This window comes from Lepisma saccharinum, chromosome 4 (genome assembly GCF_977018435.1).
Source record: "Lepisma saccharinum chromosome 4, izLepSacc3.1, whole genome shotgun sequence".
NCBI classification, from domain to species: domain Eukaryota; kingdom Metazoa; phylum Arthropoda; class Insecta; order Zygentoma; family Lepismatidae; genus Lepisma; species Lepisma saccharinum.
The window spans coordinates 46,873,666-46,981,160 of NC_139232.1; the positions used below are offsets into that span (position 1 = coordinate 46,873,666).

The 107,495-nt window shown below is 37.1% G+C and overlaps 3 protein-coding genes across 4 annotated transcripts; 1 reads left to right on the forward strand and 2 right to left on the reverse strand.

Moving 5' to 3' along the window:
* Window positions 1-16,560: 16,560 nt before the first annotated feature.
* Window positions 16,561-74,472, forward strand: LOC145986445 (uncharacterized). Of its 2 annotated transcripts, none has more exons than XM_083120464.1 (6): window positions 16,561-16,711; window positions 49,002-49,233; window positions 55,727-55,850; window positions 57,143-57,298; window positions 59,985-60,171; window positions 65,188-74,472. In XM_083120464.1, the coding sequence occupies exons 2-6, from the start codon at window positions 49,070-49,072 to the stop codon at window positions 65,943-65,945; spliced, it is 1,389 nt and encodes a 462-aa protein (XP_082976590.1). In that variant the 5' UTR covers window positions 16,561-16,711; window positions 49,002-49,069; the 3' UTR covers window positions 65,946-74,472. The 2 variants fall into 2 exon arrangements, with proteins under 2 accessions (XP_082976590.1, XP_082976591.1); XM_083120465.1 differs by having other exon boundaries at window positions 49,054-49,233.
* A 1,321-nt stretch (window positions 74,473-75,793) lies between these two features.
* On the reverse strand, window positions 75,794-76,222 carry LOC145986916 (protein GVQW3-like). Its single transcript, XM_083121383.1, has one exon. The coding sequence runs from the start codon at window positions 76,220-76,222 to the stop codon at window positions 75,794-75,796; it is 429 nt and encodes a 142-aa protein (XP_082977509.1).
* A 5,662-nt stretch (window positions 76,223-81,884) lies between these two features.
* On the reverse strand, window positions 81,885-82,493 carry LOC145986917 (protein CFDP2-like). The gene has a single exon (XM_083121384.1). The coding sequence runs from the start codon at window positions 82,491-82,493 to the stop codon at window positions 81,885-81,887; it is 609 nt and encodes a 202-aa protein (XP_082977510.1).
* Between the last annotated feature and the right edge of the window lie 25,002 nt (window positions 82,494-107,495).

Consider the following 107,495-nt stretch of genomic DNA (forward strand, 5'->3'; position numbering starts at 1 on the left):
CACTCTTGTCCGTGACATCGTTTGTTCCCCATACTGTGCTTCCAATCTTCTCAAAATGTCCGCTGGAGTAACCTTTCTTCTTCACAAGGAATTTGATCAAATACCGTTGTTCCACAGCTCCGGGCACACTACGTGCCGTTATTTTTACTAATGCTACTGCACATGCGCCAACTACATCGGTGCGAACGTGCAATACTCGCGAAGGATGAAGGTACATCTAGATGATATGTATGTATATTGTTTGTGTGCATGCATCTCACAAATGCAAACATATACAAATATAGCAATGGCTTGTTCTAGATCAAAACCTGGGCTATCGCACCATACCAGACTGTTCGCATGAACACAATTTTTTTCTTTCTCCTTCACTCTTTTTGGATTTGATGGGACATTGTTATTAAAAATACACACATTACAATTATGACCCTCCCCAATGGAGTAGTGAGAATGTCGTCACCTTCGATACCTGGTGGAGGCATATAATGGGGTTCCACTGGTTCGTATCCCAATTTAAACTAGGTCTAGTCCCGAGTAGCCTATCTGTGCATCAAGTTGGAACCAAAACTCACACTCAAACAAATAATTATGAAAATGTATCATTAAAAGAGCATTGTTAAGGAAAGGATTTCAAGTATTTAGTGCTCATTTATAAAAAGTAGTGATATCTTGTGAAATGTACATGCGAGTATAAAGTATAAGTTATATTAAACTTCTTACCTTGAACAGGAATTACATTCTTCTTTCCATTTGCGTAAATTACAGGATCACATTTCATCTTACCCTCATTCTTTTTCAGAAGAATGCTTTTCACGAAGGAACAGCCAAGTTGCTCGATCTGGCTTACCCTTGTGTGGCTCTGAGATATGAAACATCTTTAGACCGTAGCCACAAAAAGATGATTCACTCACTTACTACTCTACCCAGAGGATGTGCCTTCAAAAAGTTCCACACCAAAAGGAAACAAATTCACACACCACTTCCAGATGCTATTTCGGCTACAATTATAGATCTTTTCTACTATTACAGCAGCCTGCCCTAATGCTGGCAAGGGGTTGAGGAGCGGGGTTTGTGCCACAGACCAACCAGACAACAGCGGTGGCGCCAAGACTTCCTATTGAACTTTACACTTACCAGTGTGTTCCGAAACCAGCCTCTGGTGGGCATTACGAATTTGACGCTACTAATCAATTCAGTAGTTTACAATATGATATGCCAGATTTTGTAATTGTACTGTTCCAGACTGGGAGAGAAAACACACAGGAAAAAGATTCCAGCAAATTTGACAATTGCAAAATTAAAAATATTTATCTTAAAAATGGACGTAATGAGATTTTCCCTCGCGAGAATTATAATGTTGATATAGCACAAGATGACTATCTCAAATTATATGAAGCATACACTGCTTACAAAAGGGTAACTGAGGGAAACAGGTGTATACTATACTCCCAGCGAATTCAAGGCACGCAGACCAATGTTTGTCATCAACACATCAAAAAGAAAACAAGTTGTGGTTAATGATAGAACAAATATCAAAATTGTGTGTGAGTTCCATGAGCCTCTACCCGACAACACTTTATGTAGTGTTATTCTTATTGCAGAGAAAACTTTTGTTTATGATGTAAAAAATGAGAGAGTCACAGAACAATTTTAGTTGCCCAAAAATCTCTTAATGTACTTGATCTACACTTTTTTCGCCCGGCCAGGTAGGTATTTCTGTGAGGCTCTACAGACACGCTCCGTATTGATGAGATGGTTCATACTATTGTTGCAGTGCGATCAAACATACGCTGCCGGTATTGACTGTTGCAGTGAAACAAGTCGAGGATACTGGTGACATGTGTATGTGGATATACATGTAGGCGAGGGTACAGCTTTGCCGTTCTCTCATTTTCCTGCTAGGAGTGCTACTTGAGAAATAGGTATGTTGTATCACCAATTTAACTATGTGTGTCTCAGGTTAGATAAGATGTGTTGTCACACAATTTTAAAACACTATAAAATTGAAAATATTCCACAGCAAATTGTAAACTTATACTTTAACCTTAAAGCTTTTATTTTTTATCGAAAATCAGTGTGTGATTTGAAGATGCTTGTACAAGGTAATCAAAAAAGTTCTTGCCATTCTAGAGCAGTGATAAACAAAGAGCAATACAGTGGATGGTACGTACCTTTAGGTTTCGAAGTAATCTCCATCATCATCCAACACCTTTTGTCAACGTTCCTGCAGCTGCACAATACCCTGGTGATAAAACTCGGTGGGCTTGGATGCAAAGAAGTCCGTGAGTGCATTCCGCAGGTCTCCCTCATTTGCGAAGGATCTCCCACGGAGGTGGTTATCGAGGGAATGAAACAGGTGGCAATCTGTTGGTGCAAGGTCCGGTGAATATGGTGGATGGCACAGTGTCTCCCAGCCAAGTTGCTGAAGTGTCTCCCGGGTCCTCTTTGCCACATGTGGCTTGGCATTGTCGTGCAGGAACAGCACACCCTTGCAATTCACCAATGCACGGTACACCCTTTGCAACTGCTGAGAGTAGAGGTCAGCAGTGATGGTCTGACCAGGTGGAAGGAGCTCGTAATGCACCACTTGCCGACAATTCCACCATACAGAGAGCATAAACTTTCATGGGTGCAGAGGTGATCTTGAGGTGTGAGGAAGGTGTCTTCAGGTGCCGAGTGAGCAAGGACAAACAGGCTGTCACTCGTTGTTCCTTGTTGGCTGCCGACAATGTGTTCGGTACACACTTGCTTAACTTGTATGACTTCCCTATCCCATGCAGGTGCAGTCTGACTGTTTCAAAGGAAACATGGAACCTTTCTGCAAGTTCATCACACGTTAGACCACTGTCCTCCATGGTTGGCTGCTTTCAGGGCCTCGTCATCCAACACATTTGGTCGTCCACTGCGAGGTTCATTCGAAAGGCTCACATCTCCCGAACGGAATTTCTGGATCCAATGCATGGCAGTGTGTTCGTTCATGGCATTCTCCCCAAATGCCTGGGGAGAATGCCCAGCTGATGCAGCAGCTGACAGGCCCACTTTAATGTCATACAACAAACACACGTGAACAAGCTGCTTCTATACCTCCATTTCTCTTCGACACTGGATGAGCTATGACTGCTGTATGTGCGCAACATGCCTGTATTACTGACAGTCGATGGTCAGACTAACTCCCGATCGCTTGGCAGGCACGTGCATCATTTCGTTTCCTCTCTGTGAGCGCATGATTAATGGGACGTCAAAAATGGCAAAAACTTTTTTGGTTACCTTGCATATGCACTGGCCTGGAGATATTTGTCTATATTTGCTATGGCACTCAGAAATATAGCAATAGTATAGACAGCTTATATAGTGTAAGCTGTCTATGTGTTAACGGTGTCGAATTGCCACCGAAATCACTGACAGGACATTCCCGAATTTCACTTATAAATAAATTTCACTCATGTTCAAAGACTTTCATGAATACTCTCTTTCCCTTCACTTTCAATGACAAGTGTATCAATTTTTAGATTTTTGCATGCATCTCAATTCTATGGTTTAAAATGATATATAACACATGGCCTTAACTATCGAGTGACCAGGTACAGCAATATATTTTTTGAAGTAATGTACATTATAAGACATGGTAAAACTGAACTTACAGATGTATTTTGTGAGAGTAATTCACCTGATAGTACCTGTAGAGATATAATATAGCCTTGTATTTATTATTTTCAATTGTGTACTTTGATTACTAAAAATATCAACACAGTGATAGTAAAACCTGTGCTAAAGTGATTGATAACAAACGTTCATTCGTTAATGTTAAAATTTCTTGTTCATATACCTAATACTTTCTGCGAAAAGGAACATGAAGTTATGACAATTAGGCTAGCCTTGTCTATAACACGTTTGTTACAACCTGTCCCCTTTCCCGTGCTAGCGATCGCTCGACAGTTTCGGTGCCAATGAGAAACGAGGAAAAAATCGTCTGCTGGGCAGCGAGGAGCGAATGGAAGCCAGAAGAGAAGCACTTACGTAGACGCTGTTGCGACGTTGCGTATTTTAATTGGCTGCCTGGCTTTTACTTTCCCCAGCACCGATAAAAGCCAGGGAGCAACTAGCGCGGGAACCGGGACAGGTCGTAACAAATGCGGTATAGATAGGTAACTGAAACTTCCCTTAAGGCACCCCAAAAGAAATTAGTCTGCGCACACCTATGCTTACAACATCGCAAGCATAATTATTCTTTTGTATTTTGCCAGATAAGACTCCCAAGTTGTTGTTTTCAATTCAAGTGGCAACCTTGCTAAGCGTCCCTGGACATATACAGTATGTAACATTCTTATTCGTACACACAGATTTTCAAAGAAAATGTTTTAATATCTGAAAGGAAATATACTCTTTTGAAATTGTTTCTTTACAATTCAATAACTAATATCATTAGGAAGATAAAATCTTACCCAAATTCTGTATAACCAATGACAATAATAAATTAAATGAAACTGAAAGAGAAACATGCCATTTTTTGTACAACTTTTCTATTCGTACACTTAATAAAAAGAAAAAAATATATTCAGAGCAAATTGACTGACAGTTCTAATACTTTGATGTATATCCTTTGGCTTTAATTACTGCTTGACACCTGTTCTTCATAGAATTAACCAGTTTCCGACATGTTTCAGAGCTTATTTTATTCCTCTCGGATTGCACAACAGTTTTCAACTCTTGTTTGGACTTGACGCCTGCTTTATGGACTCGCCTCTTCAAAATTGCCCATAAATGCTCAATGGGATTTAAGTCTGGACTTTGAGCTGGTGTTTATAGTAGTATGGGCATATTCCGTATTAGCCAATTCATGTCAACTCGCATCTTATGCTTACTGTCATTGTCTTGTTGGAATCTGTAGATAGGCGGCATGTCCATTTTTTGGGCACTCTGCTATACATTGTTCTTCAATATGTCCAAATAGACATATAAATCCATGATACCATCAATAAACTGGATGGTACCAACACCTTTGGACGACATACAGCCCCAAATCATTAATTACCCACCACCGTATTTAACTGTTGGAACTGGGTTAATGTGATCATTGTCTTTATTTGATTTTCTCCAGACCTATTTTTTTATCCCATCTGACCCGTATATATTAATCTTGGACTCGTCTGACCATATGACACTATCCCAAAATTCCTGGTCCTTGTGGATGTGCTCTTTCGCAAATGAAAGTCTATTCCTGCGATTAACCTTATTTACATACGGCCTCTTTCGTGGTATTCTGCCATGATATCCATGCTTCCACAAGGCACGTCAGACAGTTTGATTGGACATCATCTTGCCAGCAACATTTTCTACTAACGGTCGTAACTGAGGAACACTTAGTCGAGGGGTTTTCTCGCACTCTTTTCAAAATAAAACGTTCATCACCTTTATTCAACCGTCTCTCTTTTGATTTTCTCGGCACATTCTGTGTTGAACCTTCCTCTCTAAATTTGTTTACTATGTATCGAACTGTGGACTGTGATTTATTGACTGTTTGTCCAATTTTTCTTAACGAATAACCTCTCCTTCAGATCGGAACTAAGTTCCTTCACCTTGCCCATTTCGAACATGCTGATAGATAGACGATTGGCCTACAACAATACATACGCCAGCATTCCGCTTGACGGGGAGCGTGCTTGCAAGTTCAAACTTGTTACGAAGTTGCAAACTGCACGAAATCGCCCGAATAGCAGTGGCGCTGTATGCGAGGAAGATTGAAACTCTTGCCTGTATGACAGGGATGTAGCTAGGTTGATCAGTTGGGGGGGGGGGGGCAAACGTAAGATTTTTTTCTATCAAACTATTCTAAATTAACAAACTATTTATACACCATATTGGCCTATAGTGTATACATACATTTTATATGTATGTGCGTGTGTATACACACACACACACACACACACACACACACACATACATACATACATACATTCAGTGGCGTAGCAACAGATCGCGAGGCCCCCATCCGTTCTTTAGATTTGAAATCTCAATGTAAATCGATACTAAATGTTCATGAATACGTCAGCAATTTATCATATTTAAATAATAATAAATTGCTGACGAAAATTATATTGAATAATTTCTCACCCGGAAAGTGTATTTGAGGAAGATGAAATCTGAAGCTGTAGGGCATGCCCGTACTCAACGGAAGCGTCATGGGTGTCATGACTCCCCCCCCCCCCACGAACTATGAAATATTATAATGTGGAGATATAAAAACGTACGAAAATAACATTGACGATTTTTCAGATTGTGCAAGAATTTCGATTTCGTCCTTAGTTCAAGGTGACCTCGTTAAACAATATTCTAATGGGCGGGCCCGAGTCTTCTATGGCATCTGATTGTTCACTTGGGAAATGATGACGATAAGAAATTATATGCACACGTCTAATTTCTTAAAATTAATCTTATTTGTGTGTGGAAAACTGAATATGTGATGGCACTGGATAAAACAAAGTTCGCACACGCTCAAATGATTACGCTCTCGTTTTTGGTTCGGCAGGTTCAACAAGGGATCCATTCGATTCTCGATGGAGGCACATAGTGGTTCGGATCTCACTTTAAACTGTAGGTCCAGTCCCGATTAACCTTACTGTGCAGAAAGTGGACTTAAAACACCACTTCAATTAATCAATCAATCGAAAGGTTCAAGGTTCGATCCCTGGTGCTCAGGCCGGTAGCCAGAATTTGATTTCGGAAGGGGCTTATCCCTTATCGGCAGCCGCCATCTAAAGACGAAAAGGTTGGGGAGGAGTAAATGCGCTGAAGATGAACTTCTTGATATATTGCAACTTACCATATACAAGATGTTTAATCCTGTTAATGATGTAAATTTAATTACTACTACACATTATTAAAATCAAATACTTGTAGGATTTCGGGAAAGGACTGCAGCCCCCGAGTCCCTCCCCTGGGTATGAGCCTGCTTGTATTAGTTCCAAAATTTCTATGATGTTCCAACATCGTGAGGACAATTTGTGAAGTACTTGAAAGCGATACGGCAGCAAATTCTGCTCTCGAAATTATATGGGACTCAATGTGATGACCACGCGCAACCGAATGAAAGAACTCTTCGCAGGCCTTGTCTCTCAATATTAATTTTACTGACTAATTGTAAGTTTTTCTCAGCCTCCTCGATGACGCAGTGGTATCATCGCCGCCTTGTAATCAAGGGGTCCCGGGTTTGATACCCGGTGGAGGCACATAGTGGTTCGGATCCCTGATTAGCCTTACTGTGCATACAGTGGACTTAAAACACGAACTCGATAATTGGAAGGTTTTAGACGAACTAAACATAGCTTTTTATGCATTATACTTTGCTTCTTTGCACCTTACTTTTACAGTTTTTCTTCCTAAGAATTCCACTGAGTATAACATGCTACGAAACCAGAGGTCCAAGGTTCGGACATTGGACAGGTATGGTTGTATCATGTCTGTCACATTTGCCATTCCTTCGGCTCATCATTCATTCTCATTGTCCATTTAACTCAAAAGGTAGAAAAGCGGCGTAATATAGAAATATATAAATGATTAATAATTAGTTTATTTTACTTCGCTTTTCTGACCCTTTTTGGCTAATCGTGAAGATGAAGATGAAAATGAGAGATGCGAAATTGATGAGAGGACCATCATAAAGAACACAAACGCCCAGTCCGGGATTCGAACCCAGGACCCCTGGCATCGTAATGCACCTTGTTAACCACTGCACAACAAATAGAAACAGAAAATGCTTGATAAGTTATTTGCTTCTCCATAACTCATGATCATATTATAAATATTATTCGCTGTATGACTAGGGATTAATTCTAACCACCTAAGCAGCAGCAGCTTCCGCATTTGCAGGTGGAGGCTAAATAAAGAAAAATCAGAGAAAGTCAGAAAGATAAACGAATTTTGTAACATAATACTTATACAGCATGCAGACGGCTGTAAAAACAATTGCTACATACCTAGTTTCCTTCCTTAATTGAAACGTGGGTTATACTTCATTATACATGAGATCAACCAACCTGGGAATCGAACCCAGGATCTTGCGTGGTAGTCAGACTCTCTTTTAGAATGCCAATATGTTGGATATTTGGTCGATCAGTCCATCCTGATCCATTGTTTCCAGAGGAAGACCATCTGGCAGCTTCTCATTCGTCATTTTACTCGCAATGTAGGAAAACGAGATCACAAACACTTCGCGATTGTATCTTCTCGCGTTTACAGAAGTTTACCATCGCTCGGACCACAAATCCTACTTCAAACTATCTGACAGATATCAGTTGTCCACCAAATCAACAGATGAACCGACCGCTTCGATGTTTCTTCGAATTTTCAGAAAGTGGCCTTTCTCCTCCTTTGCAGGGCAGGTCATTAGCAGGAGGGTTGAGTGCATGTGAGTAGAACCGCTATGTCATTCGTTCCCGCGCCGAAAAAGGGACAAGCAATAGAATTCTGTTCTTGGAATTTGAAACGTATGGGGATATCTTTTCTGAACCATAAAATAATTAACCCAGAAAGTTCTAGCCACCCGTAGCTAAATCTTCCTGTTTGTGTGGTTCTTTCGGCGCCCATGGTGGCAGTGCAGGGCCAGATGAAGAGAAAGTGCGGATTTTGGGGGGGGGATCCTGGATCTGGTGTGCAGCAGGGAGGATAAGTGCATTTTCAATACGTCTCAGACTTCCCTGACTGGGGCAGACCACAAAACCATTAACTGCATCCTCTGCCAATACATCTGTTTGTGTTCAACAAGCAAGAAAGAGGGAAATAAGAAAGAAATGCCTTGCTTGGGTTCGTGCTACTGAAAATTGAAGAAGTGTTTCAAACTGCAAACAAAATTTACTGAAGAATTATTTTGCAATATTTGTCATCAAAGTAAATTTTCCAGCAAATGCAGAACAGTTTCCCGGGGCCACGTGGGCGTTTGCCGGGGGCAGTGCCCCCGCGTACCCCCCCTAACGACGTCCATGTGTACGAATAACAATGTTGCATGAAACAGCGTGTTTTTCTCTTTTCACACAAATTATATGCTCTGTTTATACACTTTGAACATACATTTTTATTGACATTTGTTGGTGAAACCTTCATTAACATTAATTTCCAGGTACATATGAAAAATGATTATATTTACTAGTAGATATGACATTTCTTCCTCGGAAATTCTATGTGTACGAATAACAATGTTACATATGGGCGCGTTCCGAAAGTCGCACGAGTTTAACGCCTTAAACGAGTTATGGTAACTGGCTGTCCCATAAGTGCTTCCGTGTGTTTCATTATCCTGTCGCAAAAGTCGCATTCCGTGCGTTTCGTGCAAGAACGAGATTCACCAAACGCACGGGCCAGGAGGCTGGTTTGTTCGGTGAGAATCGTCTGCTGCTTTCAGACATCATGCGTGCTGATGGATTCAAACTGCACTAGTTCGGAAAATGTATTATAATTTTAACATATAGCGATATGAAACAACATGCACAAGATGAGTATGCCTTAACTGTTCTTAGAATGTGATGAAAATGAGTAAGAGTGTCCACAGTAGAGTTTATTTTTGCCGTAGGGACATTCCTTCCACTGGACGCCATGTGGAAATTTTCTCTAAATAATATGCTGCGCCTGCGCTTTCGGCTAGTGTCCCATAAGTCTGTAAAATAACTGGTTTCACCAGATTCACGAGCTCAGTTATTTTCGTTAAATGCGTTCGTTTCGTTAAGACTTTCGGAACGCACAAATGTATACAGGTTAGATTTTCGGCGCTCATAGATCAGAAACTAAGCACTTTCGAGGTTATGTGTATGAGGAAAAGTTTCTTGTTTTTTTTATATATATATCTCTACCAGCATCCAACCGTCGTTGAAGTTGTTTTAGGACACCTTGTATATGTTGGAGGGGGGGGGGGGCATGAGTGCATGTAAAACTTATATAAGGTCTTATATTTATACTGCCCGCCCTAATTTATGAATATACAGCTTCTGCTCACCCGGTCGAAAATTTCTGGCACCGCCCCTGTTCGCTTTTCCGCCACTTTTGGCAAATCGCGAAGATGATACGATAAAATTGATGAAGGGACGCACACAAAAAAATACCCATGGCCAAACCGAGATTTGAACCCAGGATCTCTGGCTTAGTAGTCAAATCAAATCGTTTTTTATTTTCGAATGGGGGTAGGTGTTACGTGTACTTTTTTTAGTACTCATTCATCATTTTGCAATCTTTTCCTGTTATTGACATTATTTTTTTTAGGAATACTGGGCCCTAAAGAGGGAGCGGTATGGCCCACACCAACCCTCCCTTGAGCACACCACTGATTGCTATCCCAAGTGTCGACGTCACCGCACGTCACTGGCAAAGAGACAATCTTGCTTCTCCTTTGTGGCTTCTTCACATCAGGCAATACTGGAACAACCAAGGGAGTAACTTTCATTTCTTGGCCATTTAGATTTATTAAAAGTTTACTATTTGTTTTAAACGTCATGTGTCAGGGCTGATGGCTTAGTTTTAGACCTCAGAGAGAGGTAACGCGATTCATTCTTATGTTCACGTGTAATTTTGTTTTTAACCCGTGCATATAGCACCGTGCCATGTAGGCACATTTAGGGGATGTGGGGGTAGGAGCCACACATTCCCGATCTCGGACATTTTGGAAGTGATGTGATCAGCAGGCGCCGACTCCATGGGGCTTGGGGGGCTCGAGCCCCCCCCCCCCAATGTTAACGATGTGGAGGCAGAGCCCCCCCAATAATCTTACTTAAGAGGATCTAATATTTATTATTTTTGCTTCTCGTGTAAAGTTTACTCTGAATTGTGCCACATGAACTTATCTTTAAATACACATGTTCCAGACCATCAACTTTGGGGGGCTGAGACCGGTAAACCATCAACCTTGTGGGGGGGCTATGACCAGAGACAGCAAAACACATGACTTATTACTATATACTAAGTATGTAATTATGAGTATAGACCGTGTTAAAAATGTAAACATAAACATTGGTGAGGTCTAGCCCGGTCCCCCCGGAACTTCCGGTTTAGGCCAGTCCCCGTTGTTGCCAGTGCAGATTCACCGGCATACGAAGTAAGAAATGGGCGCTTGTTTTCAGCAGTTGTGCGACGATAGTCAAGAAAGGTATTTGTTAAAGTTCTACTATGAAGGAGTGGATGTCTAGAATCCGTCGGATGATTAACTGCAGAGCAGATTATTAAAATATGACGTGTCTTTGTGGCCGCCAGTTGCATACTACATACAAGTACACGCATGTACACGCACGACGAACTCAAAACGTACGAAAGTTTAGATATATTCAATTATTTTGTAAATGGAAAAGTGAGGGAAAGATAATTCTATAAAACTAGTGATATTATTATATTATAAAGTATGCTTAAGTGAGTCTTTGCCAACAAATCTGCAGAAGTAATGAAATAACACACATCAAATGCTAGTAAATATATGTGCTTTCAACGTCGCCTTTCCGCCTGAGGGATTTAGGGAAAACCTATGATATGGCATGCCACTTTCACTTGCACGAATTTACTTCAAACAAGAGACTTTTCAGACTGAAGCGACAAGCGATGTCGGGATTTCGACATAAGCATTTGATCTAAAGCAAACCATTCACCAGTCACGCTTGCGCAAATAACAGGCCTGGGCAACACAATGCACGGTATTGATAAAACGGCCCATTCCGAGCGACAAGCGACACCTGCAATTTGTCGCGTCGCTTTAATTTGGAAGGTGTTGTTTATTTTTGAATGTTGGTTTCCAAGGAAAAACATATTTTGCCTGGAGCGGTAAATGCTTATTTATATACTAAATGGGCCTATGTCGCTTGTCACTTCGGTACGAACCACTGCTGTCGCGTCGCTTCGGTTTGAAACCTCACTAAGAGCCGTGCTTTTCGCCACAACACAATACGCAGATAAACGATCAACATGTTTGTAACAAAATTCTTTCAGGGTACCAACCCTTTCTTCGTTCTGCTTGTATCAACAGGTTTCGTGTCCTTCGGAAACCTACGAAATGATACTTGACTCAATAAATTTGTTCCCGATCGAACTGTACAACCATATGCTACACAGCTGACAAGCTGACACCCTATTTCCTTGTAAAAGAATCTCCACTTTGCCCTTTCATATTAACGTCCATAGTACCGTAAGCGTAACCGGATGTTCGAGGGGTACCAGACGAGTGCGCATGCTCCGCAGTAGCTCCGCCTTTAACACCGTCTATTGTTAAAATTTTTACTATAGTGGAACCACAAGGAAAGAAACCTGCGCAGACCCCATCGCGCTGGCGGGTGGGGGAAAAAGACAGAAAGAAGGAGCCTTCAGAGCGGCCAACGTCAGTGTTGGCAGACCTATTGATTTCTCGGTAGGATTCCATAATAAACTATTGCTATGGCACCTCCGACGGCCTGCTCAAAAACAAGTTTCCTGGTCACCTTACTTGAACATGGAGGGGAGAGTGGAACTCCACTCAGCCATGAAAAGTGCTGTTTGAACTGTGAAATTATGTCAATCGATGTGCTAGGACATTATTATTATTTTATTACTATTACTACATTACCATGGGCGTCCGGAAGGGGGGGCGTGGCCCCCCTGGAAAATGAAAGTCAACCAAAAATTATATATTTTTCACATATAATTTCATTTCAGCTGCAATAATGTGTGTTAATTATTGCATGAATATGATACATTGAAATTTAAGCAATGTTTTTTGAGGGAACAACACTATTATTGGAGAAATGTGCCTTCCTTGCCCCTGCCTGAAAAAAATCCTGCGGACGTCCATGTACATTACTATTTTTAGATGGTTGTATTTTATCCCACCCGAAAATCTATTTCCATTTTAGTTATTTTACGTCGCTTTTGTGCCTCTACGGGTACGTACGACAACAAGGATGAATGAAAAACTGATGAAATGAATGAAGTGACACAAACACAGTGAAACAAACGTCCTTGCCTTACTAAGTAGAAATACTGACTTCGTAGCGTGGGCAAATTATTTTATATATGTGTGTGTCTATTATATATTAAATGCAGCAACATAGAGGCAGCATAACTGACGAATAAAGCATGTGTTAATAACAAGAAATTTGCTAGAGAACGAAGCGGCATAGTTCAATTACTAAGGAAATAATGCACCCGCTCCCCCGTAGTTGCTTGGAACTTTCATCGGCTTGAAAATACTTAATTTTCTATCCTTAATATACTATTCTATACTTAAATACTTAATTTTCTACAAAATTATAAAGCGGCATGGACGTCCAGAAGGAAGTGCAAGGATGGTCGCCACCCCCCTCCTCTTCTGGAAAATGAATGTTGACATAAAAGTACTTATTATTTCAGACGTATGAGTTGATTTCAGTTACAGTAATTTACATCCATTATTATAATAGGGATGTAGGAACGTGATAATTTCAAACTCAAGTGGTGTTTTCTGAGAGGGCAACATTAGGCTATACGGGGTAATATGCCTCGTTTAACCGCCTGCTAAAAATACATTGTTTCCCCCTCGCTGGAAAAAAATCTGCAGACATCCTCTTGCCCCCCAGTCCGCAAGCCTATGCCGCCCCGAGAAGGTCGTTCATCCGCTACTATTAGATCGCCGCCCCGAGAAGGTCGTTCATCCGCTACTATTAGATCATCGGATTTTGTAGCAGATCTTCTGGTTTCCCAAGGAACAATCTCCCGATTTTTTCAAGTCTGACCTGGCAACACTGCCCCGAGGACTGATAACGGCAGGGAAAATGCGCGAACGCTTTTGAGGGAAGGTTTTTTTCCTTGTGGTCGAGCTATAAAAAAAAAATCAAAAGACGATATGCATGAAGTAGGGTAGTGGACGGGACGTTCTGGCTACAAATGGCTCTCACATGGCATTCATAACGAGATCATTGATATATTAGGGAGATCTGTTTTGCTCTCCGTGGTAGCAGATATTAAAAGTCGGGAATATTTTGTTGACGAAACTTGAGACATATCCATCCATGGACAATTAATATTCTGCATTCGAACTGTGAATAAAAATTTTGATATTTTTGAGGAATTCATGGGCTTTTATGAGATTCCGAAGACTGAGGCCAAAACTTAAAAAAGGGAGGGAGTGAGTCATTCATTAATTTATTTCAGTGATCAGAGCCCCCCCAATAATTTTGACAAGTCGGCGCCCCTGATCAGCACCACGCTCCGACCGTATTTACCCCCCTCGGGGTTTCCCCCAGGTATCCATTCATGATCATTTAACCCTCCGTAAGAAAAATAAAACCACGGTACGTTGTTCAAAATGCAAATTATTTGAATGCAGAAACTATTGTAGTACCCATACAAATTGTCGGAGTTGTCAAAATAACGAAATTGAAAAGTGACAACATTCTGTTCCTTATATTTGAGTCAGAATGTCCTTTCTTGCGTATACCTCGTAAACATACAAGCAAAAAATTGAGATTTGAACATTTTAAAAATATTTTGTAAGTTTCTTCGAAGTGTGTTTTCTATATTTGATTGCTTCTTCTTCGAGTGAGTAAGATTTTGACAGAGTTTTGGAAGAAATAGTTCCTTTCTGCGCCCATATAAGTTGTACGATTGCCATTAGATTTGAAAAATACCTTGAAAATATTTGGAAAAAATACGTTGAAAGTTTTTGAAAAATACATTGATAATTTTGTGAATGGTGAGCTAATTTTTTAGTGCCTTCATTATATGGTAAAGCTTTATTTACTTATATAATAATATTTTGGTGCATTTGCTTCAAGAGTTTACCTAAGTAAGCATGTAATTCAATGAGACACTTTCATTTATTTTACTTTTCTTTTAATAGATGTTAGAGATGTCCGAAATGGACATGTACTGTACATGCGATCATGTAAGTGCTAGGGTAATTCAACCTCGATTTGCATTAATAATTCACGTAAATAGCGTTGGTTGCTTTATTGCCTGAATTCACCGATTTTTCCGTATCGGATCTGTCTGAAAAGTATGTATAGATACCCGAGAAAAAATATTTGTTCCCAACTTCGTGTTGTAACTAGGGATGGCCAAACGGATCCGGATCCGAAAATCCCGGATCTGGGTTCAAAAGTTTCGGGTCTGGATCCGGATCCGCAAGTTCCGGATCTGGATCCGGATCCGAGAGTTTCGTATCTCAATCCCATTATAATATTACCACACCTTAAAAGGTATTATGATCTTCGATTACAAAGAAATTTTTCATTAGTTAGTCCTTCAAGATTTTCTTTCAAGTGTTGTTCCTAAAATAATTTGCTACGCATCGGCTAACACACTCGTGCACAAAAATAATCTTACTTGTTTAACATAAAATGTCAGAGGTGATTTTGTAAATGCCATTGAAACGAATATGTATTCATTCGAATGTATTGGAAATGGAAACACACATAAATGTGAGACATCCAGGATGAAACCTTTAACACATTTAACAAGATAGAAATGTTATACAAAAATTATACAATTGTTCTACAGTTACAGTTTTAAAAATTAAAATAAAACATTATAATATATGCAGTGTTATATAATTACAAAGTGTAAAACTAACATGGGAGGTTATCTAAGTGTCCCCCTCCGATTTCCATGAAACTTCGCAGGTGTATAGAGGAGCTCAAAGGAAGAAATACGTGTTTCTTGTTTCGGCTAAAAAACTGTTCTTGGGGGCAAACCCCCTTCCAATGTCAAGATGAGGACAAATTTAAGTGGGCATTTGACCCCTGTGTCCCCCTCCGATTTCCATGAAACTTGGCAGGTGTATAGAGGGGCCCAAAGGAAGAAATACGTGTTTTTTGTATCGGCTAAAAAGCTGATTTAGGAGGCAAAACCCCCTCAAATGTCAAAATGTCTATGGCAAAACGGATCCGGATCTGGCCATCCCTAGCAATGTCCCTAGTTGTAACCAAATGCCACGGAATGTCACCTTTTCTTAAGACATTGCCTTTACACCTTTGAACTCCATGCTATTGTAGTGAAAACCGGAAGTAAAGTTCCTGCCAGCGCCAAGGAAGCACAGAAATGTAAACATCCGGTGAATAGCCCCCATAGAACTCGGAAGGGCCTGTAGGGCCCGGAAACCACACTCAAGTAAAATCGCCTTACGCAACTGCATGCAGCGTGTTAGGAATGATTCTGGAACAGAGCTTCATCTTCATTAGCATTTTTTTTAGTACCCAACGGCAAAAGAAAAAATAGGCGAATAGTCCATCACCATTTTCATTCGGTCTGCATTGCACAATATGATGATAAAATGAATTGAAATAAATACGTCAATAAGCAGAGGGCAATGCCTGTTTCGCACCAACATCATTTCATTCCTTAAAGCATCACAGGATGTAGAATAAAAAGTAATGAAAATAAGGATGGACAATTTGCCTACCATTATCTTTGCCGTTCATTGGCAGTAAACGGAACTTCCTATTTATTGTTTTACTTTTCTATTTCTAGATTTTTTATTTATCATGATTTGTGGTTTCCGACCTGCGACATGTTTCCCACCAGGTGTCAGCACTGTATGTCACTGTCTGCCAGGAGGCCAGCGCCAGACGAATAATGGCAGTGAATTAGTGAAGTAATGGATGCAAGTTAATTCTGGAAACGATGTTGCGTACGTCGTTGTCCTGCGTGAAATCAGTTTCAATAATTAGCTTGCCATTAAATACCTCGCAACTCGAACTTGTGGTGCTAGGATGGTAACTACTTGAGTTGTCGTTTCTGTAAGGTAATATAGCTCGCTAAAAAAGTAAATTATTTTTTTTTACCTTTATGAATGATCGTAATTACGTTTTATATGAACTTTATATTTTGAAATAGATATGAATTTTTATTGCGTGCCATAAACTAAATTTAGCCACATCGCAGTAATCTACAATGTTCACTTTTTCGTATTAACATAGAAGTTGAATCTCACTTTACAAGTTCAACTTATTTACTATACTCTTGTTTTGGAGGTCCTTTTAATTATCTACGACTTAATTGTATGTAGTATAGTGATAGGTGTATCTGCTATATATACACGCACCCAGAAGGTTGGGACAAAAAATACGAATCTTATCAGGGAAAAATTAAATGGATGAATAATTTCAGAATTAAACCCATCTGAGGGACTAGAATAGGCTCAAGTTCCCTTTGTTTTATTGCGATTTCATCATGCTACGAATACAATTTTTACATGGTTCGATTTCGATGTATGTCTGTTAACACATACTGTGGAGTTTTAGCGATTACTTAAGGTTTTGTTTAATATATGCTTTCGTGGTTAGGTTAGGTTACCTTAGCATTAAAATAAAGTCCCTAAATGCATTCTACTAAGGTTCAAATTTACTTCTACATTCATTCCCACGCTTCTACGATATTTACTGTCGATTGAGAATATTTTGTCCATGAGAAGTGCATAAGGTAATTTTCAAGTTTTTTTTTAAACATAAATAACTTTTTTCTAGTCTAAACAGTGCTCATTACCTTAAGGAAGGTTCAAATTTCGTGTGACAATCATATCCAAAATTCTACGATAATTAGTTTTGTGCTAGGAGAAATCATAAAACAATCGGAACCGTTACCGATCACTTATTGGGGGTAACGTCATCTAAAACACGGAAGATCGTCTTCACGTACAGAAAGTGGTAAAAATTTACTATCCTTCGGACACCTCTAATTTTTTCGTTTCGTCGATTTTTGACATTCATACTTACGTATCTGCTTCGCGGAACATTCCTGAAGGTGTATCAACGTTGTTTTCATGAAATTTGAACTATGTTTCCTAACCTAACAGAACTAACCAAACCATGTGCCAATGGTTCATGGGGCTAGCGCCAATGGTTTGCAATTATTTCCAATTTCTAGATCCTGATACTAACACGACACCAAATTTTAACTATGTTTCCTAACCTAACAGAACTAACCTATCCACACGCCAATGGTTCGTGGGGCTAGCTATTCGGAGAATTAATTTTCAACGAACAACATGAATTTCAGCTATGAAACATTCCCACGTCACACAAAACACCTTCCCGATGTTCGACAATGCTACAGGAATTTATTACGGTAAGTAGTTTCTTCTGTAAAAATAAATAAATGTGTCCGAAGGATAGTAAACAAGTACCGAAAAGGGAAAAAACTACATTCCCGAACCTCAACAACAATGCTACACAAAATAATTTTCGTAAGTACTTTCTTCTGTAAAAAGTAAGAAATCCATCTCCACTATACGGAACTGTTACCGATAGTTATTTTCAGCTATTTTAGTGTACATAACAAACAGCGGAACGATTTAAGATGACCAGACCCCTCTCAGATTTTCTTCATATTTGGCATACTCACTAATTGAGGCATCCTAATCACGAATCTGAAGTTAAAAGTTGTCGGAAATGTTTAGAAATTACAAAATAAGCTAAAATAAGGTGTTAGTTTCCGGAATGGAAACAGTAGATCTTCGCGATTTTTTTTGTTTCAGAAGGAAATATGTATATTCCTGATACACCATGACACCAAATTTTAACTATGTTTGCCTAACCGAAACTAACCTAACCACACGTCAATGGTTCGTGGGGCTAGCGTCAATGGTTCGCAATTATTTTGCAATTTCTAGTTTCAGATACTACCACGACACCAAATTTTAACTATGTTTGCCTAACCTAACCGAAACTAACCTATCCACACGCCAATGGTTCGTGGGGTTAGCTTGAATAGTTCGCAATTATTTTGCAATTTCTAGATGTTTCCGACAAATTGTAACTTCAGATTCGTCATTAGCAGGCCTCAATTAGCAAGTATATCAAATATGAAGAAAAAATAAAATCAGAGAGGGGTCCGGTCATCTTAAGCCATACCCAAACAGCTTATACTAACAAAAAGTGGCGAAAGTACTCCGAAATTACAGGTTTTAACTTTCGAGAGCCATTCTTTGGGATCAAATATCTCTTTTATTTGTTCTTTCCTAATACTGAACTAAAACATTGAAACCTGTGTATTAAAAAAAATCGATGTAATTCTCGAGGGAGTACAGTGGGTAAACGGCCCCTAGGTCTCTCATTCAAATAACAACTCTACTTTCACAATCATTTTCACTATTCTGAGAACCTTTCTCTTTCATTTATGAATGAAAATTACTTGTCAATGGGAAGCGCAAATGCTTGGGTAATGTACTGTTTCTTCTTTTTTTAATTGATAAGTGACAATTTTTCAAACTCCAAACATTGGTAATTACTTTCACCAGGTTTTAAATTTACTGAATTAATAATTTCTGCAATACTTCGTCTTTATTGTAGAAAACTTTTAAAAAAATCATTAAAAATTTGGAACCATTACCTTTATATCTGTGTAATGCAGTGGATGATATTCAGCAAAGAACCTCTCCCACAGTGTTGGCCTCGTAACTGTTCCTTCAAAAAACCGAACATATGATAATCTGAGGGTGCAATGTTAGGACTGTAGGAGGTGATGCAGAAGTTCCCCACCCTATTTTCCCAATTTTCTCTCAGATGAACTGAGCCGAGTGCTGGCATGCATTATCGTGTTGAAAGATGATTTTTCTTTCCAGGATGTTTATTCTGCAATGCACGACTGAACTTGTGAAGTATTTGGATATAACAGCGAGCAATTCTGGTTATCCCAGGTTCAAGAAATGCATCCCACAAGACTGTACACATAACTTTGCTAGCAGACGCTTCTGTCTTTGCTTTCTTTTTACGGGTGACTTGGAATGGTGCCAATCCATGCTCTGTTGCTTTGTTTCCGGTTCATAATGATGGAACCAGATTTATCACCAGTCACAATACTCAATAAAAAATCATCATCTTCATTGTGATATCTCTGAAGAAGTTCTTGAGCAGTGTTTTTTTTCACAGCACTTTATGGTCTGTCATCAATAAATATGGGACCCAGTGACAACAAATTTTTCGTTAGGCTAACCTTGCCATCATTTCCTGGACTGCACTGTGTCCTATCTCAAGTATTGCTGCAATTGTATCCACAGTGACCTGTCTGTCTTCTTTAATGATGATGTCAACTCTTTCCATTTTGCATTCCGTGGAGGCAGTTCATGGATGACTGCTCCAAGGGTGATCTTTTTGATGCTAGTGTTTCTATCTTCTAACACTGCGAGCACCCATGCATACATCTCCGTACACACGCTGAAGTCTGTTCTGAATTTCAGCAGCAGGAATTTCCTCTTTAACAATGAATTCAATTATAGCACATTGTTAGGCCTCCCCGATGGCACAATGGTAGCGTCGTTGCCTTGTAATCAAGGGGTCCCGGTTTCGATACCTGGTGGAAGCACATAGTGGTTCGGATCCACTGAACTATCACTGGGGATAAACGTATTTTACACTATCTAGAAGTTTTTGGAACCTGTTTTTCTTTAACACGCATTCACAACGCGGACACAAACACGAGCATGCAGTGTTGTTAACTCCCATCGGTTAACACTGAAAGGCAAGAAGGACGTAAACTAGACTCTAGCCAACAACCATCTTCTTGTCTGTGTCTTGGTGTTCAAGTCTCAGGTATGGTCTTGAATGTAGTATAAGTAGCATGTACAGTGTGTCAGCTCATAAACTTTCATAGCATATAGAGGTCGTTAAGGGAAAACAAGTTTCCTTAACCATTAACTACTATGGACTGTCTCTCAGACCTCACTGAATTTATCTTTTACTTTATTTCTCGCACCCCTCCAACCAGAGGTGGAGCCTTCTCTATACGTTTCAGACTGGCTACACACTATCAAGGTCACGAGATCTTGCTTTTGCTTTCTTCAAATCTTATTGAATTTGATTTTCGGCTCTCCGATCGCATAACGCTCTCGCCTTATAATTAAGTAATCCTGGGTTCAATTCCTAGTGGAAGGCCAATGCGTACTTGTTAGGACTATAGTTTAAAATGGAGATCTAGTGACAATTAGCCTATTTGAGCAGGAGGATTTAAGAAAAAAGTCACTATTTGATTATTTGCAATTTTTTTCTTTAATTTGGCTGCCTCATTGTAGGTCTCGGTAACACTTTACTATACCTGAGACAGATTTCTTCAAATTTACAGGAGAAAGTACTTACGCAAATCATTTTCTGTAGCGTTGTTGATGTTCGGGAATGTAATTTTGATTCATTTTAATGCGAATGCATGTGGTTTTGTACGAAAGTCTATTTCCGACACGCTATTGCTGCTGCCGCCATTTGCTTCCTGCATGAGAGCACAATACGCTCTCGTATTGTCCATATATGTTAAATTGAACGAAAGGAGTGCTAATTGAACCAAACCTAACAGGCCTAACCTAACCTAGTAGGCATACCTCATCCCCGTGATGGTTTGTGGGGGCTATCGTGAATTTTTGGGCTAACGTCAATGTTTTTTCTGGCTCAAGGAACGATGAACGGTAAGCTATCTCCATGTTGTGTGTGGAAATAAACAAGAACAGTAAGTACTCGTAAATGTAAGAAATATACATTACTTTCCTAACAAATTCAATTATTTCACCTAAATAAGTGTTCCGGAATGCAGAATAGTACGTTAGCAATGTAAAAAAGTGCGAAAGAAATGATTCCCAGGTGTCTCAGGTATAGTAAAGTAGTACCTAGGTCTCTGACACCCTCGAGTCGAGGTTTCTTTCCACCCCTTTCTTCCTCTCCTTTGAAATTCATGCAAGTTAATCATAAGAACTGCATAACTGATAGTAAAAATGTATATGTTGGAAGGGAACTTGTAAATTGTGCTAGCCACTAGGAATATCGATTCAGTAATTCGATAGATTTTTTCCAAACCGACAAAACTGTTACATTAAAATTTGGTCACCTCGGTATGGTAGTGATATGTGAATACTTGTTATTAATTAGAACAAATTAAAAATTGTTATTTTAGATACATTGCATTATTTGAAGATGACAGCTATGTAAAAAATGTGATAGAATAAACAAAGTGGCACATCAAATTACCCACACAGTGCGTTATGATGCAGGGGTCGCGGGTTCGAATCCCGGTCTGAGCATGTGTGTTTTTGTGAGTGTCCATTCATCACTTTCATCATGTCATCATTGTGATTAGCCAAAAGTGAAGAAAAGCGAAATATTTTTTAAAATTTGTCAATCAAACATAAAATTCTGCATGTCTTCTTTCCTGGCATTGCAGTGTGGACCCACTTAAAAGGTTGATATAATTTTGTGTGTATCTGGAGGAAGCAAGGCGAAGATGATGTTTTATTTTTTTTTATTCTTTATTACTTTGATCATACCCAGGCTGAGATTTATGTGGAGGGCCAGGGCCATCATTTATGCACAGTTTCAGTTAGTCTATAACCTTTAGCCCAAGTCATGTCAGATGGTTAGTTATAAATAGAGCCCGGAAGTTCAGGCATTTATTTTCGTTAAAATAGGCAGGCAATAAGGCATTTATATTGTGGAAAATAGGCACTAAAAATGAAAAAAGGCAAAATAAAGCAAAGAAAGGCACATTTGGAAGTCGCTTACTTTATATCTATAATCTCTGGCAAAATGTTAAAATCTACATTGGGAAGAGCATTTCAATTTTCTCCGTCTTGATTACACATAACTACAAGCTGTTTTTTTAAGTTCTCAACATTCATTGATAGTCGTCTGTCAGAGAGAATGTTTTTCATAATAGAAAATGATCTTTCTACTTCGACAGAAGTTATTGGAGCATACATAAAACAAGTTAATGTAGCTTGACTCATTTTAGTAACAGCATTTTCACCTTTTAGAATGTCACAAATTGTTTTCAATTGTTTCAAGTCCTTATTTGCACTCACTACACGTTTGCACTTTTCCACAACAGCTGACCCCTTTTCTCCTGGCACTTCCATCATCTGCTGCATAGATTCCTCGAAGATTTTCATGGACGCTATAAGAGTCTCACCTCTTTTCTCTAGCTTTAAAATTGTCGCTGGAAATGCACCATAATGTGCAAAAATAAACAACAGTTTATTCTTCAGTTCTGAATAGCACAGGAGTTTTTTCACTTCACGAATCGAAGCCGCTTCATTTTCTGGAAGAGCATCGATCACCTCACTGATTTTTTCAAGGTTGTTAGCATAATATTTAGCTGCTGATATCCAGGTTCCGCATCTCGTCAAGACTGGTTGCGGAGGTAAACTAAGCTCAGGCGCAACTTCCTGAAATTTTCGGGTTCGAGAGGGAGATTTCAGAAATATCTTCTTTGTGTTCGAAATCAACCTCTCCACTTCAGAAGTCAATCAAGCACAAGGAAATGTTAACCGAAAGGCAATATCCTAACTGAGCATGGAATACTTTTTCCTCACACTTTTCTCCTTCAGCAATGTTGAAACATGCGTGAGTTCAATATTACTTAAATAAAGCGAAAATTATTCACATAATAAACTGAAGAAAAATAAATGCCAACATATTTTTTTAAAAAAACGGTCAAATTTCATTGAAAAAGGCAAAAAAAAGGCATTATAATTAAAAATAGGCAGTGGGGTCCCAAATAGGCAAAATAGGCAAAATGAAAAGGCTTCTAAAACATTCGAAACAACATAAGAAACGTATATCCGGAAAATTTTTATCAATATATGCAGTAGATAAAAAGCGGCATTTTGCCAAACTTCCGGGCTCTAGTTATAAATATGTTTCCACATTTCATTTTCTTCAGTATATGGCTGCTTTCGAATCAATTTTTCCCCATTGAAGGCTGGGAGCTGCAACCCTCCAAATCATCCTAAATTCTGAATAACTCTTGATCATAACCTTATAATTGTGAGTATCCCATAAAACTTACTAAGCCTGTTGATTACTTCTATTCATAGCAGTGTTCACTAGATCACATTTTAAAAAAGAGTTCTGATAGTACCTTTAGCTTTACAATGACAAAATTAAGAAAGGAGAAAGAAAAGCTTAAATTGAATTCCTTCATCAGGATATTTGCTCAAATTTTCATAAACTTACTTACTAGACAAAAGTTTCGCCAAATGACATCAAAGCTTGTTATGGGATGAAGCTTGTGAACTTTCTAGTATTGACAATATTCACAAGTAAAATATGTATAGAGTTAGAACCAGCCTATACTTACAGAACCATTTACATTTCCTAATTGTACATACCTATTTATTGAATTTGATTGGGTGGCCCACCCATACCCACCCCTGTTGCCGTCCCTGAAGCATCCACCAAGCATACACAAAGACCGAGGCTACATGATGCGCACCAATGAAGGAGCTTTCAGACTGAAGTCACAGATGACAAGCGATGCAGTCTCCTTCAGTATAAAGCAAAATGTTCACCGTGCATGCAAGAACAACAGACCGAAGCAGCATGATGCACGCCATTGAGAAAACAGTGTAGTCTGAGCAACATGCAAGTGATATGTTTAGCTCGTTGGTGCACTTCGGTTCAAAAGGTTGAATGAATTACTGAGGGTCTGCTTCCAAGTGACACATGTCCAGGGCTCGAAAAGTCCTGGTCACCATAGTGACTAAAAATTTCATCTTGGCGACTGTGATCTCTTGCTGTAATATTTTTAAGTTTCAATGTACGAAACTTTGAAGATTCTAAGTTCAAATTGCAGTACAGCGTAAGCTAGCAAGTGATTTTTTTTTATCAACGTTGTGAACATTCCTTAGAATCAGTAACAATTTCTTACTCTTCGTCCCCAACCCCCCACTTCCCGCTTTCTCACATGATTTAGCGATGTTGTGAATAGGATGATGCTCAGCTTCTTATAGATTGATTGATTTGCTTTATTTTACTTCGTTTTTTGTGCCACTTTTGGCTAATTTTCGAAGATGGTAATGAATAATGATATGATGAAATTGATGAACAAACACTCAGAAACATCCAAGCCCAGTCCAGGATTCGAAACCAGGACCCCTACCGTCGTAGCATGATGTGCTAACCACTCTGCCACAGGGGCTGGCTCAGCTTCTTGTAGTATCCACAATTGCTAGTAGGTGGTTTCCTGGCGCCTGATTTTCAGAGCTGGCACCTAGCTCTGAAGAAGATTTTTCGAGCACTGCACATGTCACTTGTTGCTTCGGTCTGAAAGTTCCGTGAGAAAATGTTACAGGCCAAGTGATAAGTGACACTTGCAGCTTATGTTGCTTCGGTTCAAAAGGTTGCATTTACTTCTAATGGTTCGTTTCCAAGAGCCATGTGTTGCTTTCATCTCAAAGTTCTGTTAAACAGGATATCTACACAAATTCACATAATACATATACTTCTGCATATGTGTTATGAACAATAAGATTTTTAATTGTCCCGAAACATCGAATAGTTTTATATTAACATTTGTTTCATATTTTATGACATCAACATTTAAATTGAGAGACAAACATTTCATGGTCAGATGTGCTCATCAGGACTACATGTTTAGCTTTAACCCTAGCTTACCCTTGCCATATGGGAAACTTACATACCGGGGGGAGGCTCACAAGCCCATACTTTTTTTATCACTAAAATTCGAGAAAACATTTTATTATTGAATCACTGCTTTCTTTGCTGATTGTGTGAAATTATTTATTAATTATAATAATTACAAAAATTGCTATCATTAATAAAAAATAATAACCAGTTATTGCATGAGTGTGTCACATATATTTTATCATTCAAAAAGAATTAACAAAATTTATAATAATTTCTATTAATGCTTTTCAGTTTGTAGAAGTGTGGTTGTTTATTAAATATAATAATTACAATAATTACCGTCATTACAAACCAAGTGTACACTTCACTGGCGTGAGTGTGTCGAACGAGACACATTCCAAGATGGCGCCTGATATGCACACTAAGTGCAGTTTGCCTCCTAATTACATTACATTTGTTTTTATGAACAAAAGTAATAAATAAATATTGGGAACATCGTAGGAAAGAATGTAATTTATTTTCAAACAGTTGAAAAATCTAAAAAATAAAGATGGTAGGCTTCTTGGTAAGCTAGAGTTAAAATTGTATCTGATCCGTTATGCAATATGTGTCCACTGGGATTGGCCAATATCTGTCTCTTGGCTGCTACATTATGTAAACTTGTAAAATATGTCACTACAAAGCTGTAAACTCAGAACAGTAACTTCAAGGGAAATAGATTAGCTCTAATTGGTAAAAAGCCAAAATTTCCGTTTCTTTCCAAGAAAGCCTTGTTTTATCGGAAACTCTACTTACCTTCTTATCACACACACTTGCAGCAGCACTCATCAGAGTTCATCGGACCTTGTTATGTATTTGTATTTCCTCTCCGTCTGTATTGATGACGATCTTTCTGTCCTCAGTCCAAACATTTCAATTCCTATACTTGTCCAAACATTTCAATTCCTATACTTGTCCTTAGTGTTCCGTAGCAGGTGGAGTCGTTCCTTGCAGAGATCCTCAGCAATGGCAATGGGTGTTCCTGCTGGCTTCCTTCAGTTCTTCAGTACCAGTGTTTTGAATCTGTAACTCATGAACTTTACTATAGTGGGTCTTGGATTCTTGGATGGATATCCTACCCTGTGGGACCTGCAAATATGCTCTTCTGTGATGTTCAGTTTTAAAGTTTCTTTGAAGAGATCAACCACTATTGAATCGATATTCTCCCCTTCATTTTCGTTGATGCCAAGGATTCTGAGAGATTGTCTTCTCTGATATTGTTCCAACTCGATTGTCTTCAGCGGCAGGTCGTTGGCAAGGCTTTGAAGCTTTTTTCATACTTTGATAATTTACTTTCCATGGCACATACTAGTATTAAACTGGCACTCAACGAACGACAAAATACTTATATAACTGTAACTTTTTAATTTTATCACTATCTTCAAATTATTATTATTACTATTGTTATTTACTTAAAGGCTAACATTCACATTTGTATTTATTTCTCTACTCATTTATTTTTTTATTTGTATATTTTAATATTTTTTGTTCTTTCACATTTATATTATTTTATGACTAATATCCAGGGCTCGCCAAGGTGGGCCCACTTGAAAAAAACATTTTAAAATCCAGTGGGTTTTTCATTAACTTTGGTATTTCAATGATTTCTGAAATGAAGGAACGTCATAGAAGTGTATGCTAATGAAGATTGCATTTTAGATTCTTAGAATGCTATCACGACTGTCATTATAATTAAAGATTAATTTTGCTATCTGAAATGCACAACACTTGTAATATTGAAATGAAGTAGAACGAAATTTCAGAACTCAGTACACCAATACAAACGTTTAATCTTTATTATGAATTACATAGGCCTATATTATGCTTCTTCAGGTACTTTAGACAAAATTTTCCAATATGTATGTTGAACAGCAAAGTACGTATGTATGTTTGCTCAATATTGAATACATTCGTTACTGCAGTTTGGGTACCAAATAGCACAGAATTACATGATTACTACATTATTACAATAACACAACTATTACGTTCTACGTAACAGTGTATTTCTTGAAATAAAAAACACAACAGATCGATTTATCGATTACAAAATTTAGTATTAAAAAAAAATCAGTTCCAATCTGTTGGGATTCTCTATCATTTGAACATATAAACCTCTATACCTTCACCAGCTTTACGGCTTTATCTATCCCGAGTCTATTGCATACTTTATTCCAAATTATTCCAAAAGTTGAAAAGATTATTTCTATTGAAGCTGACGATGCTGGAACTGAATGAAGGCAAGCAAAAAATTCACAGAACCCACTGGGCAATTTTGATGATTTCTCGGCTTTTACTTCCATGATTTCCCACCACTTTGTGGAAGAAAATTACTGTATGATGCTATCCTGCATCATTGACGATGCGAAGTATTCCGTATCCTTAATCCTGAAAGCTATAACACCGGAAAGGTATTCGGAATGTCTTTCAGATGTCCATTCTTCTGCTGTTCTTTCTTGTTCAGGGCTTAGGCGACGTCCCATGTATTTCGGATCCATCATATTGGCCAGTAAATGAAATGGTTGAACAGCCTGATCAAACCTCTTTTTGAAATGAGTGTGGTAGGGTTGTAGCACTTCTTCATTTAACAAATCCAACCAGACTTCAACAGCAAGTGATAATGAAGTACACTCAAGTTGGAAAGTATCTAATGCAGAAGCATCAACAGATAGCTGTTTTCTCCAAGTGCAAAACCTCAGTGTAAATACCAACATTATTTAAAATTTTTGATAGATTTGTCAATTTCATCTGTGTGTTCCAGAGCTATTTCCCTATATTTATGGTAATTAGCTAAAAACGTCTTCACACAATCAGGATGTGAATTCCATTGAGTGTCCATTTGGAATTTATGGCATCAGTCCATTTTTTCTTTTAACCACCCGTGTGCTTGATTTGTATTTCGAAAATATGTTTACCTCAACAATGTAACTTAGAACCGATTGAGGTGAAACATCTTTTTCAACCAAATTTAAGAGATGATGTGAGCATCCATACTTTAGTATCTGATGGTATTTTTGTTTTAAAAGTTGCCACATTTTTGTCATTTTGTTTTCATTGTCTGTTAACACTGCGCAAACCTTATTTCCAAATTGCACTTCACACTCTGTAATTGCAGACTCTACTATAGCCGCACATTTTATTGTGGTCTTTTTTTCAGACTATTCACACGCTCTTAATGAAAAACCTTTTAGATCCTGTATGTATACTAACTGCCTGTATTGGATCATTTCGAACACTGACCAACTATCTAGTGTTAGGGTAATACTGCTGGACTTGAGTGATTCCTTCAATTGCTCTTCCGTTCTTTCTGCAGTATGGTCTAACAGTTTCCCGCTAATAGATTTCGCGGTAGGAGGTTTGTAACCGGGTCTCAATAGTTCTATCATTGTCTGATTTAATTCCGCAACATTGAAGGGAATGTTTGCAGCGTAGAAAAAAATTGCTATTGTTTGATCTAATGTGTGCTTTTGATTTTCGGTGGTCTTTACCACAAAATCAGCCATTGATTTTTGCACTTTGCTTGAAGAAGGAACTGATACACTAGAGATTGGGAGTCATTCCGAAATTTCTAAAATAGAGATTTACTCCATTGAGTAATAGGGGGTATGATCAGTGATCAGAAAAAGAAGTGTCAAATGAGGATGACCAATAGTTGTATAAGAGAAGTGTACGGTTTGGTGCATAAACTAAATAGTGAATGTTTAGAATTACATTTAGAGCTAAGCTCGACAATGGACAGGATAACCTGGAATCGAGTAGAAGAAAGGCACCACAAATATGTGGAAGCGGCTAAGAATGAGAATAGGATAAGAATTCAAAACAAGTTAACTAGGAAGAATTTGAGGAAGGCGCATAAGAGGGAGGAAAGCGGAGAAGTGAAAAGCAATTTGCTTAATCTAACTAATAAGGAATTACACCCGGAAAAGGCCAAAAGTTCGTGATAGGAAACGTGGAAATATATAAAGAGGAGTTTATCATCACTACAGAAAGGATAGGGTCTATCCTAGATGATAGGGATGATAAGAGGGAGGTAAGGAGTAAGATACACGATATTATGGAACAACAAATCCGGAAAGAGAATGAAAAAGGGTTTGATAAAAGTGGGGGAAAGAACAGTAAAGGATATAGAAAGAAATTAGACAATGTCAAAAAATCGGCCAAAAAGAACTACATATTTATAATAAGATCGGATAAAGATAATAGGATGGTCGTCATAAGTAAAGAAGACTATAGGAGTAAACTAGAAGAGTGTTTTATAGACACTGACTACATAGAGCTAGGCAAAGACCCCACTAATAAAATTCGGAGAGATACAAAAAGAGAGATTGAAATTAGCATAACATTAAGTAGGAGCGAGAAGAAAAGGCTAACTGAAAATTGTAAGAAAGGAACTATCCCTGTGGCATTCAGCATTCCTAAAAGGCATAAAGAAGACATCCCTCTTAGGCCAATTATACCCACGTATTCCCACCCAGGTTACGGGATAGCAAAGGTATTGGTAGGAAGAATTAATGAAGTAAGGAAAGGCATGGCTTTCAGCGTGATGAACACTTAGGAAGTTAAGGGGGAAATTGAAAACATTTGAAATTGAAGATTATGACAGAATAGCTAGTTTTGATATAGTCAACCTTCACCCCAGCGTACCGCGAGAAAAAGCTGCTGATTGCAGATCAGATGTAATAACCGTGTGGGAGTACATTAGGTGGTTTAACATAAGTACAGGTTACAATTATTTTTACTGCAATGATAAAATCTTTATGCAAAAGGAAGGTCTAGCAATGGGGAATCCCTTTTCTGGGATAGTTTCAAGTATCTTCATACACTATATTGAGAATGCAGCTTTAAGCACATTAAGTAATGGAGTCAAGTACTATGGGAGATATGTAGACGACATTTAAGTGATTGGGAAAGAAAAGGTACTGGATAGCCTGTATGTGAACCTAGAAGAACAAGAGGTAAGGATTAAGTTCACGAGGGAGGATATGAAAGATAATAGGATTAGCTTCTTAGATATGGAGATCAATAAGACAAGTAGGAAAATTAAAACTGGTGTCTTCCATAAGCCCTTAGCAGGAGATAAGTACATAAATAAGGAATCAGCACATGCTATGAGGACAAAATATAATGTCTTCTTAAATTTCTTCATTCAAGCCTTAAGATTATGTAATTGTAAGACGATGCTGGAAAAGAAATAACATGGATTTTTGGAATTGGTGGAAAGAATGGGTATAAAAATGAAGAAATGCGGAAGAATTTGAGTAGGGCGAGAATGATATGCTCCAAGGACGATAATAAAGATAGTAAAAACAAGGGAGAGAAGAAAGTGGAGGAAAATATAAATGAGAAATTAGGGGAATGTAAGTATGTGGCTAAACCCTTATTTTAGGGGAGTATCGGAAAGAGTGGAAAGAGTAACAAAAGCGTATAGAATTAAGTGTGGGATGAAAGCCCCTAAATGTTTAGAGAAACATTTTATGAGTTACAAAAGAGAAGGAATGAGAAAGGGTGATAATGTAGAGGAAAAAAGGGCATACACAGAATCAAATGTCAATGTAAGAAAGAATAGGTAGGGCAAACTGGTAGGAGTATGAGGATCCGATGGAAAGAACACAATAAGGATATTAAAGATGGAAACCCCCGTATGGGATTATCCGAGCTTGTATTGGAAGAGGAACATGAGATAGTCACACGGGAAGTTATACGCGAGGAAGACAATTTATTAAGTAGGAATGTTTATGAGGCCTCATTTATATGTAAAAATTGAGAGAACAAGCTGAATAGAGAAGATGGTAATATTGATGAAATATGGCTAGGAATGTTGAAAAAATGGGGAAAACGTGAATATAAAGAAATCGTATTCAAGGTTAACCCAGACATTGAACGGGAGGCAAGCGTCATATGCGACTTGTCGTTTGATAGGAGGTAATGGAAGGGGAAGGAAGAAATTAACTCACTCGCAACCTCGTGCATTTTAGTACATACCAGTTCCAGTCACCATGTGAATTGTGATCGGATAGTAACATGGGTTTTAACAGCTTTTATATGAGTTTTAAGGGATTTTAAAATGTGGGAATAGTCCTGTTTTAGTCATTTGTTATCCTAGCATTCAACCTGTCCACGTAAAAACCAATATCCTTTCTAAATGACTAAGCTTTGTGGATTTCCGTAAAGCCGACTTCTTGACCTGAAGAAGGAGGCAGTTGCCACCAAAACGTCTTTGACAAGTATATATTAAGTCCATTCACTGCAGGTTTTTCTACCACTTCCCACTACTTTCGGCATGCTGGATTATTTATTTACAGTGCCTGAAATAACAAACACGAAATTATTACTATACTATAATTATTAAAATATAAAACAAAATCCCATTCAAAATTAACTTCTAGATCCTAATAAATAAAAGTCACTGGACTCAGATCTGAAGTCTGTTTCTCTGCAACTACTATCATTGAGGCGCTAGCGTGAATTGTTAAATGAAGAAAGCTACGCAAATGAAAATATGTTGCTTTCAGTTGCTAGATGAAATAAAAGGTAAAGTCTCCCCTGTGCATAGCACTACGCCATGAAGGCGTATAGGGGGTGTGGGGGTAACGCCCCACACTTTCTTGATCTGGTCGTGAGTGGGGGTGATGTGATCAAGTACCCATGCTATTCGACGCTGGGTGGGCACCGGGGCCGCTTCCATCATTAGAAAAGTTCCCGGATTTGAACCGGCCGGGGATCGAACCCGGGACCTTTAGCATGGTAGTCAGACGCGTTACCGACTGAGCCACCGCGGCCACTAGATGAAATACATTCTAATAAATAAAAGTCGCTAAACTCAGATCTGAAGTCAGTTTCTTTCAATCTACTATCGGGGAATACTATGTATGCTATCTATACTATCGTTATTTTATTATGCTTATGACTGAAGTTAGTACACACCTGCAATTGATCTCTTGATGCTTCTGACAAAAGTCGTAATGTATCATATACCATTATTGATACAACATGTGCTAATATCAATTGAAACATACAAACATGCTATCCACAGAGACACAAAGATAACCAGGAAATCGTAAGAGAATAAATTATAAAAAATAAACATTACTATAGTTTAGCAGTTTGTTGTGGTCTGCTAGTTGGTGCGCCAGGCAGCAAAGTGTAGTGACTAGGTTGAGCAGCAATTTCAAATGTGAATTATTACATGTATTCACATTTTATTTATAAAGCTCTACAAAACCAAATTAAACCCGAAAAAAACATTTTTTTTAAAAAAAAAAATAAAGGTTTTTTCAAACCCTGCTAATATCACTGTAATGAGTATATTCGTAATTGTAGGTATATGTGAAATTTTTAATTTTTCTTTAGTTTAATCATTCTTTCAATCTGTATTCATGTATTATTATATTATACAGGGTGTCATTTTAATGGCACCCACGGACCACGGAAACGTATAGAGGACATCAAAACAAACAACTTTTCTTGGTAACATTTTTCTCGTTGGTGCATTATTTCGGCGCTACAGTCATTCAAAAAAGCTCGTTTTGCCACCTGAATGCTGGCAACCACACACAATATTTGATTGCATTTGTGACGTCATATCCCATAGTGAGGTGATGAGTTCCAGGTTTGCCAGGAACACATATTCTGTGAAAAATGACATAGCTACAATCAGCCACATTATGTACCGTAAAACAAAACTAGAAAACACGTCCTTTAACCTAACAGGAAGTAAGCAAACAATACGAAAATTGGTAGAAAGAAAATAGAATTCAAGTGTAAGTGGATATATCAAATTTTATCTCAGCTTGCATGTCAAATATTTGCAAATCCAGTTACCAAGTTCGCATATACAATTTAGTCTATCCACTTCGTCTTTCTGATACTAGTTGTCTGTGACACACTGAACAGATGACAAAATAGAAATGAAAGAACTCAAAATTCCAAAGGTAAGCAACATATAATATAACGTATATTCAGGGCATTATGAGGCAAGTGACACAAACGGTTGGAAATACAGGGATATAAGTAGTACAGGGTGGCGACAGACCTGGAAAACCTGGAAAACCGGGAAAAGTCAGGGAATTTGAGGTGTCAAAAAAAGTCAGGGAAATGTCAGGGAATTTCGTCTTCATTGACTTCTTTTTTATTTATTTATTTAAAGATATCCTTATGGAACTCTGCACGGGAGCAGGAAGTCTCGTTCGTAAGTTTCGGCATCAACTTTTAGGCCCCTTTTATGCGCAACACAACCATGGCGCCAGAAACCAGTGATGGCAGGAGGAGAGAGAGAGAAATTTCTCTCGCCGGGCTTCTCGGCGGGAATTTTAAATTCGAACACTCTTTGGAGGAAAATTGTTATAACTCTGGCACTATGGGAGCAATCTACTTCGGATAAGTTTTGTTTTGCAGCTAAAACATCAGCGCATGCAACCGTGTACAATTCAGAATGCCGAACCGAGGAAGGGGAGTTTGGGGGGCACGACCTCCGAATTTCAATGGAAAAAAGCAAAAATCTGGAGTTTGCCCCCTCTTCTCCCACTATTTTGGAGAGAAGGCTCGAACTTTAGTATTCTCTTCAAAGAATAGACATTTCTCAAGAGAATGAAATATGTTTCATGTTCTTGGGTGCCATATAAGTTGAATAATGAGCAAAAATGTGATTATTTTTTATGAAAAATAGGTAATTTGCAATTTTGGAGGAAAATTGTTATAACTCGGGCACTATGGGAGCAATCTACTTCGGATAAGTTTTGTTTTTCAGCTTAAACATCAGAGCATGCAACCGTGTACAATCCAAAACGCCGGACCGAGGAAGGGGGTTTGGGGGGGGGCGCGACCCCGAATTTCAATAGAAAAAACAAAAATTTGGAGATTGCCCCCTCTTCTCCCACTATTTTGGGGAGAAGGCGCGAACTTTAGTATTCTCTTCAAAGAATGGACATTTCTCAAGAGAATGAAATATGTTTCATGTTCTTGGGTGCCATACAAGTTTAATAATGAGCCAAAATGTGATTATTTTTTATGAAAAATAGGTAATTTGCAATTTTGGAGGAAAATTGTTATAACTCGGGCACTATGGGAGCAATCTACTTCGGATAAATTTTGTTTTGCAGCTAAAACATCAGAGAATGCAACCGTGTACAATTCAGAACGCCGAACCGAGGAAGGGGGGTTTGGGGGGCGCGACCTCCGAATTTCAATGGAAAGAAACAGAAATCTGGAGTTTGCCCCCTTCTCCCACTCTTTTGGGGAGAAGGCGCGAACTTTAGTATTCTTTTTATAGATTGGACATTTCTCAAGAGAGTGAAACATGTTTCATATTCTTGGGTGCCATACAAGTTTAATAATGATCCAAAATGTGATTATTTTTTTTTACGAAAAATAGGTAATTTGCATTTTTGTAGGAGAATTGTTATAACTCGGGCACTATGGGAGGAATCTACTTCGGATAAGTTTTGTTTTGCAGCTAAAACATCAGAGCATACAAACGTGTACAATTCAGAATGCCGTACCGAGGAAAGGGGGTTTGGAGGGCGCGACCTCCAATTTCAATGAAAAAAAAAACAACAAAAATCTGGATTTGTGTCCCCCTTCTCACACTATTTTGGGGAGAAGGCGCAAACCTTAGTATTCTCTTCAAAGAGTGGACGTTTCCAAAGAGAATGAAACATGTTTCATGTTCTTGGGTGCCATACAAGTTGAATAATAAGCCAAAATGTGAAACTCTTTTTTTTTTTTTTTTTTTTTTACGAAAAATAGATAACCGTGTACAATTCAGAACGCCGAACCGAGGAAGGGGGGTTTGGGGGCGCGACCACCGAATTTCAATGAAAAAACCCCACAAAAACCGGGGGAGTAAAGGTTAAGCCTCTAAATATTACGTGAAAATTTCATGGAATTATCATTTTTTCTTGTCCATATGGGAGTAGTAAGGGGACTTGTCAACAGATGGAGGGGATAAGAGCAGGTGGCGCCGGCCGATAGTTGTCAGACGTCGTAGTAAGGCATTTTGTTGGAGAAACTGAAGGAACATGGAAACAAATAGGTTCCATTGATACATACGATTTTTGTCGAATATCGCCACCCGACAAAGTATCTCACAGAAATTGCATGGACTGCAACATCCAACAAAAATCGTATGCATAAACAAGAAGAGCTTTAGACTGCAAATATGCTGCTGGAATTTTATTACTCTTCTGGCTCACTTCACCTTATTTAATGTACCAGTGCTTACGAAGATCTTCATCATCCTGACGTATTACTGGTTTCGCACAAGTTAACATACGTTTACAATGACATTGCACTATTCTTAGATATCAAGAAGAATCCAACCAAACGGGGTATATATTGAATACTATCACGAAAAAGTAAATCATAAATCTGCATTGGTGAACGTTATAAAAATTGGCAAGTGCATGCTCCCAACCTCAAATTTACCACAACACTATTATTGCAATGAAATTAATTCCACTCTCTGTCCTGTCTGTTTATACTCGTGAGAGATGGTCATTAATCTCTCACTGAGTAAGGTTAATGTCCAATATTATGAAATAAAATACTAATAATAAATATGTAAATATTTTAATATATTTACTCGAGTCATTCAATCATAAAAGCAAATCACTTTCTTCAAGAATTGACTTTTCTCTGCCAGGCCTGCTACATTTTCACTTTCCATTTACTGATTTATACGAGGGGTGGCCAGAAAGTAATTTCCGAATAGTAGGGACATTGATTTTTCGCAAACGCCAAAACCGTGCAAAATGGTAATTGCTGCGAAGTTATGTTTAAGAATGGGCAGTGATGTCTGGACACATTTTTTGCCCGTTTGAAATATCGAAATAATGCGAATTTGGCATAAAATGCGAATTGTTGGCGTTTTTAGCGATTTTTTGAAGAAATGTCCTAAAACAACGAAAAATTTCATGAAATCCAACATTTTTGTCTTTTCTAGGACATGTTTGTGTACATAGAACATGCAAGTTTTCCAACATTTTATTCAAGAGTAAACTGTAGGGTTATACGTACATTGAATAATTCCGACAGCCACATTAAATAATGTATTTCCCACGATTTTTGCAACTTCTATCAAAACCATTTGCATCACAGAGCAAAGTGGCAGGGTTCTAACAGGAGATTGAGTGCATATCTACCGTCACACGGGAGCTACATCTTCGTATTTGTCGTACGAGATATGTTTTGATTACCAAGCTAAGTGCGCGCCATCGGCATTTGTCGAGCGAGTAATAATGGAGCTCAGTCGTTAGGGCATCTTGACTACTATGCGAGAGACCCGGGGTCGATCCCTGCGGGGGAGAACCGGGATGTTTTCCACCTATTCAAACTGCTCCGGCACCCACCCAGCATCATATGAAGCGGGTACCTTGAGGAAACTTTGAGGGATAAAGGTAGTCAGGAGCGTGGTGCTGATCACATTACCCCTACCTTCAGCCGTGATCAAGAAAGTGTGGTGCCCTAACTCCACACCCCTATACACCTTCATGGAAAAGTGCAAGGGAGCACTTTACTTTTACTTCCTCAAAAATCTGTTCCAACATATCAAACTGTCACGAAAATACGTAGACCATATGACCTACAATATAAAATAATAGTTTAAAAGCACAATGGAGTATTAAGTTTTGCTATATTTGGCAGATAAATGTTCTAAAACAAATACGCGAATTTTGGAAATGTAACACTAACAAGTCAAAATAGAAAATGCCAATTTTTGGTGCCATAATATATCTGTATCTGTCACGTGAGATTGATTTATTTTAATTTTTTGGGTGCGTCGCCACTTATGGTCATTATGCACCCTTCAGTATATACGAGGAAAATTCCATTATCTAAAATCCTTACCTTAAAATTAAGAAAGGGGTATGGAAAATAACTTTCCCAAAATAACTTTCAAGATATCAAACTCTCACTAAGAGACATAAGCCATGTGACTTACAATTTGAAACAGTATAGTTTAAAAACACTATGAAGGTATAATTTCAGATATTGGGCAGAAAATGCGCTAAAATGAAAATGTGAATTTTGAGAAAAATAACACCCAGTAGTAAAAAATAAAAAAATAAGAAAATACACCAATTTAAAAAAAAAATAATAAAATATCAAGGTCCCTACCGATTAGGCATAAATAAAACAAGAATATCATTTGTAATTTATAGCATTAGTAACAGTGAGTCCTAACCTAATTTTCAGCATAATCACCACCGTTGTTCTGGCATTTGTCGTAGCAAGGCACTAAATTTTGTATGCCCATGTTATATGTGTCTGACAGCAGAGACTGGATCTATCTGTACAGCAGTGTAGCTGTCAAATCCTTGCCCTGCCAGAAACCTCTTCAGTTAAACAAAGAGATGAAAGTCGGTACATTCAAGGACAGGGCTGTACATGGAGTGGTCCAAGATCTCTCACCTGAAGTGATGCAAAGGGCCCGTGGGTACTCGGCTGGATGGGGTTGTGCACATTCGATTGGCCTTCCGTGAATTGTCTGCACCATCGTCTGACCATACTATCACTCACGACGTCCGGTCTGCACACCTCACATGATTGCTGGTGCAATCTTTAACCTAGAACTGTCCTAAAACGGTTGCATTGCAACTGTACCAGATTACAACTGCATGCCACTTCTTCCTGCCTGCATGTGTATGTGTGTCGCTCTCCGACCACTAGTGCTGCGTATAGGCACCATTGGAGCTTTTTTCAGGATGCCCCTCGTATATGAACTTTCAGAAGCTTTTATTATTAGAGTGTTCCTGTTTTAATGTGTGGTTTAACTAAATCAGGTACCTATACAATGCAATTCTATAAATGCCTTGCGTTAAATTTCTAATACCTACATACCCTTTTCGTCAGCAATAATGGTATAACTGCATGTTGTCAGTTTCACAGTACTTTACTTGGATATACTGTACTGAAGCAGAAATCCTATTGATAATGTAAGGAAATATGACACTTTATTTTGCTCGATTCAATTGTTTCACTTATATGCAAGAGTTAAGTTGTTTGCTTTACAGAGAAGAGAGAAGTAGCTTTATGCATTGAAAAATGAGTCCGCACTCATGGTTCTTGCAAGCAGAGGGTTCCAAACCTCAGTGGAAATATCAACATATAATACCGAGAATGTATAAGGAGACTGATAAATTACAAATTGTACAGGGTGTCTATAAAGTCATTTAACATTTCTGCATGAACAGGATTTATGGTGCAAAATACAATATGTACTGAAACATAGGCTATATCACAGTAGGACACAAAATGAGTATAACTCAATGTGACCACCCCTCAAGTCTAGGCACATATGCCAACAATCCACCATAGCCCGAAACACCTTCTCCAACATAGCTGGTGTAATCTCAGCAACTGCGGCCGTAATGCATTGTGTCAACTGGGCTATGCTTTGAATCCTCGCCCCGTACACCTTACACTTGATAAACTCTCAAATGTAAAAGTCTAATGGGGACAGATCAAGAGGGAGGGGGGGCAACTCCCCATTGCGAGACACGACCAATCCATCTACCGGTAAAAACTTCATTTAGGTGATCACAAACGATGATGGCAAGATGGGGTGGTGCCCCATCCTGTTGGTGCATAGTAAGAAGCTTGGTGTGCCCCAATCCACCATGCTATGAGCCACAGTTGGTAGATGCTGGGATTATGGATGTGGTGGGGATACGTGTGATCGCGTCCTGTACATTTTCCACAATTTGTGGTGTTATGGCTGGCCTACCAGGACGTTCTTCATCCTCAACAATACCTATTCACTTGAATTTGTTGACCAGGTTCTTAATAGCCAGCCTGGTGGGGCCTGGTTTTCTGAATTTCAGATCCGCACCTGTTCATATGTCATTCCACGCAGACGAGCACAAACAACGGCTATTCTCTCTTCTATAGAGTATATTTTAACAGATCACTTGGAAAAAAGAAAAGGTTTGTCATTAGTTCATTGAAATGTATTTCTTAGTCAATCACTCTTCACTCTTATCTCATTCAGTCGTAACTTTAAAAATAATCAAGTATTTTATTTTAAACTTACTGTGTGTGACAGAATTCCGTAATCCTTCCCTAGCTTGTGTATTGTAATAATTTTCCAAATTCACTATTTTGCAGTTTGAATTAATATCATAGAGAATAGAGAAATTAAGTCAATTTCATAGAAGAGAGAATAGAGAAATTAAGTCAATTTCATAGAAGATAATATTGGTACTTAACACAACCATACGTGGATCTGTATGAGTTTATTATTTCCATTTGCAAAAACATCAATTTAGTTTAGTTTGTAATTGTCAGGGGAAAATGTAAATTTTGTCCTGGAAAACCTGGAAAAGTCAGGGAATTTTATTTCTGCTTGTTTGTAGCCACCCTGTAGTAGTAAGACAAGCTCTCCGACGTCCGTATTTACCTATGCACCAGATACACATGTAATAGTTTGCATCTGTTAACAGGGCAGTATATTCACTAGTGATTCATCATTAAATTGTTACTGTGGTTATACGTGTTTTAGCCATAATGTAACAACGTGAACCTCGGATACGTCTGTTATCAGCACAAAAGTACCACAAGGCATCTGGACACTAACCTGTGGATATCAACCTTACAACGAAATTTGCAAATATTTGACATGTAGCTGGGCGTAAACAGCCACATGTAAGCTGCAAGTCCAATAAAATTTATTGTTGTTGATATTTGACATGTAGGCTGAGACAAAATCCGATATTGACTCTTCATTTTGAATACGTTTTTTACCATTTCTCATATTGTTGGTTCACTTCCCCCTTCCCCTGAGATGACTGCTGATCTTCTGGCTGGTAGGCTATGATGTTCGGTCTACTGGATGCGTTTCTCGCTTCGTTTTACAGCTAATAATGTGGTTGGTAGTTTATTTTTCACAAAATTTGCATGTTACTTGCAACCCTGCCGTGTGCTGTTTGCAGGAAATGATGTCACAGATACGATCAAATGTTGTGTTGAGTTGCCAGCATCCAGGCAGCAAAACAGTCTTTTTTGAACAGCTGTAGCGTCGAATCGACGCACCAACGAGAAAAGTTGTTTGTTTTGATGTCCTCTATACGAATCTGTGGTCCGTGGGCACCATTAAAATGACACCCTGTATATACGAGGTACCCAAAAAAACCGGAATCATAATGTTGCGTGGATTACCGATGTAGTTACGGCTTGTGCCACTAGGTGTCATTAGTATGGTATATCTTGCATCAATCTGCAAGTTGGCATTATTCTGTGCTGAGCGGTTCGTTCGTAGTGTTGCATTGTTTGTGGTGTTGCAGCATGAGTCTGGCGATTTTTTAGTGATTGTTGAGATGGCGGAGCACAAGGAGCAAAGGACCTGTGTTAAATTTTGTTTCTTTTGGGAAAAACGGCTGCTGAGACCATTGGTATGCTTCGCCAAGCTTTTAATGAAGCTGCTTTGGGAAAGACACAAGTCTACGAGTGGTTTTCCCGGTTCAAAGATGGCGACATGTCAACTGAAGACTTGCCAAGGCCTGGCCGTCCTTCGACAGGCAGAAATGAAGAAAACATTGGAAAAGTTGAGATGCCATTAATGAAGATCGTCGAAAGACCATCGAGCAAATTTCTGAAGAAGTGGAGTTGTCCTGGAGTACCTGCCAGCGCATTTTAACTGACGATTTGAAGATGAGACGGGTGTCTGCTAAATTTGTGCCTCACTTGCTGTCAGAGGAGCAGAGAAAGAATCGAGTGAATGTTTGTCGCGACTTGAAGGCTGAACTGCACAAGGACCCAAATTTTCTCAAACGTATTGTGACTGGGGATGAGTCCTGGTGCTATGGGTACGATCCTGAATCAAAACAAGCATCCAGCCAGTGGAAGACTCCAAATTCACCACGTCCCAAGAAAGCACGTCAAGTTTGATCCAATATGAAAACAATGTTGATTTGTGTGTCTGATGTGAATGGGATTGTCGGCAGGGAGTTTGTTCCCCAAGGACAAACAGTGAAGCAGCAATTTTACCTGAATGTCTTGAGAAGATTGGGTGAAAGTGTGCGACGGAAGCATCCAGAACTGTGGAGAACTGGAATGTGGTTACAGCACCATGACAATGCCCCAGCCCACACGGCCATGTCAGTGTGACAGTTCTTGGCAAAGAACAACGTGGTGCTTGTGCCCCATCCCCCGTACTCACCTGATTTAGCACCCTGTAACTTGTTTTTGTTCCTGCGGATGAAGAGGAATGTGAAAGTGAAGCGATTCCATGACGTCAATGAGGTCAAAGACATTACGGACAAAACCTTGAAGAGTATTGTGCCAGAGGAGTTTCGAAACTGTATTCAACAGTGAGAAAAACATTGTGACAATTGCATTAAAGCACATGGACAATACTTTGAAGGTGACTAGAGTAGACATGCTTACCTGCATGTACATACAACATGTACATGCACGGTCAAAATAAAACAAGGTGACAAAATTTCGGGTTTTTAGGGTACCTCCTCGTACTTATATATATGTCTGACTACCATCCGAGAGACCCGGGTTCGATCCTGGCTGGAGAAAACCGGGAATTTTTCCACCTTTTCAAGCAGCTTCGGTGCCCACCCAGCGTCGTATTAAGTGGCTACCTGGAGGAAACTCTGGGGGTTAAAGGCAGCCAGGGGCATGGTGCTATTCACATCACCCCCACCTTCGGCCGTGATCAAGAAAGTGTGGGGCCCTAACTCCACACTCCCTATACGCCTTCATGGTGTGGTGCAAAGCACAGGGAAGCACTTTTTTATACTTATATTTTCTTGTGTAGCTCATTACAAAGGTTAGGTGGTAGAGCAGCCTTCAGCTGAACCTCACCCGCTAAATAAAGGAATTATTATTATTATTTTTAAATGGCTTGATGAAATAGTTTTCAATATTTTAAAATTTCTCGTGATTTTCAATTATTTTATATGTTAGATGGGATCAGAACAAGTTTTCTCAATTTACATATTCTGGAGTTAAATTAATTTCCTGAAACTTCTGCAATTATTAATATTTACTGTATAATATGAATAAAATGTAAATATTGCTTCATAGTGTAAGAATTTTTTCTAAAATAACTATTAAAAATTTTGAAAATGTGGATCAGTGGTATACTCTCATCTGAAGATAACCTTAACTTTAAGTGAATTACTTCTTTACAAATGTGTATCCCTCCCTTTTACAATATTACCTTGTTCAAAACTTTCTTATTGCATTGTTTTGTGGTATTTTTAAACATTTTTCTGAGAGCACACATCAAGAGCCCTAGTACAAATAGGTTTATGGTGGTGTAGTACAGGAAGATAATGTAGACAAGAGACAATGTGTTTGTTATTTAAAATGAGATTCTTTGAACCAGGCATCTTTCTTTAGTCATATTTTAGGGTGTTGCAAGTGGTACAAGATCCATCAAAAAATTTAGGTGACACCATACCTTCTTTCAAAAATTTGTGTGGCACCCCTATTCTTGCACCAATCAGTCTGACTCAGAAATGAGAGATATTATACTGAGTGATTACAGGATTGAATAAAAAAATATTTAAGGATTGTTTGTTTGTTAAGAGGAGCAGTACATTCTCTGACCCACAGGTGGCAACAGACATGGCAATAAGTACGTATAGATATAGGGTTTTCCAATAAGAACGATATGATTTTACAATGAAATAAAATAAAAACTATTTCAGACACAACCAAACTTTTTATATTATTTTGAGGCATAGTTTATTACATTATGTTTTGTAAGACATCATTTAAGTGTCCACCTCGACTTCGTGCACACGAGTGAATTCGATGAACCCAATTTTCGATGCCTTTTTGCAATAACTCTGGCTTAATGCCACGAATGCAGCGTTTGATGTTCCATCTCAATGCATCAAGGGTTTGTGATCTGTTTGCATAGACTATAGATTTCAAATAACCCCCACAAAAAGCAATCTAAAGGAGTTAAATCACAACTTCTTAGAGGCCAACTAACAGTTGCATTTCTTGAAATTATCCTTTCACCAAAGTGTTCTTGCAATACGTCGATAGTGGCATTAGCAGTGTGACATGTTGCACCGTCTTATTGGAACATATCCTCCAAATCAATTTCATCTAAATTTGGCCACAAAAATTGTTAACATCAATCGGTACCGCTCACCAGTCGCTGTAACTGCATCTCCTACCTCGTTTTTGGAATAAAAAAAAAATGGACCGATGATGCCACCATGCCATAAACCACACCATACAATGACATTTTGCGGATGCAAGGGCTTCTCGTGAATCTCTTGTGGATTGTTTTCACACCAAAAATGACAATTTTGTTTGTTAATATATACACTTAACCGGAAATGAGCTTCATCTGAGAAGATAATTTTTTGCCCAAAATTATGATCCATTTCAAGTTCAATAGAATGTCTATTTTCATAATTTTTTTCGATAATAACCAAATATTCTTGAAGCATGTATTTAGTCATGATGAATTGTCACAATATACTAAACACAAATGACAACTAGTGACAGTTATAACATTTGAAGCATAGTTGCCAGTTCATTTAAAAATCATATCATTCTTATTGGAAAACCCTTTATTTGTTATTTTGGAAATAAGGAAAAAAGGCAGACTTTGTTGTGTGATAGTAGTTTGTCCCTCTCCTGTACATGTATAAAACATTTTGTAATCCAAGGAAATATTATTAAGTTTCAAAATTGCCTACCAAGTAAGTTTTACAGGGTAGGCTAGATGCGTTTTGCATTTGTGCTGTATTATTTACATGTGTAGCACTTTTTGAAAAGCTAACAACACAAGGATTAGTTGTAAAAGCTGCCCTTGAGGCTGAAACACACCCACTCAATAAAAGCGATTCTACTTATAACAGCTAAAATTTACGAGCATGACAACTTTCGTAACTTACTTAACAGTATAGTATCTGTGCACATTTACTGTATCTTGTACTTATAAACAGCATATTACTGTTCTACAAACTCATTTTGAATTGATCAAACTATTTCTTTTCCTCTTATACATCTTGTGAAAATCATCCAAGATATAGAAGTCAAATTGGACAGTGTTGGGACATTCGAAGGATGGGATAGGTGACTGTCTCGTGGTCTTCTATCTCTTAAAAAGACTTCCTTTAGTCAACAACATACTTTATTATCACAAGCTCTCTACAAGCAATCTGGCTGCTCTCTCCGATCCACACCTTCACCCTCAGCCATCTTCCTCTGACAGTGCTGCCAGTTCCCCCCGACTCAAGGCACTGTAGATTACACATATGTTACATCTTCCCCTTTACAATAATTCTTTATACACAAATTACTAAACATAATCATGAAGTCTGACTGGCTGTTTTACAGTTCGACCAGACCTGGTTACATACATATTTTTACTGCTGTTTGTTTCAGTCTCAGTTCCACTTTTTACAGAGTTTGGAGATTCTACTGACGTTCTGACATTACAAGGTTCATATGTTGGACACACTACAGATGTCTTGACATGACAAGGTTCATCATCTAAGACATTTTTAAAAATTGGAGCATTGTTAGATTTTCTTAAATGTACCTTATTTCTTCTAAGCAATTGATTGTTTTCATCTCTAACCATGTATGACCTTGGAGAATCATGACTTGCAACTACCTGACCTGGTACCCACACCTTATCCCTCTGAATTAAACAGTTTTCACCAGGCTTAAACTTAGGTCTTTCATGAGCTGACTTATTATAGTAACTCCTAGATTTATCCTGTTTTTCCTTTAGTACTTTTTTTACATTCAACTGTACTTCCGGATTTAATAATTCTTTATGAATAGGCAACCTAGTTCTTACTCTTCGACTCATCAACATCTGAGCTGGTGTTATATCTAAACCAGCTACAGGAGAATTCCTGTACTCTGGAAGAGCTAACAACACATCACTGTTTTGTTCATTACATTTTTTTAACAATGACTTAGCAATTCCTACAGCTTTCTCAGCAAGTCCATTTGATTGCGGATACCTGGGACTGCTGGTTATAAAATTAAAATCCCATTGTTTTGCAAATTTTTTACACTCTAATGATCCAAAAGGCATATTATCACCAACTACAACTTGTGGAATCCCATGAGTTACAAATATAGACTTCAGTTTATCTATTATTTCTGTCGATGTTTTAGACTTTAGTGGCCTAATTTCCAACCACTTAGAGTAATAATCCATAACTACTAGATAAGATCTACCTCCATACTCACAAATATCTACCCCTAACCTTTCAAATGGCAATTCTGGAATCGTATGCGAGATTAATGGTTCTTTACAATTTGACCTCTGATGTTTTTCACATACTCTACAATTTTGGACTAAATTTTGAATATCTGTTGCTAGCCCTGGCCAATATACCACTTTTCTTGCTTTCAGTTTAGTTTTAGCAATGCCAAAATGACCTTCATGCAGTAACATTAGAACCTTTTCTCTTAAGTTTACTGGTACAACTACTTTATGTCCCAAAAACACTAATCCACCTTCTACATGAATATCACTACGTAACTTGTAGTACACTTTTACTTCATCTGGCACATATTTCTTTTCCACTGGCCAACCATGTGTATGGTACTCCATTATTTTACAAAGAACTGGATCTTTTTTGGTGTGTTCACAAAATTCTTGTTTTCGTGATTCACTGATTTGCAAATGGTTGGTTACACTATGGACAACTTCTGCTAAGAATGGATCACTCTGTACTTTGTCCTTTATGAACGACCTAGACAACAAGTCTGTAATGTGCATATTTACACCTGGAATATACACCACATTCAGATTATACTTCAACAATCTCACCTTCATCCTTTGTAACCTATTTGACATAACATTTGCTACATATTTCTGCATTATAGAGACTAATGGCTTATGATCTGTATGAATTTCAGTTTGCCTACCATAAATGTAATAATGAAACTTTTCTACTGCAAACACAATTGCTAACATTTCTTTTTCTATTTGAGCATATGACTTTTCAGTCTCTGTTAGACTACGAGAAGCATACGCTACTGGTCTACCTTCTTGCAATAAGCAACACCCTAGCCCTTCGCTAGAGGCATCGCACTGAATGACAACTTTCCTTTTGTCATTAAACACGGCTAGCACTGGAGTTGTAGACACCTTGTCTTTTAACTTCCGTAATGCTTGACTATGATGAGGTAACCATTGCCAATGAACTTTATCTTTAAGAAGTTCTCGTAGTGGAGCTGTTACAGTAGACATACCTGATATAAACTTACTTAAGTAATTCACCATACCTAGAATTCTTTGTAATTCTTTCCTACCTCGGGGTTCCTCAATGCTGATAATGGCTTTGACTTGTTCTTGATCTGCCTTTATACCTTCTTTGCAAAACACATGACCCACATACTTCACTTCACTGACCTTGTATTGTACTTTTGCTGGATTGAATTTTATATTCAACTTTCTAGCTCTATCTAACACTTGTTGCAATATTATATCATGCTCAGTCTCACTTTTTGCAGCGATTAACAAATCATCAATGTATATACTTACACCTGAAATATCACCAAAATTCTTTTCATTGATTTTCTGAAAAACCTCCGGTGCTATTGACAAACCAAATGCCAATCTAGTAAACCTGTAGCACCCAAAAGGAGTATTGAAGGTACACAATTTACTTGAATCTTCATCTAACTCTACATGGTAAAATCCATCTTTCAAGTCAAGTACTGAATAAAGTGACTTGTTACTTAGCCTTGCACTTAACTCTTCCACTGTTGGTATTAACACAAAGTTTCTTTTAATGGCCTTATTCAAATCCTGAGGATCTAAACACAACCTTAGTGAGCCATTTGGTTTTTCAATAATTACTAAATTACTGACCCATGCTTGAGGATTCTCCTCTTTAACTATTATACCTTGTTTTTCCAACACTTCTAAGCTTTGTTTTAATTTAGGCCTCAATGAATGAGGCACTCTTCGTGGAGGCTTAGCAACTGGTTTTACATTTTCATCTATTTCTATTCTTAATTTACCTGAGCATTTACCTACTCCTTCAAAAACATCTTTATTACTTTCAATGAACTCAACCTTGTCACTTGCGAATACTGGATTAACCTGCACCCTTTTCACTAGATTTAGGCTGACACATGCATTTACACCTAATATTGGCTTACATTGCCTGAACTCATCTTTAATTATTACAAACTCTAACTCCATTTCAGACAATTGTGACGCACAGCTTAACTTTGCCACACCTAATGGACGAATTTTTGCACCTCCAAAGCTTTCTATGACCACCCTTGTTGGCCTTAGCTTGTCCTTACTTTTAACTTCACTCAATACCCTTAGTGGCATCACATTAACTTCAGCACCAGTATCTAGTTTGAACTGAATCTCCTCATTCTCTACCATTATTTTTTCTAACCACTCCTTCCGACCATCTTCTTTATTGTGGGTACTTGCACTTCCACTTGCTGCAAATACAGCAGTAACACTTAACACCTCACCACCACTGTCTGACGTGTCATCTTGCAATTCCACATTTTTTACTTGTTTCACTTTACACCCAACTGCAAAATGATTATACCTATTACACTTTTTACAACGCTTACCAAATGCTGGGCATGCTGCTTTTTTATGCTTATAACCACACCTCTTGCACTGATATACTTCCTCTTCATTTTTCTTATTCCTGTTCGTCTTATTCTGGTACGACTTATGAGGGTTTACCATACCTCCTACTGGACGAGTTTCTTCTTCCTTATGGGCTTTCACGACCATCACAGCATTCATACCTGGATTCCTATTCTGAATCGTGGTTGCTTGTTGCTTGCTTCTTTCTGCTGAACGTCCCATTTCCACAGCTTTTTCGAGTGACAAGTCTCCCTCTCGTAACATTCTTTCTTGTAGGCTTCTGTCATGAACACCCAAAACTATACGATCTCGGACCACGCTATCTGCTTGGTCACCAAAATTACACGACTTTACCAGTTTTTTGAGATCAGTTACAAAATTATCGAAGAACTCTCCTTCACTTTGTACACGAGAGTTGAAAACATACCTCTCCACCACAGTATTTTTTCTCGGATTTGCGTAATTTTCATATGCTAGCAAAACGTGTTCATAATTACTCTTGGACTCTTCCGACAAACTAAAAGTACTCAACAAGTCAACAGCCTCCTCACCTATTACATTAAGTAATATGGCAACTTTTACGTCACTAGACTTCGTGTTATGCCCTGCTGCTTTCATATATATTTCGAAGTTCTGTCGAAAGCGACGCCAGTTTTCACTTAGATTACCCGAAAGCTGCAATTCCTTGGGAATCTTGGCCGACTCCATGACGGCGAACAAAATTCACACGTAGGCACTCAACTCACCCGTTCTTCCGCCTGTCTGAAGCCCGAGTTTTATTTTCGGTTCGCAACATTTCCACACGACTGCGCCATGTCTCGTGGTCTTCTATCTCTTAAAAAGACTTCCTTTAGTCAACAACATACTTTATTATCACAAGCTCTCTACAAGCAATCTGGCTGCTCTCTCCGATCCACACCTTCACCCTCAGCCATCTTCCTCTGACAGTGCTGCCAGTTCCCCCCGACTCAAGGCACTGTAGATTACACATATGTTACAGTGACTACATAAGTACATATATTGACAATAGATATAGATTATACATAGATAATTATTACCATTAAAATACTTTTGTTCGTTTTCAGACTTCTTTAATGGATGAAGGTTATATTTACCAAATCCATTCAATATTTCCAGTAGACATTGGGTGAAAATGTCTGAATTAGATAGAAGCCTTACTGCAATCGACTGGCTGCCTTGTCTCAATGCTCATAAAAATCTGGTCCCTGAGGGTGTAGATGATGTTAGTGAAGGATTAACCAAAGATGAATCAATTGTTACACCTGTACGCCCTAAAGATGGAAAACCACCATACAGGTGAGATATTATATTGCTAGTAAATGTGAGATAGACTAGACATCATCATGTTGGGTTTGTAAAGTAAGTTTTTGTTATTTTCTTTTTTTTAAGGGTAACATTGCTGTTATAACTAGAGAAAGGATTTCTAGTTCCATACCTATTTTTTTTCTACATCATAGGTGTATGCTACTTAGAAATCTTTGTATTTCATGTATACAGCACCCCTCGACTGAAATTCTGAGTGATTTCTTAATTTTCTCGGTCTTTTGGGATAATTTCATGGGGGGTTGTAATCAGGCATATCTATAAGACCTAAAATGCCTAAGTGAACCATAAATTTCTATGACTGCTTAAAAGCCTTGTTTGTACCTGAAAAATACGAGGTCTGACAATTAAGTTCGCGAACTTATCCTAGAAAATATGCTACATACCTTATGGCAGAATAGTGCTGTAGCCACCTTCAAAGTACTCCCCTTGAGAAGCTATACACTGATGCCAGCGCCTACTCCACCCTTCAAAGAAATTTTGGAAGTCTTGTTTGTGGAATGGCCTTCAGAGCTGCCATCATATTAGCCTTAATGTTGTTCAATGTCATCAAAATGTCTTCCTTTCAAAACTTGTTTGATCTTCGGGTAAAGAACCAAGTCATTGGGGGCAAGGTCAGGTGAGTATGGCAGGTGATCTACCAATGTTATTTGTTTCCTGGTCAAAAACTGCCGTACAGACAGTGCCGTGTGCGCAGGTGCATTGTCGTGATGCACAAGCCATGAGTTGTTGGAGAAAAGTTCCAGTCGTTTGTGTCTCACTTTTTCACGTCTTCAGTTAAAATCTTTCACACAGTTTCCCAACAATGTTCACCTGGTCTGTTATGGATCTCTCGGTCAGTCGCCGATATGCACACACAATTTGACGAATTTTGGCAATGTTTTCGTCAGTTTGGTTCGATACTGGCCACCCTACCCTTCCTTCATCGGTCACTTGTTCCCTCCCCTCAGAAAACCATTTAATCCATTTGTACACTGCTGTTTTCTTCATAGCATTCTCGCAGTACACCTGCACTAAGATTTCTAATTCCCGCTCGTTTGTTTGTTGCTCTAATTCCAGCTCAGCCATTTTCACGACAGCGAGCATACACAAGCACAAACAACAATGCACGCCACTCAGCACAAATCCGCCACCCTTCAATGCAAACACTGCTGTGAGAGACTGAAATATCAATGTTACAAAATCTTACAGAGCTGCTTGTATAGTGCTGCCCCAGCACTAAATGGTGGCGAGTTCGCAAACTTAATTGTCATACCTCGTAATCAAATTTTTGAAGATTGACCCTTAATTTCCACCACAAGGGTTTGAGAACCTTGAACGCATCCGAGCAGCAAAAGAAGTAATGCAATAGAAAGGGATGTCAGCATATGCTCTGTGCAAATTTCTGCAATCTTCCAACTTGCATCACGAAATTGGAAAAATGTAGATTGACATTGACTAGATGAGTCTTTCTTTATTGTTGAACGCTGTACTTCCCAGTTGATTAAAGGGACTGTGGGTGTAGCATACCAAACAAGAAAGAAAGTTGTTATGGGATTGAATCCTATCTACAAAATCATTCAGTTAAAAGCATTGCCGGTACTATTCCTGACCTCCAACAATGTAAGAATGCTGGAAGTTTTCAACAATGGTCTTGTCTGATTAGCTGTTTCATGAGCCTGCTGTGAAGAATAGGAAAGTCTACCTCAAGTGACCAATCACGTTGCTTATTTTTGCCATTGATACATCAGTCTAGGCAAAAGGATAGCGGTTTTCATTGAAAACTACAAATGCCCTAGTACAGTGGCTGTTCCTCAAAGAGAGAGAACATGCCTTTGGTTTGAGTTTGTATTTTGAGTCCACTCTATTCAGAGATACGGTAACTTGGACTGGACTTTCAGTTTAAAATTGAATCTGAACCACCATATGCCTCCACTGGGTATTGAACCCAGGACCACTTGATTACAAGGGGATGATGCTACCACTACACCATCAGGAAGGCCGGAACCTGCCTTTGGAATCAGTAGTAGGTGCATTTATCAGGTTTGCACCATTAACTTTCTGCAGCGTGGAGACATTTCTGCTGTACTAGTGTCTACTCAGGAGTAACTGGAAGAAATTCACCACAGAAAACATTGAAAAACATATCTTGGTTCAGTGCTTCAAAATATGATGCAGTTTTGTATTGAACAAATTGTATCTTTTTATAATCAAAGATCAGAATTATTTGCACAGAAAATAATGCCTTTTTGTATACAAATTGCATCTAAAACTAGGTATTTCATGAAATTATTATTAATTAATAATTATACCTATTAATTATTATATGCACCTAAAAGTCATAAAATGGAGTTTATAAAGTTCTAAATTGCCCTTTTTGATTTCCCGATTGCGCAGTGGTAGCATTGTTGCCTTGTAATCAAAGGGTCCCAGGTTCGATACCTGGTGGAGTCACATAGTGGTTCAGATCCCACTTTAAACTGTAGGTCCAGTCCCGGTTAGCCTTACCGTGCATAAAGTGGACTTAAAACACCAAATCAACCAACCAAGTTGCCCTTTTTAGCACCTAAGAGTCTGTTCCCTAGTTGTTATATTTTCATGTCAAGGATTCATGAAATTCCTCCTTCATATTTGCAGCCTCTTATCATGAATAGACCCTAATTTTCCCAAAACCATGTGCAAGATGACACACAGTATTTCTGTGTGGAGCAGGAACACCAGGGAATTCCCTTTGAAATTGCCTCTCCACTCTTCTGCACAAATTTATTTTCACTTAGATTCATATATAAAATTGTTTCTAAAGTGTTATGCCATTATAACAATACTTAACACTTTTATTAGTTTACCACTTTTCATTTTAGCAAACTACACATAAAAAAATATAAATCCTTCTTCCACAACACATCTGCTCATATGAAAGGAAATACTGATATTCACGACAGACAGAGAGGTACCAGGTTCCGACGACATGGATCTCTTCTAGATACCATGTTGTTGATCAGAGTTAGTTCTTTTGCAGTGTTCCGCAGTATGCTTATGGGGAGAAACGTGATGAAACCACAGCTTTGTGGGATATGTATGTCTGATTCTGCAAGCAAGCAGAGTGGTTTTAGCTACTACTTGAGCTGGAGTCTAGCAGCACAATGATATTTTCAAAGCACTTACATCAACATACATCATGTAAGGAGGTGAAGGAAGCATAAAAGTGACCTCCATGTTTGAGTATTCAATATAACACACTGTAGTGTCTTGTTTCTTATGTTTGAATGCTGGTCAAGGCATGGATTCTTTCATGGTTTGTCCCATATAATCCAAGAACTAAATAAAACTACATAAAATAAATAATCTATAAACATTAGTAGAGAATTATAGGCTATTGGTTCCCAAGTATGCACCGTAGCACCCTTGGCTGGCTTACAGGGGCCCCTCGAAATGTTCCAATATTATCACTGAAATGATGTGATTGTTCCAAATATATGCTTATTTAATACTTTTTACATGTAAAATGTTTCCAAATTTGAATGTGTGTTTATTTTTTAACCTAAGGCCAGCAACCTAACCACATAACTGAAATTTGCAAGTGTTCGATAGGCGTACATTCTGACTTGGGTGCCGTGGAAAAATCTTGAAACACTAAGGGCACCATGAAACTAAAATGTTTTCGAACCCCTGCCATAGGCAATTAATTTACTTACATTGATTTAGTTTTATGAAAGTTAAAATTTAATAACATAGGAAAGATTAAATTAATTGAAGATTGTTTTGTGAATACTTATACAGTGCCTTTCAAGGCCAAGGTGGCCGTGGAGCAGCAGCTAGTGTGCCAGGAAGTAAGATCACATCTGCCGGCATTTAGACCCACAGCTGTACGCTGACCTTGGCACTGGATGCATCAATGCTTCAGTATCCAGATAGTTGGTGTCCAGTTTGCATGTGTTTGTGAAGTGTTAAGATGTTTACAATTGTTTTAGATTGTTTTGTTTTAGTTTACGTATTACTAGTGGTGCTTTTCTGCAGTCTAATAATGTCATGCTGTCCATAGAATTTAAAACAAGGAATTTTTATGTACGACTCTTACGTCATTACAAATTCTTGTAGGGAAGTCAGAAGGAATTTTAAACAGAATTCCCAGATGTTCCTCTTTCACACAGAGACAGTGTTAGGATACTTGTGAACAAATTTGGGAAATGGTCTGTTGTTAATAAGAAGCAAAGGGTAAAACTGCGTGTGCTTACTGAGGAGAAAGTAAACAATGTTGGGGCACGATTGGAACAAACTCCTCAAAAATCCCTCCTGCGCCTTGCACAAGAAACAGACTTTTCATGACGTCTGTGTGCCGAGCTATCAAGCTTTTAAACCTGAAGCTACACATCAGAAGAATTGAAAGAAAATATCATGAGAGAAGTTAGAGCAATTTCAGAAAAGGAACTGACATGTGTTAGTAAAAATTTCCCTTTAAGAAAATGCCTTATATGTGTGGAAGCTGGACATCATTTCCAACACCTCTTGTAACAAGGCACATGCTCATTTTAATTGCAACTGTCACTGTAATTCTATGAGCTTATTTCATTACATATCTAGCAGTTCCAGTTAAGTTGATGTTGCATCCAGTTTGCGGCAGATGTGCTCTCACTGACCGTTCTAGCCGCCGTTCCACGGCCACCTCATCCGCGAAAGACACTGTAGAATGCTCAGTTATAAGCAAATGTGAAGATGATCATGTTATATTTTGGCTGTTATTTATTTCTAAATTATCACGTCACCATAGAATGAGAATGTTTATCTATATTGTATCTGCACACAAACATTTTTACTACCTTAGTACAAGAGTCTTTTTTATTATTTTAATTCCATCTATTAATTGAAAATTAGTGTAAAATATTGTATTTTATATAAAATTTGTAAGTTATTAATAGTGAATTATTTGTCTTGTAGTCTACAGTTATTATAAGCATAAAAACACAGTTTTTCATTTTGACGTTTCAGGAGAACACATGCTCCCTTCATCAGACATTTATTTTTAGTTTGATTAAAGATACAGTTATAACTAGACCTCAGATTTGTAGGTTCTAAAAAGTGTGCTTTCAGGTTCCTAAAATAGGCTCTAAAAATCCTAAAATAGGTTCCAAAAACCTTAAATTAGGCTAAAAAATTCCTGAAATAGGTTGCAAAAAGACTTCATGTGGTACAAAATTCCTGAAAAATACTGATTAGATACAATCGGTAAAAACAAAATTTCACAAGAACCGAAATAACCAAATATTAATTTTCTAAATAAATTTTCATTTCTTTATATCATTTTCAAAATTATCTACAAATTATTATAATACTGCACTTGTGCTGTTAGAAATAGTTACTTGTTGATATGAAAAATTAATTATGTATGTATAATTTGCTGCATAATATCAGGGTGGCTATTCACTTGGAATTCCTTAAATTCCGGGAATTACATGTGAATTATTGTCTCTGGAAATTATCCATGAATTTTGGCAAAACATGAAAAAAGGTACAAGCAGATGTTCTCTCTTCCAATTTTTTCTCCGTAGACGTGAAAAATTGCAACTTTTATAAATCCAAATCCCATTAAATTTATACATGTTTATAAATGCCTGAAGCAAGTTTCTCTTAGATTAGCTTTTATTTTTTTAGGAAAAAAGAAATCTACATGGAAAATAAAACAACATTTTCTCAATCTGTTTCCTTTGTTAGTGTCTTTGCAGAACAATCTATCTTGACAGACAGAATATTATTGCAAAATAATATATCTCGAAGTTGATTTTTTTGGTATATATATATATATATATATATATATATATATAAATCAAAGAAGGTAAAAGGAGACACTCACTGGACAGTAGAAAGATTCAAAATTTTCGCTAATTTATAGCATCATCGGTGTGAGAAGAAATAGACGGAACCGGAAGTTGGCATATATATATATATTGTTAACCTTTTGTTTACCAAGCCCATTTTGCCAGGTAAGCTCCTTGCTACTGGGCCAATTTTAAGCTAAATGCAGAGTTTCATTTAGATGACTGTAGATCGAAGGCTAATTGCCCTAGACAGAAAAATTATATATCGTTATACGCGGAATAAACCATACATTCGGACTACATACAATTTATGTACATTGAGTGTATATATAGATGCAGGGGGAGGGGAGGAACCGGAAAAATTCCAAAATTTCTGAAGAAAAATGCCCCTTCCCCCAGCTGCTCCTAGACAACAAAGTACAGGACATTGTCAAAATACACATAGAAATGATGTTTTTTGATATGGTTTATTGTTACTGTGAAAGCCATGTTCTTTGCTATATTAATATATTGTTATATTTGCTGATGAAGGGAGTGTGTGTTTTCCTGAAACGTCACAACGAAAAACTGTTTTTATGCTTGTAATAACTGTAGACTACAAGAGAAATAATCTACAATGCAAGCAGTGCATTAATTATTAATAGTTGAATACTGGTTTTTTTTTCTAATTACAGTTATGCAAGCCTGATCCGTTTAGCAATTAGTCATGCACCAAAGCAGAAAATGACTCTTGCTGAAATTTATCAATTCATCATTGATAACTTTCCATATTATAGAGAAGCAGGTACAGGCTGGAAAGTAAGTATAATTGGAGAGAGACACCCATGTGGTGCATGTTTACCTACATGTATAATGCTTTTACATTTTTTGATGTATGTATAAAATTAGTAATATTAATTATTCACAGTCCATAAATTTGCACTTTAACGAAATATGTTAAAATGTTGTTAATAGAAACGCTTTATATTCATATTCAGACTCGTTCCAGTTTTATTTATTTGAATATAAAATTTTCTGATAACTCTGTATTAATCTACTTCATCTACAGCATACTTTGTGCAGCTTCTTTTACTTTTTGTTTATAAACAAGTTTTACCTCAAGAATTAGGAAGGTAAAATCCCATGAAAGAAGGTTAAAATCTAGTTAACTTGTTAGCTCCTTTTTTTTACTCTATTTTACCTACCTCTTTTGTATGTTGCAAATCTGGAATCAAAAAACATGAATTAAAATTCAATAAGAATACGGAACACTTAAAGTAACATGTAAACTATGCACAACCTTCGGATCATTAAAGTTGAGGGTGAGTGTGGAAACACAAATAATAGGAAATCGTTACATTATTATTAAATACTGTTTGGCTGCCTTAGCTGAGACCATGGACGGAAGTGCGCATGCATCAACTGGACGTGTTAAAATAGGGGTGATGGTACTTTGGTCAGGAAGTGGGTTCCGTGAAAATGGTCTGCTGTGGAAACAACAATGAAGTTTTAAAAGTAGTAACATCGCCGCCAAAATATGCAGAGGTCTTTACGAATTATGTAAGGGTACAGAATGAAAAAAAAATAGCCATCCATATACCATAAGCAAACAGAATATATCAGGAAAGTATTCATCACGTCACAGTAGTAGATAAACTTGTTTGTAACATTCAATTAAATTTATTTCCTTAGTAAATATTATAATTAGCACAAATGTGCTAATTAATAGTAATCAATGATAGTATTCACATAGTATTATAAATATAATAAAGAAAATATAGTAACTGAATGGTTTGTGATATTGTGTATTATATCGAGGGCATTTTGTAGAACAGGTACTAAAACGACACAGTTTTCTTTGTTCCACTTCGAAACGGTTTGTTACAAATTGTAAGTGTCATCACAAACACAACAAAACAAGGAAAATGCCACAGGGTGGTTCGGTGAGTGTTCTACCTGCTTCCCCTCTCGCATTTGGAATCGTACTTTCCGGCTAATTTTGTTTCCTTTGGCCAGGCTGTAGATGACTATGAAGTTCTTTCTTTGCATGTATTGAATTATTTCTGATAGTTTGCAGGTTACAAAACTTTTTTCCTTTCATATTTCACCAGAATTCCATTCGACATAACCTCTCTTTAAACAAATGCTTCATGAAGGTCCCTCGATCCAAAGATGACCCTGGCAAAGGAAGTTACTGGGCTATAGATTATAATTACAATAATGATGATAATTTCACCAAAAAGAAGAAAAATGTGAATTTTTTTAGGGTGAGTGAAATGATATTTGATCTATTTTTTCTTTTAATTTAATAGTTTTAAACAGGTCATTTTTACTAGTGGAGGATATTTGGTTTGATCATGGGTAATTTCTGATCTTCTGTTTATATTTTTATGAGTAATACAGGATGTCCGAAAAAGATTGTACCCTTTACAAAGAAATATTCTCGGCTCCCCTGATGTGATATTATAATCTTTTATATACCAAAAGTAAGGTAATATATGAAAAGTTTTTTTCCTACATTACAAAGATTCAATATGGGCACCCTTCGTGACACGGTAGATATCGAGTTATATACCCATTCACAAGCTGCCTCAGTGGCTGAGTTTGTTGGGTGATGGGCTCATAATCTCAACAGTGAAGGTTTTGGGTTCAATTCCTGACCTGAGCATGGGTATTTCTCTGTGATTATCCATTCATAAATTTTGTCTACTTAAAATAACAGTATTATATTATAATGCATCTACAAAGTGGTTATGCGAATCTGCAAGATCATTATCATTATCTTGATAAGTCAGAAAAACAAAAAAATGAGGAAAATACGTTACAAAGTGATTCAGAGTTTGCATCATACAAATTTTAATGTTGAATATATAAGGTATGCCCAAATGAAAAGGAGACCATTGCTGTAGCGGCATTGTATCTAATTGAAAAAGGTAAATGTGTTTGCCGATAGATGGTGCAGTTTTTGTCTCAGTTTACAGGTGTAGCGAACGACTTCGCCTGCTGTTTCCTCAGTTGGCAAGAGTTGTTTTACTCGGACGGGTGCATTATGGATTCCTCCAGATCAGTGCAGAGAGCTGTAATCCAATTTCTTCACGCAGAAGGCAAGCATGCTTCACAAATTTATCGCAGGATGAAGGACGTTTACGGAGAGTAGTGTCTCGCACGTTGCACCATATTCCGTTGGTGTCAACGTTGTGCGAAAGCACCAAGGCAAAGTGCACGTTGTCATCAACCCTGCCACGATTGCTGCTGTGAATAATCTCATTCATCAAAATCATCGGATCACACGTGTAATTGCTGCTGAACTGTTGATAAGCAAGGGAAGTGTGCAACACAATCCACAAGAAGCTGAGTTACAAAGTTTGTGCACAATGGGTGCCCAAGCATCTGTCGGAGACGCAGAAGGTGGAGAGCTCCAGAACAACGCTATGCCACATGTGGCCAAGAAGACCCTCGACCTACTGGGAACATTTCAATGGGAAGTCCTCACACATCCTCCGTACAGCCCCGATATTTCCCCTTGTGACTCCCATGTCTTCGGCCCCTTAAAACAATCACTGAAAGGTCAACGGTTCACCTGTGACAAGGAAGTGCAGAACACCGTGAGAAACTGTATCCGTAAGCAACCCAGGAGTTTCTACACTGAAGCCATCCACTCCTTTTCTACGCGCTGGGATCAGTGCATCAATATCAATGACAGTTATGTGTAGGTATCATATTACACATTAACTGTAATTCACATATTATGTAATTTAAATATTATGTAATATAATATTCTTTAGATATAACCTTAGTGTCCTTTTTATTTGGGCATACCTTATAAAAGAAGACTGTTAGACATACTTGTACTAGAATACGTTGCAAATTTCTAATGTTTTATTTGAGTAGTGTGCCCTGTGCTAAGGCTTGGAGAAATTATATTACCATAATTTCATGAATGGAATAATCAATCCAATTACAAATTGCTAGTAAAGACTAGACAAGTCAAAGTAATTTTTGAACAGCTATAGCACAATCTTGAAATCCAGTTTTCCCTTATGTATTTTAGTACTCTTATTTCACCAACTTTCAGTATCTTAGATCTGAACTGTAAAGCTGAAAATTTATTGTTCTCCATTAGATGGGAAGGGAGGGTAGTATTTGTTATTTCTCAGTGAATTTGTGTGGCAACTGCATAAGAAAACTCATCTTATTTAACATTTAGCTTTTATTCAAAATAAATTATGGCTGGCATTTAGCTGTTATATAGATCATGTTTTGGATTTTAAAGCTGAACACCACTGAAACATAAATAAACCTAACCTTAGACTTGTTTAATGCTGGGACCAGAAGTGCCCATCACCTTTGTCTTTCTCATAATGTCAGTGGAAGAATGAAGAAATCTACGTGGACACTGATTCTATGACAAAAGTACACTGCATTGTGCGAGAGAGTATTGTCTGCATATTGACTCCTATAGTGGTGAAGCTGGTAATATTTCTAACAGATGCAAGATGTACTGTACAGGCAAGTAATAAGAACAGAATCTATAAATAAGGTTATTTGCCTGTGAAAAGTTTTTTATGGATACATCTCCATTTTATCTCAACTGTAAGGTTACCACTGCTTGACAAATACCTTATCAAGGGAGGGGGTGTCTCCCTGATGCTGTAGTGGTAATGTCATCGCCTTGTAATCAAGGGATTCCAAGTTCATTCCCGGTGGTTTGATAGTGATTCGGATCCCACTTTAAACTGTATGTCCAGTCTGGATTAGCATATCTTGTATAAAGTGGACTTACAACAAAAACTGAAGCAAACTCAGTACCATATCAAAATGTCAATAATTACATGCTTCCTTTGCTTGCTTTTGAAAGTTTTGATGAACACAGAAGGTTATGACATGTTTGTAGTGGCTAGAAATTTTCTCTACCCCCACATGTATTTTATGGAAATAATTGACTATTCACAGATGTCACCGTACAGTCCTGAGTGTAGCAGTAATAGTAGTGATTATGGCACATTTCCCCATCAGAACCATAAGAATTTAATGCCTCCCATGGATCAGACAAGAACTGCCATAAAGCCTGAATGGACTGCAACAAATAATTGGGGTGTCAGTGAAGCTTCAAAGGCATCTATGCAGGCAAATTTTGATGGTAGGTATCTCATTTATAAAACAATCTATTCATTTTCAGAACTGTGGCTGAAGTTGCAACTGTGGTCTGCCCGCAAGGCCCATCACCCAATGATGTAAATTCACAGCACTTGCAGGCTATTGTGCAAATTAGTAAGAAAAGTTGTTTGCCTTGATGGACTTCACACACTGAATTTTTTTTAGTGTTGAAATCTCCCCCTCCCCCTCTCTCTCTGTATGTGTGTGCATGGATGGGTGTTAAGAGAGAGTGCAATTGTTCCTCCAAGAGGTGGAACTTCCTTTATTAATGTATGTAACCAGGTGACTGCGATGAATTTTGCCATAGGGGAAAAACTATGTGTATATATACTCTCGGATTAAAAATTATAGATTCTCGAGTTTGGACTCCAATTAAAAATTAAGCAGTAACCTACATAAATACAAGTTAGTGAAAATTTAGCTTATTCATTTGTGCGCTAATCTATGCTAACAATTTTTTTTGTATGCCTTCTATTTTTTTTTTTAGAAAGTGCCATTTTTTTTTTAGTTTTGAAAACGATTACTCTCTCTGAATAAAAAATAAAAAGCTTGTGTTCCGATCTTGATGAAATTGTAGTACAATGCAGGCAGAAAGGTTTTAAACGAAATTCTTAATTTTTAGAGTTTTAAAATTTGCAAGTAATGATTTTATTAATTTTGGGAAACAAGTTTTCCTTAGTATTGGGTAATTCTACAAATACAATATTGGTCTTGTTTTGAAGTGCTTTGCACCTGTTTTAAAAATCCATTATCATTGTGAATTCACATTGCGAAACCGATTTATACAGATCTTTATTCAATGGAGTAAACATGGAACATGACAACATGGCACACGGTGATGTCCATTGAGCAGTGGAAACTGCGGGCTGTCACTGTGAGTCTGGGCATGCGATGTTGCCATGTTCCATGTACATCTTTACTCTGTTGAAAAGAGATTCAAAACAAGACCAATATTGTATTTGTAGGACTACCCAATACTAAGAAAAAGTTGTTTTGTAAAATTGATAACTGTTTTTTGACAAATTTTAAATATGTTAAAATTAAGAATTGTGTCTAAACCTTTCTGCCTGCACCGTATTAAAATTTCATCACGATCGGACAACCTGTTGTTTATTTATAAAATTTCAAAGAGAGCGATCGTTTGCAAAAATTAAAAAAAAAATCTCAGCTATAAAAAATAGAAGGCAACCACGGAAAAAAAAGTGGTTAGTATAGATTAACGCAGAATTAAATAAGCTAAATTTTGATCTAACTCATTTTTATGTAGGTCTACTGGTTAGTTTTTTTAATTGGAGTCCAAACTGTAGTATCTAAATTTTTCATCTAACAGTAGGTATTTATTTAGAGGGAAAACTTTGTGTCCACAGCCATTTATTTTTAAAGATGCACATGCACACATATATAAATTTTACACTTATGCTCATAAAAATATTAAGAAAATTGTGAAATTAGACTACAATACAAGCTAAAAATATTTGATGGGTAAAATATTTGTAATAATACTATAATCTGATATGCCGATAGACCTGTTTTGGCTGATACCAATAGTGTACCGATAAATCTCTCCCATCCCATATATTTACTTTTGGTAACACTGATTTTAATTTTTTTTCATGCTTCGGAAATGAAAAGTACATTTCCTTATTGAATTGAGGGTGCTGAATACGAAAACAATAATAAAAATGCTGAATTGGTTCGAGTTTAAGTGGAATCGAAAGAAATGTGTGTTATGTGGTGTTAATAGGAAATTAACACATGTACGAAATTGAAGTTATAAAACATTACTTACATGGATAATACAAACAGCGCCTCTTTGCCTGTCGCTTGTATTGTGGTTCTGGAAGATCTCTGGCGATTGTCCAACAATAATCAGCAAGCATAGACTTGCTCCAGTGGCCCTGATATCGTTTCTCCATTGTAGATATAACTTCGTGTGTATGTTCCCCATGTTCATCGCTGACTGCTCTGCAATTTCCTGGGAAGATGTTTATGTGGGAGTGTAACATATGTATTTTTAGTGACATATGACACCCCATTGCTTGGTAGGAAGATATTAGGTGCTCCACTAGTTCCTTATAATTCTGAGCCTGCACGTTTTCCAAAAAAATTGTCACCACGTTTCGGGAGAAGTCCGATGCAATATTATCCTTATCTTCTAACAGTGCGTAAAATTCAGAATCATTGAGGAGTGCTAGAGTCTGAGGGACAATAAATATTCCCTCCCTGATTTTAGTTTCACTAATTCGTGGAAATTTACGCAGAATATAGTTGAATGTATCACTGGCTTGGTTTACATACATTTAACGAAGTTCTTGATTAAACAAAGTTTAATATGTAAAGGAGGAAGTAAAAGCCTGCTGGGACCTATCAAAGGAACATGAACGTTCTTTGTTCCTGGCTCCAAAGATTTACGGAGTGGCCAGTCTTTCCTTAAGTAGTGGGAAGCCTTATCACGGCTATCCCACTCGCATAAGAAACAGCAGTATTTTGTGTAGCCGAGCTGCAGGCCAAGAAGTATGGCTGGAACTTTGAAGTCGCCACAAATATTCCAATTGAATTTGTTATAATTTATGGCTTTCAGCAATTTTTCCATGTTGGCATATGTCTCCTTCAAGTACACTGCATAACTGATTGGGATTGATGGCAACACATTTCCATTGTTAACTAAAACAGCTTTTAGACTTAGTTTTGATGCATCTATGAACAGCCACCATTCATCGGGATTATGTTCTATGTTAAGTTTACTCATAAGACCAGTCACATTTTTACAACACACTATGTCACCTTCCACTGAGAAATACTCTTCCAGGAGTTTCTGACGTGTCCGAAACACGGATACTTTAACATCTTCAGCAAGAGCTCCCCACTGGTTGAGTCTGGATGCCAGCAGTTCTGCGCCACTTTTTGACAACCCCAGGTCCCTCACAAGGTCATTTAATTCATGTTGAGTGATCAGATTGCGATTAGATGATAATATGTTGGCTGTGAAGGTAGGATCAGTGGATGACGAGGAATCTGCAACAGGATTTGGCATTCCTGTGTCGAGTTTGGCTGCCTCTTGCTCTTCGTCGGATGAATCACTGGAGTATGATGCGGGAGTTTGTGGAACAGGTAGTTCTTCAGAATGTGGCACAGGACGAATAGTTGAAGAAATATTGGGATAAGTGATGGTCCACTTTTTCTTTTTGTATAGGCCTTTAATTAGAGGAACCATGCAAAAATAGCAGTTTGAAGTATGATTTGTCGGTTCTCCATATCATTGGAACTGCAAACGGCATGCATGGTCTTTTTCCATGTAGCCAGTCCCGCAAGTTTGTTGAACATGTATTACAACAAATGTGTGGTGACCACTTCTTTTCAGTATCTCCCACTTTACAACCAAAGTACAAGTGGTGGGCTTCCTTTATGATTGGCATGAAATTTCTTTTTTGATCGACAAATGTTATTTTGCCGCAAACATAACAAAAATTGTCTGCACTGTTAACACATTTACGCGACATGTTTCTGGTCAGTACAGTCATATAACGATAAAAAGAAATAACACTACACACTCATCCAATATCTCACCACAACAACACACTTACGCGACAAGTTTCTGGACAGTACAGTCATAAAACGATAAAAAAAAAAATACACCACAAACATACACAAAATTTTGCCACGACCTTGTCCGGGAGTTCAAATTCGAACTACGCAAGAACACGTAACAACACATTTCCCCTGGCAAAATCTTCAATACAAACTGAAGCGTGATGTGGTTGATGATTCTCGGTCAGCGATCACGTGCTATCGATAAGGATAGTGATAAAGCTAACCGTCAAACAATGGATGTTTATTGAAATACGCAGACAGCCGCTGTTGTCACGAACCCTTATTTTGTGTGCTGGAGCACATCCAGCGATAATGTATTTCTTCGAAACTCGAACCAATCTTCAAAAACTAATATCATATTCGTTATCAGCTCCCTCAAATTAGTAAGAATTGGTTACTTTTATCTCCGAAGCATTTTCATTGTTGACCAGTGTAATTTGAAGTTTTTGTTCTCATTTTGTATAACTCAGGATTCAGAGGTGTAGTTAATTTATTCTTGCATAACATCTTGTTTGCTCAGCCTTCTATGTTTCTCCCGTAGTTATGTAAGATTTGTCTTCCATCTTCACTTTTTCTTTTATTTCTGTATTGATAATGTTTATTAATATATTCCCTGATGTGTGCCTTTTACATAATTGGGCTACTTCTCTCACAAGTGTTTTTTTTTTTTCCTCTTCTCACTTGAAGATATGTTATGATTAAATGTTTCCCCATGTAGTTTCAAGGTGTAAGGAGTTATTGTTTCTCATCACACCCAGATGTCAGCCTCCCTTCCACGTAGTACACATTGAACTGCATTTTGCAGGCTAGCGAGGCTCTGGCATCTGGACTCGCAGCCAGTATAATCGTCTGTGGGACTTGTTTTGAGTGCTGTCCATCTGTGTTTGTCCCTTCATCTATTTCATCTTATCAACATTCATCTGCATCTTTGCAATTAGCCAAAAGTGGCAGAAACACGAAGTAAAATAAACCCATTCATTCATTCCAACTACATTTTCTTGTAATAAATTCAAATACGTACCAACTATTCTTTTTCTATCACCTCTATTGTAATGGAAAATTGAAATATAAATAATTTAATATGAATTATGTTGCCATACTGCATAAACCATGCTTTAATTAAAATATTTAATAAATGCAAAGGAATGGGAAAACTGTTGCTCATTTACGAATCAAACTTAACTCTGCCATTCCATGCCGATGCTCACTGGGCTACCAAACCAACCTCTGCCCTCTCTAGAATTTCAGTAACTTAACTCTCCATTAAATTAGCTAATTTTGTCTGGATAATCTTATCATTTAGTGTTATTATTTAGAGAAATCTTTGTTAAAAAGTTTGGTTGAGTTGTTTTTATGGCTGGAGTTGTATGCTTAAATTTTAAATTGATTATGAATCTCTTTATTGCAGGTAACAGATATACTGAATATGATTCTGTCAGCAGCAAGCAGGCAAATCAAGTGCTAGACATGCTGAAAGCAGGGTCAGAAGGGTATCAAATGTTGGATCCAAATGTAGTTTGTGGGAATAGTGACTCTGCCTTTATTGGAAGTCTCAGGGACATGGGTTTGAACTTTTCAGACCCATCCGAGTTTTCTGCAGCTTTGACAAACCTTCTGTCCCAGTACGGAATGAGCTTGAACAGTAGTGTTTTTACAAGTGAGTCCGAGGCTGGTCCTCAGTCCTTTGGTCATGAAGTGGTAGGAGGAGGAGACCTGAGCTCAAAATGTCCAGTTCCTGTGGAAGGCTACGGAAACGAGGTAGCACCCGGTCCGAGTCTTCCGGAAGGTGCATGCGGAAACTTGGAACGAAGTACGTCGTATGAACCAGTTCACTCGTATGTTGCTAGTGAGTACGCACAGAAGGTAAAGTTGGAGGACAGAACAGCCCTTGCAATGCCTAGTCTCGTCCCTTTGTCTCCTGATCTGAACAATAGTGGTAGCATGATGGATATGAGTGCACAGAATGTTGGTACTCATCCCTTGGCATCTGATGAGCGTAAAAGCCCAGGATCGAAAGGAGAAGTGCTCTGCAATGCCATGGGGATGAATGCAAGTCAAGGTTCCAGCAATGAGCAGGAGAGGGTCATTACTACGTTCAAATCTGAGAGTGAAAAGCCATCGGACGATGAGATTGAGGATGATTTCAATTGGGATAAATTATTGTAAAGTATTTGAAGAGTTAATTGTATGGGAGATTTTAAAATTATTTGCAAAATTTATGGTTTAATCGCACTTGTGTGAATACAGTGTGTTTTCTGTGCACTTGCCGAATTCTCACAATAAACCCTGGGAGGAAATGAAGTGTGAATACACTGAACATGGCCAGTATATGTATAGTTGTGTGTGCAGATTTTTTGATTTTATTACTTTTATTTTCAACTCTAATACGAGTTTGTTTCTTCCCCTTGTACAAGGAATTTGACAAGCAGATAATTTCATAACTACCGAGACACCAACTCTTAATAATTGCCATTAATTGAATTGGATTTGAAATATGTTTTTTTTTTCATAAATTGCTATACCTTGTCACTGCGGGGGTCTTTTATAGGTTATTTAAGTTTCATAATATACAACAATGAATGCTGACAGGAAGATATTATTGTCCCTGTTTTACACGTGTACATATACAGTGTGTTTTTCTGTCATATACAGTGTGTTTTTCTGTCCCTTGTGTGCCTGTCAGCAGCTTGCTTGGCACCTGGCCAAACTGCAACTCCCGTCTAATTGCATATATCTCCAGTATGGAAACTGTCGGCTTCAAAATGACTTCAAGTTCTCAGGATTACAGTTACAATTACATTCCAAATAAGCACGTTAATTGTAACAGGGGATGTTGGAAATGTTGTCCTCGTGCATCCACACATTTCTGGCATATTTTTAGGAAATTTCCATTTACATGCAACAGTTCAGCTTCTGAAATTGCTTCAGTTTCTCTCCTGATTTCTCCTTCAGTTCTTCTAATGTGTGTAGGTTTGTTGCATAGACTTTATTTTGTTGTATTGTGTATGTATATGCCATTATTAAAACTAGAGCAAATCCCAAATAACACTTGGAAGATTAAATACTTAATAAACACTTTATAAACAATAGAAAATTACAAGACCACTTGTAACACGTAAACCCTTTAAAAATACAACTGGAATGAAATCACAAAGTTACTGAAATGGAATGAGGTTAAGAAATTCACAAGTTATGCACAAAGCCATGTATTTCAGTTGCAGCTCTAGTGGTGGGAGCTGTTAGAAAACTAAAGTTGCCTTTTAGCATGTCTTGTTACCAAAGCTCCGAAAAAAATGCTAGAAATGTGTGGATGCATGAGGACAACATTTCCAACATCCCCTGTAACAAGGTAATTGCTTATTATGATTGTAATTGTAACTGTAATTCTGAGAACTTTGTCATTTCGAAGCTAGCAGTTTCCATGACTGAGATACCACATGCACAAGCGATGGAAAAACGTGTACAAACACACACACACACACACACACACACACACACAATGTATACATACATTCATACACAGGGTTTCCAAATATCATATACATAATAGAAAATATCTGAAATTATTTAATAGTATATTCATTTCGTGTGCTACTATGTCAAGGCAAACTCTCAAAGTGGTGTGTGTGTTTTCATGAACATGATTGTGTCTACACATTAATTAAAAAGAAGAGCGCTTTTTTTTTTTTAAAGTTCATTTACATATTTTAATAGAACTGTTTATAATGTTTCACAAACTACATTGTACAGTTTGTATCTTACTGAAACTATTGGTTAATAATGTACAATTAAGGGAAATGATAACTGGGGAAAATGATACAATTAACTATGTTTCAACTTTTTAAAAAGATTTTTTCTTAATTATGTTAAATTTAAATGCATTTATGTTATAAGTCTGAGCAATAGGCTGTTCTACTTAATCTGTAATAGATTATTAACAACAGATTAGAAGAAACAGAGATTTTATTATCTGATTAGTTCCCAGTTGCTCCATCTGCTTTAATTGTAAATTTGGTATTAGAGAATAACATTCAACTGTGCTCAGTTGTGGTTAAGTTTTAAACCTTGAGAACTTGCCAGTTGGTTTGTATATTATATATTTTGTACTCATATCTCCTTTGTAAAAACCTCGCACAGATAGGGATACAGGTTGCGTACCTTGTAACTGCCATTATTTGTTTTCAGTAAATGACTCATATACTGCTGTGAAACAGTTATCATAACTTTAGTTTTTCATTTTCTTTTTTTAATATTGCAACTGGTTAATATTTACATTTGGGAACTGTGTGCAATAATATAAGTAAGTTCTTGACAGAGCATACTATGCATCTACATCCCCACTGATGTGGTGTTTTTATCAAATAGAAATTATATTGAGATTAATCACAAAACATGTTTATATTAGGGGATCAGCCAATTAATCATAGATACATAATAATTATAGGTCAACAACTGCATATCATTTTATTGGTAAAATTGCAGTTTACTTTTTTTACCTGTATGGTATATGTGTAAATAGAATCTAATTTACTTCTTTAAATCTTTAAATTTGTTATTTTTGTTACTAATAATAGTAAAATTCATGTACCTGTTTCTTATTTTTCCTTTTGTGAGATAATACCCATCAGTTATTTGGTCACTTACATGAGAAAGGGACGGGATTGTTTTATCATTAAAGTTCACAAAATGTTTGATATTAGGGCTGAGGTGATACCGATGTTGATGTATTGGTACCAACTGATATCAGCAAGTATTGTTTGGAATTTATTTACTGATGCCTGCCGATACTTTTCCTGCATCTTTCATGGGGTTTGCAAAAATGCTACGCAACACTTTCGTATAATCTAATTACCATGTTGGAATTAGCCAAAAGTGGCAGAAATGCAAAGTAAAATAAATCAATTAGTCAATTTAATTATCCTGGAAATTATGGAAAATTGTTTTTGTTTATTTTGCACCAGCATTCATTGTGGGAAAATGAATTTGTGCTTACAAATCAGTTATTTTTTAACTCTGCAGTACATGCACTCCATTCCTAAACGTAGTTACATGTGCAGGCGGCTTTGTGCTCACTGATATTTAATCCCAAATTATGTATTTATTTTTCAGCAACAATATTTTATTTTCTCATTTTACACACCACTAAACATTTGGCTAAACATCTGTAATGATTCCTTTGTTTTTATATTGTTCACGAAATGAATGATGTGTGGTTTTGTACCACCTTGCTTGCTATTTTTCCAGAATGCCGAAATATTTTACTTAAAAATTTTAATTTTCAGCAATACATGTCCGTAGTCCATGACTGTAGTTTCTCTTACGGTAACTGACAAATTCATCGAAAGTGTCTCTGATGTAATATAGCTTGTCTGTACTCTTTCTTTACGTTCTGTTGACATCAGAAATGTCATTGAAACGTAACATACGCAAGAGAAATCTAAACCGATTCACTCCACACATGAGTCGAAACAAATCAATTCCAGCACCATCTGCCCTCCACAAATCAAGTAAGTTTCTTTTGAGGAGTGACATGTCCCTGCTAGGTAAAGCCTAGTTAGGTGGGGGGAAAAAAACGTTCCAACAATCATTTTCTGTACTAGCATTCCTGGCTTCACGATGTGGACCTGGGAGCTTCGTAATGGTATTTTCCTTGTGTTTTGGATTTTTTCTCCTCACAAGAGCAAAGTACTACACTGTGGCTCCATTTTGACCAACATATGTAGGTCCTGTAGTTCACTTTCCTCGTTCCCTTCATCTTCACTTTCTTCTCTATCACTTGCTGGTTCAGGGTTATTTTCCACCACACCATCGGCATCTCTGTCAACTGACGCATCAACTCCATCAGTGTCGTCAGTACCACCACCAGTATCTTCTCTATCCTCTTGGTCACTCAGCTTGCTCATCAGGTCCAAAATCCATCTATGCTCCACCTTGCAATCCATTTTCACAGCAACAACTCTGACGGGAGACCTTGGCACTGTATGTCCCAAAACACAAACAATGCATGTGCAGGTGGCATGGAGCCACATGCACAAAAACTCTGATCTTTTGACAGTGGCACAGTTTGAGGCAACTGGGCATTGTAACGAGTTGGAGATGGCACTTTGAAAGAGAATTCCTGAAAGGACAGCTTCATCCAACAAAAACATGCAATCGCATTACAATTAGTTCTGTCTGAACGGCATTGCGCCACCTGTGCATGCACTCTGGTGTCAATATTTTGAATATTCTCAAATATTCTAAAGCAAGTTGATGCATATAATTGGAGTGGAATTCTTACACTACACAACAATATTAATCAACATTTTGAACAACTGTTAATTGTTACTATTTTCATGCATCACTATCGGTATCTCTAAGAGTATCAGCTTTAGTATGAGTGTCAGTTTAAATTGGTATTGGCTCATATCCTCACCAAATTTCATATTTCTGTTCATAGAACTGAACTATCCAGAAGTCCCTAAAATGTTAGCACACAACTTTCATTTGTTATACGTAAGATTTCAGTTTTTTGTTGTATTGTTGAGAATGTTGTATGTTGTGATTTTAGTTGTTTATTTTTTGTGAAGTGTTATTTTTTTACATGTCTTTCTACCTCCAGATTGTTTTTTCTTTCCCTGGAAAAATATAAGTGGCTGTCTGATTGATGTACTTATTACAAAGAATTCTGTAGTTGTTGTATTGGTTATTACAATGTTAATTCAACACTATACTTCTTTACAAAAAGACATTTAGTGCATTTTGTATGCTACTCATATTTTTTTGTTTTGTATGCTGCTATACAATATGTAAGTATAATACTCATTGAATTAATATATAAATATGGTACTTTGTATGTTAACAACATTGTCAAAAGTGAAAGGCAACTCAAATTAGTAGTATAGATTTTATAAATATTCTGAGTGTATTTCTTAGACTTTTGGGTTGTGGTGTTATAACTTATTATATTTTGTATGTATCTTATGGTACTGGGTTTTGTTTCACATATAGTGAATCAGTAATTCACATTTCACAATGAGGCAATACAAATTCATTACATCAAAATGTGTAGTTACGAATTGGCCTAATACTAAAATGAGAATGTTACAGAAGTTGTAAAGAGAGAGACTTTGATATTTTGCTATTGAGATATGTTAGTGAGTGTCAGTGCATCGTACTCTGGTTTTTCATTCACACACAATCAACATGAAAATTTGACTCAATACACAATTTCCGTACTTTGTTGAGAATTTTATCACACTTTTCTGTTTCAAGAGCGGAAATCTCTGAAAATTGATTTTAAGTTGCCATGATATTTATTTTGTGCTTAGAAGCATATCTTGAGTAGATATTATATTTTACTTTACATGTTAGTAGTAACAACATGCTGGTATTTTGAACAAGTGAAGTGTTGCTGGTGCCTATTTGAGAGACGTTTATACTTTGCTTTCTTCAGAAGGTGTATTATATTTGTAACTATAGTATGTATCTTGTTCCTAATAAATACATAGCATGTATTTGACGAGAGTTTTAAAGATGAAATGTGCCATCTTGTATTCATGGTGAAATTAATGCACGTGTAAAAGAAAAAAAATACTGTTGAAAATCTCCAATTTTGGAGAAAATTACATCAAGATATTGAGGTCTCTCTCCCTAATTATAGATTGATAAATAATACACTTAAGTGAAATGATTAAGAGGTTTCACAAAGTTCAATGTTAAACTAAACAGAAGTGAATAATAGTTTCATTTTTCTAGTTTTCATAATGCTGTGCCCATTTTGTTCCATGTAATCTGTTTCATTCTGATAGAGACTGGTCTTCTGTTTTCACTCCCAAGTCTGCATAGCATGCTGAATATCACTCAATGAAAGTACAAACAACTGTAGTAGCATCTAAGAGCTACTAGAAACACTCAATTATTATATGTATAATTTCACACTATTACCTATGGGAAGGTATATCTCTACATTTTTCAATTTTAGAACAAATTTTAACCATAATTTTTATTTTTATTTTTTAAGCATTGAATTTTATTTTGTTTTCATAATACATATTTTTATAGAAATATTTTTATTGCTCATTCTTTTAATGTAAAAATATTTTAAATAAATTTGTTTGCATGTGTAGAAAAAATCAATTCAAAGAATTATGGAAGATTTATTAATTACAGAAATTGCATAAATTTTCTTCACCAACTTGCAGGTTGTGTTATAGAAACAACATGAGAACAAGTTAAATTAAATGTTCAGTTAATTTTATGAGAAGGTATTGCAAGATATGCTTGTGTTGTAGGTAATTAGTACATATGTTTTCCGTAGCAAGCAAATGTGAAAACTTAAAAATTGTACTTTGAGACTTATCAACAGATTAATATATCGGAAATGTTTTTTTTTTTTTTTAGCACGTAGCAGTGTAATATTTTAATCAGAGTATTGCTGAGAATTACAAACACAAACTGAAAGTAATATTATTGGAACCAACATGGGAAGAAATGAATCATTAATTAAATGATAATTGCCCAGAAATAACTATTAATCACATTTGATGCTACAGCACAAATTAATCATTGTAGTCCACACATTATTCCCAGTAGACCTTATAAAATGGTTTCTTAACTAAATGGTAACTGTTATTACTTCAAATTTTCATATTAGATTTGTGAAATTGACCAGGAATTATGTTGTTTCAGCCAATAAATGAGAGGATTAATTTTGACCAAATTTAATTTTGTGAATGTATTTGTCAGTGTGGTATTTTAAAAATTTCTAGTGCAGGAAATTCCAGTAACTACTCTTGAAGATCAGTGTATTGTATAAACTTGGCCAAAAATTAACAACCTAATACCAATTTCGTGATTGTTCTAAATTACACTTTTCCCTGGGGATTCTGTTTGGTTTGTGTTTTCAATGAAAGTATAGCTTACACCTTGTGCTAACCTGATTAAGAATAAATAAAATAAGAGATAGTTATCATTAATGTTTGTTATTTGTTCTGATGCATATTTTTTTTTAAACATAATATTTCCACTGTTCCAGTCTTCCTCAGGTGGTATAACAAGAATGATGGATCTGATGTTGGAATGGTGACAGATTGGTTTTGATGTTTTTTTCCCCTTTCTTTGTGTGTTATCTGTTGGAATAATAATAATAAAAGTGGAAATTAATCACTTGTATTAATGTTGTTTTTTTTAAAAAAGAAAAACACACTGAATTATGTATATCATCTTGTTCTTTTCAACAATAATATTTTCAACTTGCTCCACAATTCATATTACAGGATTTAGGTGCAGTAAGATATTTATGTAGGCATGAAATGTACTTGCGTATCTACATATGTACTAGTTTATTTTATTTTATTAATTTCTGTAACTATTGTCAATTAATCGAATAAAATAAACCGGTACACACATACGTAAGTACATTTCATGCATATATAAATAACCATAAAATTCTATGCTATTTTTAATTTCAATTTTTTTTCACAATAGACTTGCATTCAGTGTAACTTTCTTATCAATAATGACAAGTTCTTTCTGTGAAGTTGTGTGGAATGTTTTACTTGCTAATTGACAAACTATTTTCTGGAAGTTGTGACATTATCTGTGATAATGGAATCATGTGACTGTTTGAACAATATTTTTTATGTAAACTTAGTTAGTACTGTTTTTGTTTAGGAATTTTTAGTTCCCCTCTATTGTTACATTTTTTCACAAGCTAACATAATAAAGAACACAACATTGTTTGACATGTGCAATCAAATTGTGAAATTTTAAGTGCAATGAAACTTTGCCTTGTAGTCAGTGTGTAAAAGCAATTTAAAACAGGCCAGTATTACTGTAGTGCGACGTTTCTGTTAACAAAATAAGAATATCTCTAGTCGAGAATTATTTTATTCTATAAATAAGGAAATAGTACAACATTCACGAGTGGTTTTCTTGAAGATTTCCATTGTGTGGGCACTTTTAAATTCCTAACATTTATTTACATGATAAGGACAGCGACATAATTATGTATGAAGTGCTCCAAATGAAGGTTGTTTTTCACTGGATTTTTCATCACCGTTTGTTATTGTGATAAAAATCATTCACTGTGTTCACTGCTTTGAAAGACTGTATGCTGATACAAACACAATGTTATTCCAACTACAGTGTATAAAGTTCTTTTTTTTGCTTAATATTTTGTATTAATTTTTTATTTGTATAAAATGCAAACTATCATCCATGTATATATTTTGAAAAGTTTTTATTTTTACATGGTTTATTACATATGCATAAAGTAAAAATATTCATGATATGAAATAAGTTTCTTGTCATGAAGCATTTTCGAAGATTTAAATTACTTACTTTCTATTAAAAGTAGTACTTTTCCCATGTTCCTTTAATTTTGTTGTAAATGTGCTGTTACATCATGTAAGCAATATAGTAACGAAAATAGTCTCAAGATGTTTTTATAAGAAATGCCAATACAGTTATTTTTTTTTACATGTCTTACATGGATGATAGTGATAATATCACTCCTTTTATAAATGGAATTTGAATCTCATTTGTTCTTGTCATCTATGAATGATATATTGCTGCATGTAGTTAGGTTGTTCATATTTTCCCAGTGTTTAATCTCATTGATACTGTTAAAAGATAACAAGTTTATGGAGACCTGTTTTTTGCACAGAATTGTTTGCTATTGTGTGTTTTAATATGAAATAAATGACTTTTGTATTTCATATTTGAGTTCTATTGATTGATAATAATTTAATTTCTCAATTTTTGTGTTGAGCTGTAGTGCCTTAAGAATGTATGCAGCTTGTTATCCAGTATCTATAATGTAACGAAATGTTTATAAGTCTCTTGGATTCCAAAACAGGTCTTTGCACCTTTCAAAACAGCCTCTCTTGTCTCCAAACATAGTTTCCTGGTTCAATTTGATAAAGAAGGGGTGTGTCCAATTCTCCTTCTTTCTACACCAATCTCACCCAGGCTGTAAAGTTGAAAATTGCAGACCATCTTCTCTAGTGTTACAACATAAAGCAATTTGCCATCTTGAAATAATTCCAGCCAGCCTCTGTGCCAGAATGGTCAGCTTAACATGCTATGAAGCCAGAGGTCAAAGGTTCATTCATCCTCATTGTTGTAATTGTACAGGAGGCAGTTACTTATGTTAATTCTTTTAATAGGAAACATTACAGGCATGATATACATTGTTGTGGATCATCACTGTTAAGAATCTTCACACATGCCTAATATAAAATTATACTGATAATATTTTCTTTAATTGATTAAGTGAGACTTAAATGAAACCAAAACAAAATTGCAGTTGGTGCCATTTCCTGAGCACCCTAGAATTAAGCCAATAGATAGAAAAGTAATATATTGGTGCATTCAAATGAAAAGGTCCATTTCCTTGCAGAAACTTATTACAGTAGTTGGCTACACATATTCACCGTATGAAGTAAGACACTGGTCCCACTTTGAAACAAGGTTATGAATTCCTTGTGCTGGGAATGAAACCATTCCCTGACAACTTCCTGCAGCTCAGGACTCGAAGCAAAACGTCGTCCTCTGAGGTGCTTGTTCATAGGTCCAAAAATGTGAAAATCACATGGACTCTTTCACATTGGACTCAAGTCAGAACTGTATGCAGGGTAATCTAGCACTTCCCAATGGAATGATTGCAACAGATCCTGTCTCTGTCTGGCTGTATGGGGACAAGCATTGTCCTGAAGTAAAATGATGATGCCTTTGCAGAGTTTTCCTCTATGCTTATTCTTGATTGATGTCCGTAGACGATGCAGTGTTTCACAGTACGTGTTTGTGTTAATTGTGTGTCCCTCCGGAAGGAACTCCACTAGCAGTGGCCCTTGGTCATTGAAAAATACGGTCATCATAAGTTTGCCAACTTTAGGTTGTAACTTGCTTTTCTTTGGTTTTGGTGATCCTGTATGCTTCCATTCCATCCTGTCTCCATCCTTGATTCTGGCTGGTAATATGGGCAGATGAATTCATCTCCAGCAATGATTTTGCTGATAAAGTACTCACGTTCATTCCTGTATCGCATCAAATGAGCCAATGACATTCCCATTCTGCACATTTTTGTTCTCTGGCAAACACTTTAGCACCCATTGTGCGCACACTTTCCTGTAACCCAGTCTGTGCCTCACAATGTCATGCACACTACCCAATGACATGTTCACTTGTTCGCTAATGGCTGCCAGGCTGTCTTCTTGAATAAGGTTGTCAATAGCAGCCACTGTCCAATCAGGAATGCGATTTTTCAACTGTCCCGGCCGAGCATCGTCCTTCAGTGTGTTTCGTCCACCACGAAAATGCCTACACCATTTTCTCACTGTTTTGTCCGATACACATTTTTCATACACAACTTTCATTCTTCTATGAATGTCCGCTGGATGTACTCCTTCGGCATGAAGAAACCGAATGACACCCCGCTGTTCTTCCTTGGACACGTCCATTGTTCAGCACAGTGTTACACCTGGGGGGAAGAAATTGAAGGTGATTATTAACGGACACGTGCTACCTGGACACACTTGCGCATGCGCAGATGCCTCATTACTAAAACATCACATATACCTGTGGGTATACAAAACACATGAAATTACTGTCTCTCATAAAATGCCTTTTCAGAAAAAAAATAAAATGGACCGTAAAATAATGGAAATTGAAACTGAAAATTCCATGGACCGTTACGATTTCTGGTGATGTAAGAAAATAATTACCTATGCTAGAGAAGATATGGTGGGTAATGAATAGTTTCACCAACATTCATATTGAAAACACTTAAGAGGAAACTGTAAATGGTATAATGTCCTTATGTATTACAAAATACATTAGTTTAATTTACTTCAAAACGTATAGAAATAATGTGCAATGCTCAAGTGCAATTTACCATTTGCAGCCTAACTATGTCCTTGCAGATGACCTGACAATGTTGCCATCTACATTATCCAGAGCATAATAAAACAACACACTCCTTAGTCAGGGCTGCCATTAAGGGGGTGGCTGTGCCTCAGCCTCTGCACCAGGCCTCATTTTTCCAAAACATTTATATAATATTATTGAATCTTTTACATTCTTTCTTGTGTAAACATGATCACATTACAATAGAAGAAAGATAGAAATGAAACATACATTAGCAATACAGCTCCTCATTGCAATAATCTGAAGTAGTATAGAAGGAAGGAAACCAAGTTTGCAAGTCTTACCTGGAAGGATGTGAAAAGAAATTTTCTTCAGGAACATAGTTGAATTTCTTGTTTGTGACCACAGCCTTCTACCAATATCATGTCATAAACTATTGTTCAAGATGGTATAGGCACTGTGATTCTTGGTGTTGAAGCCGAGATAGATAGATAGATATTGTCTTTTTTTAGCAGGTGTTTCAGCAGGGCTGTATTTACATCCGAAAACAAGAGAGAATCATAATAAAATGAAAATATGATTGCGGAAGGAGTAGACAGAGGAAGGGAAGTCTATTGTTCCAATGTGTCGGTATCTTGACGCAAGCAGGACGGGTACCTCTCTACAAGCATGACTTTCCTGTCATCGGCAAGTGGGGACTCATCTATAGGAACGCCACCTTATAGTTTACAAGGATTCAGGATGCTCCTATACAACGGCCTCCTTCCCTTCTGGACATTTTATGGACTTCATTAGAAATGCATATAAATTATATTTTGTTAAATAATTAACACTGCTAATATTAAAGGAAATTATGATCTCAGAAGAATGCTAAAAATTAAAGAATAATAGTGATGTATTACTTACAAATAATGAAAAGGCAGAAATCTAAATTATCGCCTGACAACCTCAGACAGTCGAAAGCTACTTAGTAACCAAATCAACAAGCTGCTGCTATAAAAGCGAGAAATTTCAATAGCTACTCTGAGGGTGTGGCTCAGTCGGTAACGTGTGTGACTACCATGCTAAAGGTCCCGGGTTCGATCCCCGGCCGGTTCAAATCCAGGAACTTTTGTAACGGAAGCAGCCCTGGCGCCCACCCAGCATCGAATGCCATCGGTACCTGGGGGGTAAAGGTGGTCAGGGGCGTGATGCTGATCACATCACCTCCACTCACGACCGGATCAAGAGAGTGTGGGGCATTACCCCCCACACCCCCTATACGCCTTCATGGCATGGTGCTAAGCACAGGGGAGCACTTTACCTTTTTTTTTACTCTGAGGGTTTATTTACTCGTACAAATCGTAATTTCTCAATGTGGAGTATGTTGGGGTGGAATCGAGTGGTGTTTGAATTTAATTGAAGGACTTGTGTAGTAAGACTAAGTAGTGTTTAGATTATTATCTATTGTGAAAGAAAAGGACAAAAGTTGATTGATAATAATCAAATAAATTACAATTTAAAATGTTCAATATCCCTTTGGATTGTATAGAGGTGTGCTTTAACTGTCTCGTTTATTTATCATAATGGATCAAAAGGGAATTGTTGAGGACAGACATAGTGCGATATGCAATAATACTATAACCAGTGATAATATTGATATAATATCTGATTCAAAACATGATGGAAATGATGTTATGGACACTTCACACAAAGTAAATGGGCCAAATAAAAGAAAGAACAATACAACACAAAATGAAATGGGTAACAAAAGTTCTAGGATGGAACACACTTCCAATCATGAAGACAAAATATACCAACAAACCCTATTTAGTGATAATAGAAAGTAGAAACCAACAGTTAGGAAATTTGCATCTAGTTAAAGTTGGATATATGTTGATGGATAATAATGTGAAAATAAAGTAAGTAGATTAAAGTGGAGGAAATAGAGTTCGAGCATTATTCAACACGTCACAAGAAGCTAATAGCTTTGTGAAAAATAAAGTGTTATTAGACAAGTTAGGAGTAAACGCCAGATTCCTAAACCTTTAGTGGAGAAGGAAGGCCTTGTGTTTGGAATACCCACAGAGTTTGAAATTCAGTATAGAAAGCCCAGTGCTAGTGACTAAGATGGAAAGAATGAAGAAAATATGGTGGAATGATGGGTCATTTAAGCTTGAACCTACTCAAGTCTAATGTGTGACTTTTAAGGGGACAGTTTTACCACAATACATAGCAGTTGGAAAACATACAGTTGAGGTAGTGCCACGTGTGAAACCAGTGTTGCAATGTAATAGACGTTTCAGATTTGCCCACACAGGTCAACAGTGCAAGGGTAAAAAATTGTGTTATAAATGTGGTCAAGATTATCACGAAGGAAACTGCAAAATGAGTGAAAAATGTATAAATTGCAAAGAAGATCATAACGTTTGCAGCAAAATGTGCTCAAAATATCAGGATGAAAAGCAAATCCAAATTATTATGGCCGAGAAAAACATCTCATATTATGAAGCAAAAGGTATGGTGACGGGAAATAATTCAAGAAATATATCATGTGAACAAAAAATTCAATTATTTAGGGATCAATTTCAACATGAAACTGTTCGAAGAAATGGATTGGAATTTCCTCCCATCAAAAAGAGTTATATGAATGAGAAGATTTGGGAAGTAGATTTTGTGAATAGGGGTAGTGATCATTTGCCAATTTTCATTACACTGTTAAATGATGCACACTCAGTACCTAAAATATATTCATTACCAATTAGAAGGTGGCATGTTAAAAGCATCGATTGGGAATTATATTCTGTAATTTTGGACTCTTATATCTCAATGGAAGATATTAAACAGGAACAAAATATAACGTGTCAATGTTATTTACAATTAATAACGTATGCAATGGATATTGTAGCTAAACGGAAGAAAATTAATAATATAAACAACTTTCCTACTATAAGTTGGTGGAATGATGAGTGTCAAGATGCAAAAGAAGAAAGAATACGATTGTCTGAAATATTTGCTGAACAATCTTTGCCAAATAATTGGATAAATTTAAAACAAGTAATAGCTAAAGCAAAACATATATTTATTTACTTACTTACTTACTTACTTACTTAGTCGCGTCCTCTTCTACCTGCCAGTGTCGAGGGGTTACAGAGAGTTCTCCAGACGTTTCTGTCCAACGCCTTTTCCTGTGCCTCTTTCCATCTTATGCTTCGTTTCTCCAAAATCTCTTTGACACTCATATTCCATGTCTTTCTTGGTCTTCCTTTTGGTCTTGTTCCTTGTGGACGTGCTTCCCATATCTGCTTTGGCAGTCTCGTCTCACTCATTCTGCTCAAATGGCCAAACCATCTGAGTTGATTACGTTCAACTGTTTCTTGTAGTGGCTAAGCAATTAAAGATTGCCGAATGGTTTGATTCCTTATCCGATCTTTCCTGGTTTCCCCACTTATTCTTCGAAGGTACCTCATTTCCATTGTTTGTACACTTTGCAGGTGTTTTCCAGTCATTGTCCAATTTTCACTACTATATGTAAGTTGGTATATAAATTGTTTTATATACAGTGAAATTTGTTTGGGTAGATATTTCTTTTTTGCCTATAAATCCTCGGTTTATCATTTGATATAGCTTTCCTGTCTTCATGATTCTATCTCTTATTTCTTCCCCTTCTTTTCCTTGACTGTTTATAATTACTCCAAGATACTTGAAATTTGTCACTTGTTCTAAAGGTTTGTTATTCAGTTTTATCTTATGGTTTGTCTTTTCTCTGCTAATTATCATTGTTTTAGTTTTCTCTGTATTTATTTCCATGTTCTTTTTCTTTAATTCTTCATTAAGAATATTTAGGTTATATTGTAAACTAGCCTGTGTATTAGCTATTAGTATAATATCATCAGCGTATATGAGCTCCGTTAGTTTAATTGATTTCATATTCCAGTATCCTACATGAAATTGTTTCATTTTTATATGGCATTCCTTTATTACTTCATCTAATAAGATTATAAATAGATATGGTGATAGTATATCTCCCTGTTTAACTCCTGTTGTTATTTCAAATTCCTCTGACTGGTGCTTTCTCGTCCTCACGTAGCATCTGCATCCTTTGTACCAACTTTGGATTGCTTTTATTAGGTTTTTATCCACTCCTTTCTTCTCTAAAGATTTCCATATCTCATTCCAAGGAACTCTCTCAAAAGCCTTTTGTAGATCTACAAAACATACATGTGCCTTTTTATTGTATTCTATTGTCTTGTCTGTTATTTGTTTGAGGGTGAAAATATGGTCTTGTACACTTCTTGCTGGTCTAAAGCCTGCTTGACTTTCTTCTAATTGCTCTTCGACATATTTTCTGAGTCTATTCTCCAGGATTCTTGAATATATCTTCCCTGGCACACTGAGCAATGAGATTCCCTGATGGTTTCTGCATTCTCTATTATCCCCTTTCTTGAAGATTGGGATTATTACTGATATCTCCCATTCCTTCGGTACATTTTTCTTTTCCCATATAACATTCAGTAGGTTCAAAAACAGTTGCTCTCCAGCTTTTCCCATGTATTTAAGCATTTCTGGTGTTAAACCATCATGTCCACTAGCCTTACCTAACTTCATTTTCTTTAATGCTGCTTTTAATTCTTCTACTTTGATATCGTTTATTTCCTCTTCTTCATCCTCCATTTCTGTATCTTCTGTTCTTTCGTTTCCTGTTTCAACCTCCGTCTTGTTAGTTTGTGTTTCATCCTTCAGCAATTCTTCCAAGTATTCCTTCCATCTTTGCATGATTTCTTCTGGTTTTGTTCTTAGTTTACCATCTTTTCCTTTTATGTATTTTAATGGGCTTTCCTTATCTTTTCTCATGGTCTTTAAAACTTTGCACAATAGTTTTTGATTTTCTCGGCTGTTCTCTTCCATACTTTCCCCAAATTTTCTCCACAAGTTCTTTTTAGCCTCTAACACTTTCTTTTTAACTATATCCCTTTGCCTCCTATACTCTTCGAATCTTTCTAAATCATTAACTGATAGGTACTTTTTCAACAGTATTTTCTTGTGCGTGACTTCTTCTTTCAGCTCATCTGTCCACCATGCCGTTCTTTTCATTTTGTTTCCAATGTATGTTGTCCCGCAGCTTTCCTCTGCAGACTGTAGCAAAATCTTCTTAAATTCATCCCACAACTTATCTACATCTCTTTCTTCCTTTTCATGTTTCTCTTGTATCTTTGCTTCTATTAGTTGCTGATATTTTTCTTTAACTTTTCTTTTTTAATTTGTATGCCTTTATTCTTATTTTGTTTTGTCCTGTCTTCTTTTCCCTTTAGTTTTTAGCACTCTACTTCTTTGTACTACTCTTTCCATTATTAATAGTTTATGGTCGCTCCCAATTTCCACCCCTCTTTTGACTCTGGCATCTCTTATCTTTCTCATCATATTTCTCTCTACTATGAAATAGTCAATTATAGATTTTTCCCTTCTTGTTGGTTCTTTCCTAGTGTATTTATGGATTTCTTTATGTGGGAATTTAGTATTTACCACTACCATGTCATTTGTTACACATAATTCTAAGATTCGTGTACCATTATCATTTAATGTCTCTTCTCCATGTTGTCCTATTACCTGTCTCCATTTTTCCATATTGTTTCCTACTCTTCCATTTAGATCTCCTACTATCAGTACTTCTTCCTTTCTTTCATCTATAATTTTCTGTAGTGAATCATAGAACATATTTTTATTCTCTACTTCATTTGCACCATAAACTATTATCATTGCTATATTTTCTTCTTCTTCTTTAATGTTAACAATCATTATTCTCTCACTTATGAATTCCCAATCTATTATATTGTTTTTCTTTTCTTCGTGGATCAGAAGTGCCACCCCTCCTCTAGCTCTTTCCATTCTCGGTACTCCACTATATATCAGTACATCCGTCATCTAACTCAATTTCTCCATTTCCTTTTTTCTTGGTTTCAGTTAGGGCTAAATATTTTACTTTGGTGTTCTTCATTTCTTTTACTATTTCAACTTCTTTTCCATTAAGGCCTCTGATGTTCCAAGTTCCAAAAGTCGTATACCTTAGTCCTCGCCAATTGTCTTTCCTGTAGATCCGTCCGGCCAACTCTCTGTCTTTTCTTTTAATCGTCTTTATTTAAGAAGTGTAGGTGATTGGCCTGCAGCTTCCTAGCATAGTGAAGGGGCTGCCTTCTTATTGCTGCTATGCCAGCAATGGGGTTTGGATGTTTCTCCCCTTTTCTTTTGTGGGCTCTATGCTCCAACCTCCACTTCCTTGGAGGACCTGGGATTTTCTGATAGGGGTTTACTCCCCTTAGAAGGATCGGCTTCTCTGTGCCTAAGAGTTCCTTCCACCCTTTGGTTTTCTGTTGGGGTGACCTTCCCCTAGCCTTTGGAGATCCCTCTCCTCCCTGCAAGGCAGCAGGGGCAGTGTTTATTTAATGGCGGCACTTTCTCGCCAAGTTGTAGTGCTGTTATAGGGCTTTTCTGGGATTTTATGAGGATGATCTTGCAATAATCCTTCCTCACCAGACCTCAACAGCACTACCGCCTCGGTCCGGGACTGCTTATTTGTTATTTCCTTATTCGCAGCTAACCACCATATCTGATGGCCGTTCGCTATCCGCCACCTGCGACCCGCCCAGTAGCTGAGGCTCTACCTGGGAAAACGTATATTTAATAAAGCAAAAAGGCAAGCATGGGAAGAATTATGTGAATCATTATCACCATCTGTTAAAACAAACACAATTTGGAAAAAAATAAATTATCGTAGGAAAGGACATAAAACTAGAGTTTCATCTATAACAACAATTTGGCAAGAAAATTTTGAAAGCAAGTTTACACCTTGTTATGTAAGAAATAAAAAACCCGAGATTATAAATAATATAAATTCCAGTGATGAATTTTATTTGGAAATAACATTGCAAGAATTAAGAGAAACCCTAAATAATATAAAATCAATTGCCCCAGGATACGATGGAATAACATATGAAATGATAGGACATCAATCAGATAATGCATTAAATGTACTTGCAAATATTTATAATAATATTCTGAGAAGTGGAAATGTACCACAAAACTGGAAAACACATGTGATACTACCTATACTTAAACCAAATAAAGATCCAAAAGAAGCTGAATCATATCGACCTATTACGTTGGCTCCTACAATTGAAAAGATATTTGAAAGATTATTACTAAACAGATTAGAGTGGTATTTGGAGAAAACACAATATTTTCATCCATATCAGTTTGGTTTTAGGATAAACAAGTGTTGTATTGAAGCATTAGCAACATTAACTTTGCATGTTCAAAATGCAATGTATAAGAAACAATATACTTTTGTTCACTTTATAGATATACAAGGTGCATATGATAGCGTTGATCCTCATATATTAATTGATATGTTAAATCAGACAAATACTCCGAAAATACCTAATTATGAAGATAATATGGAATTTGATGATAAATAGGAAGATATTGTTTTGGTTTCAGGATACACTTAGTGGGCCCCATACCACTTTACAAGGATTACCTCAGGGAAGCCCACTCAGTCCATTATTATTTCATATATATATATGAGAGGAACGAATATTTCAATTTCATAATTACCCCCACACCCCTATACGCCTTCATGGCATGGTGCTATGCACAGGGGAGCACTTTACCTTTTTAATTCTACAATAAAAATAATTCAGTATGCAGACGATTTGTGTAATTAGGATCATTTTGTAATCCATATGAAGGTATTCAGAAAATAGAAAATAATTTTTATGAAGTGAAATTTTGGCTGGAGAGAATGAACTTTATCATATCACAGAACAAGTCAGCAGCTGTGTGTTTTAATAACAAAAGTGAACATAAATTTCCAAATACGCTTACACAAATTGCTGGTATTCCATTTCAAAATAAAATAAAATATTTAGGAATTAATATGATAGAAAATTGACGTGGATGGATCATATAAGGTATTTACAAGCTAAAGGTGAAAACATTTTCAGCATGCTAAAGATTTTAGCAAATACTAATTGGGGTGCTCACCCAAGAACAATGCTGTTATTTTACAAAAATTTTTTAGGCCTAAGTTAGAATATGGATGCAGCATATATGGAAATGCTACAGAAAGAATTCTATGCAAGATAGATAGTTTAGAAAGGAAAGTCTTGAGGAGATCATTGGCACTCATGAATTCAGCTCCCAATGTAGGAGTTTATTTAGAATCCATAGAGAAACCTTTTAAGTATAGATGCAGATGGATTACAAATAAATTTGTTTTCAAGTGCTGGGAAACACAAGAACACCCAGTAAATAAACTTACGCAAGACCAATAGATTTTATATCAAGAGAACAAAATAAAGGGACAATATTCAACTTTCCTACAATGTAAAATAGAATTTCAAGATTTATTTTCAACAATACTAACGCATAGCAAACATCCAATTTATGAAATTTCATATGACCAAATACCAGTAAGAAACGTTTCATTAATAAGTTATACAAATATTCAATCATATTTACAAAATTGGGAGAATTATAGATTCATATACACAGATGCATCAAAAAATAAAGAAGAAGTAGGAAGTGCTTTTATTGACTCTTCTAATGCAAATATTAAAAAGTTTAGACTACCTGGAGAGTGTTCTATTTTCTCGGCAGAAGCATATGGAATATATCGTGCATTGAAGTACATTAATAACATTCCAGAAAAAAGGATACTATTAGGTATGCCCAAATGAAAAGGAGACCTTTGCTGTAGCGGCATTGTATCTAATCGAAGAAGGTAAATATGTTTGCCGAGAGATGGTGCGGTGTCTGTCCCAGTTTGCAGGTGTAGCGAAAGGCTTAACCTGCCATTTCCTCAGTTGGCGAGAGTTGTTTTGCATGGACGGGTGCATTATGAATTCCTCCAGATCAGCGCAGAGAGCTGTAATCCAATTTGGAATGAAGGTCCTCTACTCATCAACTGGCTGGGCTGGAACGGGGTGAAACAGTGAACATACCATGAGAAACAAGCGCAGAGGTAAGCTCTCGAAGGGGATAATGCTGCTCCAGGACAACGCTAGGCCACATACGGCCAAGAGGACCCTCGATCTGCTGAGAACATTTCAATGGGAAGTCCTCACACATCCTCCGTACAGCCCCGATATCACATATTATGTAATGCAAATATTCTGTATTATGATATTCTTTAGATATAACCGTAGTCTCCTTTTCAATTGGGCATACCATATAATATTAACAGATGCTAAAAGTGTTTTATACAGTGTACAATCGTCATATAAAAAGTTATATAAGATATCAGCATTGGTGCTTTACATAATAAGATTATATGATAAGTTAACTACAGAGGGGAGAACAATTCATTTTGCATATATACCAGCACAATCAATATTCCATTGTAATGAAGTGGCAGATAAAAATGCTAAAGAAGCAAGAATAATGGATCACAGAACAAATATATTATTATCATATACAGATATGTTTCCAAGAGTTAAAAACAAAATTCAACAAGATTGGGAGATATGGGTCAAACAAAAATTTACATATATGGGTCATTCATATAAAAATGTACTAAATTTAAACAATAAGACTCTGTGGTTTTATACAATTAATATACCCAGAAAGTTTTTAGTTTTAATAGTAAGATTGAGATCAGGTCACATACGTCTGAATCACCATTTATATAAAATTAATTTAGTTAATTCACCTATGTGCAAGTGCAATCTAGACCAGGAAGATGTCCACTTTATACCACTCAAAGCTAGATCTTATTCAAGAATGTAATAAAAAAAGGAATACCTCTCCCAACTTCTTTAGCCTCTTTAATATCATCACCAGATGTAACAATTGTATTTATCATTTTTATAACTTGATATAGTCACCAATTATAACAATTGTATTTATAATCAATTTTAGATTTTGCATAATATGATGTATATGAAAACTGTATATATATCCAAAATTTGTAATTTGATGTAACAGTATCATGTATGACATATTTTTTAGGACACTTGGTGTAGAACTGGTATAACAGCTAAAACGAAAAAAGTATGAATGAATGAATGAAGCTACTCTGAGACATATAGGGTCTTTACCCAATGTGCACTCTGCCCAACAGTCCCGTCAACTGGGTCTTTACCCATTACACAAAGACTTAGCTGTCTGAAGATCACTTTGGAAATCTGGAAGGGGGAGACCCGACCAGGACCTTTCATTTGATAATCATCAGCAATAAGGCGACCCAGGGTCTTAACCCAGGGGTACCTAATTCTCACTGCTAACAAGATTTTTATTCTTTCCACAGGATTAAGCAGCACCAAGGAGATTTACGTAAGCCACGTTCTTGGAATAGCAGTATTACATAAGCTGATGATATCTAGAATTGATTAGAAGAGACAGCAATGCAATACAAAATTATTGTAATAAATAATCTGATAATAAAACACAATCTGTTCGAGGATAGAACAGATAAATTCCGACCTGTATCTCTGGCAACGGACTAGGTGTTACCTCAGCCTTAAGAAAGAGTCCGATATAAAAGGTAACGATACCTGTGGTGTCCAAGGAGCCGGACGCGGGTACGTGACAAGCATACCATGCTCAAGGCCTATGTCGGGATCTATATTATATTAATAAAACTGAAATAACAGACAACATCCATTTCCAGTAAAATTCTACTCTCAAATCTAACATGGTTATTAGCAGGGCTCGAAAAATCCCGGTCGCCATAGCGACTAAAATTTTCAGCCTGGCAACTGTGATCTTTTGCTGTAATATTGTCATTTTTTTGTAAGTTTGCATCTACGAAATTTTGAAGATTCTAAGTTTAAATTGCAGTACAGCGTACAGCAATTTTTTTTTTATCAACGTATTTAGCAAATGATTTTTTTTATCAACGTTGTGAACATTCCATAGAATCAGTAACCATTTCTTACTTTTTGTCCCCCAACCTCCCATTTCCCACTTTCTCACATGATTTAGCAATGTTTTGAATATGGTGATGCTCAGCTTCTTATAGATTGATCGATGTTTGATTGACTTCCTTTATTTTACTTCACCTTTTGTGCCACTTTTGGCTAATTTGCGAAGATAGGGATAAGTGATATGATGAAATTGATGAATGAACACTCACAAACATCATGCCCAGGCCAAGATTCGAACCTGTAACCCCTGGCTTCGTAGCGTGATGAGCTAACCACTCTGCCACGGGGGCCAGCTCAGCTTCTTATATTATGCACAATTGCTAGTAGTTGGTTTCCTGGCGCCTGATTTTCAAAGCTGGCGCCTAGCTCTGAACAGAGGGCTGCACAACGGCCAGAATCGCTTACTAGGCCCGCCTGGCTGGTCGGGCAGGCGAGTAAAACTATATACCTGGGTTTTTACCCGTCAAGCATCGAAAGCCCACAGGTAACTGGAAGGCCTTGCAAGACGAAGCTTGCTTATCTTCAGCGAACGCTCATTCCGGTTTTGCACAGTCTCCAGATACATGAGTAACGCAGTCACCGTTGCCAACTTTTAGATTCTAAACTGTTCTAGGAGCACTTAAAATGTTCATCACTTTTATCAATTTGAAATTGCAGACATTTATTCCCTGCTAGAAAACATTTGTATCGCTCACACCCAGTGATGGCGATTGGGTTCCAAAACTAGAGGGCCAAAGTGCAAATGTACGGGGGGGGGGGGGGGCAAGGATAATTTAATTTCCCATGGTACATGAGGTTAGCGTGGTGCAAAAGTAGCAAAAAGTGGGGGGGAACTTCATTCTCTCGGCCCCGCCCCTAATTGCTGCCACTGCTGACACCTGTACAGGAGTACGAACCAAGTTTCGCAAAAAGTGCCATCGTAAATACTTTGGAACTTTGGGTGACTGGTGGTTGTTCTACATTATACTTTTTTGGGGGTGCTCCCCTATGGCGCAGTGGTAGTGTCGTCGCCTTGTAATCAAAGGGTACCAGGCTCGATACCCGGTGGAAGCACATGATGGTTCGGATCCCACTTTAAACTATAGGTCCAGTCCCGATTAGCCTTATTGTACATAAATTGACCAAATAAATGAATCAATCAATCAAACAGATTTTCTCTCTGGTGTAATTTTGCCAATTCAATATCCGAATTAGTTGCTCAAGATCCCCCTCCCCCCCTGAACACTAAGGCACGATGGTCCATAAAATGGAACATGAAATCAGAATTTGCATTATAAAAGGTTTTTGAATATTGTCATCTCTTTCAACAAATCATCGTTCGCTCATGTTGTTGCTAGTTATCTTGTTCTCAGACCGCATTGATAGTAATACGATACAAAATATAATTGTTAGCTTGTATTTTTACACGGGTGCAAATAACAGGCAATGCTATTTACACATTTCAACAAACAAACAACGTAAAAATGAAACCGAGAGAAGATTTACGATTTCAAGACCAGAAAGGTGACATAAAATGAACAAGACACACAAACCTATTTCAAGACCATCGAAACAAATTTAGAAAATATGTGGTAGTTGGTTTGACATAATAATGACACTAATTTGAGAAGTTTCAAAATCTTAGGTGCAGTGGCTTAGCAACATATCGCGAGGTCCTGGGCGAGATTTGGATGCAAGGCCCCATCGTTCTTTAAGTTTGAAACATCAATGTAAATCGATACACAGTCATCAAGGAAACGTCAGCAAATTATCATATTTATATAATAGCCTACAATAATAATTAATTTCTGACGAAAATTATATTTAATAGTACGCGACAGAGAAATTTGCATTTGGCAGAGCTACAGTAACACGCTCCTGGAATTTTCATTAACCAAAGTAGTAGTAATAGTATGTTTTTAAGATGTTCTTTAGGCAGTAAGATAACTGAAATATCCTTAAATGTGCTAAACTTTTTTTTAAAAAAATTAGAAATACAAAGTAAGAATCTTGAAATATAACCTATATATTATTTAATGAGTCGTTCTTTGTTTCCTCATTTCGAAGTTTGTAGGATGTAAATGTCACAAACCATGGCTTAAGTAGAAAATATGGAAGGAGACACATAAAATGTCAGTGCTTGATAGAGCGGGGGGAAGGGAGTGCGCTAAACCACAAGCCTGTCTAGGGGCCCAATGTATCTACCTACAAGCTCTTCTACACAATCGGTTTCAACATCAGCAAATCTTAAAACGATAGTCATTTGCACAATAAATGTGAAATGTTTGGTGTAATCAACTGATAAAGCTAATTTGACTTTTTTTTAAATTAGCAATTTTGACCTTTTTTTTAATTAGCAACTTTGACTTTGTTGCACATAAATTGTACCAGATAACTTTGAATTTTATGATTTTGATGATAATAATAACTGTGAATCTCATTTTGTTGTTACGTCTTAATGTTCTTGTAATATTAAATATTTGACGCAGTGGCGTAACAAAATCGTAAAGTACGCGTCCACAAGAAATAAACTTGGGTCCCTCAAGTACAGTCAGCTTCTTCCAGGAAATTTACGTAATTGCTTAGAATGGCTGGTTGTGGCTGCACTTACATTAATAACTATACAAATCGATGCTCTAACTCTGAATTTTCACATATTACAACATAGCTTTCTTTGACATTTATGTATTCAAAAGAAGAAAATACAAATACTTACTTATCCCTTCCCCCAAACAGAAGGCGGTACAGGATACATAGAACACTGGAAGCTAGTGTAGAGCTATCAAGGAAAAGAAACTTTCCTAAACCACTTGATTTCAGATTTAAGCACATTCCTGAAACATAGAACTTGATCAGGAAATTCGGAAGATAAATCATCTTCGTGCCCGTTACAGAGGGCAATAGCTGCGTCTGAAGTTGTAGGAACGAAGGAAGAACTGCTAATATTATCCATACCCTTCTTCAGTTTAAAACACCAGAAGCATTTAAATGCCCCATACTTTGCTCCGTGGCAGTTTGAGGTGTTTTACCATTAACATATTAAAATCGGGTAGGCTATGTAAGGTCACGACACACAAGAAAAATGGATAAAAATGTCCAAAGCAATTTTTGCGTTGATGTTTCACATGAGAAATGAGAATTATTTTGACTTTTTCGGGGCCCCTTAGGCTTAGAGCTCCCGCCCGCCTCCGATTTGACGTATTCATTCAAATTATAACGTTAAACTAGAATATTGCCCACAAAAATTAGCCTTTTCTATCTTTCTCACTTCCATTTATTACGTTTTTCGTATCAACCTCATAGGACGCGAGGCCCCTATATGCGCAAGGCCCAGGGTGGTCGCCCACTTCGCTCACCCCTTGCTACGCCAATGATTCTACAACCTTAAAGCACCTGCGCCTAGCAGAAATTCAAATATTTCCATGCGTAGTGAAATATAATGGCCGTTGGCAACACTGACAGTAGTGCTCGTCGTCTACTTGCAAGAACTACATTGAGTCTCACGGGTCTTCTTAAGACCCGGGTAATAGAAAAACCTGGCAGGCATCGATGCCTTTGCAAAACTGTGACGTGAAACTCGCTTGCGCGATGTCAAACACCTGGGCTTGATGTTTATTACGTTTAAAATCGGGTAGGCTATGTAAGGTCACGACACACAAGAAAAATGGATAAAAATGTCCAAAGCAATTTTTGCGTTGATGTTTCACATGAGAAATGAGAATTATTTTGACTTTTTCGGGGCCCCTTAGGCTTAGAGCTCCCGCCCGCCTCCGATTTGACGTATTCATTCAAATTATAACGTTAAACTAGAATATTGCCCACAAAAATTAGCCTTTTCTATCTTTCTCACTTCCATTTATTACGTTTTTCGTATCAACCTCATAGGACGCGAGGCCCCTATATGCGCAAGGCCCAGGGTGGTCGCCCACTTCGCTCACCCCTTGCTACGCCAATGATTCTACAACCTTAAGGCACCTGCGCCTAGCAGAAATTCAAATATTTCCATGCGTAGTGAAATATAATGGCCGTTGGCAACACTGACAGTAGTGCTCGTCGTCTACTTGCAAGAACTACATTGAGTCTCACGGGTCTTCTTAAGACCCGGGTAATAGAAAAACCTGGCAGGCATCGATGCCTTTGCAAAACTGTGACGTGAAACTCGCTTGCGCGATGTCAAACACCTGGGCTTGATGTGCGTGTTGCATATCATTGTAGGCGCGCCTCCTCGCAGACGGGTTTTCTCCGGGTCTTGTGCAGGTCTCTAGCTCTGAAGAAGATTTTTTGAGCACTGGTTATTAGTATTGGGTAATGATTACTTATTGTTACACACATACACGTGCGCTTGTGGTATCGCAGTAAGGGCTGGTTGCACCATCTCCACTTAACTTCACAAATCCCCACTTAACACCATTTTGTGGTTGGTCAATGTCCGCCTAACGTTACCTGCCACTTTGAAACACCAATATTATTTAAAATTTGGAGTTTGAGACTGGGAGAGGTGTTTACGAAGGGTGCTCAAGTATCAACCTTTCTTCCACGTAGTACACCATATGGACTGCATTGTTGAAGATCAATGAGGTTCCGGAAAGTGGACCCACAGCCAGTATAATCCTCTGACAGTCCTGTTTTGTCTTGTCCATGATCCTTCCTGATTGTCTTTCATCTTGTCACCCTCCCACCATTCGTCTTCATCGTTGAGATTAAAACCAGATTCCCTTAGAACTAGACATTATTGTAGGAATAAAAGGGGAGCATTACAATGAAGCAAAAGCAGAAAATGTATCCACAATTTCCAAGTTCTTCCCTGCAATATGCATAAATTAACATTTGTTGTTTTTAACCCTTAAACGCATGAATTATTTTTTGTCAATTTTTTTCTTGTTTTTATTCTAATACCTGTTGTTATGTACTAATAAGTGATTTTGAATTATTTTTTGAAAATTATCATTCTCCTGTTTCGAATTATGCCCTGTTACCATATGGTAACACCCCTACAAATTGATTTATTATTGAAAACTTGGAAATTTTTTAATTAACCTTAAAATTACTTTCAAAATTTGATTATATTTTAAATAATACAATAGATCGATTGTACATTAAACTCACATTTTCTGAGCTAAAGGTGCTCAGGTATCTATTTAGTACATAATGATTACTCAGTGGCGAAGTGTGGTGTCGCTGGAAGGGTAGGCACAGGCGTGTGAGTTTGTGTTGTTATAGGTGCAACTCTTTTAAAATATAAAAAATATAACCTTTAAAGTTATTTTTGAAAATATAACAACATATTCTTGTATCTATCAACGTACCTGAATAGTAACTCTTGATGTGTGTGAACTCGTAAATCATATTTCTTGATTCTATTGTAAATTGATGCTTTAGATGTCATTCGAGTGGCAGTCCTCAATGCTCCGATGCCCCTTCTTTCTTCCTATGCCCGGTAATATACTTTTATGCTTGTTTTTGAAGCATTACAGAGTAATACAAGTCATTATTCCCCTTGCTCACTTCACGCTCACAACAATGAAGCCGGGTCCCGTGGCGGAGTGGTTAGCACATCGTGCTACGATGCCAGGGGTTCTGGGTTGGATGTTTCTGAGTGTCCTTTCATCAATTTAATCATATCATCACTCATCCCCATCTTCGCAAATTAACCAAAAGTAGCTCAAAAAGGGGAGTAAAATAAACCAAATGAATCAAGCAGCAATAAAAAAAATACAAGGAATGAAAAGAAAACGATAAAATAAAACAACCACCACAATGCAGCAGGAGTAAATCGAGAAACTAACGAAAATGCAGAACACTCCCATACAAACATTTTTTCGCCCTCGGAACAAGTTGTCTTTGCCTTTCTACCCTCACCTTCCCCCCCCCCCCCCCCCCGTGCTGGACAAGAAACAGATGTGAAGCCCAGTTTGTACCCGCACAATCAGGATAAGTGTGCTGATTAAACTCTTAAATTTTGCTAAATGTAACTACATTGTGCTCGGATGAATTAGGTCTTAAGTTCATTGTATGCATCTATTTTGGGGGGAGTTGTGATGTGAACATGCGTTGTTGATTAGTTAAACAATATTTGTAATTTCCCCCATTAAATTAATTACAATGGTTTAACCAATATAATTGGTTCAATATAACGCTTGAAAAAGTTTGAGAAAATTCGACGACTACACAAGGCAGCGGCTTGTTTTATCTGTGACCCCAACTTTCTACCAATTTCCTTCAATAAAATGGTCCTCGCGAACTAAGTAAGGAAAAATAAAGAAAAGATGAAGACGGTGGACCAGATGTTGCTATAAGATCTGCAATTTTTTATTTATTTTTTTCAAAATATATTCCTCTGAATTCAATTTATTTGTCTCCCAGGAACGCATATTTTACACTTATGCCAAACCCAGGGTGCTAGGTACCAACAAAGTTCAAATTGTACTACGTTTAGCACAATTATGCTAGGGTTGGCATCACTGCGTGAGGCCGGATTCACTGTGTCCATTTTGGATGAACGTGCCCCTAAAATTATGCTTTCCCACATAAATCACATAGAATGTTATGGGACCAGCAGAGGCCCTCGGAGAAGTGGCTCGATATGCGACGGTAGTAGTGGTAACATTCTCGCCTTGTAATCAAGGGGTCCCGTGTTCAATAAACGGTGGAGGTACATGGTACATTGGTTCCAATCTCACTTTAAATTGTAGGTACAGTCTCAATTAGCTATTCTGTGCATAAAATGGACTTAAAACTTCAGTTCAACTCAATACAAAGTTTCTATGACAAGTGAATATTCAAGAATGTGAATATAGAGTAATCACAGTGGCGAAGCGTAGAGCCCCTGGCAGGGATGGAAATTTTTTGAAATTATCGTAAGGCCTAGAATTTTAGTTTTCTTGTATTAAGGTGTCGTTTAATGACATTATAAGTAATAAAATAATCCGTAATAGCCAAATATATTAGGGTAGGCCCAGCCTCCGGGCCTCTTATGACGCTTCGCCACTGTGATTACTCTATATTCACACGGGACCCCTTGATTACAAGGCGAGAATGTTACCACTATGCCACCGGGGAGGCCCTTGTCATAGAAACGTATGAAACATGCAGAGGCGTGGCGTGCATGTAACCGCTGTTACTAAAAATATAAAGAATTAAAGAACCTGTCTTAAAATATTATTACACACATAAACTGGTAATATTGTCGTAAAGTAAATATTGCAGACTGACTTTTTTCTGACACCGACAAAAGCGAAGAGCAGGACTGTTGCGGTACCCTCCTGAGGCAACATGAGGAAAGGGCCCTGAGCCCACCCAAGGAAGACTTCGTGTCATGGCAAAGACTGTTACGGCGGGAGGAAGAGGCAGGTTATTGCCATGCCTGTTTAGCCGCCACAGTTACCGGTGATCCTTACCGGATACATATCATTGTCGCCATATTCAATTGACAGAAAAGAGCTAAGTTGCCTAATCGGGTCTATCTTACTCTAAAGGTGTCTACTCACACTGGGGAACGATGGCGTAGTGGTAGCGTCACCGCCTTGTAATCAAGGGGTCCCGGGTTCGATACCCAGTGAAGGCACAAGTGGTTCGGATCCCACTTTAAACTGTAGATCCATACCCGATTAGCCTTACTGTGCATAAAGTGGACTTAAAATGCCTAATCAAAATTTTAAAAAATGTCAAATTGCACTGGGGAAAAGCAAACTACCAAGTGATATTTTGTATTTACACTAAATATCAGCGATTACAAAAGTCCACTTTGTCCTTTTTCAACATCATGGGCGAGAAGGAGAGGAGAGGATGGGGATGGTCAAGGGGTCTGCTGTCCTATTAAAAATGTCAACCTAAAATTCTATATTTTACACATATATTATTATTTCGGTTACACGAATTTGTGATAATTGTTGAAAGGGCCGATTGAGATTGACAGGAATGCGATAATTTCAGATTGAAGCAATGTTTTTGAGGTAGCAGAACTGTTTTTGAGTGAAAACATTACTTACAAGCATAATTTAGCGATTGTTATCTTAGCATGCTCTGAAGTGTCAGGTGTCGCAGGTTCGAATCCTCAGCAAGAAATGGTTATTTCAATGTTCGTTGTTATTATTTTACTTACATAATTATAAAAATTAATAATTACATACACAAAAAAATAATAACTTTATTCCAATAATTCACCATGCATCCTCATCGTCACGATTATCCTATAAAGCGAAGGCCTTAAAGGTAGCAAGGGACGTAAAATATGCATAATAGTAGTGGGGTCAGAAATGAGATTTCTGTGGATTTAGTGAAACATGGGAGTGGGAGTAATTAGAAAACAGATGAAGACTACATCTACTCTACATACGTCTTATTTGAAACGAAAAGTTTCCCGATTTGGGTAAATCTGGTTTCAAAAGAACTAAGATGTAGTAGTACAACTTTACTTCTTGCAGTGTAGGGTTCCGAAGGAAATATTAGCTATTGTGGAAGTGCCGATGCTGAGAGGGGAGGGGGCAAGGAAGATGGGGTGCTTCATGTGTTAGAAAAGTAAACAACTGTTGGCGGGGGGAACTGTGCAGTGCGAGTTTTGTGAGTGATGTCTTTCGTCTTTTTGTTGTTTTCGGGCATTGTCAATTAATTAACAAGCGGAATGGAGCTTGTTCCGAGGTGGCAGGTTCGTCCTACCTGAACAGTGTGTGTAATTGTGCGATAGAAGATATTTCTGTAAGTATCAAATGCTTACAGGTCGAAACCAAGTGTTAGGTAATAATCAAAATCTAATTATTGATAACAACTCGTTTGAACCAGTTTACAAATTCAAATACTTAGGAGTAATATTAACAAATGAAAATTATATTAAAGAGGAAATAAAAAGTAGGCTTAATTCAGGAAATGCATGTTACTTCTCTCTTCATAAACTTTTGTCTTTTCGTTTAATATCTAAGAAACTGAAAGTTAAAATATACAAAACAGTAATTTTGCCTGTAGTATTATATGGGTGTGAAACATTGGTCCCTTACATTGAAAGAGGAACATAAATTGAGAGTATTTGAAAATAAGATCCTTAGGAAAATATTTGGATCTAAAAGGGATGAGGAGACAGGTGAGTGGAGAAGGCTACATAATTTAGAACTACATAATTTGTATTCATGTCCAGATATTAGAATAATTAAATCAAGAAGACTTAGGTGGGCAGGCCATGTGGCACGAATGGGAGAGGAAAGAGGAGTTCACAGGATTCTTGTTGGGAAACCTGATGGTAAGAGACCTGTAGGAAGGCCAAGACGAAGATGGAGGTACAACGTTGAGATGGACCTAAAGGAAATCGGTAAGGATGGAAAAGAATATATAGATCTTGCTCAAGTTATGGACAGATGGAAGGCCTGTGTTGCTGCAGCCATGAACCTTCGGGTTTAAGAAGGCTAGAGAGTTAGTTAGTTAGTTAGTTTCCCTTATATGTATTTAATACTAATGTATTTTTACATAATTATTAATTTACTTTTATATTTAATAACATTATAAATATTAATCATATAGGCTCTTTCTTCTCAGTTGCTTGGTAGAAAATTTGAAAAAATATAACCTGTTTAACGCACGTGTCAGCAGTAAGAATAAGCTTCAAATTTGCTCCTGCCACGTAATTCGTCTGCTAAGAGGATGTTACAAATCTTAAGAACAGACCTATGCCCGGTTCGCTCAACGCACGTTAAATTTTAAAGAAGCATTAAATCAAGGTAACGCTACATTAGCACATTAAGGCATTTCTCCAACCTTCGTTAAGGCTAACAGACCTCTAATGTCGTCGTTAAATCTAAAGGCACTCTTTTGCTTCATTAAAGTGCTTAACAGCGCGTTGTGTTGTGTCGGAAATAAGATGGTGAAATTGCGTATGCCAGCTGTTGTGTTGAAAGGTTATCCCAAACCGATTTGAACACATTATTTGCATACCATCACAAAACATACACTAGTTTGATTTATTTCTACAGCAAAAATAATTTTCCCATTTCGTATTTCATATTATAAATTCGTACTGCAAATCAGAAATCACATGTAACTTAAATGAGAAATATTGTATCAATGTACTTTTTAAAGTTTTGTCAATAATGGCATCGTGATCATCACAGATTATTCAAATTTTATTAATTTTGCCTGTCGAGCCAAAAATATATGCTTATAGTTAATTATACGAACTTGAGGTTTTTAAAATGCATATTGAGCTTCCACCTTCAATGCACTGTAACCATAAACACAAAATATCACATGACTTTTTAAAATAATGTAACCTCCTTTTACATATTTCAATTTGTATAAGGTGAAGTTATTCACCAAAATATTCGGTGTCGTCGTCCACGCAGTTTTCCAGTGGATCACATAGAAACTGGAGAAAGTCATGGTTTCTTGTGTTTATGCTTATGTCTGCTTATAACTACCATTCCAATTTTATGTTGTTTTTTAAACTGAAAACTGTCAGAAAACGTAAGAGATAAAATTAAAATTAAACAACTGTCCTAGAAATAGGCAATACACGTCCTGTACTTTCATTTAATGTAAAATAAATTTGTGACATTACACAATGTAGCCTGCAATCTTTCAAAGTAGTAGAGAATTGTTCTTTAGAACTTTTCAAATTATTATTCACCTACTCCAATTAACATAATGGGAAAAAATGATTTTGCAGTGACGAGAATGCTAGACACAAATGTTCATCATTCTATATCTGAATTACAAGCGGCTAGGGACAGCTGTAGCAAACTGGAGATGCTAAAAGCACCAAACCTGACCTGCCTAACCTAACCAAGTACAGAAATAAAGAAAACCTGCCTAACCTATTTACTTATTTAGCTTGTAGCTGTATGTAAGTACTGTAGAATAAAACATGTTATTTAATATAACGTGAGTCTTAATATAATAACAAAATCAAAACAATTATTATGCAGTATATTGAAAATGGGCTGACATATAACGGTGCAAATAGAAATTAAATCTTATTCATAACAAACTGAAAGAGCACTTAAAAATTGAAAAAAATAATGAACCACTACATGTACAAGGTACATTTACGAACGACTACCATCTCTATGATCTCATCACGTAATATAGCTTACATATGTTGTTTCATTAAGAAAAAATGCTTGAGGTCCTAAGCAGTTTCAGGTATATAGTTTCGTGCATGGACAATGTAACATTTTCACATTGTGCAGTGACATAAAACACACTACCATCCATTCGGAAATTATTCCTTGTACATACGTACAAGTGGTAATGATATTGTCCGAGTGCACTTGTTATATTTTTTACCAGTTATGGTAAATTAAATGTAAAATAGCATATTAATCAACTGTTTCATTTACAAGGTACATTTTCTGAATGACTACAATTTCATCACATAATGAATAACCAAACATATTGTAAAGAACCATACTACACATGTATGTTTCATTAAGGAAAAAGCTTCAGGTCCTAAGCAGTTTAAAGGTGTTGTCGTTTCGTGCATGGAAATTGTAAGAGTATACATATTTGTTTGAAAAACACTCTACCATCCATTCGGAAATTTTTCCTTGTACATACGTACAAGTGGTAATGGTAATGCCTAACAGTGCACTTTTTTTTTTTTGTTTTTTTACCAGTTATGATAAATCAAATGTAAAATATCATATTAATCAACCGTTCCATGTACAAGGTACATTTTCTGAATGACTACAATTTCATTACATAATGAATAACCAAACATAATGTAAAGTACCGTACTACACATGTATGCTTTATTAAGAAAAAAGCTTAATCCTAAGCTTTCTGGTAATGTAGTTTCGTGCATGGACATTGTAAAAGTATGCATATTTGTTTGTAAAACACACTACCACGCATTCGGAAATTATTCTTTGCACCGTACGTTCGTACAAGTGGTGAGGATACTGTCTAACAGTGTACTTGTCCTCTTTACCATTTATGATGAATCAAATATAAAATATCGTATTGTATTATATATATTTTTTCTTTGAAAAATATTTGTACGAAACAAAAATGCAACCATTCAGAAACGTCCCTTGTACATATGCATGAACGGTAATCATACTGGTAAACATTTTACGTGCCTTCTTTTTTTGTCAGTGATTATTTGGAAACAGTAGATTTCTTGTTTGCAATGCCACATTCACATCAATGCCAATAGAAGTGACTTGCAATATTTACATACAGTATGTAACATTGTTATTCGTACACATAGAATTTCCGAGGAAAAAATGTCATAGCTAATAGTAAATATAATCATTTTCATATGTACCTGGAAATTAATGTTAATGAAGGTTTCAGCAACAAATGTCAATAAAATTGTATGTTCAAGATGTATAAAAAGAGCATATAATTTGTGTGAAAAGAGAAAAACACGCTGTTTCATGCAACATTGTTATTTGTACAGGCAAGAGCATCAATCTTCCTCGCATACAGCGCCACCGCTATTCGGGCGATTTCGTGCAGTTTGCAACTTCGTAACAAGTTTGAACATGCAGGCACGCTCCCAGTCAAGCGGAATGCTGGCGTAGGTATTGTTGTAGGCCTAACGTCTATCTATCAGCGTGTTCGAAATGGGCAAGGTGAAGGAACTTAGTTTCGATCTGAAGGATGTTATTATAATTTGGCCCTTAGAGGTTATTCGTTAAGAAAAATTGAACAAACAGTCAATAAATCACACTCGACAGTTCAATACATAGTAAACAAATTTAGAGAGGATGGTTCAGCACAGATTGTGCCGAGAAAACCAAAAGAGAGAATGTTGAATAAATGTAATGAACGCTAAGTGTTCCTCAGTTACGACCGTTAGTAGAAAATGTTGCTGGCAAGATGATGTCCGATCAAACTGTCCGACGTGCCTTGTGGAAGCATGGATATCATGGCAGAATACCACGAAAAAGGCCATAAGTAAGTAAGGTGAATCGCAGGAATAGACTTTCATTCGCAAAAGAGCACATCCACAAGGACCAGGAACTTTGGGATAGTGTCATATGGTCAGAGGAGTCCCAAGATTAATTTATACGGGTCAGATGGGATAAATAGGGTCCGGAGAAAATCAAATAAAGACAATGATCTCATTAATACAGTTCCAAAAGTTAAACACGGTGGTGGGTCATTAATGAATTGGGGCTGTATGTCGTCCAAAGGTGTTGGTACCATCCAGTTTATTGATGGTATCATGGATGCATATGTCAGGCACAAATAATTAGTGAATCATGTGTTCCAGGGTGCATTATATCACATTTTTGAACATATTGAAGAACAATGTAAAGCAGAGTGTCCAAAAAATGGACATGCCGCCTATCTACAGATTCCAACAAGACAATGACAGTAAGCATAAGGCGCGAGTTAACATGAATTGGCTAATATGAAATGTGCCCAAACTACTACAAACACCACCTCAAAGTCCAGACTTAAATCCCATCGAGCATTTATGGGCAATTTTGAAGAGGCGAGTCCAAAAAGCAGGCATCAAGTCCAAACAAGGGTTGAAAACTGTTGTGCAAGCCGAGTGGAATAAAATAAGCTCTGAAACATGTCAGAAACTGGTTAATTCTATGAAGTACAGGTGTCAAGCAGTAATTAAAGCCAAAGGATACACATCAAAGTATTACAACTGTCAGTCAATTTGCTCTGAATATACTTTTTTCTTTTACATTATTAAGTGTACGAATAGAAAAGTTGTACAAAAAATGGCATGTTTCTCTTTCAGTTTCATTTAATTTATTATTGTCATTGGTTATACAGAATTTGGGTAAGACTTTATGTTCCTAATGATATTAGTTATTGAATTGTAAGGAAACAATTTCAAAAGAGTGTATTTCCTTCCAGATATTAAAGCATTTTCTTTGAAAATCCGTGTGTACGAATAAGAATGTTACATACTGTATTATTTAATTGCCATGGCACAGTAAGTTAAGTTATGCATGGTGTACATTTCGTGAAATGTTCTCTTTTGTTGAGGAAAATTATTATAGCAAACACACGTTCATTTCCACCTTTAGGCCTCTTTTGCAATGCCATTTTAATATAATTAAATTTATCAAACTTCAAACAGATTACCCTAACCTAGAACAGTAGTTTTTATTTTATATATTCATGATCTTGTATTGACAGTCGGTAGGCACTCATTAGTTTAGTTTATTTGCGTCCAAGGACTACCGGTGTGTACAAATTACAGTACATGGTAATATAGGACATGTCAATACTTACATTACAATACAATATTACATTAATAGATTTTACAAATACAAAATATATAGCCAAAAATTGTAAAAAAAATTGGGCCTTACTCTGGTATTATATCAAAATCACAAAAAAATATAACATGAGAAGATATAGAACATTGAAGCCTACTTCTAGGTGATACTAATTATCCACTTTCATTTGACATTTAATTTTACAAGAATAATATGTGATTATACTACATTATGTACATTTGTCTTATGTAAAAGTTGCTTCCATGTATTCAGCTATAGAATAAAAAAACATGCTTCAGAAGCATTGATTTTATCTTCTGCTTGAATATCATCAATTTTGGTTCTTTCCTCACATCTTGTGGTAGTTTATTGTAGAGATCTATGGAAGAGTTTAAGGGACCTTTCTTACATAAGTTAAGGCGGCAGTGTTTTATGTGAAGTTTGTCTTTATTTCTTGTGTTTAGGCCATGTATTTCCTCATTTGTGGCAAAGTTGGAAATATTTTGCTTAACATAAATTAAGCATTCATAAATGTATATGCAGGGGAGAGTTAACACATTAAGTTTAAGGAAAAGAGTTCTACATGAATAAGTTTTCTTTACTCCAGCTATGATTCTTATAGCTTTTTTGAAGCATAAACAGAACATTGGAGTGGCCCTTGTTACCCCAAACCATAATACTGTATCTTAGTAAAGCATCAAAATTTGCCATATAAAGGCACTTTACAGTTTGGGTGCTTGAGATGTCTACCATTTCTCGAAGGGCATAGCATACACTACTTAATTTTGATTGTAGCGTGTTTGTGTGTTCTGTATAGCTAAGGTGTTCATCCAGAATGATACCCAGAAATTTTGATTTTTTTTTTTAAGGCTCTAGTTGTGTATTCCCAGATATTAGATTGAGGTTTATTTGGTTTCTGGTTTGGATTGTAGAAAATGTAATGTAATTTGTTTTTTTGCTGTTGAGGAGTAGATTATCATTTAAAAACCAGTCATCTAATTTGTTTAATACGTTATTAGCCTTAGATTGTAGAGCATCTTTGGAAGTGTCTTACAATAATATTTGTATCATCGGCATATAATATTGCATTTGCCTCAGGTATAACATTTGGTAAATCATTTATGTACATAAGAAACAAAAGAGGGCCAAGAATACTTCCCTGAGGCACCCCACATGTTACACTTTTCATGGTGGAGTGTTGATGTGTTACATATCCTTTTGCTGTGGTGTGAGCGATTTCTACAATTTGCTTTCTATTGGTAAGGTAAGATTGAAACCACTTTTGTGGTAGTCCACGAATACCAAGTTTTGAAGTTTCCACAGCAATATCTCGTGATTTACAGAATCGAAAGCTTTTGATAGGTCACAAAAGACTCCTATCGTGTGATTACAATTATTCAGCGATTGTGTGACACATTCTACTAAGTCTGCTAATGCTGTTTTCGTGCTTCGTTCAGACCTAAAACCATGCTGCGACAAGCTTAAGATTGAGTGTTTACTACAGAAATTTTCTACTCTCATCATTATTGCATGTTCAATAATTTTTGAGAAGACTGAGAGTTGCGAAATGGGCCAGTAATTTGATAAATCCTTTGGGTAATTTTTCTTCAGTAATGGTTTAACAACAGCTATCTTTAGCATGTCTGGGAAAATACCCTGTTCAATGGAATTGTTTATTATATGTAGTAATGGTTGACATAGGGAACTATAACATTTCTTAATTAGGAAGTCTGGTATTTCATCAATGCCGGAAGATCATTTGTTTTTTATACGCCTGAAGATTATCTTTAATTCCTGTTCAGTAATGGGGGAAATGAACAAGGATTTGTCATTTACTGTTGTGTGTGTAGAACATTCTTCTGGAGCAGCCATAAGCCCATTCCTTCTATTTGGAACTGCATTACAAAATACTCATTGAAAGCATTCACAACATTAGGGGGATGTTGGACTTCTTTTCCATTAATGCATATCACCATATTATTACGTAAAGATTGGTGTTTTGTTGATGCATTTCTTATAATTTCCCACATTGTTTTACATTTATTGTTTGAATTATTGATTTTACGATCATTATGATTAATTTTTGATTGGTGGAGTACATTTTTATATATTTGCTTATACCTCTTGTAATATTTCAGAAAAGATGGATTGGGATTCACCTTACTTTCAGAATGGAGCATTTTTAGTTTTCTACTTGAGATTCTGATTCCGTTTGTGACCCATGATTTACACTCCGTGGATATGTTTACTTGTTTAGGTGGAAAACATTCATTGTGTAACAAGATAATTTTGTTCAGAAAGAGATTAAATTTTTCATTTGTGGAAGGTAAATTATAAATATCTTCCCAATTTTCGCTGTTTAGTTTTCCAATAAACATGAGTATAGAACCTTCATCATATTTACGTTTCTGCATTTTTAGTGGCTTTCTATGATATTCAGTAGCTTCTCTTTTACATGTGAGACATAAAAATTGTGCTTCATGGTCGGAGAAGTGGACTGATATGTTTTCACATTGAAACTCTTTTGTGTGTACACTTATTAACATGTGGTCTGAGGGAGAGTGTCTCTTTCGTTATACGCGTGGGTGTAGTTACAATTTGCTTTAGGCCAAAAGTGTTTATTGTGGCTTCAAAGTGCAGTTCCCATCCTGCATTTTTTAGAAAATCAATGTTTAGGTCCCCACATACCACAATTTCACATGTATAACTTTTTGATTCATCTAACAATACTGACAGATTTTTTATGAATATTGTATAGTCTGCATCAGGTGTTCTGTAGCAACATGCTATTATTAAATTATATTGTGCAAGACGTACAACACTAACTTCAAAATGTTTTTCTATTGGTCTCACAGTTTTGGGGACAATTTGTTTGGCAATTATATCATTTTTTGTAAATATGCTTGTTCCCCCTCGTTTTATTAGAGACCTTGATGAGAAACTAGCTAGGTGGAAATTTGGAATTTGAAGGTAAGTAATTTCATCTTTGGACAGCCAGTGCTCAGTAACACACAGTACATGTGCATCTAAACATTCATCGGTTAGGAGCATTTCTAAATCTAACACTTTGCCTGTAATACCTTGAATGTTTAGATGCACAATATTGCATTGTATAACTCTCTTCTTCATTTGAGAGAAACTATTGGGTGTAAGACCCTGTTCCTTAGGTTTAACATTCACAATATTTGTTGCATTTTTACATTTTACAATAAAAAAATCATCTTTAAATTTGCCCGGAACACTCCTTATTCTATCAGATGTTCGTGCAGGTGGTTCTTTTTGTTTTACATTAACTCTTTTGTCATTTTCCACTTCCTTGTCTTTTTCATCTTTTCTCACTTCACTGTAATGTTCATTTTCTTCACTACCTTTTTCATCAACATTTTACTGCATTTTTCACCATTCATCACAAGATGGACTTTTCCGCTATTTACCACATCACTATATTTCTTTACATTTACCACTTCACTTTCCTGATTATTTATGGGGTGCCATTTCAGTTCAATAGGATTGCACTTTCTTCTTTGGTTTATAATGTATTCAGTTATCACCGTACCTATTGTTTTTGACACCTTTCTTTTCCAGATCGGTTCAGATGCATGCCTTGATTTGTGAAATTGTTTCTCTCTAGCCTGCTTACATCAACAATATCGACATTACTAAAGTTTTTACACAGGTGTCTGATATTCTTGTTTGTCTCTTTTATGGCCACATTAACACACAATTCTGGTATGAGATCGTATCTCGTTGGTATATTAACTACGATCACTTTAGAGTTTCTTACTTCAGGTAGTTTCTTTTCCAATGTATACCGCGTGAGGCACCTAAAAGTAGCACCTGAAATAGCGAAGAAACCAGAAACAGTAGCGATGTGAGGTTTGCGGGAAACAATAATATCAAATGGGGCTCGTAAATCGGAGGTATGGGGTGGGTCGAAAAATATCGACAAATGGGACATCTGGAGCAAAGTCATATTTTTTTTTAAATGGAACGATATACAATAACATGCATAATATAAAATAGTACACGCAGAGAAACAAAATGCTGTTGGTCTCATGCATCTACTGCACATAGGAACGAAGATATGGCCATGTGAAAATATGTAAACAAACTAACAAGTGGCCCACTTGACCGTCAGTACCACGGCATGTACAAGTATGAGATGTCAGAAGCCATTGGACCAGATGAAGACAGAACGTGTTAAAGGAACAAAAAATACAGTAGACATCGTCAGCACCATGTATTTGACAGTGTTACAGCATTATGAAAATGACCATGACAGTATGTCGAAGAACCACTGTGTAAGAAGCGAAAACCTGTCAAAGTGTGTGTTTAAAGTGGTGGCCGTCAGCTGCGATACAGGCAACGAGGCACTCACGCAAAGATCGTTGCACAGAATGTAGCATCTCGTAGGGAACGTCCCTACAGGCCACAGTAATGCGGTGTTGCGTATCCTCTGGAGTTGTTGGCACATCCCGGTAGACAATGTCCTTCAGCTTTCCCCACAGGAAAAAGTCTAACGGTGTAGAATCTGGGGAACGAGCCGGCCATTTGACAGGCCCTCCACGTCCAATCTAACGATTTGGAAATGTATTTTCCACACATGCTGTAGCGCGTCTTGCACTGTGAGCTGGGCACCCATCATGTTGGTACCACATTTCCCTCCTTGTCTGAAGTGGTATGTCCTCCAATAGTACAGGCAGTTCATGTTGTAAAAACTGTATGTATTGGTCAGCATTCAGTGTCCCTTGTATAAAAAAAGGGCCAATGAGATGTTCACCCACTATACCACACCACACGTTCACACTCCATGGAAGCTGGCGTTCCACTTGGCGAAGCCAATGTTGATTAGTCACCGACCAATAGTGCATGTTCCTTAGGTTGACATTTCCATGATTGGTAAAAGTTTCCTCGTCAGTGAAGAGGATACGTGACAAATCGAGTGTGTCGTGTCATAACATCCATGTGAAAAACCGGAACACGGTCCACAAAATCATTCCCGTGAAGTTCCTGATGGAGGGAGATATGATATGGGTGAAACTTGTGTGTGTGCAGAATGCATAATACACTTCGCTGACTCATCCCAGCATCCCTGGCAATTTCACGGGAGCTAACGTGCGGATTCACAGCAACAGCGGTAAGAACATTTGTTGCACGTGCCTCACCTGTAGTTGGCTTGTTCCGCACACGTGCTCGTGGTGTTACACTTATGGTGTCTCTTAATTTAATAAATAACTTACCAAACAGACATCGAGATGGCTGTCGTCTGTCCGGATATCTCTCTGCGTACACACAGTAGGCTTCTGAGGCATTCTTTCGGCATTCCCCATAAATCAGGATCATGTCCGCTTTTTCTATGTTTGTGAACACCATAATCTTCGCTCTTACCACTACGACTGCTTGCTATGAACTAACACGATCTCGTGGACCTGCTATCAAAACTTGCTCTGCATAAAGGCAGTTCTGTCAGGCACCTGAGAAGTCTTACATGCCGTGGTACTGACGGTCAAGTGGGCCACTTGTTAGTTTCTTTACATATTTTCACATGGTCATATCTTCGTTCCTATGTGCAGTAGATGCACGAGACCAACGGCGTTGTGTTTCTCTGCGTGTGCTCTTTTATATTATGCATGTTATTGTATATCGTTCCATTTAAAAAAATATGACTTTGCTCCAGATGCCCCATTTGTCGATATTTTTCGACCCACCCCATACCTCCGATTTACGAGCCCCATTTGATATTATTGTTTCCCGCAAACCTCACATCGATACTGTTTCTGGTTTCTTCGCTATTTCAAGTGGTACTTTTA

Excerpts from the sequence above, each read along its gene's own strand:
- LOC145986917 (XM_083121384.1), bottom strand. The coding sequence starts at position 82,493 with ATGGAAAGAGCTAGAGGAGGGGTGGCACTTCTGATCCACGAAGAAAAG.
- LOC145986916 (XM_083121383.1), bottom strand. The coding sequence starts at position 76,222 with ATGGACGTGTCCAAGGAAGAACAGCGGGGTGTCATTCGGTTTCTTCAT.
- LOC145986445 (XM_083120464.1), top strand. The coding sequence starts at position 49,070 with ATGTCTGAATTAGATAGAAGCCTTACTGCAATCGACTGGCTGCCTTGT. Across the intron at positions 57,299-59,984 it reads AAAATGTGAATTTTTTTAGG|ATGTCACCGTACAGTCCTGA; the intron begins GTGAGTGAAATG and ends GACTATTCACAG. Across the intron at positions 60,172-65,187 it reads TATGCAGGCAAATTTTGATG|GTAACAGATATACTGAATAT; the intron begins GTAGGTATCTCA and ends TCTTTATTGCAG.